Below are 123,480 nucleotides of genomic sequence, written 5' to 3'. Positions count from 1 at the left end.
ATCTAGTGCACCTTGGAGGCCCTTTCTACGTGACATAAGGAAAGGGCTTGGAAAAGGGAATGGGGGGACGGAGAGACCAAGGCAAATAAATAAAGAGAGTGGATTGGGTGCCAAGAAAAGGGTATCTCTCTCTCTCTCTCTCTCTCTCTACCCCCCTCCATCCATAGGAAGTGCCACACTTGTAAGATTTAATTTGAATGTTATGACACCCACAAAGATTGGAGGAAAAAACTTAGGTATACTATAATCCCATGTACATTTTTTGAGATTTATTTCTAATTGCGAATGGCTTTTATCAAGCAGGAGGAAGTGGCTTGCCAAGAAGAAGAAGATAGGTCCTTGATAGAACTATAGTGTACTTGGGAAAATGTTCGGGTATGTTTTGGGTCACAATGTGCATATGTTGTATTGGTTGGAGACCCATGTGCAAAGGATATACCAAGGTCTACATGTATTCATTTTAAGTTAATTTAAATCAAGCTCTTAAGAGCATTATTAAAAAAAAAGAAACTACGAAGGTTAGAGAACATAAATTAATGTTTAGAGAATCTACAAAGTGATGTTTAGAGAATCTGCAAAAACTTTAAAATATAGTAAATTTGCCCCAAAAATGTTTGAAAAAAAGGTATGGTATAGCCAAATGCTTGAAAAATCCTCAATTTAGTGTAATCCCACTTGCATATTTTGAAATCCATCTCTAAATTATAGATTTGAAGATGAGGAAACCTATAAGTATAGAAATATTTAGTGTAAACAATTGAGTGTAGACGAATACATTGAGGTCAATGATCATTTACGACATAAAAGCTCCATGCAAACTAAACTCGTGTGTGTGTGTAAATATAAATAAATAAATAAATAAAAATATGTGTGTGTGTGAATGTGTATATATGTATCTATATAATTTACTAGAATTATGCACTAGACTCGTGTGTGTGTGTGTGTGTAAATATAAATAAATAAATAAATAAAAATATATGTGTGTGTGAATGTGTATATATGTATTTATAGAATTTATTAGAATTATGCAAGGTGAAGCTTCACCTTAACATTCTAAAACAATAGAATGTAATTGTTGTCAAGACATGTCATGATGTGAAATAAAAAGAGCCATTCATTATTTTAAAACTAAAATAACATTTAAGGTAAATCTTAATCATCTTTGAAAACATTGAAAGTATCCCTAATCCAACTCTCCTCTAAGGATTGTTTTAGAAAGCCAAAAATTCTCCATGGCCTTCAAAATGTAAAGGAAAACCACCCTTCAAATGATTTTCAAAAATAAAAGTTGAAAGTATTTTTAGAAAGCCAAACATTCTCTATAGCATTCAAAATGCAAAGGAAAACCACTCTTCAAATGATTTTCAATAATAAAAGTAGTTAGTGGTCATATGTGAAATTGAGGGATAGAGTGAAATGGCCTTCCAAAAACTATAGGCTTAACCATTATAAATTTAGATAGAGCACTAAGGTCTTTTGACTTCCCATAGCCAAGACTCCTTTGTACCTCTTTTCATTTTCTACCATCCTTGTACTTACCCTTTACTTTTGCATTTTCGATGAAATGTTTTCTAAAGGTTCTCTTTTGAAATGAAGCATAATGTGACACATGGAAGGTCTCTCCTTCCTTGAAAATTTTAAGTTGCTTTATATATGGTATATATAATTGATATTTTAAACTTACTTTTCATAACTTTCATTCAACGCTTAACTTAACTTAGTGCCTTATCACCTTGTTTGAAGTGGATTAAAAAGGTCCACTTGTTAATGTACCTTTGTTAAAATAAGAAAAACCTCTCCCATTAACATGATTATAAAGTTGCCCCCCCCCCCCCCCCCCCCCCCCCCCCCCCCCCCCCCCTCTTCAAAGTCTAAGCTTTTATGTTCACTCACTTGAGTGACCAAGTCTAAAGTGTGCATATCATATACAAGAGGATACTAGAGAGGGGGATAAGTAATTGAAAGGCTCCTTATACATAAGGCTTGGTTCAAACAAGCCTGCATGGTCTAAAATGTGAATGGCATTAGTAAATGAAAGGCTCCTTATATATAAGACGTGGTTCAGGCAAGCCCGCATGGTCTCTCAGGCTGGAGGAAGAAAGGCTTTCTGCAGGGTCTACCACCGCCTCGTCTGAACGGTGCTGGAGGAAGATGAGCGAAAAACAGAGAGAGGTGGAGAGAGGCTAGCAGCTCTTCCGGGGGGGGGGGGGGGGGGGGGGGGGGGGGGGGGTGGAAGAAAAATGGAGGGCCCGGAGGAAGATGATACTTGTTGCAGCAAATAGGCTTTTCTCACCCAGTTTAGACACCTCAGTGGGAAGCATTTCCGCCGCAACGTCTGAACTGGCCCTCAGCTTTTGCACTTCTCTAAGCACTTGATTTACAAAAGACAGAGGAAAATTTGTACAATATGTTTTGACGGCACATATGCCACCCAATGGATGATATCAAGGCATCGCCTAGTTGCCCTAGATCCAAGATAAAGCTACATGGCCCATAGCACGATTCATCAAACTACTTTTCTAACCAGAGAGAAAAGGAGCTCACTTTAAATTTATCGAGTTTTTTGTTCGAAATTTACTAGTTTTCATCAAGGCAAGCGCATAGTCCAGTCGGGAATTTGCAATTTTAGCTAGTTAGAAATACACGAAATGTCAGTTTTTTGCAACGTTTGCCCGTAATCTGTGCTTAAAAGTATATCGGCGGATTTAGAGGGAGGGCCCTTGGGTGGGTGACCACCTCCGAGAGTTTGGCTTCTTTGTGGGGTTGTAATTCAAGCGAGAAGTCCCATTTGGATGAAAGTTCTTTTTTCCCCACGGGAGGAATGCCAGCAGCCATACCTACACCCTTTTCCCTCTCTATCACGGTCAGCCTAGCCTAAGGGCTTGGTGTGTCATGGGGATGAACGGGTAGTAGAGGGAGTGCGGGGTCAACATTGAAGAAGGTTGATGGGGCACGTCACCCACTTCATTGAGGAAAATAGATTTCCGTGTGGGTCACGGAAACGGGCCGAAAGAAAAAAGAGAGAGGGAGAGGAGGCGGGGGATGGTCACGAGAGGTCTTGGTCTGCGAATAACGTGCTTAGGTGCAACTTTGCTTCCTCCTGAGAGAGCGAAACATTTGATGATCACTTGCTCTTCCTAGGGTTTCCGTTCCGGGTAGCAGCAGTCCCCCATCATTAATTCTGATTGACCTTACCACCTGCTGCAGTATCGACATTGAGCAAGGCTACTGATAGAGCTTCGCCCGCTTGACATCGTTAATACTGGCGGCGATCATGGCCATGAGCAGCAGCAGCAGCTCGCTGCAAATGGAAGAATTGCAGCGACCGGACGCGAGCTTCTTAGGTTTACTATCCATGACGGACGAGGAAGCGGCTGCTCTGCTGCAGCGCCCTGCTCCTACTAATGTTCACGAGCTCGATCATAATTACTGCAGCAACAGAAGAACTAATCCAGACCTCTACCATGGCCATGCGCCCAGCAGCAAAATCGAGCTGCAACATAACCCCAGTTACGATTGTCTCCCCATCATCGTCGATCTTAACAGCACCAGCTCTCATAATCCGCATCGAAGCATATTGACTAGTGATGGCGCCACTCCTGCAGGTAGCCCTCAGCTCGTCCGCTTGGCCGCCGATGCTGCGCCCGCGCCCACGCCCACATCCGACGACACATCAGAGGGATTAGCAAATACGGCTTCCTGCACTGTAAGCCCCGTTCCCACGATGGTGCCGGACCCCGCTCCCACAATGTAATGTGCTCCTCTCCTTTTAATTTTTCCCTTCTAAATGCATATGATATGTTACCACCTTGTAAGAAATAAACTTTCCACTTTCGATGAGGCTTTTCATTTGTTAGACCCATCCTTCAATTATACATTTTTATTTTTCGAGATTGTAGAGATAGATTAGTCTGTCGATTTGTTATACTCTTGTTTTTTAAGTCGAGAAGTAAATTTTCATTCGTCCTTTGTCCCAATTCAAGCTTGAAATAGTAGAACAATATAGAAACACCTAACTGCACTTTGTAATGATTTGCCTTTACAAGAGAAATTTTGTGATAGCAGCATTGGTAAGAGGTCCAAAAAGAAAGCCAAGAAAGCCTCTCATGAACCTTGTGTAGCATTGCAAACGCGTAGCGAGACCGACATTTTGGATGATGGATATCGATGGCGAAAATATGGTCAAAAAGCAGTCAAGCACAATACTTATCCCAGGTATTATTACGATTCTCCTTCATCTCTAATAGAACCCCCTCCTCTCAAAACATGCATAGTCTTGTCCACGCAAGTACAATGCACGATGGTAGTTTTATTAGTAGGTGCCTAAAGGTCATGCCAAACTTAGCACATTGCCAAATTTTATTTTGATGAAAAGCGATTGTTTTTATAATTTTATAGTAGAAAAATTTATTTGAAAGTGCTTAAGTGGTGGTGACTGTGGGATTATCCCTCAAATGGAAAGTAGAAAGGCACTTTTTATTTGGTTCAAGGTTAATTTAGGTTCAAAGTTTAACAGTAGGGGCTACCCAATTGTAGAAAATGGCCGGAAAACAAGGCATAATCGAACGAAGATGCTCTCGAGGCCAAGGGCGTCACTTGCACAAGCAGCGTGCGCGGGTGAGGAAGGGCAGGTCCTGCGACCTGCGATGGGGGAGGGAGGGCGACATAGTCGGGGACAAGCCTTGAGATCTATGGACGGTAGGAAGCGACAACAGCAAGATGAGGAGGACACTGCGAGCTGTTTGGTGTATACTTATAGTTGAGTGTGGAAGACACGACCACCTGGATGGTGGGTCGGCTAAGGGGAATACCCTCAGGACGTTGGAGTCTAGCGAGCCTACGTTCAAACCCGTCCTAACCCTTTTAAAGGGTAAGAATGTAAATCGGCATTCCAAGGTTCTAGACTTAAGAGATTCGAGGAATTTCTTGTGAATGACTGAATATAATAAACGTAGAGCGAGTATGTCTGTACGATTTTAAAACCGGATAAGAAAGCGTCCTTTCAAAGATTTGGAAAAAAGCAATCACCCGAAGTAAGTAGCTTGTAAATCTCTAGAAACCTCACTTGAGCTTGAAGCTCAACACCACCTCCTCGTCAGAAATATAGTGATTGTCGTAGGTCACTATATTTCTATGACAATCACTATATTCCTTAGAATTTAGTGTTCATAGAAATATAAGAAATATAGTGATTGTCGTAGATTACCAAAACATAGAAAATTCTCTAGGTAAAGCCAATTCTAAGGAATTTCAAGAGTATTTTAGACCATCAACCTATCACCTTTTTTCTCATTTTGTTGATTTATTAGCGATGTTTATAAGCTACACTCACAATTGCTACTAAAACTTAAATTTCTTGATAGCATTTGGTCCTCCAAATTTATATATCATCAGAGAAAGTACTAATAGCATCAAGACTCGTCAATATCAACATGTCATTTGATACTTTTGCTCAACATGTCATTTGTTCTCATGCTTACTTCAGCTTGAGGCTGAAGTAAGCATGAAGTTTGAGGCTAAAAGACAAGTCTATATGGGAAAAAAAATTAAATGGGTAGAATTCCTTGCCATTGGTCATTGCAAGCCTTCAAAGTGCATGTACTGGTGCAATTCAACAAAAATAGCAAAATGGCAAGGTTATTCTAATCGTAACGACTTTAGGAAATTTTCTAGATCATTAGAGCATCTTTCCCATTAACTTGAATGGGTTGTTGATTATAATCTATGGTTTATAAAGCACCACAGTTTTTATTTTGGAAATACAATGAACTATAAAAAATCAATTTTTCCTCAATTTGATGACATATTATTGGTGTTTTCACACCTATAGTCATAATTATCAGTGAAAGATGTTTTTATGATGTAGTTTTATCATTGACTTGTATATATTACCGTAGAAATTTTCAAAAGCATTAAAAGGTGCCAAAGTAGGACAGTGTTGAAGACACTTATGAAGTAGTAAAACTGTACGTATGAGATATTAGGCTTCCATAATATATCCGCTACATTCCATTGGAAAAATACTAATCAATAGTCGAATTACACATGTATTGAGAATTCTTCATATATGTTGCAAAATTATTATTCTTTCTCCATCAAATCACATATGTATAGGAGAATACACTCTGATCTTAACATGACTATAAATTTGGTACAAGTTAAAAAAATCTACCATTGCATCTTTAGCTGTATGGGTTATATTTGAGTGCCATAAAATTCAAGGAAGAGTGGTTGTGTGATATGGAATCCACATGCATAATCATATATGTAACCGCACATCCAAATTGCTTTAAAAATCCCAAATGTTCAATTTTTGTCCATAAATCAACATGGTTAAATTCTTATATATACTACTTAACTTGAAATGGGAGCATCTACTATTCCTTTTTAAGTTGTCATGCATATTGAAAATTACGATATCTAACTATTTATCACTTTAAACCTCACAAAGATCACTTTAAAGGTAGTTATGTTGGTAAATATGTATAAATTCTAAAAACAACACATATCAAGGTTAATGGTGGAATCTATTTGTAAAACAAAATCAAGTTTTTTTCAGCTTTAGCACAACTTTGTGGATATAGAAAACTTCAAAAATTAATTTGCATCTCTTACAATAATCCTTAGAATTTTTCTTGGTTAACAGAACATAAAAGTATCTCATGACATAAAAGTGTCCTCTTATTTATAACCATGAAGCATTAACATTGTAGGCATGAAAAAATTGGCTTCCACAATGTGTCTTTTACAATCCCTTGGAAAATTATCAATATATAAGAAGATCATAAGTATATTATAACATTCTTACATAAGACATATATTCACAATGCAACTTTTCTTGTAAAATGACCAATATTGAAGTGGTTATTATCGTATCTCAAAATGAATTGGATTTTAATATAAATAAGAAAAAACCTCAATGTTGTATTGTAAGATATGTTGGCTATGAATGGCCATATGGTACAAAATCCATATAAAAAAGGACAAAGTGTATTGATTTTATCAAAAGTGCCAAAAAAAATTTAAAGGAAAGAAATTGTCAATAAATAATCGACATAGGGACATTTCTTTGAATGACTATAACTTGAAATACAAACATCCCTTAGAACAATAAAACATGTTGAAAACTAGTAATCTATCTCTAAAAATGGGATACTAAAAATATTATGAGAATGATCAAACATACCACTTGTTCATTTGCACAGTTTATGTTAAAAAATCTTTTGCAAGTGCAAATGAAAGGTAGAATCCATAGAAAAAAAAAAAGCAAAGTTTTTTTGAAAGCTCATAAGACAACGTTGTGGATCCAAAATGGTGTGAAATACATTTTTTCACTCTATCGTAATAACTCTAACAAGGCAAGGAGAGTTATGGGGATGTAGGTATTAATAGTACTTACAATCACGTCATTTTTATTGTGTTTCAATATAAAATTGTGTTAATCATTATACACACATATAAATCACAAATTCCTTATATGTTACAAAGAGCCCCACCTAAAGAAGAAGGTGAAAGGCTCACATTGGCATTCTAAAATAAAATAAAATGAAAAAAAGCAACAAAGAAAAAACAAAATGAAGGGACTCATTGAAAAACTAAAACAAAAGAACAATTTAACGATCTCATAAAAAAGGTAAGTTTAATAAGCGTAGGAAATAATAAGACAATTTAATTAAATGGACCTGTAAGAGGCCTTGAAATAAAAGGGTTTTTGCGCACATTAAAATATCAACAAAAATATCAATGAGCCAATACCTTAGATTATAAAATAGACTCTTGTGAATGCACTCTTTAATCTATGGTTCTGTTTGGCCTTCTTGAGTAAGCCAAAGGGTTGCCTGGATAAGAGAGCATAAAAGTGTCTCTATTACCAACTTAGTTTGAAAACCAAAATCAGAGATTCCAAAACTTTGTAATGATTAATCATTATTGTAAAAAGGGACGGAGGTAGAGCTATATTCCAATGATTATTGCATTGCATAAGAAATATGTAGTGTTAGTATTTGCCCAATTAATCCATTACTATAATGCATAGCTTCAACACATGGAGATCCTTATCATTGGTCACCCTAGGTTAGGATCCATAGAACAAAACAAGGGAGTAGAACAATTAATGCTATACTTTGTCTTTGGGAGAGGGGCCGCTATAATAAAAAAGCTCACCATGTGGATTCAACAAAAGGGCTTTTATTAAATATTTTCTCACATTTTCACATAAAACAGGGCATTGAATCTTGAAAAAAAAATACAGATTGAATAGGAAAAGGATTTCTTTTTTTGGTAAGAAATTAATACTCACTGAATGCATGCAATATATAGGTTCTACATATAGTCCTCCCCGCAAAGGATTTTTTTTCTTTTTTTTTTGCAAAACTCACAATTGTAAATGAATGTATTAAAATGTCATTAGGAAAAATACAAATCAGCCTCAAGCTCATGCCGAGCCTTGAGGGATAGAAGGTTACATCATAGCGTAGTCAAAAGTACCTAGTGACGTATTGCTACAAAAAGCCCAGTCCTTTACACGACGCGGGTCGACCGGATGGAAATGATCTTCCTAAGCCAATCCTCCGAGTTATACCTTTTAACTACCACATATATTAACTCCTTACTTTCTTGCACAATCTCCGAGAAGCTATCCACAGAGAGGTCTCTATCAAAGATCCGACAATTCCTGGCCTTCCATATATTACTGAAGAAACAATATCTGACAATTTGAGTACAGACGAGGAGTGTAGAACTTCAAAACTTCTTTTCCTCACCAAGGCACAAATCCTTCTTGAAAAATCCTATCTTTCATGTTCTTTGTATCCATTTGCACATTTTGCATGCAAGGCCTCTAATAGCAGGGCATTCCATGAAAAGGTGGACAAGGTCTTTAGTAGCCAATATGCACCTTGAACATCTATCAGACTCGATACCACGTGCATGGATCTTGACGCCTGTCGGCAAGGCCCTCTACAATACTTTCCATAGAAATATCTTCATAAACTGAGGGCACTGTGGATACCAAAATGTTCTTCGTGACCTCAACCCATCTAGACTCCATCCATTGTTTCTTCCACTGCTTGTTCAAAGGTGCGAACCAATTAGCCTCATGTATTAATGCTTGCTAAATCCTCTTGGCATGAGGTTTGAAGAATTGACTACACAAAGGCCATTTCCAAACTTTTTCCTCAAAAGTAGATTCACAAATTGGCATCAAAATATTGTCCAAGCCTTCTATTGCTCTGTTTACAAGAAGCTTCTTAGTGCCATTGAGTTAAAACTGGGCTTCCACCTAGTCGGAGGATTTCCAACACTTGCTATTTCTATCTCAGAAGTGGCTCAACGGTTGAAGACCTATAATGTTCATTCTTCTTGCAGTTTCTCTCCAATAAGGGAGTTAGAATTACACCTGCAACTCTAGATAGTCAATGGGACCAGTGCAAAATGGAGTTTTTTGAAGTATCTAGTTAATTCACGCCATTCTAGTACCCATGTTGCTCTATTGCACTTTTGCACTAGCTCTCTCGTGGCCACCCAGTCTCAAAGTAGACCTTCTTGGGGCTAATAGTTTGTCATGCACCTCGATCCCTTTCCACTGACCACCTTCAGAGTAAAGTTTTGCCTTGTCTATCATATCCTTGGTCATGACTTCCCAAGACTGGTCTTGTTTTGCGATTGAGATCACAAACTTGGTTATGACTGCCCAAGATTGCTCTTGTTTTGCGATTGAGACCGCAAACTTGGTGCACAGGGCCTCAGCATGAACAACAAGGTTGAGAATTACCATGCCACCTTGGACCAAGAGTCGTGCGATACCTTCCCACTTTTCCCATTTCCACGACAACGAGGCTTTAGTATTGTTCCTCCATAAGAATCTTTTGATAGGTTTCAAAATCTCATTCTAGTTATAGTTGGCAATTTTGAGGAGCATAAATGAGTTGATCACTTTGATCGGACTCTAGAAGGGAAGCAACACATACTCCCACCTTCTCATTTTTTAGTAACGGTAATATAAGGAAGCATAAATGAGTTGATCACTTTGACCGGACTCTGGAAGGGAAGCAACACACGCTCCCACCTTCTCATTTTTTTTGGATCTTCTCTTGGACCCATTGAAATCTTTGTTTGTGTGTAACGCCCACCCCCAAGGGGGCACCTAGATGTTTAAAAATCCTTCCTTTAGACACAATCTCATATGACGAGACCGATGGGTCAAATGAGTTGCTTTCCGTTTGGGAGATCAATCTAGACTTCTCAATAATGCACTTTGACCCCAAAGCCATAGAAAATGTATGCTCAATATAAAGGGACTTCCTAAGGACTTGAGGAAAGGCTTTCAAAAAGAGGAGGGAGTCATTTTACAAACATCTTGACTAGAAGCTAGTCGTTATCGGGCAGAGTTAAACCTTGAATTTCCCCCCGCGCGGTAGCAGCTTCGAGCATCATTCTTAGAGGATGCAACCCAATAGAAAATAGAAGAGGGACCAGGGGGAATCCTTGCTTGATAGATCTTTAAGCTTCAAAGGAGCCCACAACTCTATCATTGAATAAGAGTTCAGATTGACTGCCTGCACCTAGAGTGTGAATAAGTTGACAAAAGCAAGGCCTAAAGCCCAATGATTTTATGACAACTCCAATAGCAAGGACCACATAATTCTATCATAAGCCTTGTCGAGGTCTAACTGAAGCAAAATGCACTCGTGCTTTGTGAAGGCTACGTACTCAATGCGAACCATTGCTGACAAGATATCGTCATATATTGACCTTCCTTTGATAAATCCATGTTGATGAGGGGAGATGACTCTATCTAGGTAAATTCTGAGAGTGATTTCCTTGGCTATGATTTTGTATGCCACAGACATCATAGTTATGGGACACCGGTGCTTAAGATGCGAGCAACAAACTTGTTTCGGGATATGCTTGATAAGACCTCTTTTCACACTAGGATCCAACAACCCTTTGGTTATCCATACACGTAAATGGGGCCTTGAGGTCATCCTAGAAGTCCCAGAAGAATTCAATGGTCAGACCATCCCAGTCAGGGGACTTCTCCTTGCCAAGAGAGTGCAATGCAAGTGAGCATTCATCTTCAGGAAGGGCCATCTCAAGACGATTGGCTTTAGGTTGGGGAGTTTTCCTATTAACTTTATTGAGCAAGGTCACTCTGGCTTCAACCACTTCTTGAGAGCGGGTCTTTGGTTGGCCAATTATTTGGCTAGGATGATCAAGCATCATCCTAGCCATAATGTCTTGGTCTATGTAGCATTACCATCCTCATCTATGAGCGAGTGAATGGAGCCCCATCTCTTCTTGATTTTCAGGCCCTAAAAAGATGTGCTTGATTAGTGGGAGTCTCGCTGGAGGAATGTCTCCCTAGATATCAATCTTTCCCTCCTAACCTCCTCGAGTTTTTTCTCAGCTAGGTTGTCTTTAGCTTCCAACCACCTTTTGTGTTGTTGTTTGGAGACTTACCCAATAGCTGTTTTGGAAGTTAGAATGGCAACCTTCTCTTCGAGTTGCTTCTAATGCTCTTCTCGGGCCTTTTTCTCCCGAGGGCCCAAACATTTGATCGCTTTCTATATTTTATGAGCAAAGAGGTCCCAATATTTAGGTTTTCAATATTAATATCTTTATTGAGTTTACTCAACACTTTCTTGGTAAGCCTTCTAAATAGAGGGTCCTTGAACAAGTGTGCCCCAATAACAAGATTCTTCTTACTCCCTCTAGAGGCCTTCCCCTCTCCATTGGCTTTCCTGAGTTTCAAGTGTAAGGGTATATGTTATGATATGCTCTTCATTGGTAGCACTTTCATCTCAAGTAGCGATAAGATCCAGTCAGCCGAGTGAGAGCAGTAGCACAATCCACGAAGGAAATCTTGAGTTCACTATCTTCAAAAAAGATAAAATTGCTATTGAACACCATATTACCTATTTCTAGCTCCATTATATGATTTCATTACTTAAAATCTACATAGATTCATTTACATACAACACTAAGGACTCTCAACTTGGCATTAAAATTACCATGAAGCGGATGGCAATCGAGCTTGGCACCTCAAGTCCCACAGAAATCGTTTTAAGATAAGGCACTTGAGCATGAGAGCTTGGTTATAGTAGGTACAAGTGCCTAGCTTTTGGAAAAAAAACCACTTTCTATCCACTCTCCTCACTCGTCCGTGTGCCGCGTATGTGTTGTACCTTGTTCAACCACCTACCCACAATTGTGCACCGTTCTTTCTTTGCACAATGGCTAGCATATGTTTTCAATTTTCTTTGCGATCCAAAGGGGAAACTCTCTAGATACCTCCTAATTAACCTCGATGCATAATTGCATTCCACCTATATATGATGTTGTAATCTTCAATGGCCAGAACTAGGGGTTCTCTAATTAAAGTCCCTCCTCTGGTTTAAATTTCAAAAAAGAAAATTTTAACTTGTTCTGGGGATGTCCAAAAATGAAAGACTTCACTGGCTCAGTCTACAGGAGGGTGTACACACATTTGGGAACTCCCTTCTTTAGGCGCGACCTTTCTATGGGTTCCAATCGGATGATTTGAATCTTTTGATTGATATTTGCGTAGTAAGAGCCACTGTATTGAGTGCTATTTGGTAGTCCAAAATTGTGCTACTGTTTCAAGAGAAGTGTGATCCCCTGGACACAAATGTTTTTTCTAGAAATGTGCTGGGAGAAAATACGTTGTTGTAAGAAATGCAAGCTAAATAAGTAAGGTTACTCAGGATGGTCTTCCCCTTTGATGTATTTTTTCATGGAAGACCTTATGCAAATGATATGCCAGGGCTCTTTGTAACTTTATGAGTTCAAGCTCAATAGAGCACTTAAAAAAATAAATAAAAATCAAACCATATGTGATGAGGAGGCCATCCATGAGGCGTAATTGGAGTAAACACAAAGATTAAGAAAACTAGGTCATGTAATGGAATCAAAAGTTTAAAATCTAATGGACAAAACCATATCATGTAACATATCTACGAAAAGATTACAAAACTCTAATCTAAGTGCATCCTTTGACCACTCTTACACCTCTCTTATACACCCACCATTCTTGTACACATGGCATGCATCTATTTGTCAAAATGTTAATCACCTCCATAATCTCATGGAAAATTAAGAGGCCCTCCTAAACCCCATTCTCTTCCTAATGTGAAGTATGGGGCACCTTTGATAAGTCTCCAACCGTCTTCCATAGATGGAGAGAAAACTAGTGGAAAGTTCCTGTTAGCAACTGGACACACCCAACGGAGAATGATTGCTCGACATGATATTATTTTTGTAATTATTCTTTAATTGAGAAACACGGTCATTTCACCTTTGTAAATAGTGGGGCTTGCAGAAGCTTCCAGATTCTATCCCATTTTTGACATTTTGATTGAGTGAATGGTTAAATTGGAACATTAGGGTTTGAGATTGTAAGGTATTTATACCACTTTTGACCTTAATGAAAAAAACCCTTTGTCATTTTTTTAAAAGTTTTGTCTGTGTGAGTGAGCGTACTCTGTGTACGAGAGAGAGAGAGAGAGAGAGAGAGAGAGAGAGAGAGAGAGAGAGAGAGAGAGAGAGAGAGAGAGAGAGAGAGAGAGAGAGAGAGAGAGAGAGAAAGTTTTATCTTGATGCTACGCGCGCACCGATGGTCGAAATCGAGTGCAGAGAAGTGCAGCGTGTTGTCCCAGAAGAGAGCTACGCGCCAATACCTACATTGCGGGTGTACGGTCTAGCTTTGCGAACTCGATCCACGAGCTACATCTGGTGATTCGATGAGCATACATTGTCTGTTTTGGCATTTTAGCATATCCACACATTCGTATTAAGTAGAGCTACACATTAGGCACTTTAGTTTTTGGAAACGGTGACCTGCAAATTTCGACCAGACATCCTACGTGATTTTGCACCAGGTGTTTAGGGTTGGGGTTTTGGTTCATGGACCTTAGAGAGAGTGACCTATTGGTGTTAACAGGGTTTCCTTCAAGTTCTGTGGTATTTCGAGAACATTTGATGGGTATTTGGCTCTTGAAAGCGTTGTAGGAAATCTCCTCTTATGCACTCCTGAAAGTTGTAGCTTAGACATTGGGTAGAGACCTCTGTAGGAAGTAGTGGAGAGTCGATCGAGTGTAGGTTGACACCCTATGCTTGCTTCACGCACCTACCGGTCGAGCTTCGTCCTTAGTTGACAAATCTTGTTAGGTGAGTTCTTGTTGTGCTGACGTCCGTCGTGGCGTATCCGCCATTATTGACGCCGCTGTCGGGGAAGAAAACCCTAGGTAGGTGACCGAGATTAGTCCTTGAGGATAGGGATTCTCTGGCTTGCTAGAGTCTTGTTTTATGTTTAGATAGGATCAGAGGGTGGAGGCCTCTCTAGGTCTTAGGAGGAGTCTAGGGAGTGAGTGTCTGGCTTAGATCCTTGGACTTAGTTAGACTTAGGTAGACTTAGATAGTTTTAGGTATTAGTTAAGTTGTGATGTAGAGAGTAGGAGTTGGAGTGGTAGAGGTGGTGAAAGGATAGCTTGAGAGTCCGGAGAGTCCAAGAAGCAACCGAGACACCACTATCACCATCTCACGTGATCAGTAGGAGTAGGGTAAGTAGGACATCATGATTTATGATTTGGAGCACTTCATGCATGTTTTATTTGCTCTTAGGCTCATCACAAGGTTGTAAAAGACGGAAAAGAGTGTTTAAAAGTTGAAGTGAAGTTCAAAAAGTTTATGTGAGTGTTTCTGAGAGAGCTGTAGAGCATAAGGAGTACTTCCGTTAGAAAAAAATTAAATTTTAAGCAAGGAGACATGCTACGCGTAGGATGTCTACAGGGTGTTCTGGTGGAAATTTTGAAAATCTGAGTTGACTAGTGTGTTTAGAAGGTAGGTTTTACCCTATTTTCACCTGGAAAGTGGAAGTTTGACCATATCTTGACAGGATAAGGCCAAATAGAAAGGAAATTGCTAGACATCCTACCCAAATTGTGCCAAGGCATTATTTTAAGACCAAAACCATAGGATGGCTGCATGAACATGATCTCCATGATTTATTGAGTGCCTAAGAAAGGTTTCATCTCAATTGGGTGAGAAAATTGGGTTTTAAGCAGACTTTAACATTTTCGACTGAAAAGGGCTAGGATAACTAAAATTGGGGTCTTTTGAAATCCAAACTAAAATCTAAGTATAGCACTGGGTTGCTGACATCAAGGGGAAGTTGGGGCTCAAGTTTGGGGTCAAACAGACCATATAGACATCCTACGCGTAGGATGTATTCTATGTGATTTAGCACTCCAAACCCAACTTTGAGCATACCAAAGTGATCAACACCTTAAGAGAAGCCTGTGCTTTGCATTTGAAGCCATTTTGAGCACTTAGACATGCTACGTGTAGGATGTCTACTGCATGATATTGAAGCCAAAAACTAACTATAGGCATAGCAGGGTGTTGTATAGCCTGAGGCAAACCTCCTAGTCAATTTTGGTCCAAATTGGAGTTGATTTGACTGGTCAGACAAACATCAGGCTGCTGGAACAGATTTCTAATCAATTGACCAGCTTATAGGTGTCCAAATCAAAAAGTAAAACCAGCCGTGGACTCAACACATCAAGGGGAATCTATAGTGCAAAATCAAAGCAAAACAGACCAGGTAGGCATCCTGCGTGTAGGATGTCTACAGGGGCTTAGTGAAGAGAAAAGCTGACTGAGGATGTAAGTGATGTTCCAATTGACTTAAGAGTTCCAGAACTTCTTTCAAAAGTGAAATTGGACCTTGTTTGACCTTTTGACGGAGCAAAGACGGAATTAAGACTTTCCCTGTAAATTGACCAACATTCGAGGGAAGTATAGTTCCAGATTAGCAGACCTAATCAAGAACATCAAAAGTGTATAAAATACAGTAGTGGTTGAGGTAAACCCTCCAGTTGTACCAATCATTACTAAGACCACCTCTAGCGGTTAAATGCTTTGATTGGATTGCCGAAATTAAACGCTTGTGTACATGTATATTCAATTGCAAGGCAAGAAGTTGGGCGGAAACTAATCCTTTTCCAGGTGAGTCATTGGATTTGTGATAAATTGAATTGCTAAGTTTGATGAATTTAAGATTAGGAAAACACATTCATAGAGATCAAAAGGTGGCAGGTGATCAAGGTAGCTTAGTGTCCACTGAGGGGAGTGTAACTCAGGCAAGGCTAGATCCATTAGCACCGATCATTGAGGAGGGTAGTGATACTGACACTTCATTAGATAAGTCCTTCTTCATGATGGGTAGTCAACAGCCAGGAGTTTTCTCCGATGAAGGACCAATGCTAGGAGGAGGCACCTCCCAAAATCCTTTGAATAATGCCAAGTTCACTATAATCTTCTTAGAAGGAACAAACTCTAGGGGAGCCCTAGTTTATTCTTTCTATCGAGGACCCAAGTGTATTTGTATCGAAGAAAGACCTGCTCAGAGACTGGAGATAATTCGAGTCTATGATGATGGAGATAGATTCCGAGACAAAAAGGGGAACCACTATTTGATAGTTAGTAACCTTGAGGATTACAACAGATATGGAGATAACGTGGCAAAAGGAAAAATGGTTTCAGAGACACAAGAACCGCCTCCAAACATTGATCGACTTGGAGCTCTTTTTATGTATGATAAGAAAACAACCAGGGTCTCTACCTATAATGAGAATGTGGGAATTTACAAGCATGAGAGCGAGGGAATAGTCTCTTGGTTTTGATGCAAAGAACCCTACCAAACGAATTAAGCAAAGACAAGGTTCTTTACTTATTCTCTTATGAAATTTCTATGGGGAAGGATATCATTTTTGTTGATAGGTACAGGCGAGAATACAAACGTATTCTCCCAAGGGAGGTAGAAAAGGCAACAATTCCAGAGACATCAACATATGCCCCCGAAGAAGTGTCAAGGGTCACCTACACCCCTAGCAAATCGACAAATCCATTTTCAAAAGAGTATGACGCGACCTCACATTCTAACCGACACCAGACGTTCAACTACCAAAACCAACCAACAACCCAACCATCATTGCAGGCATGGCTTCAACAAAGTGCGACATTAGAACGAGACCGAAACCGAGATGGTTATCCAACCACATGAGGGCTAAGGGATTTACAAGAACCACCACTCTATTCATGGTATCAAGGCGAGAGTAAGACAAAAATTCAAGAGTCAACAGAGCCTAGAAGACAACCCATAGAATGAGTTTGAAGAGATGAACCACCTCTTGGAGAACCATTAGAAATTATGGCTTAGGGGCACCTCTGGGAGAAGAACTCTCCCACTACCAAAGGCCAAAGGAGGTATATCGAGTAGGACGAGGAGAACCAATGATGAGATTTGTAGACCATCATAGAATTAGATCGTCTCAGGTGCAAAAATGGGTAAACAAGAAATATACGGGAAACAGAGATCCTATAGATCATGTAGCAGCCTTTGTGTAACATTTAATGGCCTAATAACTTATGTGTAGCGGCAATTAGCATGAACATAGTGGGCATTTCATTAGAGTAGATTCCTAATGAGAATTACAAGAGTGCTTGGGTGGAGAGAGCAACAAAAAGCATAACACCTAGTTAGATAGCATCGACAATACTTTCAAAAGAGAGAGAAATTAAGCTATTGACAACAGTTGAGGACCGGATTTTCATGGAGCCGGTCCCCCCTCCAAAAGGCTTTGTATTATGGTTTCTCCCATCAAGAGAGACATTGTACAATACAATTCTTTGTGTTCCTTCAAGACTAGCTAGTGCAATGAAGATGAAAGATTCATGCACTGAGCAAAACACTTAATCAAACACAACTTGAATTATCCCCATTCTCAGACCCAAGACCTCACACACCTTTGAAGATGGTGAGAGCTAGCAGGGTATGAGAGTAGATTGAGAGGAATAAGGAGTATCTTACGAGAAAGATGTACATCTCCTCACATAATCACTCATATGTAGCATAGCTTATCTTAGTAATTAGCTTGGTAGAGGAGATGAGCATGCATTGAAGCTTGGCTCTTGGTTGGATTTGCATCCACATGCCAAGAGAGTGTTGATGTAGGCTTCTATCTCACAAGCTTGGAGTAGGTGATGAGTTCTCCATTAAATCTTGGGAAGAGATAGTCTTCTCTTTCTTCACACATGAGCTTGTGTGAGTGTGTGTGTGATAATGCCTTGCAAAAATCAGCCCCCTCTCTCTCTTGGGCGAGCCCTCTTGCTAAATGCTCTTCCTGAAGCCTCATTGGCCCTCCCCAAGTCAAGCCAATTACAATTAAGCAGCATAAGTGATAGCCTTCTGACATGTGTCCCCCTTTCCCCTTTTGTGAGAGCTTTAGGTAATTAAATAATTAAACTAAACTCTCATTGGACCCCTTGGGAGACTGCCCAATAGTCTTCTAGGAGACTTAATTCTCATTGGTTTCTTTTATTAAATGTTTTTAAATTAATTAAACTAGATTTACTCTAGCTTAATTTTCATTGGTCCACTTCAAGGGTCATCCAATAGAAATTGGGCACACCTTGTGGGCATCTGGCCTAGGGAGCTCACATGTGTCCCTCATTCCCTTTGTGTAAAGGGAGCCTATGTGTGTGTGTGTGTGTGGCTTTCTCTCTCATCCCCTACCTTTAGGGCTCACCCCCTCCCATGTAGGGATGTGCAAAGACTTTTAGGGCACACAAAAAGCATCCAATTTTCCCTAGGGTTGACCTTTGGACACAACCTTTGAATTATGGAAGTCTTAATGGGTTGAACCTTAGGGTCTTTTTAGCCCATTGTTGCACATGGATCTTTTGTAGATGGCCCCCCCTTTGGATCCCTATTTTTCCTCCTTTGGATCCCTACTGTGGCCGGTCTGCTAGCTTAACCAATATTCTAGCTTTTTCTCCCCTGGCCTTCTCCACATTAAATGATCAGTTTAATATGAGAAAATCATTTAGGAGAATTAGATATTGATTATTATGACATTACCTCTCTCTTGAAATCATAGTCGTCCTTGACTATGGTGTAGAGAAGATAAAGCATGTTCATGAGTCCTTCTCTTAGCAGGTAGAGGATCCCTATGTTACCCTACGACATCATTCCATAATGGATGACTAGTCCATGTGGCGCTTGAGAGCCTGAGGCTGCCGCAAGCATGTCTGCACATTAGTCCTATCAATCTTCCATAGTAGAGTGACAAGCTCTACTTGGTGTTTGGGAGACGTCTCCGCAAACTTGATCTAAGCATGCATACTACTTCATTTTTGTGCACAAATAAAGAAAAAGAGAGTCTTATAAGACAAAAATTTTGTTCATTTTTAACATTTTGTACATTTTCTTACTCTTGGGAAGCATTGTAAGCATTGAAAAGGTTTAGGTTATCCTTTAATTGTATGCCTTGCATCCATCTAGCATCTTCAAAAGGATAATTCTTAAACTTTATAAGATATCGTCGGATAGTCTTACCGTCTCTTAGTACCTTGTCTTCATGTTGGAGAATGGACTCGGGCTGCAGCACCTCTTCTTGGTCCTCGATCTCCGGTGGGTCTTCAATAGTTGGTTCTTGAGGTGGCTCTCCTTTGTAAGGCTTTAATAGGCTCACATGAAAAGCATTGTGTATGAGCCAATGATTGGGCAACTTGAGTTGATAGGCCATCTCATTGATTGGCCTAAGAATCTGAAAGGGACCATAGTACCTTTTTGCTAGTTTAGCATAGTACTTTTGGTGACCCGTAGGATTCTTGCCCGTTGTGTGCCTTAATCGAGCCTTGGGAAACTTTAACAAGACCCAATCGTTTTCTTTAAAGGCTTGGGCTCTTCTGTGCTTGTCAGCAGTAGCCTTTTGCCTTTGCTGTGAGATAGAGATAGCATCCTTAATCTTTTGGAAAGATTCTTGTAGGTCTCGGCTATACTCATCTGCAGCGAAGATCTTCCCATGTACCTTAAGTAGCAAGGGACTTTTTGATCTTCCCTCAATTACCTCGAAAGGTGCTTTTCCCGTGGAAGTATGTACAGTGTTATTGTAAGCATACTCCACTAAGGGTAAGTACTTTTCCCATTGGGATCTTTGATCTACTTCCGTTACATAGGCTTTTAGTAGATCGAGAATGGTTAGGTTAGTTATTTCACTTTGGCCATCAGTTTGTGGATGATAGGCCGAAGAGAAGTTTAGCCTTGTTCCTAAATTCTCAAAGAGACCCTTCCAGAAATTACTGGTCATTCTAGGATCTCTATCCGACACTATGGACATGGGCAAGCCATGGTACTTGAAAATTTGTGAAATAAAGAGGGTTGCCATTTGATGGGCTTTGATAGTCTTTTTGACATGTATAAAATGAGCTTGTTTACTAAACCTGTCTACTATCGTCCATATTCCCGTATTCCCATGGATAGACTTAGGCAATCCAAAGATAAAATCCATGGATATGCTCTCCCATGGTGAATTAGGGATTGGCAAGGGTTGAAGCAATCCAAGTTGCTTCCCTCTATCAAATTTTGTCTTTTGGCATACCACACATTTGGAAACATACTCTTGTATGCTCACTTTCATGGTAGGCCAATAGAAATATGTTTCAATTCCCTTTAAGGTAGACTGAATCCCTCTATGCCCCGCATAAGGTGGAGCATGAGATTCATACATTACTTTCTCACGTAGTGAGTTAGGAACGCATAGTCTATTGCCATAGAGAAGATAACCATCTTGTAAAGTAAATGGTTCTTCTTTCTTCCCTAATGCAAGGGCTGAAATCACATCTCTAAAATCGGGATCAATAGCATACTCATCTATCATTGAAGATAGATCATTGTGAGTTGCTATGGAAACCGCATTCACTCTCGGCCGTCTTGAGAGTGCATCAGCTACTTGATTATGCTTGCCAGCAATGTGAGCAATATGAAAATGAAATTGCGAAAGGAAATTTGCCCACCTCATTTGTTTGTCGGAGAGCTTGGTCTGTGTCATGAAGTACTTAAGACTTTGGTGATCCATTCGCAGAATGAAAGGAGTCCCCAATAAATAGTGCTTCCATGAGTCTAAGGCATGTAGAACTGCAAGGAGTTCTTTTTCGTATATGCCTAGAGCTTGCTCAACAGGGTCGAGCCTTCGACTCTCATAGCCTACGGCGTGCCCTTCTTGGAGCAAAACAACTCCAAGGCAATCACCACAAGCATCGCATTGGACCTCAAATGGTTTTGAGAGATCCAGTAGTGTAAGCACAGGTTGAGAGATAAGCTTTTCCTTAAGATTTTCGAAAGCATTGTTCTCCTTAGCAGACCATGTATACCTAACGCTTTTCTTTGTTAGGTCATGTAATGGTCCCGCAATTTGTGAGAACTTTTCTATGAAGCGTCTATAGTATGCACACATACCTATGAAGCTTCTTAGTTCATGCAGATTCCTTGGTTTAGGCCATCCTTTTATTACCTCTAACTTGGATGGATCCATTTGGATGCCATCTTGAGAGATAATGTGACCTAAATACTGAATCTCTTGCAAGAAAAATTCACTTTTCTTTTGATTAACATAAAGTTTATTCTCTCTTAAAACTTGAAATATTACCTGGAGGTGTTGCTTGTGTTTCTCCAATGAATTAGAGTAGATGATAATATCATCAAAGAACACTCTAGTGAAGGTTCGATGAGGCCTGAACAGCTTCTCCATCAAGCGGTTGAATGTGGCTGGTGCATTGGTCAAGCCAAAAGGCATGACAATGTATTCGTAAAGACCAAATTCAGTATGAAATGCGGTCTTTACAATGTCTTGATCAACTATCCTTATTTGATGATAGCCACTTTTTAGGTCAACCCTACTGAAGTAGGCAATCCTTGTAGCTTATCAAATAGGTATTCTACCCGTGGAACGGGAAACCTATTCTTGATAGTGATCCTATTCAGTGCTCTATAGTCGACACACATACGATATGTGCCATCTTTCTTTTGCACTAATAGCACAGGTGAGCAAAATGGAGATGAGCTTGGCCTAACCATACCCTTCTCAACTAACTCATGCACTTGCTGCATAATCTCCTATTGTTGAGCTTGAGAAACTCTATAAGGAGGTTTATTAGGCGGTGAACTTCCTGGAAGAAGTTCAATTGCATGGTCATCATTACCTCGTTTAGGAGGTAGCTCACAAGGGATGTCGTCAATAAAAACATCTTGAAACCCCTTGAGAAAATTGAATAACTCTAATTCCTTTTGGTTGCTCTTATTTTCGTTTGTTAAAGCATTAGGTTCATTTTGAGAATCTTTAACAAAAATCATGTACACGGAAATAGAGCTCTTTATTGACTTGTTGAAAGCTGGTGTATGTACAATGGGGATGGTGTTACCCATTTCCTTAGCATCTATATACATGTCTTTTTCCCTGAACTTAAAGGAGATTCTCCTTTCAGGAAATTTAACATCGGCAGCCAGGCGATCAAACCATGGTGCCCCTAGGATTACATCCTCATGCTTGAGAGGAGAGATAAAGAAGTCCTCTTTGTCTACATAGCCTTGTACATGAAGCCTCAATTTCCCAATTAAGGGAGTGACTGAAGCTTCTTGCCCCTTGAAGGCACTGTCTGCGGGTAGGAAATCTCCCATCTCGTAGGATTGTATGTCTAGCTTGGTGGCTAACTCCATAGATATAAAATTGTGAGTAGAACCAGGGTCAAAGAGAATAAAAGCATCATGTTCTCTTACCTTTCCCCAAGCATGGCATAGAGGAGATCCTTTGTGGTGAGTTTGGTGAGTCTCCTCCTCTTGGATTTCAACCAAGGAAGCTCTAGGAGGATCTTGGCGGTTGTTCTTTTGGGGACAAGCGCAGTACGCATTCCCTTGTTCGCCGCACTTGAAACACCGGTTATCCTTACGATAACACTCAAGCTCTTCAGGAGAGAGTTTATTCTTACCTTTGTAAACTCCCTTCTCTTTAGCTTTGTTGGAGTTACTTAGGAGACTTTTGGACATTGTCCTACCCCTTAGGCTCATTGGAACCCTTATTTTCCGGGGGCTTATTATTTCTTTTTGCCCCCATTTGGAAATTGATTTGAGAGGCGACCATAGTGTGGTGTATTACCGCCGATATGGTACGTGGTCTTTGGGAGTTGACATACTCCGCCATTTCTTCGGTTAAGCCCGCACAAAATTGTTGCTTTTGCTCTCCAAAATCCAACTTTTTGAAGACAGTGGCTTTGAGTTGTAGGTCCCAAAACTTGTCTACATATTTGTGGATGGATTCATTGGGAGAGAGCTTTAAGCTTCGCCATTCGGTGAGTACTTTGTCTTTGGCATCGGTGGCCAAAAATTTCTTCATAATGGAAGCTCTTAAAGCTTTCCATGTTCGTGGAGCTTCACCGTTGGCTCGTAGGCTAGACCACCATTGTCTGGCGGACTTTTGAAAGTGCATAGCTACATGGCGTAACTTAGAGGACTCCGTGAATCCCTCATCTCCAAACGCCGCATCGAATTGCTGGATAAAGGCCAAGACTTTGTCCGTAGCACCAAAGGTACCATCACAGGTAAGGAAAGAGATGCTCTTCCCTCCCTCTTTGAATTTCTTCAACTTGGACGACCTCTTCCATGCGTCATAGGATTTCCTATGGCCTCTTCTTTTTGATGGTTCAAAGGTTGCACCATCACTTTCTTCAGAAGGTGAAAAATTTGAAGAAGGTGGAGAAGAGGGTGACCTCTTTCTCGCCTTTTTCTTGTCTTGATCTTTGTCGTCTTCACCATAGCTTTCATAAGAGGAAGAGGATGAAGAAGATGGAGAAGAGGGTGTCCTCTTTCTCGCCTTTTTCTTCTCTTGCTTTTTATCATCCCTCTTTGAATTATGGCATGGAGAAGAGTGTGATGGTCTTCTCCGCTTTGGTGGTGATGGAGAGCGTTTAGCCCGCCGTCTTCGTGGAGCCATCTCCGCCGAGGTGGCGGGAGATTTGCTTCTTTCTCGTTCCTTCAGTGGAGGCTCTTGAGTTCTTCTTTGGGAAGGAGATACATCATCAAGAAGTAAATTCTTGAGCCCTTCATAAGGATTCTCTTCTTCTTCCCCAATCGGAGAGAGACCTCTTTTGGTAGTCTCACAAGGAGGCTTCCTAGGTGTTCTCTCGTCATGGTGATTAGCTTGGAGAATCCCGTGAGCACGGAGCTGCCGTTCCACGTCATGGTGTTCTCTCGTCATGGTGATTAGCTTGGAGAATCCCGTGAGCACGGAGCTGCCGTTGCACTTCACTTTGGAGAGATGGATTGCCCATGGCTTGTTGAAGCCTAGAAACAAGATAGTTAACAAGCATTGAAGCATTCCCGTGAGCACGGAGCTGCCGTTGCACTTCACTTTGGAGAGATGGATTGCCCATGGCTTGTTGAAGCCTAGAAACAAGATAGTTAACAAGCATTAAAGCATCATTAGTAGCTTGCTCATGAGCAAAATCAAAGTTATCAACATTAATGTCACTCTCTTTACTATTGTCAGCCATTCTAACAACTTTTAGGTGTACTTTGGCACTTCAAGCCCTAGTTGCTACTCCTCTTTACCCCTTTAGAAAAACCACTCAAGCTACTATACCCGCGGCTCGAATACCATTAATTGCAAGGAATAGAAGAGAGGGTCTTTCGACACCAAAACAGCACCGGCTCCTGTCAAGCTTCTAATCGCTCAATAGTGGTTAAGCCGTAGGCAAGCCCCGTAGGAATCCACTATTAAGACCATAGCTCTCGACGGTAATGCCCCGTTAAGTGCACGAAGGCAGGTGCACTCCAAGGCTGAAAAATCCCTATTCTACTTACTCACAGGAAATTAATAATACCAACCATTTGTAGCTAGCTTGAGGACCTCCCTTCTTGAGCAAGAAAAGAGAAACCTTGAGCTCTGATACCAATGTAACATTTAATGGCCTAATAACTTATGTGTAGCGGAAATTAGCATGAACATAGTGGGCATTTCATTAGAGTAGATTCCTAATGAGAATTACAAGAGTGCTTGGGTGGAGAGAGCAACAAAAAGAATAACACCTAGTTAGATAGCATCGAAAATACTTTCAAAAGAGAGAGCAATTAAGCTATTGACAACAGTTGAGGACCGGATTTTCATGGAGCCGGTCCCCCCTCCAAAAGGCTTTGTATTATGGTTTCTCCCATCAAGAGAGACATTGTACAATACAATTCTTTGTGTTCCTTCAAGACTAGCTAGTGCAATGAAAATGGAAGCTTCATGCACTAAGCAAAACACTTAATCAAACACAACTTGAATTATCCCCATTCTTAGACCCAAGACCTCACACACCTTCGAAGATGGTGAGAGCTAGCAGGGTATGAGAGTAGATTGAGAGGAAGAAGGAGTATCTTACGAGAAAGATGTACATCTCCTCACATAATCACTCTATGCCAAGAGAGTGTTGATGTAGGCTTCTATCTCACAAGCTTGGAGTAGGTGATGAGTTCTCCATTAAAGCTTGGGAAGAGATAGTCTTCTCTTTCTTCACACATGAGCTTGTGTGAGTGTGTGTGTGATAATGCCTTGCAAAAAAAAGCCCCCTCTCTCTCTTGGGCGAGCCCCCTTGCTAAATGCTCTTCCTGAAGCCTCATTGGCCCTCCCCAAGTCAAGCCAATTACAATTAAGCAGCATAAGTGATAGCCTTCTGACATGTGTCCCCCTTTCCCCTTTTGTGAGATCTTTAGGTAATTAAATAATTAAACTAAACTCTCATTGGACCCCTTTGCCTCCTGGCCAATAGGAATTAGGCAAGCCATGGGGCTCCTGAATGCTCATTGGACCCCTTGGGAGACTGCCCAATAGTCATCTAGCAGACTTAATTCTCATTGGTTTCTTTTATTAAATGTTTTTAAATTAATTAAACTATATTTACTCTAGCTTAATTTTCATTGTTCCACTTCAAGGGTCATCCAATAGAAATTGGGCACACCTTGTGGGCATATGGCCTAGGGAGTTCACATGTCCCTCATTCCCTTTGTGTAAAGGGAGCCTATGTGTGTGTGTGTGGCTTTCTCTCTCATCCCCTACCTTTAGGTCTCGCCCCCTCCCATGTAGGGATGTGCAAAGACTTTTAGGGAACACACAAAGCATCCAATTTTCCCTAGGGTTGACCTTTGGACACAACCTTTGAATTTTGGAACCTTAGCATTTTGGAAGTCTTAATGGGCTGAACCTTAGGGTCTTTTTAGCCCATTGTTGCACAAGGATCTTTTGTAGATGGCCCCCCCTTTGGATCCCTATTTTCCCTCCTTTGGATCCCTACTGTGGCCGGTTTGCTAGCTTAACCAATATTCTAGCTTTTTCTCCCCTGGCCTTCCCCACATTAAATGATCAGTTTAATATGAGAAAATCATTTAGGAGAATTAGATATTGATTATTATGACACTTTGTGCGTGTAATTAGAGCTGAAGAGGTGTTAGACTTCCCTACCCAACTTGCAAGGTTTGGACTGACCCTAGAGGAGGATGCTGCTACTTGGTTTGACTCTGTGGAGCATAGAGACTTTGAGTCTATGGAGGAGGTGTTTGACGAGTTTATCGAGGAATTCTCACAAAGGGGGATAGCTCATAATACACTCTCACAAATCCATAAATTCAAACAGAAAGAAGGGGAATATGTGCGAAAGGCATCCCTATGACTAAAAAGATATGTTAAGTTCTATCCTGTGGAAGAACTGCCAACTCAGTTCAGACTTATGCTTATATTTATTCAAGGACTAAGGAACACAGATCTCCAGAAGGACTTACATATGAAGAGGAGCACGACATTAAATGAGTTAACTAAGGAGGCTCTTTACCTTGTAGACAATTGTGCAGTCTACAAGGAGGGTGAGTTCAAGGATCTTGATGACGATTCATCCTGAGTCACAACAAAGTGGAAGCAAGTCCGCTAAGACAACACCGAAAGGAGAAGTAGCTGTAAGCCAGGAGTAGCTTGTAGAGGAAGTTCTAAAGAAGATTAACCTGTATGCCAAACCTCAGGCTAAACAGCCAAAGTGGTGTGCTATTGAACAAAAATGAACAAACCATGTGACGGAGGAATGTTATTATAACAAGGGATATGTGAGAGAACGGCCTTATGCTCCCCAGGCTCAGGTAGCATCTCCTCAACTTCCACCCATGCCTAGGGATCAAGGAAGAAACCTACCAGGACCTGTAGGTGTAGAAAGACCACAACCAGTGTTGGGTCAGCAACCACCCCTACCAGGATTACGACCAGCCGGCATATGATACACACCTACAATAAATGAACCAGAGGAGAAGGCTTTGGTACCCATGCATGCATATTACAAAGATTCCAATGGATATGCTGCAAATCCTGTCTATTATCCACCGGAAGAACCCCCAACGCCAGAACCTTGGAGCATGATGGGAAGTGCAGGACCACCAATAGCTGCACAGGTAGCAGGAGAAGGAAGATATAGCTTGGATGAATGAACATTGTTGTTCATAGCCAACGGAGGCATGGGCGGGCAGAGACATGCATACCAGCAAAGAGGAGCTGAAGGAGCACCTTAACAGCCTAAGGCACCCTGCTAGAAGTGTGGTGGAGACCATTAGCTAAGAGACTATCCTCATGATGAAATCATTAGAGTCAACGCATATTGCATCGAGTGTGGAATTACTCATTTGATTCCTGATTTCCCTAAGAACCCGAGCAAAGGAGCAAAAACTACTTTGAACATGCTGGAAGCAGTGCCTTCTAGTGGAGGGTCAAAAAACGAGACAGTAATACCTATTCAGGTAGTGACACAAGCCCAAGCCCAAAGAATGATGAATGAACCCGTGATTGAAGAGCCAAAAACCGATGCCCCTTGTTCAAAAATAAAAAATCAGAGAAGCACTTGGAAAGCTAGAAAGGTGCGTATGAAAACCAGGAGAGAACGAGAGAAACGGCTCTATCCGAGGAGTTAAAACACACAAAGGATAGATCTAAGCTCACACTGAGCAACCATAGCACCCAAGGAAATAGCAGAACCCAAAAGTGCAGGATCAGGAGGATCAGTGTTGGCAGAAAAGGTAAATGAGCAGTTAGACGTACTTTTAAAAGCATAAGAAGCCAGACTAAAAAACAACCAGACCCAAGAGCAAAGATGGATAACTTATCCATATGCCAAAATAGAAAAACAGAGGTTGGGAATGTGCTGAAAGATGATTGAAATAGCCCAAATACTTGATAGAAAACCCGCTTGGTAAACCTGCAAGCTGGCACGAAGTACCAGTCCCAACCCCTATCAAACCAACTTTAGAGAAACAAGTAGACACAAAGGAGAGACTCGCAACTGCCTCTGAGTCTAGGGAAGAACCTATCATAGTGCCAAATACAACAGATGCGACAATTGATGGATTCCAACCTAAAACATTGGTAGAAATGGGTAAGGATTGTAACGATCTAGATTACCTGTGGAAGCAAATCCGTGATGCCAACGAAGCTAACATGGTGAGTTACCAAATGAATAGCATGAGAAAAGAGAAAAATGAGATCTTACCTCCCATTGAAGAATTTGAGGCAAGATCACAAATGAACTTTGATATGCATTCACAAGGGGGAGACCAGGGATCAATTAGTTTGGGACACAGCCAACCAGACTCGCTAAAAAATCTACCCTCTTACCTATGGAGTATGAAGCCAAGTCTAAGGTGAGAGCAATCCCATCTCAAAGACCTAACAGAGTGATGGATTCACAAGGGTTGATTGAGTTATTGTCCACCCCTGTGGCATGCACAATCACTTTAGCCGAACTCCTAAGGCTACGGCCAAACATGTGGACCACCGTAGGAAAATGTTTAGAAAAATTTGGAGTAAAAGACCCCACCTTGAAGCTTCAAGAAGGGATCAGAGAATTGGACAAGCCTCAACTCAACACTAGGCTAGTACCTTTAAACAAAGTTGGAGAATATTGCGAGGGAGAAGATGGAAATACCACACTACCAGTAGAATTCCAAGGAGTAGTTTCCAAAGCTATTCTTGACAGTGGAGCAGGAGTCACTATCGCCACCAAGAAAATCTGGAAAAATGGGGAAAACCGGCTTTGAGAGCTACCAAAATGACATTGCAACTAGCAGATGGGTTCATAGAAAAGCCTCTAGGACTTTTAGAAAAAGTAATTGTCACCTCGTGCGGAATCGAGTATGAGAATATATTTGCAATAGTCGATTTCGACAAAAAGAACAATTACGAGATCATCTTGGGAAGACCATTCATGAGACAATTAAAGATGGTCCAGGATTGGGGTTACGACCACATATACCTCAAACATGGCGAGACTACAACCACACCTAAAAGACCATAGTTACAAAGATGTGAACCAGACACCAGTGGAAGAGTCTGATTTAGCTACATTGGCAGGGTCCGAACTCCCAGCATGGTTAGGGAAAAAAAAAGAGCTATGGATGTGCGGAGCTTCACATTGTGGGAGCTTAAAAAGAGAGAAATGCGCCTTATAAAGAGCTATTGAGGACAAGGATTATATTCCAAAACCTTTTTCCAAATATGCCTTAGAACCTCTAGAATGGGAACACATACTAGCAACATTGGATGTCTGTACCATTACAGATAGCCCAATAAAAAAATTTTGTGATAAGGACGGCTATGATGTGCTACCCTATTACATGGTAAGCCTTATACCAGCAAAAGATGAGAATGTAGAACCACCAGAACAAGAAGAGTTTTATAACTCCTTTGAGCATCTAGAGGTAAATAACGATGCAGATAACGAGTGTTCAGACAGCTCAAGCGAGCGTGGGGAGAAAACAGCGAATATCAAGTTTTATGATTTTGCCAATCAGGACTCTAGACGCCAGGAACACTATAGAAAAAAAAGAGCAGAAAAAAAATTTAGAGAGAACCTGATGCCCAGGATAAAAGATAAAACTCACTATCTAATGCTTGTAAAAGCAGAGGATTGTGTAAAAGACCAAATATCAGGAAGATCCTCAAAAGTTCGAAGGGAAGGGACGCAAGAGGAAATAAAACAAGTACAAAAGACTAAAACAAAAACAAAATCAAAAAAATCTCAACAATCAAAACAGGAAAAAACAAAAGACCCATAGTGGACCAAAATGGAGCGTAAAAAAAAATAACAAGAACTAAAACGGTCGTTACGAGAGGTATGGACTACGGATGGAGAAAGTGATGGTAAGGAGGAGTCAAAAAAAGGAAACATGAATGTACCATCCCACTATCAAAAATTCACCATCCTAGACAGAAAAATCATAATGACATTACCAGTCAGGGAAAGAATAAACCAAGAATCTTATGATGGGCCGGAAATTAAAATGCAAAACTGATAGACCTCGTTGCGCCAGGCAAAAAGCCTCAACCGGTCTATATCGCAACTGATTTAGAGCCTGAAGAAGAAGAACTGCTAACACAACTTCTCAAGAAGTATAAAGATGTGTTTGCATGGTCCTACAAAGACCTCAAAGGAGTTGATCCATCGATATGCCAACGTACAATTCCGTTGAAATCAGATGCCAAACCTAGCGAACAGCGTCCTTACACATATAATGACACATCTGCTAAACGAAACAAAGAGGAGATTGACAAGCTGATGGATGCTGAATTCATTTATGAAATCGAGCATACATATTGGGTGTCACCCATTGTGGTTGTCCCCAACAAGAATGGAAAGCTACGTGTGTGTGTGAACCTCAAAAAAGTAAACGCAGCCACAATAAGAGATAATTATCCCTTGCCGATCACAGAACATGTACTTGAGAGGGTGGCTGGGAAACGGGCTTATTACTTTCTAGATGGGTTTTCAGGGTATAACCAACTGGCAATTGCAGTATAGGATCACACAAAATAGCATTTTCCACAGAATAGGGAATATATGCGTATAGAGTTATGCCTTTTGGCTTAACCAATGCCCCAGCTACCTTTCAAAGGTTAATGTCTCATGCGTTCAAAGAATACCTGAGAATATTCTTAGAAATATATATGGATGATCTTTGTGTACACTCTCTTCTACGAGAAGAACATATCAACCATTTACAAAACGTATTTGAGAAATGCAGAACATATAGAATCTATTTTAACATGGAAAAGTGCATTTTTATGGTTAGGCAAGGCTGCATCTTAGGAAATATTGTCTCAAGAAATGGAATAACCACTGACCTAGACAAAATCGGAGTCATAGTAGACTTACCCAGGTCTACTTATGCCAAACAAGTACAATCCTTCATGGGACACTGCGGATATTATCGAAGATTCATATATATGTATGCGGTCATTGCACAACCTCTGTATCGCTTATTAGTCAGTTTGGACTGGACTGAGGAGTGTGAAACTTCATTCCAAAAGCTTAAGGAGAAACTTGTATCAGCACATGTACTTAAAGCACCAGATTGGGAAAAGATATTCCATGTTCACATTGATGCATTTGCATATGCAATTGGGAGTATTCTGGCTCAACCTGGAGACGGAACAATGGATTTCCCAGTTTGTTATGCAAGCCGATAGCTAAATAGTGTAGAAAAGAACTACACAACCACTGAAAGAGAAGGATTAGGAATGATTTATCCTGTAAAAAAAATTCAGTATTATTTGCTCGCAAACAAATTTGTGTTCTTCACAGATCATCAAGCTCTTTTACATCTAGTAAATAAACCATGCAATACTGGGAGAATTGTACGCTGGTTTATCATATTGCTAGAGTTTGATTTCACAGTGATGGTCAAAAAGGGTAAAACTCATCTACGAGCGGATCATCTTTCAAGGCTGCAAAACGGGGAAGCTCATGAAGGAGTAGATGATGACATACCTGATGCTTATCTTTTCAATATTGAAATGATACCCAAATGGTCTCAGGAAATTCTTAGCTTTCTTTCCTTTGGAGGTAGATTTGATAACAAGGAAGACAGATCCAAACAACAAACAATTCGACAAACAAAAAACTTCCAGCTGATTGCAGGACGACTGTATCATCTAGGCTCGGACCAACTTCTACGATTATGTATAAATCTTTAGGAATTCGAGTGTTATCTTGAAGAAGCACACGTCCAGGATTGTGCATTTCATTGTTCAATAATGAAAACACCCCAAAGACTGAAACAATTAGGGGTTTACTGGCCAACTATGTATGCTGACACACATGCTTATGTTAACAATTGTACTATATGTAGTGCCAAACGACCGGTGGATCATGCGACATTGTTTCAGGTAAACATTGCACCTTCATGGAGTCAATATATTATAGATTTCTTAACAACAAGGAAATTTCTTGAAAACATAACAAAAGCGTGGAAAAGGTCTATAGAGCTAGAGGCTCGCGACTTTAATTTAATTGGGAATCAACTCTATAAGCGAGGGAAGGACAATCAACTTAGAATCTGTGCAAGTGAAAACGAATAGCTGCTGATTCTAGAACACACATGCAGGAATAAGTGGAGGCCATTTTTCAGGTGATAAGACGGCAAAAATTGTCTTAACCGCAGGAATATGGTGGCCTACATTGCATATGGATGTTGAGGAGTTTGTAAAGCATTGTGACGCATGTCAGTGCACCAAGGTGCCGATAAAGAGAGATGAGATGCCACTACTGCCAATGATGGGAGCAAGGGCATTTGCAAAATGGGGCATTGATTTTGTGGGGCCTATTTCACCCCCTGCATATCACATCCATACCCAATATATCATTGCGGCTACGGACTATCTCACAAAATGGGCAGAAGCCAAGGCAACACAAAAAGTGGATGCAAGAACCACTGGGCAATTTTTATATGAGAATGTCTTTGTACGATACGGATTACCAATAGAAATTGTCAGTGATCGAGGAACACATTTTCTTAATGAAGTCATTGAAATTTGCTAGAGGAATTCATGGTCATACATAGAAAATCTGCTCCATATCATCCACAAGAAAATGAACAAGTTGAGGCCACATATAAAACACTATGCACTGTTCTGACTATGTTGGGAGAAGAGGGGAAGATCGACCGCTTAGAATATTCAACACAAGCTTTCAAGCCATCACCATCAAACTGTCCACCTCTTCTTCCAATTTCCAAGCACACACACTCACCTAGACTATGACACACACACACACACACACACACACACACACACACACACACACACACACACACAATAAACATAGAATTGACATAGACAAACTTGTAAGAGAGTGTAAGAGAGGTGTAAGAGATGGAGACTAGATTAGAGAGTACACAACAAAATAACCATAGCTTAAGAGAGTAGAGAAGAGAATCTGCAAGAGAAAATCCTAAATCTAGCCCCAAACTCCACGGCACCTCTCTTGTGGAGTTGGTATTTAATATATTACTTTGAGTTTAAGGTGCCAAAAATTGAGGCTCCTCTTTTACAACCACTGTACTTTTTCAAATGAGTGAAGATCATTAGTTCTTGCATGACCCATAAGGGGAGTTCCCACCACAACTATTTACAGAGCCATAGTGGCTTATTGAAATGATGTTCTAAGAAACTGTGCAAATATAAAATGGCCAAGAGTAATTGCCGTCGCCTCTTCGTCAACTCCCCGCATTCCACTCTACAAAATCATCATCAACTCAATTAGTAAAATAAATAGACAGCACATAATTAACCATTACGCCCAGCTATCCCAATTGCAGCTAACCACTACAATAGGAGGGTGCCAAGTCTCGTAACATCCCTCCCACCAGGGATAGAAACTGTCCTCAGTTGCTCAATAGAGAAATCAACTGGACCGTGAGTGATGGAAAGTGTGGAGAAGGTCAGGAAATTTGCGAAAAAACTTTTCAGGCATCCATTTGGGATCCTCTCTAGGGTGGCCCTTGAAAGTCAAAAGGTAACGGTTATAAACCATTCCAGTGCGTATAGTGGTGGTTTCATGGTCAACTATTTTATTAGGGATGAGTTGCTCTTCTTGGTCTACAAGTGAAGGTGGGTCTTCATAAATGTGGTATGTAGGTAGGGGTCCTCGGAATGGGCGTAAAAGACTAATGTGAAAGGCGTTGTGAATGTGCCAATGTGCAGGTAGGTCTAAACGAAAAGAAACATCATTAATGACAACTGAAATTTTGAATGGTCAAAAGGTAACGGTTATAAACCATTCCAGTGCGTATAGTGGTGGTTTCATGGTCAACTATTTTATTAGGGATGAGTTGCTCTTCTTGGTCTACAAGTGAAGGTGGGTCTTCATAAATGTGGTATGTAGGTAGGGGTCCTCGGAATGGGCGTAAAAGACTAATGTGAAAGGCGTTGTGAATGTACCAATGTGCAGGTAGGTCTAAACAAAAAGAAACATCATTAATGACAACTGAAATTTTGAATGGTCCATAAAAACGAGGAGCAAGCTTAACAAAGACATTAGTATCAACACTTTTGATCCTTCGTTTTTCGATACGAAGTAAAACATGATCACCTTCTTTGAATTGGTGTGTCTTGAGGTGCTTGTTAGTATGCTTGGTGTAAAGTTCTTGTGAGTGTTTAATGGCAGAATGCACACTTGCATAAATATCATGAAAGTCAGTAGTGAAATCATGAGCGACAGGCACAACATTAGAAAGACGTGAAGCAGGAGTAGGGAGTGAGTGACCATATACAATTTTAAAGGGAGATTTACCCGTGGAAGTGTGAGTGGTGTTGTTGTATGAAAATTGCAGAATATGTAGGTAGTCATCCCATTTCTTAGGTTGAGAGGAAACATAAGCTTTCAATAAGTCAATAATAGTGTGGTTGGTGACTTCGGTTTGACCATTAGATTCAGGATGAAATGCAGAAGTGAAGTCAAGTGTAGTGCCAAGATTTTCAAATATAGTAGTCCAAAAAGCACTACAAAATTTTGAGTCTCGATCAGAAATAATCACTTTAGGCAAACCATGATGTGGAAAAACAGTCTTCAGAAACAAAACTGCAGCTTGATGTGCTGTGAGTGTTTTCTTACATGGAACAAAGTACGCTTTTTTAGAGAAACAATCAATAATAGTCCATATCATGTCATGTTTGTGTGTTGTGAGTGGGAAACCAGTAACAAAATCCATGGAAATATGTTCCCAAGGTCTTTCAGGAATGGGGAGAGGGTATAAAAGTCCCAATTTCTTACCTGTAGCTGCTTTGATGTTTTGACAAATCAAACAAGTTGAAACATACTATTTAACATCCATTCTCATAGTAGGCCAATAGAAATCATGACATAAATTTTGAAAAATTGCAGCAAATCCTCCATGTCTAGCATAAGGTGGTTTGTGCAATTCTTCAATAATTAATGTACGAAAAGGTTTAGTCACACACAATTTTTGTTTGAAATAAAGGAAGTTTTCTTGAATAGTGTATTCAAGAAATGTGTGTACAGAATTATCAAGCATGTGCAACCATGTCGTTTTGAAGTCATCATCATGTGCATAAGTGCCAGGCATAGTGTCAAAGGAAGTTCCCGTAATGATTGATAGATGATTAAGTGAGGGTCTTCTACTCAAAGCATCAGCTACAACGTTTTCTTTACCAGGTTGGTATTGAATGTTGGGCTGGAAACTTTGAATAAAAGCGGACCACTTAATATGTCTATCATCTATTAAGGGCTGAGAAAGTAAATATTTGATACTTTGTTGATCAGTTTTAATGATCAAGTCAGTACCCATTACGTAGTGTTTCCAGATTTTCAATGCATATACCACAGCAGTCAACTCTTTGTCATAAGTACTGAACTTTGTTTCAGATGGTTTGAATTTACGACTTTCGAAAGCAATTGGATGGCTATCTTGCATAAGGACTGCACCGATACCTTTTCCACTAGCATCAGTGACTACCACAAAGAATGGTCTTTCAAAATCAGGCAATTGCAATACAGGTGCATTAGTCAAAGCATGTTTAAGTGCATTAAATGAGCTTTCTTGCAAATCAGTCCATTCATAAGGCGTGTTTTTCTTCAACAAGAGAGTCAAATAATGTTCTTTGTAAGTAAAATTACGAACAAATTTCCTGTAATAGCTACAAAGACCAATAAAAGATCGTAGCTCATGCAAGTTTTTGGGTCTAGGTCAGGATTGAATGGCTTAAATTTTCTTTGGATCGACATGTATTCCCTTACCCGATACAATATGTCGCAAATATTCAATTTCAGATTGGAAAAATGAACTTTTTTCAGGATTCAAATACAAGTGATTTTGTGCAAGCAGATCAAATACACGTGTTAAATGCTACTTATGCTCTGCTTCAGATTTACTGAATACCAAAATGTCATCAAAAAATACAATCACAAAATCTTGATGGTCAATGAAAATGCAATTCATCACGCGTGTGAATGTAGCTGGTGCATTTGTCAAACCAAATGGCATGACAAGAAATTCATAGTGTCCAGTTTGTGTTTTGAAAGCAGTTTTGTAGATATCATGTTCAAACATTTTGACTTGGTGATACCCTGATTTAAGGTCAATTTTTGCTAAAGATGTGTGCCCCTTTCAGTTTGTCTAATAGGTCATCCACTCTAGGAATAGGAAACCTATTCCTAATGGTGATCTTGTTTAAAGCCCTGTAGTCGATACACATACGAAAGGTTCTATTTTTCTTCTTGACAAGAAGTACTGGAGCTCCGTATGGTGAACTACTAGGTCGGATTAAGCCTCGGTCAAGTAAATCAGTGATTTGAGTTTGTATTTCCCTGTGTGCGGTAGGATTTACACGATAAGGTGCTCTACAAGGAGGTTCGCTACCCGATATGATGTCAATTTTGTGGTCTTCGGGGCATGATGGTGGAATTCCAGGTGGCAGATCATGCATGAAACAATCTTTAAATTGTGAGAGAAATTCAACATGTGTGGAATTACGTGAAGTTTCAGTTTCAGCAACAATTTGATTTACCAAGACTAGATATGTTTTCCCCTGTTTTCGAATTGCCCGTTTGGCTTGAGTGTGAGAGAGAAGTGGAAATTTTTGTTGTGCCAGTGTTGCTTGGATGGAGAAAGTTTTATTATTATGAGTGAGAGACATTGTACGTGTTTTATAATTAATCAACGGGTCAAATTCATGACGAAATGGCATTCCCAAAATCATATCAAGACCATGTAATGGTGCTACCAAAAATGTACGTGCTTGTGTGAATTCACCAATGCAAACAGTGACTTGAGTTTTACAATTAAAACATTGATTATTAAAAACAGTTTTGACCTTATGAGGTGATGAGATTTCACAGAGTGATAGTTGTTGTGCCAGTCGTGTGGAAATGAAATCATGGCTACTACCATCATCTAGCAGAATGGTGACATTTTCACCCTTAGCAGAGCCTTGCACCTTAAACAAAGTGTGAGGAGATATAGGAGTACTTGAGGATGGGTTGTCATCGTTATCATATTCAGGATCATATCCCTCACTGTAGTTAACTTCCACTTCGTTGTCGTCAGGTATAGCATCTTCGATGAGGTTAAGAGTAGCTCCATTGGGGCGGTTGTTGTTGAAGGGTTTTTTATTTTAATTTCTGTTGAGTCCATTGGAATGGCTACTGGATTGACCATTGCCCTTAGCATGACCATTTGGGCACTTGTCTGCATAGTGACCATATTGAAAGCATTTAAAACACTTCACCTTTTTGTTACCATTAGAATTTGGAGGAGAATGCTGGTTGAAAGGATGTTGGTTGCCTCGTTGCTGAGTGTTGTTGTGGTTGTTGCTCGTATGAGGTTGAGCAGTGGTAGGAGGATTGTCAATCTTCATCTTTTGAAAAAGGTACGGCTTTGGTGTTTACTTTTGTCAAAGTTAGGAGAAAAAGGAGGTCTCTTGTTGTGGTTAGTGTTAGCAGGTTGATCAGTGTGAGAGGAATGTCCACCTTTCTTCTTTTCCGCGTTGAGAGCCAAGTTAATGGCCTTTGACAGAGAATCTGGTTCGAACATATCTACCTCAACACTAATTTGTTGTACCAAGCCTGATATGTACTTTCGCTTCAATTTCCTGCGACTAACATGTTCAATAGCTTGCAATTGAATTAGACAATTCCAAAAATGGTCAGTGTAACCCTGTACATCTTCATTTCTACCCTGTCGAATTAAATCCCATTGACGTCGTGCTTTAGCTTTGTACTCTGTGGGCAAAAATTGGGGTAAAAATACTTTTTTAAATGCATTCCATGTGCGTGGTCTTCTTCCATGTTGTTTGGTGGCGTTCCACCACAATGTAGCACTGCTAGTGAGATGATTGGATGCACACTTTACCATTTCACGCTCGGGAAAGTATTCATCATGAAAATAGTCATCTAGTTGACTAACCCATGCTAGAACCGTGCTAGCATCTTTAGTGCCATCAAAATCTTTGAAAGTGAAGGCTTTTCTGCTAATTTTGTTTTTCTTGGGTGTCGGTGCAGATTCGGTGCGTGCAGAATGCAATAATTTATCTTCAAGTTCTTGCCTTCACATGCGTTCATATGTGAGTGCTGCTGTAAATTTTGAAGTTGCTCTGCAATCGTGGGGGCATGAGGAAGATGTGCCATGATTGCGTGCTTTTCTTTTTCTTTTCCTTTTTTTTGGTTTTTTTTTTAATAAATAATTAAAAGGTAATGCTTAAAAAGGCTATTTGGTGGTATTCGCAGATGCAATATGCGGAATAAAATAAAATAAATAACAAAAATGTAATGTACTTAGCTGAGAACGAGCGGTGGCATCCAGTCCAGAATGGCGATGCGCTAGGAAATTGCCAGAGAATAGACAGTCCGACGGTGCGTCACCGAGCCAGTTGAATTTTACAACGTCCAGTCCCCCTTAGTCCCAAAATTAACGGCAGTCAGTTGGTAACAAAAGGGAAGGTTTATCGTAGCTTGAATGAATAGAAACGGCTTTCGTGAGACATAAAGCCAAAGGTCATTGAACTGGTGTCTGTACGTCGATTGAAGATGCCCCCCTTTTTGAATTATGACTGTGAGCGTAAAAAGGGCAAAGAGTGGGGTTGACGGCCTTTCGTCTGCGAGGTTTGTATGAAGTGGGTAGTTAATCGAGGGATTTTTGAAAATGAGGAACAAAACCTGTCAATTGCTTTAATGCTTGGTACGCAACTGACCACTTTTTTTTTGTTTTTTGTTGAGGAACAAGGGAAGACTGATTGCATAAATAAATGGGTCTTTTGCCTCTTTTTTTTGTGTTTTTATAAAACAATGCCTGCAATGGGCGGCCCTGGACTATCCAGTGGGAACTCACTTTGCATGAGGACACTATATTGAGAGCATAAAGTGTAAAAAAAACTGAAAATAGACTGCAGGCAGCGAGGGAGACATCGTTGATGGATGTTGGAGCTCTGGTGTCGTACAGAAGCCGTTCTAGGATGCGGGGAAGGAGGACGAAGTGACCAGCAGACCAAGGCGCCCCTATTGGGGTTAATAAGGTGGGTTTTGGTGGAGGTCGACAGAGGGGGGTTTTTGTGTGTAATCAGGGATTCACACAGACTTTCCTCAATGTCTTCCTTGCCTTCTCTTACGCCTCCCGATGCCGCTTCGCATTGACAAGCCGAATCACGACATGACTCGATTGCCTTGTTTCCTTCAATTCTTGCTCTCCCTTTCCTTGCTGTGAAGGAGTTTAGATCCGAATTCCTAATTGCTATTTCCTTTCCCACAATCCACGAGAGTTAGCCAAAGAATTGAATTTTTAAGCTTGCCATACCAATTTCGATTGTCGATGAGTAGAAATAATTAGCCGATTGCCAATTAGTCGTCAGGTAAGCCTTGATATTGCAAACTTGGTGCTGCAATTTCGTAATTTGCTCCTATAAATTTGAATTCAAATGCCCATTAAGCTTCGAAATTATGACCAAGAAGATTTGACTTGCAAATTCGATAATTTGAGAAATCGAGTTTGTCGAATCGAAAAGTCCCTCCTTGATATTGAAATCTGATGCCAATTCAACCGAACCTGTACGCTCTGATACCACTATTGGGAGAAGAGGGGAGATCGACCGCTTAGAATACTCAACACAAGCTTTCAAGCCATCACCATCAAACTGTCCACCTCTTCTTCCAATTTCCAAGCACACACACACTCACCTAGACTATGACACACACACACACAGTAAACATAGAATTGACATAGACAAACTTGTAAGAGAGTGTAAGAGATGGAGACTAGATTAGAGAGTACACAGCAAAATAACCATAGCTTAAGAGAGTAGAGAAGAGAATCTGCAAGAGAAAGGCCTAAATCTAGCCCCAAACTCCACGGCACCTCTCTTGTGGAGTTGGTATTTAATATATTACTTTGAATTTAAGGTGCCAAAAATTGAGGCTCCTCTTTTACAACCACTTTACTTTTGCAAATGAGTGAAGATCATTAGTTCTTGCATGACCCATAAGGGGAGTTCCCACTACAACTATTTACAGAGCCATAGTGGCTTATTGAAATGATGTTCTAAGAAACTGTGCAAATATAAAATGGCCAAGAGTAATTGCCGTCGCCTCTTCGTCAACTCCCCGCATTCCACTCTATAAAATCATCATCAACTCAATTAGTAAAATAAATAGACAGCACATAATTAACCATTACGCCAAGCTATCCCAATTGCAGCTAACCACTACAACAGGAGGGTGCCCAGTCTCGTAACAGACTAAAATTGTATCAGAGTCAAGGACAGACTGGGATCAACAGTTACACTCAACACTATGGGCATACAGGGTAGCTTACAAAACATCAATCGGAACGACACCGTACAACATGGTTTTTGGTCTAAACGCTATATTGTCCATAGAGTTTTTAGTTCCAACTCTACGAGTAGCGAAACGCTTGGAATGGACAGGGCATGACCTCTCTTCAAGAATAGATGATCTTGAAAAGCTAGATGAACTTTGATTGAGAGCTGTACCTTCGATCTATGCTAAAAAGAGAAGACAAAAAGAGTTTTTTGACAAGCATGTGCGCACGAAAGAGTTCAGAACAGGTGATTATGTACTTATTTATACCTTGAAGCAATATGCCAAAAAACTTAAAAAGCGAGGGATGGGACCCTTTGTGATTAGTGACTTATCACAAAGTGGAGCTATCAAACTTGCTACATTAGCAGGAGAAGAAATTCCAAATTGGATTAGTAGGTGTCGATTAAAAAAAAATCATTTACCACTAACACAGTATATGCTTCAAAAAATCCATCAAGAAAAACAACGGATGAAGGAGAAAGAGAGGGTACGAGAAGAGGCCCAAGCAGAAGCAAAAGAACGCAGTTGTGAAAAGAAGGATTCTACGACAACAACAACAATGTGGATCACCGTTGCGAATAAATGCTATTCGACTAACGAATTTTGGTAAAGACACAGTGGAGCCAATAATTGCAGTCAAAGTGGGTAGCAATCAAGCTGAATCGACGGCATTGCTTGATTCAGGAGCTCAAGAAAATCTGATCTCTTACAAATTATACAAACAGCTCAAGCCCAAAGATCAACTACATCCTACCTCACAAGTGTTGGAAAGTAGTACATCACATTCGCTAAAAACATTGGTCCAGACTATATTGCATGTACAAATACATCAATATATTTACCCACACAAGCTACGTGGTTGAGGATGAAAGCACACTACACCCCATGTTGTTGGGACAACCTTGGCAAAAAGAGTATAATATGCAGATAGATTGGAATTTGGATGCAGTCAAAATTCAGCATGCACAAGAACAACAGGTGGTAGCCTTTGCTCAGCAACCCCGGAAGAACCAGATGACAGCACCACAATTACGAGATAAAGAACCAAAAGGATGGGTGCCACTAAAGTACAACACAATACCCATGGCGGCCAACCAGGGAACTGCCAACCATGTTCACTACATACATAAAACAACACAAACCACAGTGAAAGGAACAAGGTAAGCAGCATGCGAAAACAAGTATGGGTGCAAAAGGATAAAGGTGACATGGCATACATGCAATACAACCGAAGAAGTCAAAAGGAGAACACAGTTCAACCAAAAACCAAGGGAATAAAAAAGATATGGATCCCAAAGAGAATGCTCAGTAAAAAATTAAATGCGACTCGCATTTGGATCCTGAAACCAAAGCAACAGGAACTCCCTTCACTACAAGCAACATCGGCATGCAGACACACACTACATATGACACCGTAAAACCGATCTATGTGGATGCCGTTCAACATCACACCAATGACGCCCATGAACGTGTCCATAAACCTCCAAAAACCTCCAAAACAAAGCTACAAATGGAAAGCAAAAGAGACAAAGACTATGGCCAATTCCGCCACGACAATTCTCTCAAAGGAGACACCCATGGCCATATCGACAGTAGCGGAAAACCAAGCGCATGTAGCAAGAAAGACGATCAAGCAGAGAGTTGTAGAATTATAAATTTTACTTGCAAAGAAAATGTGCCAACCAAATCAACAACAAACAGGAAACCTCGATGTCGAATGCCAATAAGCATCTTGCTTATTCCCTCCCCTTGCACAACATTGAATTTTCCATGCATTGACTGAGTATGCATAAAATAGGGCCACATTACACGACCAAGCATTATCAAAATTTTTTTAACCCATGCACTGCACATACACTGAGGCGATACCTTGTCGTCCGGGAGGACTCCAGCTAGGAGGGGGGGAGGCATTCTCAAATGCGGGCCCAATGGTAAAAAGAGCAAAAAAGGGCATGTTTTTCGACTATTTTAGAGGGTTGTCGTTTGATTGCGAAATTTTCTGGACTAATGAAGGGGATCGGGGAGCACCACAGACGGAGAGTGAGAGAGAGAGAAGGAAACACACACACAATGTGGGTGGGGAGACTCAAAGAGTGAGCAGCCCCCTATACACTTATGCTATGTATAAGGTATACAAGTCAGTGGGCGCCCAGACTCTGGGCGGTCGGGCAAGGCAGAGGCGCCTATACCCCAACAACCTCCCACTTAAAGGCGACTGTGCCTTTAAGCAAGGGAACCTAGTCTAAAGACTACAAAAGGTGAGAGAAAACCACTCTCAACCGATGCCCACTGGCTGGCTGTGATCGTGTGCATCCGGTTGTCCTGCTTCCGTGTAAGTCCATACACCACCAGACGTACCGCACACGTACTGCAAGTATGTACGCAATACCTGCATATCTCCCTCATGCACTATGCCATCATCAGTCAACAAACGACTGACAACCCCAACTGCAAATGCTCCCACTGCAGCTACGATATCCGGTCTCAAGATCAACATCTCATACATGAGACCACCGAATGCCGATGCAATGCTAGCGGGCCCTGCTAGCTCTACGGAGCATGCATCAACATATATATCCCTGGCAATAGGCATCTCTGACTGACAAGGCGTGTCAGCCACATGCATCTCCTCACTATCCACAAAAGACGCATCAACCTGTCGTGCAACCTCAGAGCACACCAGCTGCTCTAGGTGTCTGCTGGAAGACATATCCTGCACAACTATATCCCCATGCTCACTGTCAAGCATAGAAAGCAATGACTGCATAATCGCTGACATCTTAGCCTCCTCTGCAATCATCCACTGCAAACATGACCACTCAATCTGCTGTGACTCACTAGAGCTCTCATGCTCTAACTCCGTATGCATAGACTCTTGCACAACGTCCTCCTGTCGTGACTCACTAGAGCAAGACCGCTCTACCTGTCTATCCTGCATAGAAGTATCTCGCACAGCTGACTCTCTGCTTTGCTCAGTCACTAGCAAAGCATGCATGTCTGACTCTGTCACCTCTCTGTGTGACTGCTCAAGTCGTGCCCCAACTGTGTGTACAAGAGCTCACTACTCTGCACTCCATGCAAAGCATCCTGCAACCCATGAGCAAAAGAGACTCGCCTGCTCTCTCGCTCTCTACCTGGCTGCATGATCACAGAGACAACACCGTCTCTCTCGTGATCCACATGCAATGGGTAACCTGTACCACTCCTGGCACCTCTCGCAATCACTAGCGAACCCAAATGCAACGCAAAAGATCGCTCAAGCAGCGATACCCGACATCCACTATCCCGTAACTGTCTGACTGAGATCAAATCCCGTCTCAGATCTGGCACATAACGCACGTGAAGCAGGGTAAATCTCATACCACTGGGCAAGGACAAACATACGTCTCCTGTACCCTCAATGTCATACACAGCACCATCAACCATGTGCACACAACCAAGTCTCCCACTAGAAAACGTGCTAAACCACTCACGATGCAACGTGACATGGAATGTAGCATCTGAATCTAGTAACCAATGTGAAGACAATGTGCAATCCGATATGCAATCCGTAGACATAAGATCGTATGAAGACAAGCTAGATGTAAATGTGACATCGCCATCACAAGCATACTCAGTAACCACCGTACTGATCTCACTAGCATCTGTCATGCCCAAATCTACATCACGCATATGTCGCCTCCTTTGTCTCAAACGCCTGAAACATCGACGCCTAATGTGCCCTCTATGTCCACAATGCCAACATGTCAAGTCTCTATGCCGTCGAGACTTGCGTGTGGGACCAATCTCTCCCATGGACATAGAAGTGGGACTAGACTCCCCTGTAGACATGGATGTCGCGTACATAGCATGTAAACTCTGCCATAAAGCATGAGTTGTAGTCTCCCTCGAGACCTGCCAGTAAACAGACTCAACCAGATGCAAATGAATTGTAGACATGGATAACTCATCAAGATCCTGCCAATCATTATCACGCATAGACTTGGGCTTCGCCGATAAACCAAGCAAGGGTTTATCCTGCCCCAAATCTGCCAATGCAACAAGCATATGCTCCTTCCAAGCAACAAAATCTGCACCATCAAACTGTGTCAGACCATAACGCTGGAAGTCAAATGAAAAATCAGCCATAATGCTCGCAAAAGAGCAAGCAACAATGAGTAGCAAAAGTCAACCAAATCAGCCCTAAACTGGCTCGAATTGCATCAACAAAAGTCTGCAAGTATGGCTGTAAGATATGGCTGCAAATCAGCCCCAAAATTCAGCTCTTAAACAGCTGCATAAACAAGTCACAAATGTGTCCCAAATCAGCCTACAACTGAGCCATACATGGACACCTGCAAAGAGGAAACAATGGCTAAAAATTCAGCGCCCAAATAAGCCCTCAAACCTACCTGTAAACTTGTAAACATGTAGCTGAAACCTGCTGAAAAACCTCAAGCCATTAGTGCTCGAATCCGGCTACCTAGCTCGTAGCCACACAAGCATACATCACAATACTCACTCCTGTGAGTGTGCCAAGATAACTGTACGCCTGTCAAACCCATGAGCTAATCACCAAGCCCACAATGTGCGGTATCAATGCATACACACGCACAAATCTCCCACCTGCAGAGAACACCGCACACAAATGCTGAGTGCAACCCGCAATCTCTACCTAGATCGCATAAATGATGCGCATAAAACTTCTGGGAAAATTTCGCCAGAGTTTCGTCAGTAAAACGGCCACAAAACCAGTAACCAAACTGACTGCACGCTCAAAACCATGAGCAATCAAAGCGCGTCAAATCACACTCCAAATGCATGCACCAATCTCCACATTTTTGCATACATCATTGCAAACACCTGCAAATCTAGTACACAAATATCTGCTCTACCTGTGACTGCCAAAAAACATGCTCGAGACATACATTGCCGAGCTCAAAATGCAATCACATTAGTCTCCCTGAGCATCAAACCACATAAGGCATACATCGTATCCTCCCACCTGTGAGGAAACTTGAAGCAAATATCACTCTCACATCTGAGAGCAAACCATGTGTGGAATCCTCGACACACAATAAACAACTGTTGCTGCAGAAAATTCAGCGTTCAGAATTTTAAAATTCTGATATGACGAGCGCGTCCGGAGCGTGCCAAAACCCCAAGGTAGACTCCTGGATCATATGTATCCGAGTCCGGGTGTGAAAGCTATGCCAAAAACAATGTTTTTGGGACCCAAGAGTGCACAAATAAACTTGCTGCTGTACCTGCTGTAATTCAAAGCATAATTTCAGCAAATAGACATCACCATCGCGTCCGGAGCGTGCCAAAACCCTGACCTAGACTCCTGGATCATGTAGATCTGACTCTGTATGACGGAGCTACGCAAAAAACTGCGTTTTAGAGCCCGAAAATGGCAAAAACGAGCTGCACACAGTTTTGAACCTGCTCCTGCTCCACTCTGCGTGATGCAATGTCCTCTCAATGCAAGCTCCAACACAAGAGCTCTGCCACAACAACATCCAAGCACTCGAATGTCAAGCTCTCCTCCGCCGAGCACTTCTCTACCGAGCTCCACTGAGCTCAAAAGCTCCTCTCACCAAGGAAGCCGCAACCGCCTCCTCGACCAAGCTTGACCACACCAAGCTCCTAAGCTCCAAAGACAATGCTCCTTAAGCTAAAATCGCTCTCCATGAAACTCCGCGATCGAACTCCACCGTCGAGAGCGAGCGAGCTATCGCCTCGAAGCTCTCAAAGCCGTCGTGCTCTCCGCGGTCACCATAGCTCTGATACCAATTGAAGGGGATCGGGCAGCACCACAGACGGAGAGTGAGAGAGAGAGAAGGAAACACACACACATTGTGGGTGGGGAGACTCAAAGAGTGAGCAGCCCCCTATACACTTATGCTATGTATAAGGTATACAAGTCAGTGGGCGCCCAGACTCTGGGCGGCCGGGCAAGGCACAGGCGCCTATACCCCAACAACTAACTTAAGTACATATGCTCTTATACAACATGAATCTACAAGTATATGGGGTCAAACGCCAATTCAAGCCCTTAGGTGTGTGTATATAGGTAAAAATAGCCATTTTTCGGGTAAAATATTGGTAAAACGGAGAAATTTGGCCATAAAAATTGCATGTGAGTATATATAGTGTTTTGCGGGGATGTTTTTGAGTTATTATGATTTTTGGAAATTTTTTGGGATTAATTTTTTATTTTCTTTTTAATTTTACTAATTATCGGGAGAAAAACTTCAAAAATATAAAAAGCAGGTCGTAATGAAAAACAAAAAATATGGGATAATCAGTGACTATAGGACAACCTATGGTACAATGGCGGTGCAATTATGTGAATGGAGCAAAAAGCGTGTTTTGGCCAGATTTTGACCGAAACGTCAAATTTCTCGAAAACTGGGCAAATGGAGTCCGAATCAAGAATTTTTTGAGCCTAAACCATATCTCGCAAGAAGTTGGAGCACATGTCAAATTTCATGGAAAGTGGTTCGGGGACCCCCATTATAAGATTTTTTCACTTCACTTAAAGCTCATTTCTACTATTGCCTTCTTGAGACAGAGCTCTTGCCACCTAAAGCAAATCGGACTTCCAACTGCTTCTACGACGCGCATGACCACCCGACAAGCTCTAGATATGAGAGATAGGCTCACCACCTTGAGCTTTTCGTGTATATTTGATGTTTTGTCGCGAAAACTAGCGTAGGGTTCACACGGGAAACGAGCGGTAGAGACCTACATGTAGAAGTGGCCGCCTAACGGCTAACCCAGAAGCAATAAGGCTTCATCGGTGGTTTACCCTAGCATAGGAGACCACTCTTGAATGCACAAAGGTGGCAGAAAACCATTGGGAAAAACCCTAACTTCTAGAGCCCTGCAAGAGGCCACCAAATGGTAAATCGGTGGAAAAGCACCCAAATGCTACCAAAACTCATGGGTAGGAGCATCTCGACATGCTCTACAAGTCTATATAACCCACATGGCCATAAGGCGAGCTGAAGCGGCACTAAGCTTTAGGAACGGCATTAGACACAAAAAGCGTCAACTAGCTCTCCCGGCCAAACCGCATGTCCGTTTGCCACCAAACTTCACGAGAGGATTTTCTAGACCATCAACAACCAAGTCCTATGGTGGTAGACCACCACAAGTCATCGACGACATATAAAGGCAACCATGGCGCTTCCAGAGCGCAAATTTCCAAACGGAGCTCCAGTGAAACCAAAGTCAACAAAAACCATATGGCAAGGATCCCCAAGGAACCGTGAAGCTATGGAGACTAACATCAAGAAATTTCATCGCTGAAAAGCACTCCAAGAGTCAGAAAACGGCTCAGAGGCTCTGAAAGCCAAACAGGGAGTTTCTATCTATCTATTTGACTTTTTTATTGAAATAGGGTTTAAAAGGGACTCAGGGGGACTCAGGGCATGTACCAGTAGCACTTCTCATATAACTTTCATCAGGAGACATCCTATGCCTCAGATGTCTCAAGGCCATATCTGGGAACCAAACTCAACATCTCATCTCACACATAGCTTCTCCATAGTTTATACATGCTAGCCATCAAGTTTCATCACATTTGGATAAGAGTTGACCTCATATGCATCAAAAAACGGAAAGTTAGAGCATAGAGGCAATAATGGGTCATAGACCTACCAAAACTAGTCCAAATCACATGAAACTTGCACAATATACTCATGAGCACATTGCCAAGCTAACTGTGGGGTCATATGTGAAAATTTATGAAAAAGACATCCTACGCGTAGGATGTCTAAATGACCTATTTGACCTCCAGCTGGTATTTTTGAGTTCCAGATGTCTTTATAACACCTTCACAAGCTCACATATCAAATTTCAAGCCATTCCCATCACATTTGGCCCCCAAAACCTCCAAGATGCACTTTTTGAGCCTAAAAACACTACACATGCTCTTAATAACACCAATGATTATCCAAATCAAAATCTAAGAGCAGGGCCATGTTCCACATGCTAAGGGCTACCCACAGAACCAACTTCAAGTCATTCTGATAAAATAGACATCCTACACGTAGGATGTCTCGAGTGTCATTTTGACCTACTGTGCAGGAACTAACTTCATGGGAACCATTTACATGGTGTAAGAAGCATGTATATCAAATTTCAACCCAATTGAATATCATTTTGCCACCTGTTTAGGACATCCTACACAATTTGTGAGCCAAAAGCCTAAATCTGCCCAAAATTGCACTTTTTGATGCCCAAACCCAATTCCAATTACATAGCCATGTTGCACAGGTCAAGGGCCACAAGCCGGCCAAGTTTCACCAAAAACAGAGGAGGTAGACATCCTACGCGTAGGATGTCTACATAATTATTTTTCAACCAGAAAGATACTGTGAGCACATGCGGAGTTTCCCTAGTTCCTTTTGAGTTTTCAAGTCATTTGGGTAGTCAGAACTCAGTTTATTAGCTAATATGTAAAAAACGCTAACTTTAGACTACTTAGTGCAACAGGATCCATGGCAGCCACAAAATCACTTGCAAAGAAGAAGAGGATGACTATAAAGGACTAATTAGAAGAAGTGGAGCCTTTTGTGATCCCAGAGGGAACCCTGAATCCCACAAGCACATGGATTCAAGATGATCTGATAGAGACCAATGATCTGAGAATCTACCAAGGAGTATTCAAAGATCCTGAGGGAAATGCAGTGGAGCTACCCATGATACCTCGAGATCTCAATGAATTTGTTAGGAGCAAGATGGGGGATTACTTGGAGAAACTGGATCTCCACAACTACTTTGAAGCCTTGCCAGCAGGGATTAATGTTAAAAGTGTGTGGGAATTTTTCACCACAATCAAAGAGGACAGCATATCCCGAGTCACCGATCTGCAAGGCAAGCCTGATACAATGATTGTCATCACAGAGAATGTCGTGGCAACAACACTTGACATCTCAAACAAAGGAGAGAGTGTGACAAAGAGAAGAGATGACATTAAGGTCTACTTGGAAGGAAGAATAACTACACATTTGAAGATATTGCAAACCCGAAGGTGGCTATCATGATTCAATTATAAATTCAAGACTTCCACATGTGTTCAAAGCGGCCAAAAAATACAGGATGCCACCTGGAGCCATTGCAACCACTTTCATCTGGGCAATGCAGAAGAGCAAACCAGCAAACCAAAAGAGATAAATTATGCCGCTTACATCCACGACAATCTTGTGAAGATGGGGACCAAAAATCTCACCTATATTGTACCTGGTGAGCTGACAACAAAAGTTGTCTATGGAGCATTGCATGCCAAGGGAAGCTGGCCTCTACCTCCCTCACAGAATGATTGGCTAAAGCTAAAGGAAGACAAAATGAAGAACCTCCTAAGGCGCCCAGGGTAGCCACAAGGTTAAAGCGCCAGTTAGAGACCGTTCTAGAAGAGCCTCCAGAGTCAAAGAAGGGAAAGAAAGAAAATCTATAGGTGCCAATCAAGGAAACCAAGTCACAGAAGGCAGCGCGGCTAGAAAGACTGATGGAAAGTTTCAGAGCCGAGAGAGCACTAAAAGGGGATTTGAGAGAGTTGTGGAAGACATCCCTTGAAGCTATGTCTGGATCATCTCGAAGGATTCACCTGGATTGGTTCGAAGATTATATCAAAAACTTCGAGATGTTAGATGCTACGGCGGAGAATATCTTGAATATCCCTTTTATAGAAGAAGAGGTGGACAAAGTGAGACGGCAGCTGCTAGAAGAGCAGGAAGGCCAAGAAAGAGATAGCAAAACCAAGGCGGATCCGGATTTCAAGAAGAAGCAACCAACTCCACCGTCAAGCCGGGAATCCAGCCCACCACCATCACCACCTCCTCTTAGTCCTCCACAAACCCACCAAGAAGAGGAGTTGAACAGACTTGATGAACAAAAAGATTCCAAGCAAGAGAAGAACAAAGAGCAGAAGGTAGAAGCTGAGCCAAAAGATGAGAAGCCAGATCCAGAAGAAAGAAACTTTAGAATATTTCTTGATCTACTAGCTGGTGGGTACTCTCGAGAAGAGGCAACGACTACAGCTTTTAAGTTGGCGAGCACAAGACCCAAGGAATATATGCAGAGCCTTCGGTTAGTAGAGTTGAAGGAGATGACCACAGATACAGTGGACCTACATCCACCAACCAATGATTGGGATGTGGTGATGCAAAAATTAACGAGGCTCAGAGCAAGATCGATGGCCACTGAGAGTGAAATTGATAATCTCAAAACAAATGAAGTTCATATCAAAGCTGAAATGGAATCACTGCAAAAACAGGGCCAAGAGAACATAGAGAAACAAACCAAGCTGCAAGCCAATCTGGACGCGGCATTACAAAGATGCCAAGAGATGGAACGACAGAATCAGGCAATAGAACACAAGCTTCAAAGAGCAGAGGAGGAATACAAGAAAATCAGCAAGTCACTGACAGATGCGGAGAAAGAGAGGGACAATCTGACACTATAACTTGCTGATGAGTCCAAAGAGGTTGAAACCTTGAGAAATGCCAAGGAAAAGGCTAAGATAGAACATGAGGCAAGCCAAGATGAAGTGATAGAGCTAAAAGATCAGATGAAAATAAAAGATCAGACCATCCAAAGGCTAAGGGAATCTCGGGCTAGAGCTGCTAGCTCGACTGGCACTACTTCAGAAAATGATCTATATGAAGAACAGATGAAGGAACTCCAAAAGGAGTTGACACTAGAGAAAAGACAAAGACTGATGCTGGCTGAGGGATCTCTTGTAATGCAAAACCGCCTGGAAGAAGAGAACAAGGCCATGAAAATTGAGCTAGAAGCCGTGAAAAAGCAGATGGACGAGGAATTTAAGAGATGGCAAACAGAAAATGAACACATCAAGAGGAAGCTAGAGGAGGCTGAAAAAACCAATGCAGATCTGAACGACCTCTTAGTGAACATGTGATATCAAGCGGGAACAGGAAAAGAAGACATATCAGAAGCAGATAGATGAGCTAAAAGGCCAACAGCAAACTGAAGAGCAACATTTGAGCACCGGGCCAGCAGCAATGGAAGGCATTGACATAGAAAATGAGTTAGATCCAGTGGACACCACTATGCAAGAGGAAATCCTTGTGGGACCATCACAAGAACCCCATGATCTGACACAAGAAGAAGAAGAAAAGCTACAGAAGGCAATAGAAGCGGGAATAAAAGACACGGCCAAAGAAGCAATGGAGTGGGAGTAGAGAGTGTGTAAATCTATTACCATTCAGAAGATAGATGCCAATATCATTCAGCACGAATGGCTACAACCTTCTCTCCCATATCCTCTTCTAAAGTATGAAGCTGCTACAATAAACAAACAAATTAAAGAGGAGCCAATAGTGCCATTATACAAAGCAGACATCTCCAAACCAGAAGGAGTTAAGCTGATTGTGGACTCTCAACCCAAGTGGAGAAAGGCATGGCTCACCAAATATCCGCAATATTTAATTCATCTGGTAGAGGTGCCTAAAAGAATCAGAGACAACCTCAGTTTTTTCCCTCTACCAAGGATGCAGACATGGAAAGCACAAGAGCTGCTGCAGAAAAGCCAACCCACATGGCTCAATTACCCAAAGCTTATAGGCTTGAAGGCAAGTGAGAGAATGAGTGAGCAATACATGGTGAAAACCCTAACAGGCGCCATTAAATTGCTCACTTGCTTGCCTGACCTCTCTTGCATCATACTTAGAAAAATCTGTAAAACCCTTCTGGCGGTTTTTGAAACCTTTAAACCTGGATAGACAACAGACATCATCTTCTTCTTCCAAGACACATATAGATGTCCATACGATCTGTTTGCTCAGCCTTCTCACGAGGTGATACATGCACTTTATCAGAGAATCATGGTTTTGCCTTCTTATCACCTCCAGGCCTTTGAAGAAGCCTTCTACACCAGCTTCTTCACCATCAACACAGAGATATTTGGCCCGACATTACTAGCCCAACATGCGCGGTATGAGTCCCTTCTGAAGATGTGCGAAAGCCTCCACTAAAGAAGCAGCTCTACTGCCATGTCGGGGACGACATGAACTAGGAGGGGGGGAGTGTTAGCAGTTGGACACACCCAACAGAGAATGATTGCTCGACAGGATATTATTTTTGTAATTATTCTTTAATTGACAAAAAAATCGTCATTTCACCTTTGTAAATAGTGGGGCTTGCAGAAGCTTCTAGATTGTATCCCATTTTTGACATTTACACTAAGTGAATTGTTAAATTGGAACATTAGGATTTGAGATTGTAAGGTATTTTATACCACTTTTGACCTTAATGAAAAAAACCCTTTGTCATTTTTTAAAAAGTTCTGTCTGTGCTAGTGAGCGTACTCTGTGTACGAGAGAGAGAGAGAGAGTTTTATCTTGACACTATGCGCGCACCGGTGGTCGGAATTGAGTGCGGAGAAGTGCAGCGTGTTTCCCCCGAAGAGAGCTACGCGCCAATACCTACATTGCGGGTGTACGGTCTGGCTTTGCGAACTCCACCCACGAGCTACATCTGGTGATTCGGTGAGCATACCTTGTCTGTTTTTGCATTTTAGCATATCCACGCGTTCGCATTGAATAGAGCTATACATTAGGCACTTTAATTTTCAGAAACGACGACTTGCAAATTTCGACCAGACATCCTTCGTGATTTTGCACCAGGTGTTTAGGGTTGGGGTTTTGGTTCATGGACGTTAGGGAGAGAGACCTATTGGTGTTAATAGGGTTTCCTTCAAGTTCTGTGGTATTTCAAGAACGTTTGATGGGTATTTGGCTCTTGAAAGCGTTGTAGGAAATCTCCTCTTATGCACTTATGAAGGCTGTAGCTTAGACATTGGGTAGAGACCTTTGTATGAAGTAGTCGAGAGTCGGTCGAGTGTAGGTTGACACCCTATGCTTGCTTCCACGTGCCTGCGGGTCGAGATTTGTCCTAAACTGACAAATCTTGTTTGGTGAGTTCTCGCTGTGCTGACGTCCGTTGTGGCGTATCCGCCAGCAGTTCCTTTGCTACACTTGTAGCTTTAGGCATGAAGCACTAGTGAAGGGTTGGTCTCATCTTGCACTACTGCGGAGACTAAGAAAAAAACCCAACATTAACGTTCTACCTCCTAATTCTATACAGACACCATAGATTTGTGAATCTAGACATTGCATACATTCAAACAAAAGTCACTAAATGTTGAGCTTCACAATAGCTTACAATAATACACATCTAAACTGAAGTCAATCTAGAAAGTGCATACTCCAGGGAAGCTAACCTTGATGAGTTTTTATCCCATAGATTTCATAGGCATAGCCATCAAGTTTCATTGGTCTCTAAAGCATAACATCATTTATGCTAACCTGGCACAAATCTTTGGAAAGATACTCGACTGATCGTGTCCACGCGTCCATTAAATGCTGCCATTGTGGCTTCATTCTTGTACTTTCCATACCATACTTACACCACTTTGAATTTTTTTTTTATTAATACCACAATGTGAAAACATTTCAATTTTTTTATTAGATTATCTCATCTTACATGTCCATTGCATCAGCTTTTCAAATAGTATTGAAGACATTCTTTTAAAATGAAGGATCAGTCAGTTTTCTCCATCAAGACACTCTTGGAATAGGTTTCTTTGAGAAGTCCTTCTTGCACAATCATGACACATCTATTTATATATTATCCAAAAAAACACTTGAAAACATGGAAATTGTCTCACGCCACTACAAAATAAGAAGTCCACAGTATTTTGTTGGGCCAACTGGCATACTATGACAATGGTGCACCTCAGGTGTCATCTCATGCCACGACAACTGCCACTTGATATCAATGCTAGTAAATAGAGAGTCTAAGAGAAACCATACCAAAAGGTTTAACAACATTTTTTCTTAGTCAATCACTTTGTCCCAAACATTTCTTTCCTAGTTTACAATCAAATACCATGTTTCCAAGGATAAACCTTATGTTTCATTGTTTTTCATAAGATTGATTTTTAATTAACTTTATATGGACACATATACAATGTATACATAACTTGGATGACATTTCTAACCTATGCAACATTCATGAAAGGTATAAATCGGTATTGCCTCCTTGTTCTCTACTAGTGTTGCAACGTTGTTGGGAATAGCCTTATGATCATTCACTACCTGATCTCGAAACTTGTTGCGAAGTGTTGTAGCTACTACACTTAGATATCTATATTAGTCTCTTTCATTTTCTAAGGGTAGCCAGGATGCACCAAAGATATTAGATACACTCTCGTAAATCTCATGCATGTGTCTCTATATTTAATTCTTTACTTTTATGGCTAGTTTTATAATAGATACTTGATTCATAAATTTCTATGAGTTAGTTAAGCTCTCTAATTATAACCATAGATAGATATAGCTAAGGGATATGTGCCATAATTATCTCATAATTAATTATAACATCCTTGTATTTCTCTATTCAATTTGTATAAAAAAAGTAATCTTGCTAATAATAATTAGAAAATTAAGGTTTGAAGATACTCTTAATCATCTCTAGATTTTTTAAGTAAATAATTATTGGATCAAAATTATTGGTATTTTTTATAGCTATTTTTACTTTTTAAGCATAATTTTGTATTATTTCAACTAAAATAGTCAAAGTTAACAATAAGTAATCTTTAAATTTTTCGAAAAACAATAAGGTCAAAATACACCTTCGGTTGTTTTTTAAAGATCATAAGAATAATTAGTGTAATTTCTTATATCATAAGAATTTAAAAATCAACTTAAAAATACATAAAGTGAAAAATTGAGTAGCATATTTGTATTGTTGGCCTTCCCAATATCCTAAGTATTTGGGCAAATCAAATTCAACTTAATTTTTCACAACAATAATTTCTCCTCTATTTTAATAGTCAAAAATTAGGTGTGTGACTGAGAATACATGTCTCTTAACCATGCAATAGAGAATCCAATTCTACCTTTAATTTTCCTAATTAAGCTATAGTTTAGCTAGTTTTTACTAAGAAAAGTTAAGCTAATCAATACTATAAGTATAAATAATTAATAGACTAATAATGCTTTATGATTAACTAGAGCATAAGTACCAATTCTAGTTACTCAATTAGTTTTAATAATGCATAATATACTAGGAATGATTAGCATAGTCTTTCTTGTTTAGGCAAACAAGGTGAGTAATTAGTAAAGATTCTAGCATAGAGAAATACTTGACACAATTGCATCTAGAGATTGTAAAGAAAAATAAGCATAATAATCCTATATCATAAATCCACTTGAGTTTTTGATCTCTTAAGTGGTTTGAGGATGCTCTTTTCTTGGGAGAAGTAGAAGTTTTGAGTTCAGTATTTCCAACACAATGTGTAGATATGTGAGAACTTAGTGCCTATTTATAGCTTTTGTTAAGCAGAGGATCTTCTACCCTAGAAGCTACCTTCCAACTGCAAGAGCAAGCCACTAGATTGGTAACTCACACTAGCATGCTATTTTAGGCCTACTGATGTCCTAGAGGCCACCCAATGGCTCTACACTCTATCTTGTTCTAGGGATTCCAAGCCTGATAGTAGCTTCCATGGTTCATCTGAAAGCCATACTAAACCCCATGTGACTCCATGTGGAACCCATGTGATTTCTTATCCATTCTAGCCAATAGGATTGTATATTTTTTAGCCCTTATATTCTCAAAAAGATCTACAAGTTCCATTAAAATTTTAGTCTAGATTTTTTGATCTCAGAGTAGAGCAAAAAATCTATATATGAAGTAATGTCCAACTAAAGATTCTTAAAATATCATACTTTACCCAATTTACATCCTTTTATGCATTTATAACAAAAATAATGCCAACTTTAGTGGAAAAGAAGGTGTCTTACAATCTCCCCAACTTAGCAATTGAGATGTCTTTATCTCAACAGTACGCTGGCATAGTTTTTGAGGAGTGTTGCTTCTTCTTCCCAAGTAGCATCTTCAATTGGGTAGTGCTTCTTGAAACAAGGTGTTCTCAAATAGATTTGTTTTTGAAATTCCTCTCTCAATTTTTCAAGATAGAATCCGATTGAAGCTGAAGTATTTCTTCGGTAGGTAAGATGATTTTCTCATAATTGAGGATATGATGTGGGTTAGGTACATATTTTTTCAGTAGGCCAACATGAAATACATCATGAACTTTGAGATGAGGTGGAATATTTAACTTTTAGGTTTAATCACTTATGAGCTTCATGGTTTCATAAGGTCCACAATAGTGGTAATGATTCTTGTACTTTCCCAAAGACAAATTATTTTTCTTAGGCTTTTGTCACCTTCGTTAAAAACCTAGTCAAATCTGTTAAGGTTTGTATTCTTCTTTTGACTATCTTCATCCACCTAATTATCTTTCTGAATAGATTTAGTTTGGACCTCCATCTCTTCTAACATTTTTTATGATGCTTCTACGCTTTTAATAGGGTCTAAAATTTAAAACATGATAAACATACTTGATCGTAGAGAGTATTAAAGGGTGCCATCCTGATACCCATGTAAGTAGAGGAGTTTTAGGCATATTCTACTAAGGATATATATCAAATCCATTTGTGAGGCTCCTGATTTAATATCTACTCAATGTATATATTAAACTTAATTTGCAAGGCTCTTGATTATTGCAAGCTCAAAGCATATCATTGATTACTTGATTAACCTTTTGTCTTGGGCCATCAGTTTGAGGATGATAGGTGATCTTGAAGCATAATTGAATAATAATGGCTTGAAAGAATGAAACTCAAAATTTTGAAGTAAATTTGGTATCAGAATCACTTATAATCCTTCTAGGTAAACCAAAAAGCCGAAAGATCTCCTTCATAAAAAGATAACTAGTATATGAAGGAGTGAAAGTAGTCTTGGCTGGTATAAGATGTGCCACTTTAGTGAGCCTATTGACTACCACCATAATCGAGGCATAGACAACTTGAAGAGTGGAAAATCCAATAATAAAATCCATGCTAATGATTCATGAATTCCCACTTCATTTGAAAGATGTAGTTTACTTGGCATCTTTAGTCTTTAAGCTTTAACCCTTGAAAGGCATTGTATAGTGAAGGAGATCACCTTTCTACCCTTGCCAATAGTAACTTTTGCAAAAAAAGTTGAGGGTTTTGACATAGCTTGGATGTCCTAAAGCAGGCTATTGTGTGCTTCATATAAGATAACATTCTGTAAGGTGGAATCCTTTAGTAAAATTTCCCATCCTCAAGAGTGTAATGTAGAGGTTTGGATATATTTTCACTCCATATGATTGAAATAATATTTTGCTATTTTGCATCCTTTACAATAGTGTCCATGCCCTTGTTGAGAATGTGATTGTTGGCCATTAAGATAACCCCTAAGAAAGCTTTGCAGCTAAGGGTTACAACTTTGTCATTCCTTGGTTTGGATTTGATGTCAAAATTACTTGATGCTTCTCTACTACTTTCATCATTGACACTAGGTTGTATCCACAAGTACTCCAACCCCTCAATGTGGTCTTTGTTTACACATCTTCTCCATTGGACTTTCATGCACACATGGGAAAAGCAGGACAAACATTGTCAAATAGTAATTGTAGAAATGCCATTAATTTTTGTGTGTGGACACAATGAGAGCTATGTGTTGGAATTAGAGTTGCTGGGAAACACACAGCTTGGAGAAGATGAAGGAAGTTCAAGGCACACAATTGTGTATTACTTAGTGTGCAATGGAAATATAAGATAGCCCTAGAGTGGACATATATACAATGCACGAGGGAGAAAACCTTCTAGTGAGGGAGAAAATGTCCTGATGGTCCTAAGTCTATTCACACACATCACACATCCTAAGGGAGAAAATGCCCTGATGGTCCTAACTGTGGTAGTGATGTATTCACACACATCACTACCACATGAATATGGGAACAAATCCCCTTGGGAGTGATGCCATGAACGAGAGCTAGCACAAAGAGTATAGGGAAGTGCCATGTCCTGAGGACATGATCAATCCACAAAGGGGAGTAAGCCCAAAGCTTTGTACAAAGCTTTGGACTTCTCACAAGACAATGCCTTTGTGAAAAGATTTGCACGGTTGTCCTATGTTGGCACATAAGCCAAGATGATCTCTCCTGTTGAGAGCCTCTCCCTGACATAGTGGTAATGCACCTCAATGTGCTTTATGTGAGCATGAAAAATTGGGTCCCTTGCAACTGCCAATGCACTGTAACTAACAATGTAGACGGTGTTGGCAATGTCATGTCCAGCACCCAAATTATCCATAAGGCATCTGAGCCATACACACTCAATCGTAGCTATGAAAACTTTCCTGTACTCAAACTCACAACTAGAGGTGACCACTATAGGTTGCTTCTTGCTCAACCATGAGGTACATGAATTTCCAAGCATGAAACAAAAACCACTTGTGGACACTTGGGTGTCAAAACTACCATCCCAATTTGAGTCCAAAAATGTATGTAAATCTGGCAGGCAATGATCCCCCCCTTGGGATAAAACAAGCGAAGATGTAAAGTGTCACTTAAGTAGCAAAAGATCGGTTTGACAGCGTGCCAATGCTTAGACCCTAGGCTATGCATAAATTTGTTGACTTGTGAGATTGCAAAATAAATATCTAGCCTTGTTGACTTGATTTGTTGACTTGTGAGATTGCACAATAAATATCTAGCCTTGTGTTGCATACATAATTAAGGCACCCAATATCACTTTGGTAAAGAGTGAGATTAGCAAGATCACCACTTCATGAAGACTCAAATTTCAAACATGTTTCCATGGGAATGTCAATAGGTTTGCAATCCTCAAGTCCAAACTTACATAGCAATGTTTGTATGTAACTTGTCTAACAGAAGGCAATACCACCATCACAATGCTTAAAGTGTATGCCCAAGTAATGATGCAACAATCCCAAATGTTTCATCTTAAAATTAACATTCAAACCAGCTTTGAATTCTAGCAATGTGTGCCTGCTTGGGACTAGTGATCAGCAAATCATCCACATATAGAACAACAATGAGAAGTAGATCGCCCTCCAGTTTCACATACAAAGTTCTTTCTGCTGGACTATTACAAAATCCTCGTTTGACCAAATGTGTGTCAAATTTTCCATACTAATCATGAGAATATTGCTTCAACCCATACAAAGATTTCTTACATTTACACACTTTATCCTCTTGTCCTTACTTGACAAAACTGCGAGGTTGAATTATATAAACTTCTTCAAATATTTCACCATTCAAGAAATCAGTAAACAATGTCTGATTGATGTACATCCCAACCAAAATGAGCTACCAATGCACATAGGAAATGCACAATAGTCATACCACAAATGGGAGAAAATGTATGCCTTTCTGATATGCATAACCCTTTGCAACAAGTTGAGCCTTATAGCGATCAATCTCACCATCCGGCTGACGTTTCAACTTGTAATCCATTTCATATTAATGGTATTTTTTCCAAGAGGCAGATCCCATAAAGTCCATGTGTCATTTCCTATAAGTGTATCATATTTTGATTTCATGGTAGCCATCCAGCCATCCAATTTTTTGAGTTATGTGGTTCATCAAAAGGTAGAGGTTGCTCAACATCACATAAGCTAGAAAGAGCAAAATCATAGCAATTTGATACATAAGATGAATGGCAAGAACCTAAATGAGACTAGACAAGGGTGCATCCAATTTACTGTCACGCAAAGTATGCACCAGCCATTTTGGCATAAATCTAGCTTGCTCATTCTCAACCCTTTCCTCATCAAGTACATCTGCATCAAAAATTGAATGATCTATAACTATGAGGTCTCCAAACCGAAAGATTGGGGTGACTTGATAGATGGACTTTCTTTATTCTAAAGCTTCATTGATGACACCCTACTCCATTTCCACAAAGTAGAGATACGAGCAATAGAAGTGAGGAAGTCCTCTATCCATCATGATCGTGGTTGTAAGGGTCATACACCACAAGCCAAGATGATAAATCAGAGGATCCCAATGGAAGCTGATTCATATATCATAAATATAAAATCTCATTGACATACTTAGGTTCTAAAAACACATCCTAAATATGCTATGAGACTTAGTCTAAACTAACTATTAGTCCTGTGAAAAGTACTCGACTAATTGGGTCCACGCGTCTATAGACATAGATTTGTTTGGATACTACTCTCGCACTTTCCACACCGCACTCATCCGATCTTCTTGTTTTTTAATTATTACTACATTATTGTGCATATACAAACAATGTTCCTTTATTAGTTTTGTACATAGGCTCGTTCATACAGCCCTTCAAACACCACCAAAACAGCTCAAACAAGGCCTAAAGAAGACATTCTATATTTAATAAAAAAAAGAATTTTCCGATTTCTTATGTGTTTGCTGTTACCCGTGGATTTTTTTGTCTAACCAACATAGCTTTTGCAAAGGATTCACTTATTCTCTAACCGCGAATTCTGCAACTTTTCTATCTCGCTAACCGCAAAGAATATCGTTAAATGCAAGGCATCTTGTTCATTGCCAGGAATAAAAAGAGAGCTGATAACCTCAACTTAATCTCCGATAACCGCGAGATCACCTTGCAAAGCGCAAGGCATCTTGCTAGATACAAAGAACAAAAGATATTCTTTCAACAATTCCTTTTTTTAAATGATTTTTCAAACATGATCAACCAGCTCTTAATATCAAACAATAAGAACTTATCAAACCATAATAGTTTATCAAGCAATAACAAGTTATCAAATAGTGATAATTTATCAAACAATTCTTTCACTATTCTATAAAAACTTATGCTTGTTTCTTGTGATACAATCATGCTTCTTGAATGGTTTTCAGGGAATTCTTATGCTTGTCTTCCCATGTCAACATCAATAACAATTCAAAATTATAAATTTGTCCTACCGGATTAGTGACATGTTTGACTACCTTCTACACGTTGGAGGTTGAACGCCTTCAATTTCTTCCGCAATTGATACCTCCGCTTGAGCTACGATTAGAGTAGTTGACACATTCCTTTGCACCTTTCTTGGAGGTGGAACGACAGGAGCATCCTTGGAGCTTCTAGTCACTCGCTTCATGGCCCGGGGGATTCACTCTATATATAAAACGGGATGCCACCTGTGAGCGGAAAACTTTAATAAAACCCCTATACACGACTCATATTAGCAAATATGACCCCCCTTTCTACGCTTATACAATCATTGATGAAGAAAACTATCATAGCCCTACCATACATATAAAATTTAGGTCTCACATGATCTAACTGAGTAAAACTAGTCAAAGTGTGTGCAACATAGTTAATGGAAATGTACTAAGGAACCAATTCTATTGATAACTATATATAACCTCAATGTATCTTAGTTTGACTTTCAAACTATGTGCCCAATCAGCCTCCACTTTGGCTATTCTTCTAATTTTGACCCATCTAAATTGCTCAAAAAACATGGTTATAAAGTTGTAATAGGTTCTCCGTGTAGATTTACATTTATACAAACTCTTTATAGCTGTCATCCCTTTAAAAAATAAACAATAAACATAAAACAAGTAATTGACACAAAGCAATGTTAGTTCTTGCAGGTATATTTATAGCTATTGACTCACAAGTTTGAGGAAAAACTCTTTTGGGAAGCCATGATTTTGAAACACAAAAACTTCCTCTCATTTTCTCCTTTTCTCACTCCCCCCCCCCCAAAAAAATATATAATACCCCCCTCCATTATTTTTTTAAGCTTGGGAGATAAATTATTGGGGGCCTGCCCCTAACTTATACACTTATGTAACTTGTAAAAAAACCCCTCTTCCCTGCACTTGCGTGGTGCGGTAATTTCCCATGGTGAATCTCTCGGGCTTCAGGGCCATCGTACTGAGATAGAGAAGAGAAAAAGCTTTAGTGTGAAAGCAGAGTTATAGATTTCTTGTGTGCCAAGAAGATGGCAAGAGAGAGAGAGAGAGAGAAAGAGAACTCAACACTCCAAGAGACAACACGATGATAGTAGAGATGGGGTTTGAGATGGAGATGGGTTGAGGGTAAGAGCTTGAGAGAGAGAGGTTGAGTGTGAGAAGGTAACTCGAGTGTCAAGACAAGAGAGATTTCACTTCTAAGAACTTCTATGTGTGTGTCTTGAAAGTGAAGGGAGAAGATTCTTTTTATAGGCTCTCAAGAGGAAGATAGAATGCTAAGAATAGAAAAAAGCAAAGAGATAAGTTCGTGCGTAGTCATGGATTTATTTTGTGCGGGCATGCATCGCGATGCGCAAATTTGAGAATCTAATCTTAGGAGAAACTTGGCTTCCAAGAAAAAAAGCTCTAAACTTGATTTACTTCTCTTGCTTCTCTAAAAATATCCCTTCTTTTCTAAAAATGTTTCGTCTTTCTTAAAAGTACTCTTCCTTTCCTAAAATTACTCCTCTTTTTTTAAAGGTCAACTCTTATTTTTAGATGTAGTTTTGAGGCTTATGTTTCCCATATCATCCTATTATTTCCAAGTGAATAATGGCTATAATTAATAATTCTAGAGTCTAATTTTTTATCCAATTGTTTTGATAAAACTCTGTATGACTTAACAGAATGTAAACCTTACACTTTTATAAAGTAAATGAGATAGTTTTTATTGAAAGATGCTGGGTACATTTCAGTAACATTTTTAAAAACTCCCATAGGATGTACATTTGTCTCGTTGGAATTTACATTCAAACTTCCACCATTAAAAAGAGGCAATAAACAGTCATAAATGCTTACTATCTCTACTACATGACAGCAAGGGCTGAATAGAATCTTTAAAAAACATATTATCTTGTGAAACCAAGTTTCACTTTTTTGCGGATGGTACAACCTGTAACCTTTTCTTTCCGCACTATAACCAACAAAAATGTACTTGACAACCTTATCATCCAATTTTTTGCGTTGCATTTGTGGCACCAAAGCATAATCCAAACACCCAAAAACGCACATGTAATCAATAGATGGCTTTCTATCATGTCATGCTTCATATGCAATCATAGACTCTAGAGCTTTTGTAGAATACCTTTTTAGTACATAAGTGGAACACATGATGGCCTCAAGCCAACACAAATGTGGCAAAGCTTGACTCTTGACCATACATCTTGGCATCTCCGTAAGCAACATGTTCGTCCTTTCAGCAACATCATTTTGTTGAGGCATATACGGCACTGTAAATTGGTGTTTATTCCACAACTAGCCAAAAATGCATCAATTTTATGAGACATATACTCCCCCCCTTGATCAGAACAGAGGGTGCCCGTAATATATTTAGAGACATTTTTAGCCATAGCCAAAAATTTCTTGAAGCACATAAACACTTTGGACTTTTTCTTAAGCGGATACAACCATGTATGCTTGGAAAAATCATAAATGAAAGTCACAAAGTAAAGGTTAATGCCCAAGAATAAAATTTTCATGGGTCCACAAACATCACTATGCACAATTTGCAACTTGCATGTAGCCCTAACTGAACCATCCTTTGGAACCTTCAAACACTGCATCTTACCCAAAATATAGCCTTCAAAAACATGCTTCATAGGTGCTTCAAGAGGCGGAAAAAAAGCAGTCATATTAGATTTCTACAAATGCAGCAAACTAACAAAATTCAAATGTCCAAAACGTGCATGCCAAATAGCCTTGGAACTCAGATCTGAATTTGCAAATTCTACTCACTTGTCATACAAAGTGATTTTATACATCCCACGACATAAAATGCATGATGCAACAATCTTATCTTACCAAAACTGAGATCATGAGCTATACATCCGTCATCCACAAGTTTCACAACAAGTCCAAGTCTAGTAAGTGTAATAACAAAAAAAAAGGTTCTTCTTGATCCCAGGTACATAAAGTGTATCACCAAGTATGAAGAATTTCCATTTGTAGCAGTAGGCACAATCTTTCCAACTCCCTTGAGACAGGATAAGAGGCATTTCTTAAACAAGTGATGGAATTCCCACTTGAGAGAGGTAAACAAGTCATGATGAGAGGTAATGTGCTTTGTAGCACCAGAGTCAAAGTACCATACATGAGAATCTGTAGCAATTGACATACATGCATCATGGACAAAAGGATCATGAGTGAACTTTGCACTAAAATTCCATTCTGCATCAACATCAACATCACAATCTCCTTTCACAGAAGACTCAACAATAGTTGCACTTGTGGTGGAACAAACCTCTTTCTTCTTAGCCTCTTTAGCCTTCAATTTTGGATAGTGCTTGATCAAGTGATCATTATCTTACATTAGTGGCAACACATTTTCTTTTTTCCCTTTTCACCAAAATTCCCAGATGAGGTGTTTCCAGCAGAGAATTGGAAACATGTGATTTTCCACTCACCGAAGAACCATGAGAAGTGGCTACATTGTTGTTACCACCCTTTTCTTTGAGTAGAAATAAAGGCCTACTCAATTGCATGCTATTTTGCCCTGTTTTTTTTGGAAAGTGAATCTTGCAACACCAATGTGCATAATGCATCAACCTTGACAACTTTACTTTTCATAAGTCTCCAAGTACTAGCAAAAATCTACTAAGAATTCTGCAAGGCATCAAGAATAGTCTTCACAAGGGAACTGTAAAAAATGACCTCTCCTATAGAAATAAGTTGCTCATTTATATCCTTGATACCAACAAGGAAAGTGTTGGAATTAGGGTTGCAGAGAAACGTACACAGCTTGGAGAAGACAAAGGAAGCTCAAGGCACACAATAGAGAGTGTGTTACTTAGTGTGCAATGGAACGATAGATAGCCCTATATTGATGGGCGTATTATACGATGCACGGGGGAAAAAACCTCCCAAAGAGGTAAAAAATGCCACGGCGGTCCTAGTATGTTCACACACATCACTACCACATGTATATGGTAACAAATCCCCACTGGAGTGATGCGGTGAACGAAAGCTGGCACATGAGTAAAGGGAAGTACCATGACCTAAGGACATGATCAGTCCACAAAGGGGAGTAAGCCCAAAGCTTTGCGAAAATCTTCGAGCTTCTCACGAGACAATGCCTTTGTGAAAAGATTTGCACGGTTGTCCCTTGTTGGCACATAAGCCAAGTGATCTCTCATGTTGGGAGCCTCTCCCTGACATAGTGGTAATGTACCTCAATGTGCTTTGTGCGAGCATGAAAAAATGGGTCCTCACAACTTCCAATGCTCTTTGACTGTCAATGTAGATAGTGTTGGCAGTGTCCTGTCCAACACCCAAATCAGCCATAAGGCATCTGAGCCAGAAACACTCAATTGTAGCTGTAAAGACTACCCTATACTCAGCCTCACAACTCGAAGTGACCACAGTAGGTTGCTTCTTGCTCAACCATGATATACATGAACTACCAAGCATGAAACGAAAACCACTTGTGGACACTCGCGTGTCAAAACAACCAGTCCAATCTGAGTCCAAAAAAGCATGTAAGTCTAGCGGCAATGATCCCCCCATTGGATAAAACAAGCTAAGATGTAAAGTTCCACTAAGGTAGAAGAAAATCCTCTTGACAGCCTACCAATGCTTAGACCCTGGGCTATGCATAAATATGCTGACTTGTGAGACTACAAAATGAATATCTGGCCTCGTGTTGCATACATAAATGAGGCAACCAATAGCAGTTTGGTAAAGAGTGACATCAACAGGATCCCCAACATCATGTAGACTCAACTTTAAACCTGTTTCCATGGGAGTGGCAATAGGTTTGCAATCCTCAAGTCCAAATTTACATAGCAATGTCTCTATGTAACTTTTCTGACAAAAGGCAATACCACCATCACACTACTTAAACTATGTACCCAAGTAATGATACAATAACCCTAGATCTTTCATCTTGAAAGTAGCATTCAAAACAGCCTGAAATTCAATAATATGTCTCTCATTTGGTCCAGTGATCAACAAATCATCTACATAAAGAACCACAATGAGAAGTACATCACCCTCAAGCTTTACAAACAATGTGATTTCTGTTGACTGTTACAAAAGCCTTGTTTGACCAAATGAGTGTCAGCGCCTGCATACCAAGAACGAGGAGATTGCTCAACCCATACAAAGCCTTCTTACAGCTGCACACTTTGTCCTCTTGTCCTTTCTTGACAAAACCATGAGGCTGCGCTACATAAACTTCCTCAAATATGTCACCATTCAAGAAAGCAGTAACAATGTTTGACTGATGTACATCCCAACCAAAATGAGCTGCCAATGCACAGTAGTCATACGACAAGTGGGAGAAAAAGTCTCCTCATAATCTATGCATTTTTGTTGTTCATAACCCTTTGCAACAAGTCGAGTCTTATGGCAGATGATCTCACCATCTGGCTTGCATTTCAACTTTTAAACCCACTTTGTACCAATGGCTTTTTTTGCCAGGAGGCAAATCACATAAATTCCATGTGTCATTTTCTATTAGTGCATCATATTCTGATTGCTTGGAAGCCATCCATTTTTTTCATGTAAGCTAGACACACCCAAAGCATAACAATCTGATGCATAAGATGCATGTCGAGAGCCTGAACGGGTACGACTAGACAAAGGTGCATCCAATTTACTGTCACGCAATGTATGCACTAGCCATTTTGGCATACCTCTAGCTCATTTTCAGCCCTTTCCTTATCAAGTACATGTACATTTGCATCAGTAATAGGCAGATCTATAACATTTTTGAAAACCCCCATAGGCTGTACATTTTCCTCATTGGAACTTACATTCGTATTTCCACCACTGAAAAGAGGCAACAAAGTGTCATGAATGTCCTATGAGCTTACATTATTGATTCTAGTACATGACAGCAAGGGCTGAACAAAATCTTCCAAAACACTACATCCCGCGAAACCAAAAAAACATTGTTTGCAGATGATACAACCTGCAACCTTTGCTTTGAGCATTATAACAACAAAAATACATTTGACAGCCTTACCATCCAATGTTTTGTGTTGTGTTTGTGGCACCAAATCATATGCCAAACAGCCAAAAACACGCATGTGCTCAATAGAAGGCTTTCTATCATGCCATGCTTCATATGGAGTAATAGATTGCAAAGCTTTTGTAGGACATCTGTTTAGTACATAAGTGGCACACATGATGGCCTCAAGCCAAAAGAATGCTGCAAAGCTTGACTTTTGACCATACATCATGCCATTTTCGTAAGTGACCTGTTTTTCCTCTCACCAACACCATTATGTTGAGGTGTATAAGGCACTGTACATTGGTGTTTTATCCCACGACTAGCCAAAAATGCATTGAATTCATGAGACATATACTCCGCCCCTAAATCGGAACGGAGGGTGCCCATAGTACATTTCAAGACATTTTCAGTCATAGCTAGAAATTGTTTGAAGCACATAAAAACTTTGGACTTCGCTTTAAGCGGAAATACCCTTGCATGCCTGCACTAATCATCAATGAAAGTCACTAAGTACAGGTAATCGCCCAAGGACGGAGTTTGCATGGGCCCACAAACATCACTATGCACAAGCTGCAACCTGCATGTGGCCCTAACTGAACCATCCTTTCGAAACTTAGAGCGCTGCATTTTACCCAGAATACAGCCTTCACAAACATGTTTGACAGGTGCTTCAAGAGGCGGCAAAGAAGCAACCATATCAAATTTTTTCAAACGTAGCAAACTGACAAAATTCAGATGACCAAAACATGCATGCCAAAGTTTTTCATCTGAAATAGCCCTGAATCTGCAACTGCATTTGCAACATTTTGTCCGTACCTGTCATACAAAGTGAGCTTATACAACCCATGGCACAAAAGGCCAGATGCAACAATTTCATCACCAAAACTGAGATCATGAACTGTACATCTATCATCCACAAATTTGACTACAAGACCAAGTCTAGCAAGTGCGGATACAGACAAGAGATTCTTTTTAACCCCAGGTACATAAAGTGCATCAACAAGTATGAAGGAACTACCATTTGTAGCAGTAAGCACAATCTTTCCAACTCCCTGAACTGGATAAGAGGCATTGTTGGCACAAGTGACTGAATTCGCATGAGGGATAGACTCGAGAGAGGTGAACAATTCACGATGTGAGGTAATGTGCTTTGTAGCACCACTATCGAAATACCACACATGTAAATTTGCAGCAATTGACATGTATGCATCATGGACAGTAGGATTGTAAGTGCATCTGCACTAAAAGCACATTTTGCATCAACATCAACAACACAGTCTCCTTTCACAACAGACTCAACAATGGCTGCATTTGTAATGGAACCAACATTTGCATTGGAACCACCCTCTTTCTTCTTAGCCTCTTTGGCCTTCAACTTAGGACACTGCTTGATCAAGTGATCATTAGCTTTACAATAATGGAAATGCATCTTCTTTTTTCCCTTATCACCAGAATTTCCAGACAAATTGCTGCCATCAGAAGCATTAGGAACAGAAGTTTTACCACTCATAGCAGAACCATAAGAAGTGGTTGCATTGTTGTTACCACCCTTTCTTTGAGAAACAATAAAAGCATGTTTAACTGCATGCTGTCTAGTCCTGTTTTTTTGGAAAGTGACTCTTGCAATAGCAATGTGCATAATGCATCAAACATGAAAACTTCAGGATTTCCTTGGGTCATAAGTATCCAAGTACTAACAAAAGTTTGGTAAGAATCTGGTAAGGCATCAAGAACAGTCTGCACAAGGGAATTGTTTGAAATAACTTCACCTGCAAAAATAAGTTGCTCATTGATATCCTTGACACCAGCAAGAGAAGTGTCCATATCATCCTCCTCATGCATAATCTTCGACTCCAGCTCTTTACGCAGCAATGCAATTTTAGCCTCATTGCGTCTTGCATAAAGACCAGCCAAAATATCCCAAGCCTTTTTTGTAGATTTTGATGAATGAATGTGAGGAACAATGGTGTGCTTCATAGACAACGCAATCAATGCATGAGCATGCACATCCTTTACATCCCAACGAGCTTGTCGTGCCATAGGCAAAACAAATCTAATAGCAGCAATCCTTGCAGCAAGACGTACAACATCCTCAACATTGCCTACATCCTTAGAACCAAGACGTACATCAATGCCCTACACAATATTCCAGAAGCCCTTTGAAACAAGAACATGTTGCATCATATAATCCCACATAGGGTAATTGTCCCCATCCAACATGTCCTCAGCAGCAAACATCGTGAACACATCTCTGTTGTTGTCAGCCATGGTAAATGATGCACCTGATGTGAAAACTGCCCGAATAGAGGAGAAACGGAGTAGGAACAACACATGCTATATAGAAAAAACTGTGGAAGACTGTACAAGGCACCAATTATGAAAAAAACAACACTTACAAAAATTTTGCACAAAATGACGAAATTGCTTGTGCAGACCTGTCTGTAGTGGAAACGGAGGCCGAAATGAGCCCGAATCAAAAATCTGAGCAGACTGCACTCTACGAGCATCCCCAAAATATTTGTCGACCTGTGAACGCTCGCCAAACCTCACTGAAATTGGAGAAATTGAGTAGGCGTGTGCTGGAGCTCTGGCGACTAAGCCCGAGAGGATGCAACCTGCTCTGATACCAATTGTTGGAACTAGGGTTACAGAGAAACACACAGCTTGGAGAAGACAAAGGAAGATCAAGGCACACAATAGAGAGTGTGTTACTTAGTGTGCAATGTAAAGATAGATAGCCCTAGAGTGATGGGTGTATATACAATGCACGGGGGGAAAAACCTCCTAAAGAGGAAAAAAATGCCCCGGCAGTCCTAGTGTGTTCACACACATCACTACCACAAGTATATGGTAACAAAAAGTGTCCATTTCATCTTCCTCATGCATAATCTTTGACTCCATCTCTTTACGCAGCAATGCCTCATTGTGACTTGCATAAAGGCATGGAGGTTTCACAAGCTCCCACTTAGTCATTAGAGGTGTCCCTCTTTACCGTTTTGGGTGATACATCTCATGTACTTACCCATGAATTTAGTCAACTATACCTTAAGAGATGGGTCCATGGCTATTGGTCATTTATGGACGTCCATGGACATACATACACATGCACATATATGCCCATGCACATGCATATACACATACATACCTTAGACTTAGGAATTAATATAATAACATTAGGATGAGAATAAATTGTCTAGAGTGAGATTAGCTTATCAAAATTTAATCTTGAAAGTTGCTATTAAAAGAGAATCTTGAGGAGGAAAGCTAAGGTGTTAGAAACACACATCTGCTATATTTAGCAATTTTCAAAGCATTAAGTTATTTTTATGGAACATTAGGTCGGGGTAGATTTAGATGAGACGATCACGTTTAGGTGGGTACAAGCACCTCAAAACTTACTATAATCAAACAAAAGTGACAAAAAAGTAAAATTTAATTTTTGAAAAGCTTACATCATTATATTCATCATTAGTTCATCAAAGGTGGAAAATTTGTGAAAAATAGAAACTTTTTATTTATGACCAAAATGTCTTGATATTAATCTTTCACATGGGAATCCCTTCTCCAAGGGTGTAAAAGACCTTACATTTCCACTAAAGTTAGCATTCTTTTATCATGAATGGCTAAAGGAAGTTTAAATTTGGTAAAGTATGATATTTTAAGAATCTTAAGTTGGACACTACTTCACATAGAAATTTCCTTCACAAACTGGATAAATCTACACCTTTGAAACCTAAGCTAAAATTTTATTGAACTTTAGACATTTTCACATCGTTTGAAAAATGTAAGGGGGACTAAAAATATGCAATCATATTGGTTAGAATGGATAAGGAGTAACATGGGTTGTACATGGGGGAAATGTGGCTCTTAGATGAAGCGTAGAAGCTACTGCAAGGCCTAGAACATGACCCATTAGGAAGTTTAGAAGCATTGGATGGCCTCTAGGATCTCACTAGGCCTACAATAGCATGCTAGGAAATCTACCAAGCTAGGGGCTTTCTCTTGTAGTAGAGGGGCAACTTCTAGTAGGCCCCCCACTTGACAAAAGCTATAAATAAGCATTAAGTTCTCATATATTTACCCATTGTGTTGGGAATACTCTATTTCACTCAAGAAATTTACTTTTTGTAAGAGAATGGCATCCACAAACCACTTAGAGATAGAAAAATTAAGTGTATTTACAATGCAATCAAGGTTATTATGCTAATTTTGTTTTAGAGTCTCAATATACTTATGCTAAGTCTTTTTCTATGCTAGAATTTATATTCATCACTCCTCTTGTTTTCTTAAACAAGAGTGATTATTCCTATCATTCTTATTATATTATGCATGATTGAGCCTAATTGAGTCATTAAGAACATTAATTATGCTCTTGTTAAGCATAAAGCATTGTTCATTTATTAATTAAGTATTATATGTACTTGTCATTGGAAAAAGTATTGATGAGTTTAATTTTTCTTAGTGAAAATTAGCTAAACTATAGTTTAATTCAAAAAATTAAATTTAGAATTGGATTCTCTATTGCATGATTAACACTAGATTGATTGGACACTTTTATGTCCTTGGATGCTTTTGTGTCCTCTTAAGAACTTGGATTATTTCTTTGAGATGCCAAGGAGGTTCTAAAGTGCTCTATAGCCACAAATCTAGCTTATGCTCTAAAAGTTTTTTTGGCTACTAACTTCACCTTCAAATTTGGGTTTGAATAACATTTTTAAACCTAGCTCATTGGATCACCCTCAAACACAGCTAAGTGATCTCTAAGGTGCTACGTAGCTAACAAAGGTTGTCCTAAAGATGTTTATATTATTCTAAAAAAATGAAAATTCTATGTATTGGATGCTCTGGTCCATTTATGGAAAATTCTCTTTGTTGATTTACTAGTAAAAATTCACATTTTGATGAATAGTTTGGTAGTTTTTTTGTAATCAAAAGGCAATCGTGAGTGTGTTTATGGATTTCTCACTATGTAATTCTTATTTCTTGAGTTTTGGAGCACCTAATACCCTAAATAGCAAAAAACAAATAGGTGTGTTCCAACTCGACTTAGGGAGACATGTTTTGATGCTTTTGACGCTTTATGTGCTTGAACATGAAAGTAAAGAACCAAAGTGTAAAGTGGAAGCATTTATAAAGGTAATGACAGTTGTACAATTAGAAACATCAGTGATAGGTTAGTGCAATCCTAAAAATAGACTTTTTTGTACTTAAATCTATGTTCAAACGGGATTTTTTGGGTCTAAAATAACCATAGAATTTGGTCAAGAAGTCATTGATGTTTATGAGAAAAATAGGCTCATTGTCTATAGATTTTTACCTTGTGTAAAATGGATTCACCTAAGAAGGTATACCATTTTTGTCAAATTGAGCACTTCTTTTGCTTTGAGAGATCCTCATGACCATACATTCAAGAGAGTTGTGAGAGTTTATTATTTTTTACACATAAAGTGTGGTGTTAGCTTTGAGCCAAATTAAGGACTTCTATAAACACATACATATGATCTGAGTATTATTTTTTTCCAAAACCCTAAAAGGACACCTTTATGTCTTGTTAGGTTACCAAACTAGTATTAAGAGACATGTATTATTAGTTTTTATCAATTTTTAGTCACACCCCTAATTTTTATTCAATAAAATAAAAGAGAAATTATTTTTAGTAAAAATTTAACCAAGCTTCAAGCTTGCTAAACATTTGGGGTTTTGGAAAGGCTAATGGTACATTTATGACGCTCCATTTTTCACTTTCTTTAATTTTTACTTAGCTTTAAAATTGTTAGGATGTAGGAAATTATACTAACAGTCTATATGACCTTATAGAAATTCAAAAATTACAACCAAATTTTTATTTGGACCTTAGGATATTCGTGTAGTTTTTAAAAAAATTCAAGATTACTTATCTTTAATTTTGGTTATTTTTAATAAAAAGAACCAAAATTCAGCTTAAAAATCATAAAAATTAATCAAAACAAGGCCAATAATTTAGATCTAATAATTATCTATTAGCATAATCATACATAATTAGGATAAGCATACAAACCTAAGTTTTCTTATTATTATTAGCAAAATTATCTTTTTTCACACATATATTGTGCAAGAAAATTACAAGGATATTTTAGTTAATTATGAGATAATTATGATAGATATCCCTTAGCTATATCTATCTATGCTTATTATTAGAGAACCAAATTAGTTCATAGGGGTTTATAACTCAAGTACTTATAATAAAGATAGCCATAAAATTAAGGAATTAAATGAATAAAACTACCTAAGGTTTATGAGAGTGTATATAATAGCCTTAGTGCATTCTAAACTACCTTTAGAAAATGGAAGAGACTAATAAAATAATCTAATTTTAGTATCTATGACACCTCATGATAGAGTTTGAGATGAGACAATGAATGATTAGAGGTCGATCCTAGTAACTTGGTGACAATAGTGGAGCATGAGGAGGCGATTATGCTTATACCTATTGTGGATGTTGTACAGGTTAGCAATGCCATTCAATCTATTCAAACATTAAATATGTGACCATAGAGAGTTAATTAGAAGCCCATCTTAAGAATACTACAAACCAAAACATTTATCCCTGGAGAAACGATCCTTGGTCATAAACTTTGTGGGGGGGGGGGGGGCATTCAATAATTATGTGACTGTCATGTGAGTGTAGCAGAAGGAGTTATTCAATTTTATTGTTTCTCTCATTTTCACATACAAAAGGGAACCAAAAAATGGAACTGAAAAAAAATTATAGATTGAATAAGAAAAGGGTGTATTTTATTTGTCAAAAATTCACAGATAAGGAGTTGTAGAAGTAGTCCTTGAAGGCACACAATATGGAGAATTTATACATAGTGACCCCCCTCCCCCCTCAGAGGTCATAAGCTAGGAAAGTACAAACCAAAACATAGGGTTTATCCTTGGAAACATTGCACTTGGTCATAAAATAGGAACAAAATAATTAGGACATGTTGATTGACTAGAAAAGAATGTTTGCCAAAACTTATGGTATGGTTTCATTTAGACTTCCTACTTTTACTAGCATTGATATCAAGTGGCAATTTCTATGGTGTGAGATAACACCTAGGTGCACCACTATCGTTGTGATGAGAGTACGTCTAGGTGGCCTACCACAATAATGCAAACTTTTGGTTTTTCCATGGCATGAGATCATGTCCAAGTTGGGACCGTTGTCGCTGTGGTAGGAGTAAACCCAAGCTGGCTATGTAAGTTAGTTGTCAAGCTGTATGGGATGCTTAAGAATGGCAAGGGATTTTTTTGGATATTTTATCCACAAGTCTACCTTGATTGTGAAAGTAGAACTTCTAAGAGAAACCGATTCCAAGAGTGTCTTTTAATAAACCTGATATATTCCTTTCTTTTTAAAGAATGTCTACAATATTTCAAAGTTCTGAGGTGGTGATGAAAAAATCTGAAGAAGAGGCGGCATTCACTCTACGAGCCCACTGTGAAGGCCATCTTTGTTGCTGGTTGCTGCTCTGGGTATCACAAGCGGATCTCCTTCATGTTCTCAGCTTAAGCTAATGAGGAGGTGATAAGTCGCATGCTTAGGGTCTCATCCGTGTCGCCTACATCCCCAAACTTCTCTCTGTTGCGCTCGACTCATCTTCTACGCGCCTATTTTTCTTTCTCTTGTGAAGTCTTGTATTTGTTGTTGTCCCATTGAGGTTTGCATCTACTGCACGCTAGTCTTAATAATCACGATTGTACCAAGCTAATAAGCGTTTTGATAATCGTTACTTTGGCTCAGCATATAATCATTTGATGGTTTAAGTAAATAATCCCCCTTTTTCCTTGAGGCTTCCCCTTTTACATTGTACCCCCTCCATACCAAAGTCTCAAAGCCTTTTGTTTGCATGTGGACCAATTGATGAATTGAGCCATTGCTAGATCTCCCCCTCAGTCTTTTGTCCACTTGGCACCAAGTTGACATCTTCTACTTGGTAATGGAAATCGGCACTATGGTCATAGATGAAGACATTGTCAAATTCTCACACATGCTAGCGGCGGAAAAGATAGCCGACAGAGAGGTAGTTGTACCGATGGAAGTAGGAGATGGCTCGGTCTTGAGACCATTGTATGATGCAGAAATGTCGCGTCCCAATTCGTCAAGAGCTCCAACTACGGAAAATGACAAAATAGTTTCGACTGAAAATTTTTTCTCTGATGAAACAAGAGAAAAAATGGGATCACATCGAGGGTGTAAATTCGAGGTAAAAACCCTCAAATCTGGGGTTCCTGAGGGCCCCATCTGTACAAACGGAAGTAAGGCGACAAGTGTATCAGCAGCTCGCAGGCCTGTCATTTTGTTTGCTAGCATACTCAAGGGGCCCAACTCTAAGGACGATGGAAAAGGTACATCAGAAAGGTTGTCGAGTGAAGCAAATAGTGAGAAAATACAGAATGCAAGAGCTAGACTCGAGCAAGAGCTCAAGGAAGGCAACAAAATGATTTGAGTCCGGCCCTAACAACAATAAAAAAACTTGATCCCAAGTAGGTGAAAGCGGGTTGGTAGAAGACGGGTTGGCAGATCGGGCCTTTGCTGCTTTAAAAAAGTCTTTGCCACAGCTATTATTGTGGTGATTCCACCAACACTTATCAAAAAACAGCTAGCTAGGCAAGCTAAGCTAATGCTTGTATTCGGGTTTAGTGGAAGAATCCCGAACAGGTTGGAGATGATTCAATGGCTTCAGGGCCCGCAAGTTCTTGGTCATGGAGGAGAAATTGAAAGTACTTTCTACCTAGCTAAATAATTTTTCTCAGTGATATTCAAAGAGGCCTCCGATGTGGTAACGATCCTTGACAAAGGGCCCCTTGTATTTAATAGGACAACGGATTGTGTGGTGCCTTGGGAGCTAGTGTTTGACTCAGTTGAATCTCTTCAAGGGTTCAATCATGTCTGGGTTGAGTTTGTGGGTCTGCTTAGCTTGCTTTGGGACAATCTCAGGATGCTTACAAGTCAGCTGGGCACCCCTCTATTTATTCCTAGCAAGAGAGGGTTTGGCAGAACATCAAATAGGGTTTTTATAGGCTGGGATGTTTCTAAAACGCCACCTAAGAGCGTTGTAAACAATGTTGGAGTTCGGATTGTTACTATTCCGCTAAACTTTGGGACATACTTTGGAGCATGTTTTAAATGCAACAACTTTGGACACTTCGCCAAGGATTGCCCCAAGAAGGCTAATGATACTGCATCTCCAGCAACACATGTCCCCAGTGAAAAGGAAACCCCGATGGAAGGGTTGGAGAAGCAAGGAGGAAGTAACTAAGGGGCAAGTGCAAGGAAGGATAAAGAAGCTATGGTATGCGACAAAATGGATATAAAGATGCAGGAAAAGATTGTGGAGAAATTGATTCCCATGCAACAAACCCGAAAAGGCTCATGCAAGGATAATGTAATCATTACTCCCGTTTCTCCCCTAAAATTTATGACGGTCACAACGGTGACAGCTGTTCAAGTCCCTGGTCTGAAAAGAGTCAAAAGGGTGAAGGCAGTGGCAAGAGACTCCAAAGTGCTCGAAGTCGTGAGAACACTAGAGGGGAAAGGATCTGCTCCATCCCCCACCCCCTTGCAAGGAGGGGGGTGCACTATCCCAGTTTACATTCCATTTGCGGTATTGCAAGAAAAGAAATCCCCTCACCTGGAACCCCTAGACTCTCCAAAGACCAAGGAGAGGGAGTGTGCACACCATTTGGATGCTGAAGAATTCGTTCCTCTATCCCAATGAGCCCTCTTTAATGATGGAGTCTCTTACTATACAATCTTGGAACGTAAATGGAGTGAAGACCAAAAAGAAGAGCACCCTTTTTCGAGAGGAGATAAAAAAGGAAAAGGCAGTCAACTGCTGGGCCATCCAAGAACATCACTTGGATGCTCATAGCAAGAGAAAGCAAGCTCTAGGAAAGAAACTTGTGTTCTATTGAGAAGGAAGTAACGGTTTCAGTGGTTTCCTCAATATTGTGGACAAGGAATTGGAGCCGAAGCTGGTTCTGAACCACCCCTCCGACCAGATGGGAATGGCATCCCTTCACCATTGTGAATGTGTACGGCCCTTGAAATTCAAAAGATAGAGCTAAACTATGGATGCATATTAGAGATACTCCTATAGAAGGAGAGTGGTTGTTAGTTGGCGACTTCAATATGGTGGAAAAGAGCAAGGACAGAATAGGATCAACTGGTATGCTGGCCGGATTGGAAAGAACTAAATGGAAAAGTTTGTGTGAAAAGTGGGTGACGATCGACTTATGGCAACTGAGCCCATGGAACAGCATGCCAAGGTTCACCTACACAAGTCTCCAGTATGCCCGCACTACCTCCAGGCTGGATAGATGCTACTGCTCACACCAAGCTGACTGGATACCATCGATGCTAGAGATGAAGGTAGTCCCAACAAAAATCCTTTCATATCACATACCCCTGCACATACATTTTAAGAAGAATAAAGAGGAGGACCAGACCCTAGGAGGTAGGAAAAAACTGCTAGTTACAAGGGCACACCTAGTCAACGATCCTCTTTTCAAGAATTTAACCAAGAAAAGACTGGGTAAGCTCAGAAAAGATGTCAATCTCAACAAACACAATGCGTAGGACCTATTTTCTCAAAGTACTCAGGAAGCAATCAAAACCTCGGGCCCCTGGTTTAAAAAATCTAGGGAGGTGCACCTTCTTCATCTTACAGGTGAGGTACAATGGCTTACCTCCACAAAAGCCAATGGGCTTGCTACTGAGGAAGATCACAAGCAATAGCTTGAAGCCAAAGCTTGGCCTGGCTAATGAGCAATTGGAAGATATCAGAAAGGCAAGGATTCTCTCCAAGGAAACTTCCTTACAACCATAAGCCTCTAATCAAGCTCATTTTTTTAGGCCTTTGAAAATCAAGAAGAGTCAGGGCCACGTTCACTTGCTCTATGATGAGAAAGGGATAGCAGTTCATAACCAAGATGAGATGGCCAATTTGATGCTGAAATATCTTAGCCAAATCATTGGATGACCAGAAATCCAGTCCCAGGAAGTAGATGAAGCCAGAAGGACCTTACTTCAGAGTGTCAAGAAGAAGATTCCCAAGTCAGAAGCTAAAATCCTGGAAGGGGCATTTTCTGAAGATGAATGCTCACTAGCATTGCAAGCCCTTGGCAAGGAGAAGTACCCTGGTTGGGATGGGATGACGACAAAATTCTTTAGAGAATTTTGGGATGATCTGAAGGCCCTAGTCACAAGTTTTGCCAACAAAGCCATTGTTAAAGGGTCGTTAGAGATAAGTGTAAAGAGAGGTCTTATCAAACCCATCCCCAAACAGTTTTGTTGTTCTCAACTAGAACATTGGTGCCCCATAACGATGATGGTGGTGGCCTATAAATTGTTTCCAAGGCAGTAGCCCTCAGACTAACCCCCTTACTTAATAAGATCATATCTCCCCATCAACATGGGTTTATCAAAGGAAGGTCCATATACGATAACATCTTGGCAGAAATGGTAGGTATTGAATACACAACTTTCACAAAGCAAGAGTGCATTTTGCTGCAGCTTGACCTGGATAAGGCTTATGATAGAATAACATGGACATATATAGAAGTAGTCATGGAAGCTTTGGGCTTTGGGCCTTGCCTATGTCGTCTTATCCATGCACTATGGGCTGGTAGCCAGTCAGAGCTCCTATTCAACAATAGAACAGTGGGCTCTTTTGAGGTCAAAAGGTCTATTAAGCAGGGATGCCCTCTGGCCCCCTTACTTTTTGCCATAGGTTCACATCCTTTAATCACGACGCTCGAAGCTAGTTCTGAGCGTGGGGAGTTGCAAGGCCTGGCTCTTCCAGGAAACAACCAACTACTTGCAAAAATGTTTGCAGATGATTCTCTTCTCCTCTTGAGGGCATGTCCCCAGGTCGTAAGGAAAGGTCTGGAGATTGTACAAGTGTTCTCTATAGCTTTGGGGTCCTAGTGCAATATAGAGAAGTCAAGGCTGATCTTCCTGTTGGAAAATGACTCATTTGACCCTTCCAACTAGTCGGGGGAGATTGGTACAAAAGGGAATATTTTCAAACACCTGGGGCCCCGCTTGGGGGTGGAGGTAACTCACAAACAAAGATGTCAGTGGGTCATGGAAAAAATTAGAACAAAAATACGTAGGTGGGAGTATGTTCTTCTCCCATTCCCAAGCCGGATAGTAGTGATTAATTCCTTTATGCTCCCGTATATTGCCTTCACTAGCCCACTTCTCAAGATGGCTAAATGTCATTGGAAAGAGTTCTTAAAACCGGTAAAAAGGTTTTTATGGAAAATTAACACAAAGTCCTTCAAGCCATGGCAATGGGCCTGTTGGGAGTCAGTCACTCGGCTAGTAAATCAAGGAGGCCTCGGAATTCTCAACCCTGTTGCCCATGCAGAAGCTTGTTGTGCCAAATTTGTAGTCTCCTTGGCTAAAAAATACCTGGCTTGGGCTATCATGGTCAGAGATATGCTAGAAGCAACTAAACTTGTCTCGGAAGGAGGAAAGTGGAGAGGGGTAGAGTTTCATGACAAATTTTTAGCCCCGACGTGGGCTACCCTAAGTCTGGGGGGCGGCTTAAGGGAATTGATAAGGAAATGCAAGAGAGCAGCAGGAGTCCTAAAGTGGGGGGAAGAAACCAAATACTTCAAGAACTCCATTATGCATTGGTCCCACTGGCTTTCCAAAGTTGTAGATCTGCCGCAAAATCCCTATAGGCTAGAAGCAGCCAGGAAACTAAATAATAAGGTTCCGAATCGACTGGGACACTTCTCAGACAGTCACGGCAAGATCTGGAAAACCACTGAACTTCTGGTTACCCAATTCCAACTTAATAGCTTGGAGGTTTTGCTAGTCAACAAATTGATGAAAGAACTTGACAATGCAATGATGCCAATCTGTGACTCGAAGTTTGACTGGAATGCTTGGAAATGGCCTGAAAGCAGCCTCTTATGGAAACCCTATTCTAAAGGCATTTACCATACAATGATGCTAAAGAAGAATTGTTCTAGCCCCCTTAACAAGATATGGAAAAAACAATGGTTTGAGGAAAGGTGGGAGCAAGTAATGGAGAACATCTGGGCGCCAAAGGTTCCGCGTCACATGAAGGTATTTCTATGGAAAGAAATTAGGGGTGCTCTTTTTGACGAAGGTGAAGATTCACGAGAGAGGGATAGGGACAGATCGATGACTGGGGTGCAAGATGGCTAGTGAAGATCTGACCCACCTCTTCATGGAATGTCCAGCCATCAAAGGCCTTATAGGAAAAATTTGCAAGTGGGTCCAAAGAACATGGAAAATTGGTTTTTTTCAAGAATGATTTACTCCTTGGAGGTAAGAACTTGGGTAGCCCTGCCATCCTCATCTGCACTCAAATTATCAGGTTTTTCTTTTTACATAATGTATGGCAAACAAGGAACCCTCGTGTCTTTGAAGGAGTTGTTGAGGTGGCAAGCTTTGCAGAGATTATACAAGAAAGCAGAGTGCTAATATGGACGCTCGGGCACAAGCAAAAATCGGATGATCGGTCTAGTGCTACTTGTGCCTTGATGTCAGTGGAATGCTTAGGTAAGGGGAAAATCATGAAACCAGAATATTAGTGAAGAACATGATAATTAACCTTGTGTATCAAGGGCATGGGGGCAGGTCGTTAGGGGTGGCTCCACAGATAGCTAATGTAAGTTTGGTCTCTGGATGGTGTCATGGCTCGACACGAGCATGGCAAGTTCTTGTAATTTTTTTGAGATGATCAGTATAATTCACTCACAATTGTGAGTTTTTCCTTAAAAATAAAAAATAAAAAATGTCTACAATATTGTTTGAAGGACTGATGAAACTAAAGCAATGGTACCTATGGAGTTTGCTTCCTAGTCTCAAAATGGACATGAAACATGACATGGACTATAATTTAACACGAAAGAATAGGCTAGATAAGTTGTAGAAGTTGGATGAGAGCAAGAAAATAGAAATGCTAGAACAGGAAGTAGTACAAAAACAAAGGAAATATTGGCATGATAGTAAGATGAATGTTAGGGAGTTTAGGAAAGAAAAGTTAGTCTTACCATATCAATCAAAGTTAGAGAACTAATTTGAAGATAGCATGATTAGGACTATATGAGGTAGATTGGGTATTATCAAATGACACAATTGGATTGAAGTACTTATTTGGATTGATTCTACTAGGGGTATATAATGGAGAAAAAATAAACTTGTACTATTCTAGATAAGAAAAAACTCCAGCACTAGATAAGAAAGATAAGCGAGGCCTCTGGTTTTCAAGATCAGAATCTAAATTTTTTTTTTGTCACACCAATATGCATAAGAGTAACTCAAAGAAGGGATAAAGATAATGATCTGAGTGTTACTAGAGTTTAGACTCAGATAGGGGATAATAAAAATACATATTACCTTCATAACATGCATTGGTAGTGCATTAAAGAGTGTCTCTTTGGGGGTATCCCACCTGTAATCATCATAAAGGCAGACCAATGTCCGAATTCCATGTCAATAATGGGTGATATAACCTTGAGATGTGAAAATAGTGGAGCATTCATGGCAAATTAGAATAACTAATGAGGGGAGTATGCCACCCCACAACTATTCCTCACCTCTTGCGCACAAAGATTTCTCACCTGTAGAAGCTTCCCTAGCATCACCTTCACCTATAGCTACTATACAACACAACACCCCTACTTGGTTTGCATCATTGTCATCATCTTCTAGTGACTTATTTTTCTCTACATAGAGATTGTCACAAAGTTGAGAGATGGTGAAGAAAGGTGCAATTTCTTTTCAAGCGATGAAGTCTGTACTTGAAGAGAAGAACAATCTAGCATCTCATCTAAACTAAGGATTGGTACCCATTGAGCCACAATGCATAGTTTCTTATCAAAACACAAACATATATGTCTTTCAAAAAAGGGAGAAAGAATTGTTACAGAAACGGGGCATGCAGGTTATGATAGAAGCTATCTAATTGACATTTGATGCCACCATTATTTAGCAAGTCATAGATACTTTTGACTGTGATATATTCATGAATGATGGAAATATTCAAATGACTATTGTAACCTTGCACAATAGACACCATCAACAGTTTCTTGAATGAGACTGCTCAGAGCAGAGAAATAAACGCAAAGATGGCGGTTAGGGCATGCCAATATCAGCACTAGAGAACAAGCAAACATACAAGTTTGTCACACTTTAATCACAGCTCAATTGATTGGACATGGCCCGACGTAGTTCTCCACTTAGATAGATTTTCCCTAAAGACAAGCGCCCCTTTTGGTATTTAGTTTTATATTAATCCTTGAGCAAAGTTACAATGTCTACGGGTCCTCTCTACTCATAAGCTGGTCAGTAGAACTGAGCTGGAGAGTGACCTTGGGGTCTTATTTAAAGTCTATGAGGGCTCTCAAAAATAGTTAGAATGAAACTCTTCAAACTCAAAAGTAGTTGGCCCCAAAAGTTGCTAGTGCTAATTGCAGAATTTTGTATTGTCTATACAGTCCTGTAAAACGCACAACGTCCATATGACTGGCAACGTCAGCTAGCATGATTTTCCAAATCATTAAATCAAAAGAACAAATAAAAGGAAATACATTCACTAAAGGAATATTTAGTTAATAAAAGATGTAGACAAGAACAAGATCAACATACCATCAAGGCATGCTAACAACAAGTAGAGTACGTGAAGGTCCAAAATTCCACTCTAACTGTAGATAAGTGGAGATCAACCAAGGACCTAAATGTGTAGCAAATGCAGTTAGACCAGAAGACTATTGTCCTTAGTAGTTCAAAGGAAGTTTATACTATCTTAAAACGGTCTATCCTAGATAATATATTTACCGATCTCTAGTGGACATATCCGATAGTGATGGCAATCTAAACTTGAATTTTAAAGATTTGCATAACCTGGTTCATGCTTTTTGATGTTCTCAAAAATCAATGTGCTTTTTAATATCGACTAATCCCAAAATATTATTTTGGTCACCATTTGAGTAAAAAACCAGTGGAGCAATGAGATCAATTTTTTTATAATGAAAATTATTCTTTAAAAAGATACATCATAAATACATGGAGGTGGTACATTAAGAATCATGATTATACATGGGCATCACGATGGGATCTAGTTCACTCACAATCTCATTATTTGCTTACATACCAATTTACTTGACTGAGTGACAGTTGAAAAACTGGATAGTTTTGGACTTCCAAAAGCCAGGCCATGCTTTTAAAAAAGATCTCCAAAAGCACGATCTATTCTAGGCAAAAGAGGGGTTGCCATGTTTTGCATTAGGGCATACTCTAGTTAGCAAATGAGTTATAAGAGAAGTATCAACGTTCAATTTTTAATGTTGTCAATTGCATAGAATATAATGAAAATCTATGTACATATTATATGAAGGTGGTGCAAGATCTCCATGACCATCTCCATAAGACTCTAAGTATTTGGGAGAAGAAGAAGAAGAAGGACCATCTTTGTCCACTCTCTTACTATATTCTTTTCTCTTTTCACAATGTACATGCTCTCTTACAAAAAAGAAAGAAGCCTTTTAGTCATTTTTGGTAATCACTTCTTGTTCATGCTAAGAATCTCTAAAGTCTATAACCATCATCTCTTTCTCTCTCTACTTTTGTTTTCAAAAAACTAGGTTTTCGATGATTGCTTTGTTGTGTAGATAGGCATGTATGGATTATTGAATGTGTACCATGATGTTTGATGCTTGTTTTATCGTGTTTAGCATGGTGACATATGCATACATTGTGTTTATGATCACGTAGGTGTGTAAAAAGTACTTTTTGCTTTGACATCACGTAGACAGTAGGGACACTATTTTGGTCATATCTCCAAAACCATTATGAATCAGGTCAAAATCCTTGAATAAAAGATTAAATATATCGTTAATATTGTTTTCTTTTTATGTGTTGTGTTAAAATTCTACTCAAGTGAAGAGTTATGGTCAAAACATAGCTTGTTGCCCACGGTCCTTTAAGTCAATATTTTAGACTCCAAGCTCCATAGAGAACCACTATTTAGATCTATCCAATGAGGAAATCTACTTAGAAAAATCAAAACCTTGATTAGAAATTTTGATAAATTTATTTAGATCTTTGCTATCACTTAATGAGTTGGAGTTATTAATAGCTCTTTGTATGGGATTCCTATATGTATAGGGGTACTACAAAGGGGGAGTACCATAAAAGATGGAGCATTTAAAGATTAGGTTTTTTCATTCTCTTGTGTTGTCCGTGCATTCTATTTCACCCTCTTCTCTCTCTCTCTCTCTCTCTCTCTCTCTCTCTCTCTCTCTCTCTCTCCTTGCAATACCATGTAAAATCTATTGAATCTCCACTTGGTCATTTTTTCTTGAGTACTAGTGACTAGGTACATCTAGATGTAGTGGAGCTCATGGATTAAAGTCCATGCTAAGTTGGGTGTTCAAAACTCCTTCCCTATGTTATCACTTCCACAACTCTAATGTATATTGAAATTGTATAAAAGTATGCTATGGAAATCACAACCTAGGAACTTTAATAGAGAAGGAAAATATGTGGCCAAAATATTTTGAGGATTGGATTGAGCATATGGATGATTACTTTGAATTAGCTCATTCCTCCTACCGAGAACAAAATCACCATTACCAAGTTAAAAGTCTAAAAGATATCCAAGCTTTGGTGGAAGAATCATTGTGATGAGAATAATATCAGTCCAAACACAACAACTTGGACTTACCTTGAAGCTCAATTAAAGAAAAATTATCAAAATAAGGTATATCGTTTGGTGAGCTTGTAGAAGTACTTGAGTACATCTCAAATCTCAAGTTTGAGCTAAAAATACCCTCTGGAGACCAAGATACAAGACAAGGTTCGTGTATCCTAGTCCTCTGACTGTTTTGAGTGTTATTTCAAGTGCAGTTCACTAAAATTGCTCTAGCTTTTGATGCATAACTCCAAATTGAGTTCCATTGTGTTGGTCTATGGATGAAACCATTTTCTCCAATAGCTTGGCATATTTTAGTTCCTTTTGATTTGCTTGTCATCTTTTGACAATTCTTCTGCTATTGTAGGGATTGATGTAGCCTTTGCTTTATCTCCCATGAGAAGTGATTGTTGATGTGTGTGGGTTCTTTGTGATTAAGTTCCCACTAGAGATTTTGGAACCCACCTTATTGTTGGTTGTTGTGTGACTGTGTTTGGCATTTTCTCTTCTGCTTTGACCAATGAAGACTAGGATTTGGTATCCATATCTGCTGATGATCGTTGTAGAAGCCTTGATTTTGTAGTTGATGATGATGTATCCATCTAGAGGTCATAGCACCCTCAGTGCTGACTGACTTTTGTTGGTGCTTTGTTTTGATTTCTTGCCTTTTGGTAGAGCCTTGTGCTAAATGGCTCTTGTTCTTTGTTGTTCCAAATTGAGTTGCTACTTTTGGTAACCATATTCAAGTGTTACCTTCATAGAATTCTTGTGCTTCAAGTAGAAATATTGAAATCATCCACTGCTCCACTTATCTTTGTTGGGTAGCTTGATTGAAGTCTAACTTTGGTACCCAAACTTGTCGCATTTCTTACTAATTTAAATGTCTCTGCTTTTACGTTTTGTGGTTGTTCTTTCTCCTGGTTCAAGTGGTTGTCTTTCGCTGATAGCTTGGATTCATCTTTGTAGAACTTCTTTCATGAGGTGGGTAAGTCCATGCTATTATCTTAGGCTTTGTGGCCCAAACACTCGGGTTTCCTTAAAAGTATCCTTGAGCAGTGGTTGGCTCATTTGATGCTACCCAAGCTATCACCTTTTGTTGTTCAGGTTGAACTTGAGCTTCATGTATCCAAACTGGGTCATTGACTTTGATGTGATCTTTGGATACTACCATTTCATTGATTCTCTTAGGCTTCTTTTGGAGGCTTTGATGTGATGGAAACTTGGGCTAATAAACTTTTTTCTTGGGTTTCCATTGCATCGTTGATGGTTTGGCTTTTGACGTAGAGGCTGCATAGGAAGTTTGATGGAGATTCGTTGAAGGTAAAGTTGACTTGCAAGGTTGATCTACTTTGGTGTTTACCTTAGTTTTTAAAAAAATTGCAATTGGTGGCTACTTCTTTTCTTCATGGACTTAAGGTGCTTTTGGGGCTTTTGTTGGTGTTATTGTTAAAGCTTTTCCTCGTGGTTGGAAGAAGATGTTCCTCCATCTTTCTGTCAAAACAAACTCTCTTTGATATGATGGAAGTCGATTATGTAGAAAGTTTCCTTGAACTCACCAATACTCAACTTGAGTTTTGCTTTGGACACTCCAAAGCTAAGAATCGGCATTTTTGAACTTGTGAATATTGCTTCTTCTAGATCTTTGATTGGTGGCTTTCTTATCATTATCCATGTGTCATAAGACATTAGATTCCTTGTTTCATAAGGATCTAGCACAACTAAATAGGTTATTTTGAGTCCTATTTTGCCACATATACTGAATTTGATCACTGTAGGAGACACTCATTCTTTTGTCTTATCCTTGTTCTTCTCTTGATCTTGAGTTCGTTGTTGGGTTTTCATTTGATTTCAGTAGTTCACTTTATGGAATTGGTTTCTTTGGAATGACTTTTATCGATTCTTCAAGTATGTCAATGATGACATAGTCTTGTGGTTGCTTTGCTTTCTCCATTTGTGCTTTTGCATCATGATTCATGATGTAGCTCTCTGTCTCACCTGTTCTGATTTCATACTCACAAGTTTCATTAGATTCCTTCAATACCTTTATTGTGGCAAAACAGGGAGTTATGTCATAGCCATTCTCATCAAAAAACTTTATACTCGTTATTTTGTTTACACACACATCTAGAGTAGCCAGTATTTTCTCCCATCCAAAGGATTTAAAAAAATATTTTGGGAATGGCTACTTAGTGTAACCCTCATCTTCTATTGATCTCTCTAGGATACAATCTTTCTTTCTCATGCTTCCACGTTCAGATGCTCCACACATCCAAATATGAAATGGCTTCATCAACCAAGCAGGCAATTGTATTTTGTGATCCGTAGCTACACCAAAATCTTCCACTAGGGTTCAATTTACATCTCTATAATAATGATCCTTTGTGTCGACCCTTGTTGTGACACCCTTATGCTGCAAGTAGAGGTGGTCATAGCCCCAACCTTGGAGCATTTTGAATTGGTGCATGAATGGCCATCCCAAAATACCCTCACAGTTGCTACCTTTTCCACAGTCAACTACAACAAAAGTGTGCTCGTACTCTATTCCATAGGAGGATACAATAATTTTTTTTAGCATCCCTAAGGGTTTCTCCACAAATCCATATGCTCATTGTAACTTCATCCGTGTTTTCCTAAGAGTTGGTCTTCCCCATTTCTCTTAGATTTCCTTTGTAGAAATGGCTACTTTGGATCCATTGTCAAGTATTTCTATCATTTTCACTTCCTTGTATTGTAGTGGTAAGGTTGTGTTTCCTTCTTTGCCTTCGTAGTAGTCACCCACCTTATTCACTGGTACATGCTTTTCTTTTGGTTTCTTTGGCCGTGTTGTTTCTATGATTTCATTTACAAATTTATCCTATAAATGGATCTTCAGCCCCATTTTTTTCCAGGTTTTTGCTCATTTGTCCCCATAGATGTGGTCTGATCTTTAGAATTTCTGTAAGAGTAATGGTGCATCTTATAGGGGATGACATTAATTTGTGCAGGCTCTTTGTGTCAATCATTTGCAAAATTAGATTCCATTGATATGGCACAACCCTCACCTTGGATTTTGTCTCGTGTTCCCCTATGAACGATGGCAAAGTCTGTAGAGAGTGAGGTTTACTCTCTTCTAATGACACAATTGAATTCCAACACACGCATCACCCAAAACAAAAGAGATATGAACCACTCAAGTAAGGGGTGAGAAAGCACTTTTAAGATAAAGAACAACTTTGATGAAGACAATCCTAACAACAAGATTGCACATGGTCGTGTCAAACACGAGCTAGGAAAGGGGATTTGTTGGTGGATTGACTAAACATGCATCCATCTGGTTGGACACGTAGACGGATACCACATTGGTACTCCATTATTTTTCCAACCTAGTATAGCTACATTGTGTGTAAGTCCTGAATTCAAAGTAGTAAGTCAATTCCCTGAGTTGTAATTCTATTATGATATGTGTAAAGACCCATGTGAGCCAACCACTGGCCGTTTAGAAATCCCCAAGTATAAAAGTCAATAACCTTAATTTATAAAAGTCAATAACCTTAATGTGAAAGGAGGCTTATATTTTTGAAGAAAAAAGAGCTCTGCTCTATGTACACCCAAGCGACTACAAAGTTCCAACTTGTAATCATCGCAACTAATGATTGGGTTATTTGTTTTCAATTCCAAGACTTGCATTGTGTTCCTCTTTCCTTGCACTTTCATTCAAGTGTAAGCATTGTCAAGTTTGTTGAGGTTCATGACTACACATTACTTAGTCTAATATTCATATTTGAGTACTTAAATTATTGTTTTTAGACATTTTGACCATAGGACAACCTTTCTGGATAGTTATGTTGAAATTTTTAGGACCTTTTTCATGATGGATTGTGATTTTGGTACCTTGTTTGATTGCGAGCAGACTTGGTAGGATTGTGCCTTAGGTGTCTTAGACCTTCTCCTAAAGTTTTGTTATATTTTAACTTTGTTTGAGTGTCTAAATAGCGTGATAACCTAGAGCGGTGAGAAAGGACATATGCAAACCTTTTGATCATTGAGTGGTGGTTTTCTTACTGAGTTGGTGTGTTTACTTGTTAGGTTCACTTCTTGAGAATTGAAAATCTCAAAGAGTCTTCATGCCCTATCCACTATCCGAGTCAGTTCCTTGACTATTACCATATTATCTTAGTGCCAGATAACTATTTTATAGAGGTCTATCGCAGCCACCCGCTAGTTACTTATTCATTGAAAATTTCTATCATACACTTCTTGAAGGTTTCTAGAGAATGTAAATGTTAGAGGAAACGGGTCCTTAATGGTCTGAGCATTGAGCTTTTGATCATCAAACACAAACCCTCAGCTCCCCATTTTTCTTAAGAAAAAACACTATAAAAAACACCAATCATTGCTTGTTACTTTAGTAATGAATCTTGCCTTTAGCAAGTTGTCAATTTATTCCTTCACCTTTTTGATATAGTTTGAACTCATTTTGTACCTCTAGTGTCTCACTAGTCATGCATCTAGTTTCAAGAAACGGGACAATAACCTGAAAAGGAAAGCACCAAATAATGCAATAGAAAACAAAACTCAATTCTTGATGAAAGTAGATGGGATGGACTACATAAAAGAAAAGATAACGGGAAAACAATAGTTGATAAGACCAAAGAAAAAAACCTCTGATGAAAAAATTTGAATGCAATGCAAAATACAAAGAGATGAAATGGAATTTGAAAAAAGTCTCACCATAGAGATGGATTCGGACAGTGACAAACCAGGAGCAATCAGTGTTCTGTCCCATTATAAAAAATACACACTGGAAGTTCAAAGGATCATTATTGAGAAACCCTTGCAACAACCAAAAGAACTTGGGAAATCCTACGAAGGTCCAAAGAACTCCAAACAAATTTACCTTGCAGATCCTAGACAAGAGTGAAGACCCGCATACATAGCAACAGATTATCGCAAGAAGAAGAAGAAATTCTCATTCGTACGTTGAAAGCAAGATGGGACCTTGAATATTTCTCCTTTTGCCGACATTGTCTACAAAAATAGTGTAGTTCCACTATTGCAAAGACTCATCTATGGCATTAAAAGGGCACTCTCTGATAGTTTTTGTTCTGCCAACACTTTTTGTCCATTGCATCACAAACTCAGCCACATCCTCTTTTAGGAATTTTTTCCATTGCCGCTCATTTTTCCTTTCAAGTTCACGAAGAATTACATAGCATGCAAGTTAATTAAAGTACATTTTATATAAGATTTCCATCTAGCACAAGTGTTTGACTTATTGAACTTTGGGAAGATATGCAAGAAGGTATCAAGATTTTTAGAGAACATTGGTCTAGAAGGATTATCAAAGAACTAAATGCTAACTTGGAACATGATTTGCTACATCCATCCACTCAAGATTTCTTTGGCATGAGACACGAAATTATCATGTCAAAATCCAATTTCCATCCTCCACATGAGTTCCACACAAACACCTCTGCAATTTGACTCAATGCTAGCAAGAACAACTTTGCATCCTGCTCTAGGTAGTAGGTGATGTTTGCATCCTCAGAGATTGCAAAAAAGTACATCATTGAGACACCTGGAGGAATCCTTGAAATGTGTTTATCATGCACGCATGCAAGAACATTGTTGAAGGCAACAATGACTACCGAGTCTTGGGATTCATTGAAGCATCGAAACTGATAGCATGGAGGGCAATGCTCGATGTGCTCTACCTCATTAATGGGTTGAAGGGTGTTCAAGCCAACAACTTGAATTTTAAATACAAACTGTTAATTTGGTAAAACAAAATGAACTTAAGACATGCCACAGACATTAGTGCCGCAAAGTAATACGACAACATGAACAAAAAGCTACAAAGCTAAAGCTTTTTGCACACTCAGCTTTTGGGAGAAAGTGGATTAGTAATTTTCTTGGGGTCCCAACAAATCCCATCCTCCATTTTCCTTTTACTTTTCTTTTATAGATCTCCTGCAACAAACTAGAGAGTCTCTTCCATGTCTGGGTCCAACTTCTCCTCTTTTGATTGCACACCCTTATAGGCACGGCTTGGCTCTCTAGTTGGAGCAATAACCTGACTCAATGGCTTACTGACATCGATACCTATGTTGGAAACATGAAATCAAGTTAGGCACAAATGTATTTGGTGGTGATCACAGTGACCATGGATAATCATATGTCTAAGAACAACATGTCGACAGTAACCAATATTACCTTGCGTGCTTGCAAAACTAAGTGCCTCCTTCAGGATGTCTACAACTCCAAGCTCATCACCTTTTTGAACATCCATAGACCAACTACAATCCTTTAAGTTTTTGTATTTCCTCATCAAGGTGTCCAGGTCAGAAGGCTCATCCACATCATGTGGGAATGAGGTGGAAGCCCCCTTGCTAGCCTCTAAATCACTTGAGACATAACAAACTATTAATGTACATATCAAAAGTAGAATGATTCATGTTTTATGAGAGACGAATGAGGAATTTCAAACTCCGAGAAAACCTTTTTGAGCAATCATAAAACTGAGCAAAACTCAACAAGATACATATAGAACTTAAACCATAAAAACTTGCCCAAGGTGACTTCCACGTCGTTCCATCTGCCAAAGCACTTAATCGTCAATGGCCCAGTTTGAAGAAATGAAAGAGTGCCACATTTGTTGTGAATGCCATAGGAAGGTTTTGATATAATACAAAAGAAAACAAAGAGGCCCTCCACCAGTAGCGACACAAGCGCACAAGCAGTGCGTGTGATCAACAAGTTCAATGAGTTGGATGCAGTAGCATCCATGGTAATTCGATCAACAGATTCATCATTGTCAGCATCTCTACCGTCTCAAATGTAGGATAATCTACCATGCCCAGAGGGATTCAACATCTTCCCCTCCCTTTGCGTGAGACTCTTACAAGATTGTGACTCCATTATATGCAATAAGTTGGCTCCGCTCTTGCAGTTTTCTTTAACATGTCCATTGTCCTCGTGTTGTAGCCTCTCCACTACTTTGTGGAGTTGTCCAACCCCTATTAGGTTTTTCTATGTCTTGCAAAATTTGAACAAAGTGAAATCCCAGTGTGCACTTGCCTAAGCACCCCACAGGGTACCCCCCTTCAAGGGATGAGTGGGTTGTTGGCTGCACAACAAACAACTTTAACACAACTCTGTTGGCTAGGAAAGTCAAATATGAGTGTCCCTCCCTATTCATTGGATTTGGTTGGGAAATCCTTGTTTATAAGTAATACGGGGGCACAGTAAAGGGATCAATAACTACATTTCAATCTGCAACAGCGGGGGCGGGATTTGGGGTAGTGGATCGCCGCAATAGGGGAGGCAAGACTTTTAAATACTTTTATACATACGGCCTTGCATCATGCTTAGTGACACATGCTAGCCTAGATAGTTAAGGCAGAGTGCCTCAAGGCGGGACATCCAAGGGTTGAAGGGCATTTATGATGCAAGGAGAGCCCTAATATGTTTGCAAGACCAATTTTTATCAACGGTAGATTAAACCTCTGCTATTGATGCCTTCACTTCGCCAGTGTCATGTAGCGACGAGGTTGGGTAAGAAAAGACTAAAAGCCTATTGGAGTCACACTAGCTGAGGCAAGAAGGTAAACCGTAGTCATTTTCATCCATGACTAGAAAAGTGAGCCCGCGTCGATGTGGACTCTCTCTGAGAATTTTCAAAATCCTCTTTTTGAATTTTCACGTCGAGCTGCAAGAGGGTACCCTTATCAACGAGGGCTTCATGGGCAAGGGCAGGGAAGGTGATGACAATCACACGGGTATTGCTGACATGAAGGCTAAAGATGGGACCGAGGTGATTGCGAAGTGGTTGCATGAAAGCAAGGATTGGGCTGGAACAAAGTTGAAGTCCTCATTGTCTCTCTCTCTCATTGAGCTTTTCTCTTTCTCTAAAGAAAACTCTATGAGAGAGTCTGCGCCGGCGTGGACTCTTTGAGAGAGTTTTTTTATCTTTTTTTTAAAGAGAGAGAGAAGAGAGAGAGAGAGAGAGAGAGAGAGAGAGAGAGAGAGAGAGAGAGAGAGAGAGAGAGAGAGAGAGAGAGAGAGAGAGAGAGAGAGAGAGCGATCAGTACCGGTTTGTCTTCCACAACCACACGTTCACAACCATTACTCTCAAGCTTAAATGATTGAAGCAGACGTTGGCTTTCTGGCGAAGAGGCATTTGCTACAATAGCATGAACACCTTTTCGATCTCTCACATCGTGTGTGCAATATCTGCTTAGAGCATTTCATTTTTCCAACAACAAACTCGCCAAGATTCTCTCTCGCATCCAATGTCACTGGGATGCCCTTGTGCACCCACACGGCTAGCTTGCTTGGAATGATTGCCACCCCTTCACCTCCACCCTCTTCAATGGAGAGTTCCACAACACTAGTGGTCTTGATTCCTCCATTGGCAGTGAGTTGCACGAGAGGGTGTGCATGAAAACTTGAACCTCAACAGGCTACCCGCTTAGCCTCCTTGGTGGCCTGGCGTCATCTCAGTTATGATCAGCTCTCTCTCTCTCTCTCTCTCTCTCTCTCTCTCTCTCTCTCTCTCTCTCTAATAGTGGCCTTACTTTCTATAGCAAGCACATAACCTTTCACAATGTCATCTTCCATCACCTTTCATAAATTATACTACAACGGAAGAACAACTTCATTTATGTGAAGACAATGTTCTCACCACCTGTCATCTCTGCTAACTTGGTTGAATGTGTGAGCCACTGTGCAGAGTAGAATAAAAAAGGACACGAACTCAATGTACATTGCCTTGCACGGTGCAAGATAGCAGGAATCGCAATGCTCCCAACCGCAGAAAACCCAGTTCGGAATATGGTAGCATCAACCCAGTCTCTTCCATCTTATCGACATTAGAATTGTCAACATGGGCCGCCAATTATTGTAAATAGCACAGGCCAAAACTTGCATGAGGGCACCAACAAAGAGCATGAGAGCTAGACCAGCAAGCATCTGAATGTTCATCGCCATTTTTCACCCCCCCCGCGTTGCAAACAAAGATAGAAGGATATCGTGCTACGTCTCTCTCTCATGCATTCCTCTCTCTCTCTCTCTCTCTCTCTCTCTCTCTCTCTCTCTCTCTCTCTCTCTCTCTCTCTCTCTCTCTCTCTCTCTCTCTCTCTCTATATATATATATATATATATATATATATATATATGTATATATAAACTCTCTAAAGGAGTCCGCGCCGGCGCGGACTCCTTCAAAGAGTTTATATATACATATATATATATATATATATATATATATATATATATATATATATATATATATATATATATATATATATATATGTATATATAAACTCTTTGAAGGAGTCCGCGCCGGCGCGGACTCCTTCAAAGAGTTTTTTTTTATATACAGAAGGAGAGGATCACCATTATTCACCTCCCGCATTGTAGACAAATTAGGCAGAAGGTACGACTTAGAGAGATCACGCTATGCTTATCTCTCATCGCCATTTTTCACCTTCCGTGTTGCAGACAAATACAGAAGGCATAACTTAGAGTGGTCACTCTAAGTTTCTCGCCCATGCACTCGTCTCTCACTATCTCTATAAAAAAACTCTCTAAAGGAGCCCGCGCTAGCATGGACTCCTTCAGAGAGTTTTTTTTTTTGAAATAGAGAGAGAGAGAGAGAGAGAGAGAGAGAGAGAGAGAGAGAGAGAGAGAGAGAGAGAGAGAGAGAGAGAGAGAGAGAGAGAGAGAGTCCTTATAATCACTGGCACCGTCTCAGTGCCTACGTCTTAGCTGCTTGCTCTGCACACATTAGGCATAACGCAAAAGTGCGCAATGACTATAAAGTTGGTAAGCAACAAGAAATGTGTGTGTGTGTGTGTGTGTGTGTGTGTGTGAGAGAGAGAGAGAGAGAGAGAGAGAGAGAGAGAGAGAGAGAGAGAGAGAGAGAGAGAGAGACAGAGAGGGAGTTCACATACTTCAGTGGTTGCCTATTTGTGCACAACTGGCAACCAGCTATGTTACGTTCTTGTGAGAACTACGAGCAGTTGTGTGATTAAGTAAATAAAGTATCTCAATTTGTGAAAGCCTAAAACAGTACATCGTGAGTGTTAATTCACTTGTCATGGTCTACGATTCCCAATCTGATCCACCCCCGTGCCTAGGAGGGGTAGGGTCGTAACTGGTTGCAGCCTTTTTTTTCTTGATTTCTCATCTGATTGGCAACCAATTGGGAGCTGAGCCTTCACGTGAACTGGCCCAGATAACTCAAAAAACTCAAAGGGCCCTTTCTTTTAAAAAAATCTTTGAAAGAGTCTGTGCCGACACAGACTCTTTTAGAGAGTTTTGAGAGAGAGAGAGAGAGAGAGAGAGAGAGAGAGAGAGAGAGAGAGAGAGAGAGAGAGAGAGAGAGAGAGAGAGAGAGAGATAAGTAGGCCCTCTGACAATATAGAAGTTTTAAGAAATCTCTTTATATAGAAGAAGGATACATATACTTGAGCAACTCACTTAATAACTTTGCTCGGTTTTGAGCTTGCTCGGATAAGTCCGCTCGGTGTTTGGTAGAACTCGAGAGGAATGCCTTACCTATGGACTCCTCATACATATTCCCAAGTTCCCAACATCTTGCTATAGTAGGTATCTCCCACTGACAATGCACTTGCACATACAATGGAAAATAAAAAACGGTGGTAGTTGTGGGCACATGGCAGATACTAAATGTTGGTCGCATGTTTGCTTGACAGTAGGTGGCCACAAGAAACACAAGATCTACCTATCAGGACACTACCAACACCTAAGAAATACTTGGCAGGTGGGGTAGGCACTAGAAGGGCCTTGCCCTCTCTCTTCAAGAAGGTTCATGCCTCCTTCATGAACGAGGCGTGTCTCCTCATCTTGCATATCGCACGTTCATCCCCTGAGTACTTGCAAGTGGTCTTAGAAAATGTGTGTAAGTTGTTTAATCTCCTCTCAGTGGTCTAAGCAATTGTAAGTGATCATAGCACTTTTAGGTGGTCTGAGCCCTTGCGAGTGGCTTAAGAACATGCATGTGAGTGGTCTAAGCACTTGTTAGTGGTATGAACACTTGAAGCCTCCACATACTATGTGAGGAACCTCATCTTTTGAGACATCAACGCTTTGTATGAGTCATTGGGTGAAGCCTAGAAACAAGCCAACTCAAAAGAACACAAATAGTCCAACCTAATCAACATGGCGGTGAAGAACTTGGCCAAGATCAAAGCGGCTACCTAGTTGGTCATCAAATCCATCAACCTGATGGAAGACATCTAGGAAGCCATAAATAGCCTACTCTAGACCCTCTCATCCCCAATTTATGGTTACATCACATTGTAAGCCCCGCTCTATCACCTTTGGGTCCAAATTTTCTCATGTTTAGTCGGACTTAGAACCCCATATGTTGCTTCTATCCCATGTAGTTATTCATTTGAATATGCTTTGTACACCTTTTGGTTCTCTGTAATAAAACTCTCAACGTGTTGATGAAAAGAAAAGTCTTTTCACCCATTGTAGCTTGTGACCCCCTTGTGCCTAGAAGGCAAAGTTGGCAAATGAGATGTCGTTTTCAGAAGAAAAAAAAGTATTTTGGAAAATGAGATATCGTTTTCAAAAATATATATTTGATGATGGGAATGGACAATAAATTCAAACAACATGCTTTTTAAAGTATGATTCGACCAAAAGAACTTTGTGTGTGTGTCTATGAGAGAGAGAGAGAGAGAGAGAGAGAGAGAGAGAGAGAGACCTTGATGAATTTATAGGAGCTATTATCGATGCACACACAACAATTGTGGTGTCAAGAAGCGAGTGGAGCGGCGCTTAGATGACCCAAGCATTGTGGTCACCACATATCAAGGCATACACAACCATCATTGTCAACAACAACAACAACAACACCCAACTTTACATGTGAAGGATGCCACTACCCCAACCATCCACACTGTATTTTCTCCCTTACATACTTGGAACCCTCTCCATCAATTGCCAAGGGTTCCAAATGGCCCACATTTCATGTGAGGCTTGTATAACCCTTTTCATGATATTTTTCCTTGTCTTGGTAATTTTAGCAAAATTATAAAAGAATGGAGACATTTTTAGAAGCGGGTCAAGAAATTGACTGCAAAGTAAATTTAAAATTCTAAGCTTTAATAGTATAGGTTTTACGACTTGTTGAGTTTACCTGAATGATTAAATATTAAATTGGATTTTTATCTCAATGTACAAGTTTTGAAATAGAAAATCGGTACTTTTTTTTTGTGCTGTTTCACTTTAACTTTGCTCCATCCCACAAAATTGATTGTTTGTGGTCACAAGCCTTACTGCGGGTTAGAATTCTCATGTAGGAGAATGGAGTCTTTTCCAGTGTTTTTCATACAATGCATAACATCATGAGCTTCTGCTCGGGAGGCACCGCATACCTGGCCCGGGTGGTCCCCTGCCCCCAATCGTACCTAGCTAGGTATGCGGTGCCTCCCGAGCAGAAGCTCATGATGTTGAGGTGAGTCACAATGTGTGAATTATTGTGAGAATTTGTCCAAAACTTCTTGTGAGTGGACTGCAGCGCGGAGAAGCAGGAAAGTAGCGGAGAAGCAGGGGTCATGAGAAGATTTGGGAGGTGGGTTGCGTAGGCGGAGGCGGAGGCATGGAACTACGGACAAAGGTTCAGAGGGGAAGGATGATCGCAGCCTTCTGTGTCCTTCCATACAGCAGTCGGTACGGGAGTGGGTGTACCTTGGTGGAGCTCCGTATCTTCGGCGCAGGTATTATTCGGTGCAGCGCGCTAGTGGTATTCATATTATGTGCTCACGGGGTCTCACAGGCATGGACCCCTTCGGAGGTTCGCCCCAAGAGCTTGTTGGAAGTTGGGGGCAGTGGATGGTTGATGAGGGGGTGCCAAGGTGCCAAAGGAGATAAGGGGGGGAGTGAACAAAATGTATTGAGACAGGAGAGTACCTCGGGACAGGTTTGGAGTTTTAGCTTCAATTCAGAGGGACGAAAAATGTGTCAGTCATAACAGGCATGAAGCTAAGGGACACGAGAAAATCTTGAAGCTCTCGTTCAAAGAGCTTACTTTGATTGAGGAGATGTTTCTCGGGGCAATTAAACACAGTCAGATTAAGGAACAAGATGGCTTTGCTATGAATATGGAGTTCAATTCAAAGTTAGCGTTACAGAGCTTGGAAGCTTGCTACATTAGATTTGTGGTTCTATACTTCATGGGTCGGCGGATGACCACACAAAGATTATGGGAGTGGGCTACTGCAGCGCTTGGCTATCGGAATGAGATTTGCTGCTTTACAGCTCTAGGCAAAGCATCCTGCGTGGCGTCTTGCTCTTTTGAGCAAGCATTCCAAGACGTGGTGATAAGAGGAGGGATCTGGGAGCGTCCCACTTCACATATGCCATGCCATGGCCCCAAAATTCTATCCCAGTGAGGAAATGATGACTTTTTGTCCTATATGAGTTACATTGAAGAGTCTGCCAATCTAGCTTCATGGTCATGTCCACACCATCGCTTCCACATTGAGCCGAGCCCTATTTATCTCGAGGCTGCAGAAAATAATATCCGAATTGGATTTTAAGGTTTGTATTCTATGGAACATGAGCCAACCAGTTCCCAAATATGTAGACCTCAATATGGGAGAGTTTGGCACCTTTCGACAAGAGATGACATTTTCTCCTTCCCCAATGCTTGCTACAAATGCCAGAGAATTGGGGGCACCCTTTGTTAGCCGATGTAACTGGTTCTTTGTATCATGTGTTTTGGTTGATGGTGGATGCCATGGCTCGGTAAGAGCATGGCTTACAATGTAACTTTTTTTGGTTTTGTAATATATACACACAGTCACTATTGTGAGTTTTTTTTTTTGTTTTTTTTTTTTTTGGGGGGGGGGGGGGGGGGGGGGGGCAGCTTACAAAATGCTCCCATCTTGTTGGACTTCCACTGGAAAAGGCCTTAGTGTTTGGTTGGTTTCAATGCTCGCATATCTCCGTTTCTAGTGTAAATTTTTTGATTTAAAATGAGAAATCCAAATACTTACTTCCATTGGACCTTAATTTCCAAAGTAAAAAATTGAGCATTTTTGTTATGCATACCGATAAAAACCTTAGGTTTGAACATAAGTACTAGTTGTCTTATTACTTTGACCTTAAAAACCAAGGTCAAGAAAATGGTATTTGCTTTTCTAAGCACTAGAATTTGGCAACCTGAATCTGCCTCACAAATAGGTTCCACAACATTGCTTAGACTTTGATTTCAAACCATGTTGAAGAGCACAAGTGACCTAGGATTGTGATGGGTGGGAATGCAGGGCCGCCCACATTCCACCGAGGTTGACTTGGTGGCTAGTGCTTCTTCAAAAGGTCAAGGCCCCCTTACAAAGGCCGGTTGGTGGCGGTGTTCTTCTAAGTACTGCAGTGTTCTGTTTGAGGGTGGATGCATGTGGAATATTCCCTAGTACTCGATGGTGCTATTGTGAAGGATGCGAGCCTTGATTGTTCATTATATCATTTCAAGAGATGTTCAAGGAGTCGACAGGGTGGTCTCTTTTGGCCGAGGGTAGGGATGGTGGTAGTTGGCTGGGTTTGGATGGCGGCATGGATGTTTGTTGTGTTCGGATAGAGGCATGGCTGTAAAAAGGGACTGTTGTTTCAGTGGTCGAAGATTTCTTGGCATGGTTGGCGTTTGGTCTTGTCTGTGTGCAGTGCAGGAGGACAGAGTTCATGTATTTGGAAGCTCCATGTCCCCTGGTCGTATTTTCTTGCATTCGTTTCGGATTTAGTAGGTTGTTCATGGTGCAGGTGGCTCTCGTGTTAGCCGGTGCAGCAATAGTCTTTTTCACTTGATTTGGGTGTCTCCCATGTTAGCTAGAGTACTATTTTGTGTATGTGTGGCTCTCCATCTCAGTCAGTGCACTTAAGTTGTGGTGGATGTTGGTGGATGCTCATGCTCGGTCTGAGGAGAGTTATGTATGGATTGTTTTGGTTTGCTTAATACAATACCACTCACATTTGTGAGTTTTGGAAGAAAAAAACATGCTCTAACCTTGCTCCATAGGGAGACATCAAATCACTGTGTGGTTCCATCTGAAAGGGTCGTTGACGTATCGTGCACATCCATCTAGAGATCCATGAAAGAGACTTGTCTCATCTCTTGCTGACATTTCTACAACACAATCAAGAATGAACTGTCTTTTTCCTCAGATACATGGGGTAGATCAAGCCACTCCAAGCTCCACACACAATCATTAACGATCTCCAATGCATCTGGAAAGACTCTTCAAAGGAGGTCTTAACAGGTCATGGGTTTAGTGGGATGAAGAACCTCAAGAGGCTCTTAATAGGGTGAAAGAGATATTGTGTCAGTTGTTGACGGTGTGTCCTCCAAATTGAGAGGATGATTTCTATGTGGCTATGATGGTAGGTATTGTGGCTATTGAAGTGGTGCTATTGTAGAAGTTAGCGAGAAGCTACAAACCTATCTACTCTGAAAGCGGGGTGATAATTCCTAGAGAACACAATCTCTTAACTAACTCATTGAGATAAAACTCATCTCAGCTACTACGGAACATAACTCACATGTTTCAATGAAATACATCCAATCTTACTGAGCTAGTGAGACTAGTGGGTGATGGAGTTCTTGAAGTATCTAGTTGTCCCCCCCCCCCCCCCCCCCCCCCCCCCCCCCCCATTGAGTGCTTATGTCATTGTTTTGGCACACTTATGCACAAGCTCAATTGTGATGCTACCTAATTTCACATTCTCTATGGATGGTGACAACAATTTGTTGTGCTCTCCTAACCCTTTCCATGGGCCCCAAAGGAAGTAGATGTTTACCTTGCCCATCATATCCCATGCCCATGCCCGGTCTTGGTTCGCTATTACTACCACAAACTTGGCACATTGGCCTTCCGCATGAGCCGTCAGGTTGAGTATTCCAAGTCTCTCATGCTCACTAGGTCTAGCAACCCAACCCCACTACCCGAATGTCCTAGCTTTATATTTTTTTTCCATAATAAGCGTTTCACAGGTTTTAAGAACTCTTTCCAATTGCATTTGGAAATCTTCAAGATAGGAGAGAAGAAGGATAAGTAAGGGATCATGAACAACTTAATTAACATTTCTCTACTATGCATCAGAGGAAGAACACATTCCCATCTTTTCATCACACATGCTCCAAATTTTGTCCATGACCCACTTAAATGTTTTCTTGTCCAAGAATCTTACCTTAAGTGAGGCCCCAAGGTGGCAAAGAATCGGTTCTTTAGAGACACTGATTTCAATTGTCCAATGAGAAGGGACAAATAAATCGTTCTCTGAAAGGAAATCAATCTTGACTTCTCAGTGTTTCATTTGAAGCTCGAGGCCCTAGCAAACATTTGCACCATCTCTAGAACTTTTCTAAGAATTTGTGAGATGACTTTTAGGAATAGCAAGGTGTCATTGGAAAAGAGTTTGGCTAGGAGTTGTTTGTTATTTGGGAGAGACACGCATTGAATGTCCCATTTCTTAGCACATTCTCTTCTATTACTGCCTTGATCATGATTTTTGTGATGGTATCATGTTGACTCTTTTTTGTTTTAAGGATTCTGAAGAAGTGCACGTGATTTGCATCTTTAGGTTTGAGGTAATTTTCCCTAGTCTATAAAAATATTTCCTTCCTTACTTCTTCAAGCTACTGTATGGCTTTAGCTATAAGCCATCTCTTGTGCTCTAACTTGATGGCCTTTCTTTCTTGTTTTCTGATGGGCAACACTTTGATTTCTTCTTGGGGGCTTTGATGTTTGCATTGCAATACTTCTTTACCCTTGGCCTTGTTTCTTTAGCTATCATCTAGATATTTCAAGTAAGAGTTTCCTAAGATCTTAGATTATCCAACATTCACATAATTTTTGAGCTTGCAAAGTGGTGTTGTGATTACACTTATAAAGAGTGCTCCTTAAACAGGTGTTTCCTTTAGGGCATAGAGTTTCTCCTCTAAACTCTCCCAATTTGATTGATATTGATGAGTGTCCTGATAAGCTATGGGATGTATCAACCTTCATTTTAATTGATGGGAGAAGCCAATCACCTTGATGGGAGCAAGAGCATCTGTCTAGTTTAGAAACTGTGTAAGCATATTGTAGGCTTGTGTATGTAAAGCTTGGCAAGTTACCCCAAGAACCTAAGGACCATAGATACACCATTTCCCACTTTGTGCATAGGATTTCCATTTATTTATTTTTATCACATTAAGAATCTAAACAGGTTTCTCTTGTCTTTCCTAGCCTCTACCATATTAAAATACCCCATGAGGCACCAATCCCTTTGAGTAGGGGAGTCTCCCTAGAATAGGGGAGTCTCTAAGATCCACCCATACTTTGTCTCTCCTTGGAATTGCAAGAGCTGTATACATTGGATATGGTAAGTGATTACCCTTGCCCTACCCATTTGATTATAATGCCTATGGTTCTTCTTGAAGCATAATTTGAGACCACCTGAGGTTCAAGGTCTCTACCTACCATGCTAAGAATGCCACTAGATCCATCACTTACCTCTCCATAAAATACTAGCTTCTGTTCAAATGTTGGCTTCCTGCTACTTGTGGCATCCAAGTGATTTTGTTTGATAGTTGAGTAGTTAACATACCACTCCACATCCTTGAAAAGGGTATGATTTTTACAGGATTCTATGCCCGTCATATTCCAACTCCCCGCATTGATGTCCTTCATGGAAACCTCAATCTAGGAAGAAACCATCTTGGTAGTCCTAGGATAGTCGGGAGTTGCATTCTAAAGCACTTCAAATAGACTCTTGTATTGATTTGGAACCTCTATGTTTTTCTTTTGGCAGATTCTCTTTGTGTTGCTTGATCTCTCATGCCTGTGATTCAAAGCACTTACATGAGATGCTATAAACTTTTTTCCACCCATCATCTTCTCTTCTAAAGGTGGGCAACAGGACAATATTTTGGATGATGATCTTGTGATTTCTTGTGGAGAGAAGTGGTGAATTGGAAGCTAGGTGCAACCTTCTTGCTAGTATTAATGGTTTACTTGTTTTTTCTTCTTTAGCATCAAAGGCTAGTCAGTGCTAGGTTCCTTCTCTGCCTATTCACTAATATGCTACTCACGATGTTCCACTTTGATATTTTTAGTGGGTTTTACCAGGGTATTATCTCCTTTCTTAGAATCTATCCCATCGCTCAAGTTGCTTGTGAAATCTCTTGCAAAATATCTAAACCGTTGCATTTTTAGCTTGCTCCAAAGAGCATGCCAATTTTGAGCGAGGCTACCTTATGACCGACCCACACATTAACAGACAAGTTCTTTGGTTGTGGATTTTGTGTGTCATAGAAAATACATAACTTGTTTGTAGCATTGTTAAGATTTCTCTTAGAGAGGATGGCTTGTGGGGTTCTACGTGAGTTGGCTAGGTCTTTCATATTATCATGAGGCCATATTGGGAGGTTGATATTCGATCCATACCGGGCATAAATTTTGAACCTCGGGAATCACATTAGGAAGAGAATGGGATCTAGGAGGGCCTTTAGTATGAAGAAAGAAACCAAAGGATAGCTTTTATGTGAATTCAAATTTTCTTTCCAAAATGTTGAAAATCTAGCAGGTAAAACAATTTCATGTATCATATCTACGAAAAGCGCTGAAATCAAAGATCATATGTAGGCGTTATGATAGGCTAAAATCATAAAGTTGTCCACCTTAGTTTTGGAGGAAAAAGTGTATCCTTTGACCATTGTTATACCTCTCTTACACACCCATTATTCTTGTACACATTTCTTCCACCTATTTGTCAAAATGTTAATCACCTGACCCATGGGAGCATGCAAACTAAAAGTTTGTTGAGATACATCAGTCTTTTGGCCAAGACTTTTGATATTGCTATGAGGTTGTTAAAATTAAGTTGTATATAACCCTCTTGTAAGGTGTTGCACGAATGTGACTCACAAATCCTAAGCTATATTCCATGAGTAGATGAGTTTAGCATTGGCCAATGCCCTGCCCATGAAGCCAAATACTAGAGTTGGCTATCTTGGCTAATTGTTTCTTGATCAATGCCGGTGGGGAAACCTAATGATATCTTCCAATGCATTTTTTGGTATGTCCATCAAGAGGGGTGATGGCCTTTTGATGGAAACCAAGACGGATAATGACCTATGAATAATAAAAAGAAGAAAAAAAGTAGAACTTATTTTAAATGAAACATTTTTTTATCCTTTGAGGACGTCATTGATTTAATGTGTCCTACTTTGTCATGCCATTTCTTTATTATTTTTAGCTTTATACTAAATTCTTAAAGTTTGAATTAAATATAACTATAGTTAACCTAATTTTGTTTTAAGTTTTGACACATATAACAAATGATAAGCGCTTTTACACTTGTAATACATATTCAAGATTAACAAAATCTATTATTTTATTTATATATGGATGCAGGTGAGATCTCTATCCTTATGGGTAGACTCTTGGATGTAATCTCACACGTTTTCCTCCCAATGTGTTCTACAATAGTTGAATGGAAGTGGCCTTGGAGAAGGTCATTCGCTTCTCCCTTAACAAAGAGTATTTACAAGAATTTGTCTTTCTTTGAGCAGTGGGTTGAACATCTCAACAAAACTTGGTCCAAAAGGTTGAGCAAGATCAAATGGAGCGAGATACTGGATAGCATCTGGTACTCTGAATGCGAAGATGATCAAAAAGTTTTCTTATGGGAGAATGTTGTTTGGTTTTCTGTCGGTCAAGGACAAGGCTAGTGTTGGGATTCAGGCCAACTGGCCAAACATCCCACTTACTACTAACCCATCTACTAACATAACCAGTATACACTTATTATTTAATACAATAGAATAAGGAGCTGCAACTTGATAACGTTGTTGTGCGCTCCACCCAAAGCAGCTCTCTCTCTCTCCCTCTCTACTCTCACACTTGCACTCACACACACTTCCCGCGGCACCTTCAACTGGTATCAGAGCAGGGTTTGTGCTTGCCGTCTTCGCATCCGTGCGCGCGCACTTTTAAAAGTGCAAATAGGTTTCCAATTTTGGCATTGGCAAATTCAGCATTCCGAGAGCGCTTCCAGTAGGTGTTCTGGATTTTACCCCCCTTTTGAAGTTGTTCGTGCAGTCGAAATCTTCATCCGAGCTACGCTTCAGGAGTTGTATTTTTCAACTCCACTTTTGCTACAGCTACAGGACACAGGTGCAGGTTATTCAGAGAATATTTTGGAATGGTATATAGCCGCTTTATGGCTATTATGTGCTATTCAAATAGTGTTTATGGGCTGATTAGGAGCACTTTTCGGCATCGACATTGTCTCGGGTTTTTTAGGCATCCATCTCCTCATAGGTTTTTGCATACATACAGGACATCCAAGTTTCTTGCAGGTTGCAGTGTTTACCATTAGCAGAGATTTTAGTGGGAGTATTTGATGCGGATATACATTGTTTTGGCACTTTTGATAGTGCTTGAGCTCTTTTGAGAGCGGTTTTACTCCCCGCAGGGATTTTTTTATTGCTTGCACATTTTGTTTGGCGCCTGTTTGAGCGCGTATACTGCACCTTACAGTATTGTTGACAGTGGATGTACGTTGAGTTGTGGAAACTGCCATATGTACCTTTTATGGGACGATTTGGCTTGTTTCTGGCAATCCCAACCGTTTCTGAGACTTGGTTCAAAGGCCCTTTCTAAGATAGTGCTGGTTTCTTGTCTGCATAACCTTTTGTGAGGCTCGATAGCGTGAGGTTTTCTTGAGCTAGGGGATTCTCAAATGTTGAGATCCTTTCGGTGATACAGGTTGCTGGAGTACCCTTTTTCGTGGCCTCGCCATAGGACATGTATAGAGAGGGCTAGGTGCATTTGATGCCGTGTTGGAAGTCTTGGTCATCTTTTGACTTTTTATGCACAGTTAGTGGTTGATGCGCCTGTCTTATGCTCTGAGAGCATTATTACTCTTTATGCATAATTGATCTCTCATGACAGTTTTGATTGAGATTTTGTCAGCTTTTTTGGGAAAACTTTGCCGAATTTTTTCCAAAATTACCAGTGTTTATTGCCATATTATCTTTAGCTTGCAGCCATGCCATCTAGTGGGGTGAAAAGGATATTTACAATATCCGAAAATTTGATGAGACGAATTTTGCTATTTGGAAAGAGCAGATTCAAGATGTTCTTATACAAAAAGGCCAGCGGGATCATATCATGGAGTGCCCAGAGGGTGAGTATACATATGTTGAGTGGGAGAAACTTGATGCTAAGGCCAAATCTACCTCCATTTGCATTTGGCCTAATCTGTGTACTTTACTATAGTTGGAGAAAGAACTGCTAGAGATGTATAGGATAAGTTGTGTTCCAGTTATGAGAACAAAAGTGCCACTAATAAGGTTTTCTTGATGAAGAAGCTGTTTGACCTTCGTATGAAGGAAGAGGGCACTATTTCTTCTCACATTAATGAGTTCAATATCATTTTCACTCAGTTGACCACTCAGGGTTTGGTCTTCGATGAGGAAATCAAATGTATCTTCTTGTTATGCAGTTTACCCTCGTCTTCGGATACGTTCTGTACTACGATTAGCAACTCAGCACCTAGTACCGGTCTAGTGTACAATGACGTCCCTGGGAGTCTATTTACCGAGGAGATTCGCAGGAAATCTCTCGAAGGCAAGAAGGATGGTGATGTATATGTTGCTAGTGATAGACAGAGGGGTCGCACTCAAAGTCGTGCCAAAAGCAAGAAACATGGGGGCTCACACAGTAAGTCTTGGGGTTCTATGCGTAATGTCGAGTGCTATCACTACCATAAAAAATGGCATGTGAAGAAGGATTGTAGAAAATGGCAGCAAAGCAAAAAGGATAAACAATCCGGTGAAAATTCTAACTCTGATGATTCAAACAAGGGCAAAACAAAGTTAGAGGAGAAATGTGCTAAAGTCCTCAAATGCTCCTATTGTAGAGACTCTTACAACGGTTGTTATGCCACTTGCCGCTGATGTATTGGTCTTCACAACAGATCTACCTGTCGAGGCTCTTGTTACAGAAGATGCGCAGTATGCACAAAATTGGACAGTAGATTTTGTTTCCATGTGACACCACATAGAGAGTGGTTCTCTACTTATTCTCACTCTTGTGGCAAAGTGAGACTTGGTGATGCTTATGAAGTAGACATTGAGGGTGTTGAAAACGTTAAATTGCATCTAAGGAAAGGCACCCAATTTACTTTATGTAATGCTAGACATGTGCCCAAGTTGACTAAAAAAGCTTGATTTATGTTGGTCAGCTTGATGATTTGGGCTACAAAACAACATTTGGCAATGGTTTGTGGATATTACGCAAAGGTAATCTTGTTGTACTCAGAGGTCACAAGCATAGTACCTTGTATTCCATGCATGTGTTAGATGTTGTTCATGATTACATATCTATAATCGAGCTGCCGTCTACTGAGTTGTGGCATTGCCGGGTAGGTCATATTAAGCAAAAAGGAATGAGAACTCTGACTCGTTTTGGCTACTTACCTGTCTTGTCTTATGTTGACTTTCCTGTTTGTGAGCACTGTATCTATGGAAAACAGACTAGGTCCATGCACTTACCATTGGGTCAAAAGCGAGTTGAACCTCTAGATTTAGTGCATAGTGATGTTTGGGGTCCTATGTCAACCAAATCTCTAGGGGGGGGCCAGCTATTTTGTGACATTCATAGATGACTCTACTCGAAAGGTGTGGGCATATCCTTTGAAACATAAGGATCAAGTTCTTCCTGTGTTCCAAAAATTTTTAGCACTCGTTGAGAATCAGTCTGGCAAGAAACTCAAGAGGTTGTGGACTGACAACAATGGAGAGTATGTCTCCAAGGAGTTTGACAATTTCTGTGCTAAAAGGGGGATTAAAAGGCAGTTTACTGCACCATACACACCAGCTCAGAATGGAGTTGCTGAGCGCATAAATCGTATGATTCAAGAAAGAGTCACAGCCAGTCACAGCCATGCTTTCTAGAGAAAATCTCACACAAGGCTTTTGGGCAGAAGCCGTCTTGACTGTAGTGCACATTATAAATCGTTCGCCTAGTACGCCATTGAATTATGAGATTCCAGAAGAGTTATGGTCTAAACGTAAGCCCCACTATGACCATCTACGTGTTTTTGGTTGTGAAGCTTATGCTCACGTGCCTAAACAACTTCGACAAAAGTTAGAGCCAAAGTCACACAAATGTATTTTCATTGGATATGGTGCAAATGGAGAGATGGGATATCGTCTCTGGCATCCAAAAGTTTGTCGACTAATCGGTAGTTCAGATGTGATCTTCAATGATTCGAAGATGCATAAACAACCTATCAAGGAAATAGAAATTTGGAGAGTCACTTTTGAGGATGTTACCTCAGAGACAGTGAAATCAACTCAACGGGCTAGTGATGTACCTTCCACTAGCAATTCTCCAGAGGGAGTGGATAGCAATGGTCAAGGCGTGAGATGGTCTACTAGAGTCTCTCGTCCACTTGTGCGTTTTGAGCCAGGCCTTGATTACATCATGTTGACCGATTGCAGTGATCCAAGCTGCTACCAAGAAGCCATGATGGCGGATGATGTGGTGAAGTGGGAGCAGGCTATGCAATCTGAGTATAACTTGATTCTGGCTAATGACACTTGGGACTTGGTAGAACTGCCAAATGATGCGAAAGCTTAACCTTGCAAATGGGTTTACAAGAAGAAATTTACCTCAGGTGATCCAAATCCAAAGTACATGGCTAGACTTGTAGCCAAAGGGTTCAAACAGCAAAAGGGAGTTGATTTTCATGAATCTTCTCGCTTGTGGTCAAGATGAAAATGCTTAGAACCGTACTTGGTCTTGTAGAAATTGAGGACATGGAACTTGTCCAAATGGATGTGAAGACGACATTTCTTCACGGGGATCTTGATGAGGATGTTTACATGCAGCAGCCTGAAGGGTTTGTTCAGGAGACTGCATCTCGTGAGGAGCTAGTATGTAAGCTCAAAAAAGGCACTTTATGGCTTAAAGCAGGGTTCAAGGCAGTGGTATCAAAAATTTGAGGCATGTATGACGTCTCAAGGATACAAAAAGAGCAAAGAGGATCACTACTTGTACACAAGAAAGCTAGATGATGGCTCGATGATCATTCTAGTTTTGTATGTTGATGACATGCTTATAGTTGGGAAATCCATTGCGGAAATTATCAACTTGAAGAAAACACTTAGCAATAATTTTACAATGAAAGATTTGGGGGATGCTACACACTTTCTTGGCATGCAAATCAAAAGAGATTGAAAATATCGTATTCTTGAGTTATCTCAGGAAACATACTTTGAGAAAGTTTTGCAGCGTTTCAATATGTAGGGGGGGAAAGCATTGAGTACCCCAATGCAGGTATTCTTGAAACTCAACAAGGAAGATGGACTCAAATCTAATGCTGAGCGAGCTGAAATGGCTAAGGTACCATATTCTTTGGCAGTGGGCAGTCTCATGTATGCTATGGTGGACACAAGACCAGACATTGCTTTTGCAGTGGGAGTGGTGAGGCGATATATAGCAAATCCTGGCAACAAGCATTGGGAAGCAGTGAAGCACATTCTTAGGTACCTCAAAGGTACGATCGGCAAGTGTTTACGCTTCGAGAATAGTGATGCATCCATCGTGGGTTATGCGGATGCATACTATGCGGGTTGTCTTGACAATAGGAGATCAACATCTGGCTATGTTTTCATATTTGCTGGAGAAGCAGTATCTTGGAGGTTATGCCTTCAAGATTGTACGTCATCTTTCACTACGGAAGCAGAGTACATTGCATTGTCGGATGCAAGTAAAGAGGCTGCATGGTTTTCTCGCTTGGTCAAAAATCTTGGCATTGATGAGACTCCAGCGATATATTGTGATAGTAAGAGTGCTCTTGCATTGGCAAGGAATCCCGTGTTTCACTCCAAATCGAAACACATTGAAGTCAGGTATCATCTCATGAGAGATTTCTTGGCCAAAAAGCTCATTGATTTGGTCAAGGTACACACTCACAAGAACCCAACAGATGCTTTGACGAAAGGCTTAGCTTTGGAGCGGTTTACACATTGCAATGAGTTGATGGGTATAGGTTGAAACCACTAGATTGCTTCACGGTTGTATATACCAAGTCACTTGGGCTGCGTTGGCCTTCAAGTGGGAGTTTGTTGGGATTGATGAGACTCCAACGATATATTGTGATAGTAAGAGTGCTCTTGCATTGGCAAGGAATCCCGTGTTTCACTCCAAATCGAAACACATTGAAGTCAGGTATCATCTCATGAGAGATTTCTTGGCCAAAAAGCTCGTTGATTTGGTCAAGGTACACACTCACAACCACCCAGCAAATGCTTTGACGAAAGGCTTAGCTTTGGAGCGGTTTACACATTGCAATGAGCTGATGGGTATAGGTTGAAACCACTAGATTGCTTCACGGTTGTACATACCAAGTCACTTGGGCTGCGTTGGCCTTCAAGTGGGAGTTTGTTGCCAACTGGCCAGACATCTCACTTACTACTAACCCATCTACTAGCATAACCAGTATACACTTATTCTTTAATACAATAGAATAAGGAGCTGCAACTTGATAACATTGTTGTGCGGCCCATCCAAAGCAGGTCTCTTTCTCTCTCTACTCTCGCACTCGCACGTGCTTCCCGTGGCACCTTCAGCAATTGATTCACATTTGTATATACCAAGTCACTTGGGTTGCATTGGCCTTCAAGTGGGAGTTTGTTGGAATTCAGGTCAAATGGCCGGACATCCCACTTACTACTAACCCATCTACTAACATAACCGGTATATACTTATTCTTTAATACAATAGAATAAGGAGCTGCAACTTGGTAACGTTGTTGTGCGCTCCACCCAAAGCAGGTCTCGATCTATCTCTACTCTCACACTTGCACTCGCACACGATTCCCGTGGCACCTTCAGCTAGGGTGTGAGGTCTTGGAGATGGCACCTGCATCAAATGTAACCAAAAAATTGAGACCATGTCCCACCTCATTTGGGATGTCTAGCAATTAAGAGCTTCACGGGAAGAGACTACAAATGGATCTTCATTCAACTAGGTATCCCCTTCTTTAGAAGAGACCTAGCACTAGGAGCCATATGCTTGGTCAATGGAGATTTGATGATTGTTATTAGAGTTATTGTCTTGAAATCTATATGGGTCTCTAGGAATGAACAACTATTCAAAAAATGAACAGTGTACTCCATGCAAAACCAGTGTTGCAAACTTGTGAACTTGTGACTGGTTTCTCTCAAGCAGAAGAAAGCGGCTTGTCAAAAACAAGAAGGTATGACATCCATGGGTACCTAGGTTGGTTGTAAGAAGTTTTGTAACATGGAGTAAGGGTAGGTGTTGAATATCTTGGGGCTTCTCACTCATTTCAGTGACCTCTTTGTACATGTTGGATGACCCCTGTGCAAAGAATATGCCAGAATTTGATGTAGGTTTTTAGTTACTTCACTTAGAGATCAAATGTGCATTAGAGAAAAAGAACCTGTAAAACCATAGAGCAAGAATAGTAACTAAGTAGTCTATGTTTCATTTCCATGCCTCAAAAACATTTTATAAGCTTATGGCACCTATTCTTTAAGACAGTCAATTAAAAGTCAAAATGACCTTCATTTTATGTTAAGAATTGTTTTTATTTTATGTTAAGAAAGAAAAAACAAATTAGTTATCAATTGGAAAAAGATAAAATTAAAAATAAACACCTTTGCTCTCTCTCTCTCTCTCTCTCTCTCTCTCTCTCTCTCTCTCTCTCTCTCTCTCTCTCACACACACACACACACACACACACACACACACCAAAGAAAAGATAACTCGTGATCAAATGGAAAAAAATGGAAAAAAATAATTCTCTCAAAGAGTTTAATCTTGTTTTTTTGCAATAGTCACATATAATGAGTTAATTTATAAAACAAGAATGAGTTACAACTAGACCATGCACAAATTGTGATAGTTGGCCACTCTTACAAAGGAAAACATAGTAGATATAATCAGAATCGCTATGAGTAGAGCACAACACTCGACCCCACTCCAACCTCACATACCCACAACACAATTGTAAACCAATATAATAGCAAGAAAATCGGAGCATACCCAACATAAAAAACAAATACCAACACCTTTAAAGAAAACACTCTTGCTTTCTAAAAATCATAAAACTAGTATCTTGACAGAGGCTAGCATGACCCACAACATCCAATAAGAAGACTAGAACCTTGTGAAAAGCAATTGTAGGAAACTCACCATGACAAAGAAGTAGCAAGCCAAGAACGGGGGACCAAGCCCCGACACAAGGATAAAATGGCTACAACATGGCACATGCCATCCTTTCAATGGCATGTCCCATCCTTGTCATGGCCTACCTCCCACCATGATCACATGGAAAACAAATCCGGACCAACATTTGCCCTCTCAAATGAGACGAGGGATGGTTTGTCCTCTCCCTTCTCCACAAAATTGATTGAGAGAAGGAGCAATGCTAGGGGTAGCCAGCTGCCCCCACATGGGGTGATCCCCTCCACTTTGGGTAGGGACACTTTAGGTAGGGGAATCTCCACCTCCCACACTAATACATGCACCCTCCTTGTGGATGAGTCATCCACATTAGGTAGGGGTATCTCCACCTCCCACACTGCTATATGCACCTCCGTGCGCAGAAACCCTATCATAGCCCCACCCTGGAGCATCCCTCCTCGTGGAGGGTGAGCAGGCTTCTTGAGCCCTAATGAAAAGGTCTGGCTCATCAAGAGCATCATCAATATCACAAAGGAATCTTCTCAACAATCTAATCTTTTTATTTTGTACAAAACTCACAATGGTAAGTAGATTATATTGACAAAACCCTTGGGGAGTTCACTCAAAAATATGCAAAATAACATGTGATCTCAACAAAAGGGTTAACTTCTCTAACGGATTTAGGGAGAATATATATAGAGAAAGGTGTTTTAAGTTGAAAAAGTGAAAATTTTTGTACATAAGGGGTCTTTTAATTGAGAAAAGTCGTACATAAAGGGTCGAACACTATACCTCAAAAAGTATAGAATAGGGGGTTTTATAAATACCTCTTGAACGCACATTCCCCGAGACAAAACCAAAAAATTACAAATCCTTGACATGCTCAAACCGAGCCATGACATATTCAAAAGATCATAGATACATCAACAGTTGAAAGGGGAGCCACCCCATGACCATATATGGTTCCACACTTTCACCCATGCAAGTCTATCATTGCAGCATACATGGTTGTACACCACTCTTCAGCGCTCCTCTGTTTTCCAATGGCAATGGTCGTCCCCCTACTTTCACATATTGTCTTTGTAAACTTAGCTATTTCCATGGAGTTCGCAAAGATATGATAGTTTCTTGCCATTCATATATGTTTGAAGTAACAAAAACTCACAAATTGTGTTACGATGAGCAGTGTTTGGCTCTTGAATACCTTCCATCCCAAAAAGAGATCGTTGTTGAAGAATCCTATTTTATCGGTCTTTTGTACCCATTTTCAAATCTTCTCTACAAGGCCACACATCTTCTGGCACTCCTTGAACGGGTGAGGGAGGTCTTCATTAGCCGTTCTGCATTGTGAGTATCCATCTGGACCAATTACCCTAGCAAGAAGCTCCACCTGAGTTGGAATGGCTCCCCACAATACCTTCCACAAGAAGACCTTCATCCTATGTGGCCATTTGGGGTGCCATATTTTCTTAACAACAATCTCCCATATTGAACCTGGCCAAATTTTTCCCCGCTGCTTGTAAAGTAGGGAGAACCAATCCTTAGAAGCCACAAGGGTGAGGTATAGTTCCTTAGTTTGAGGTTTTAGGAAATGTATATTCTTAGGCCACTACCATGCTTTTCACTCAAACTTGCATTCACAGTTCGATAGATACCATTTGTGAAGTTGTTCAAGGGCTCTCCTTATCAATAAATTTCTCTCCCACTGAGGTTAAAGTGGAGAGTCAATTGATCTATTTTTTTCTAGTAGTTGCTTTTGTAGTTCCAAAATTGGCCTAAAATTCTAATACCTTTGTTATTAATCTTTCTGGCAACCTCCCTCCAAAAAGGGGTCAGAAGGATGCTTCTAGCCTTGGAGAGCCAAGGGGACCAGTGAGTTATAGATTTGTGAAAGTACCTTGACAACTCTCCCATTCCAAGCACTGTGTTTCTCTGTTGCATTTTTAAGTGAGATCATTTGTTTTACCCCCCACATTCAGGACAACCCATTGAGGGGCAAGCAGCTTGGCCTGCACCTCCAACCCTTTCCATTGGCCAGCTTGGGATCATAATCTCGAGCTTTCCACCATAGCGTTAGCTATAATAGCCCAAGCTTGGTCTTGCTTAGCAAGTGCTAGCACAAATTTGGCACACTAGGACTTCACATGAGTGCTAGGGTTAACACTAGGTTGGTAATGGGACACTCTTATGTTCTGTTAAGTGACCATTTTCCTTGAAATATGTCAAGAGTTTCAAAATGGATTTTCAGGTGCTATCTGTCTAGAAATTTGTCTCATGAGCTGGAAAAAACTCGACATTTTTTTGGAATATCAATTCCATCTTTAACCTTGTCCTTGCACAACATTTCACAACCTAAACTGTGTGAAAAAACGGGTCCTGTTTTTGGCTTTTTTTCAACTTTTTGCAACAATACCACTCTAGAATTCATGTTTGTGAGGTCTATAATGCTAGAGAACTATCTTTAGTAGTCCTGAACATGTCCCGATGCTTCTAGGGAGAAATAAATGTTAAAGTTGTAAGTTATGACCAAATTACAAAAATTGACAAATCCTGTTTTTTAGCCAATTTTAGCTCTTCTATGATTTTTTTGGTGGCTTTCATGATATCCAAATGCAGTTTTGATTTTCTATGTCGCATATTGTAACATAAAGTCAATATTCCTTGAGTTCTTGGGCACCTAATACCCTATTTCGCATAGTAGACAATGATGGTTGATTTTTTCAATTATAGAAGAAAACAAAACATTCTAGTATATCAAGTATAGCTTTTTCAATATTGTTAGTTTCTTGTGACAACTACATGCATTTTGTAGGTAGTAACCATATCTAGTCATAAGGATCAAATTTGGCTAGATATTGAATAGTTTCTATGGGATTCTACAACTCATAATGTTGAACCCAGTTTTTTCATGTTTGCTGTATTTAGCACTTCATCTTTGTCCCCAAGATTCCCCTTGGTAAGAGATGTATTATTCTTTTGACATGCTCCATGGCTCCTTATGAACCTAAAGAACAATAGGGAAATAAGAAAACATACATATATTATTTGTATTGACCGTGGCTATAGAAACTTTGATGATAGGTTTGCAGAATGGTAAAAATTCAACTTTTTTGTACCTATTTCTTTTGGAAAAACAAAAAATAGTGAGTGACAAGCAATCATATGTTCTGATCACCAACCCATTGAAGTTAACTAGGGAATTTATGTCAAGTCCTACAAAAATCCCTAATCTTATTTTTATGCAACAAAACGTAAAAAATGATTGTTTTGATGAAAATGTATTGGTCCATCAACTTTGGAGGCTTGGTGTGACGAAAAGATGAGAAATTTTACAAGTTTCTTATTTTTTCATGTGTAGTAGGCCTTGAACTATAACCTCATGAAAGGATTTTACAAAATGAATGCATCTACTATGGTTTTGGAGGTTTTTTTCAAAACCTTGAAAGGACACTTTTATGTCCTGTTAGGTTACCAACCTAGTGTTAAGCATCCTGGGGCTGCCTTGCTCCACAAGTTTCACAAGAGTCTCCCATTTAGGCCACAACTAGGGCATCAAGCCTTTAGTGTTTTTTTTTCCAAAGAAATATCTAGTTTCAAGAAGAATTTCTAGTTGCATTTACATAGATTGAGCAGTGGACCATTCAAAAGGGAGCATTAAGGAACTGATTAGCTTCACTCTGCTTGAAAAGAGGATCAACACATATTACCACATTTGCATCTTATTCCTTACTTTCTTCATAACCTAATATAATATTTCCTTGTGGGTTATGTCCACCCAAAAGGGGCTCTCAGGTGCGAGAATATCTTCACATCTCCCCGGTCCACATTGTCAGATCAAACAAGTTGTCCTCAAAAAGGAAACTAATCTTGATTTTTTGGCACTACACTTTGACCCTGAGGCTAAGGCATATGTCACGATAACCTCACATTAATATTTAAGGTAAAGCAAGGAGTCATCCACAAAGAGCTTTGCTAAAAGTTGATCATTGTTAGGTAGAGCCAACCCTTGAATCTCCCCTTTAGTAGCACTATCTTCGAGTAATGTTACCAGAGGATGGGATCCAATGGCGAACATAAGAGGGGGGCAAGTGGGAAATCTTGTTTGATAGATATTTTGACCTCAAATGTGCCCACAATTCTCTCATTGAAAAGGAGTTCCAATTGGCTCCTAACACCAAGGATGCTGACCAATTGGCGCATCCGTGGCCCAAAGTCTAAGGACTTTGTGACATATTCAATGAACAACCATGTGATCATGTCATAGTCTTTATCAAGGTCCAATTGAAGTAGGATACACTCTTTTTTAGAAAAAGTAACATATCAATGCTGATCATTGTTGCAAGAATTTTATCATAAATTGACCTTACCTTGATGAATCCATGTTGGTGGGGGAGTGAGGACTTTCTTGAGGAAGGGGGAGATCTTGAGGGCTATAGTTTTGGCCATAATTTTATAAGGTATTGAAATCATTATGGGTTCCGATGCTTTATTTGGGATAAAAGAAGAAGGAGTTGGAGTCTCAAGACAACAAGCCAACATCGGAGGCCAATGTGGCAGGTAAAGTAGAGCAAGATACTCTAATTCTCTCATTAGACAATGTGTCTAATTCCTAGATAGTAGATTCCAGGGCTTCATTCCATGTGACACCACACAAGCAACATTTCCAAGATTACACCAAAGGTAATTTTGGGTATGTATGCTTGGGAGATGATGAAGCTTGTGAAATTTTCGGCAAAGGTACATTTTTTGTCAAAACTGCTATCTAACAAAAATGAATGGAAGCTTAAAGATGTTAGGCATGTTCCTTTTCTTTGCAAGAATTTGATCTCTACATGACAATTGGACGATGAAGGTCACAACATTGCATTCGGGAGCAAACGGTGGAAGATCTCAAAGGCATCTTTGGTGGTTGCCAAGGGATAAAAGGTCGGTAAACTTTACTTGTGTACTGTTAGCACACAATCTTCAACTTGTGCAATAGCTATGGAAGTCGACAGTGCGGTGTGGCACTATTGGCTTGGGCATATGAGTGCCAAAGGAATGCAAATCCTTCAAACAAATAAGCTTCTACCAGGTTTGAAAGAAGTGGACTTAGAGTTCTGTGAAGATTGTGTTTATGGTAAACAAAAGAGGATAAAATTTCAAAAATAAAGAAATGAAAGAAAAAATAAAAAACTTGAGTTGGTTCATTCTGATGTTTGGGATCTTGCAAGTACACCATCAGTTGGTGGCTCATTGTATTATGTAGCAGTCATAGACGGTGCGAGTAGGAAAACATGGTTTTATGTCATTAAGAATAAATTCGATGTATTTTCCATATTCAAAGATGGAAGCCTTTGTGGAGAATAAAGTAGGTACCAAGGTTAAATGCCTCAAATCCAACAACAGAGGTGAATATTGTAGCCAGCTTTTGAAATCTTTTGTGCTAGCAATGGCATTCAAAGCAAAAGACAACCCAAAGGACACCTCAACAAAATGGGATTCCAGAAAGGATGAACATAACAATCATGGAGCGAGCATGGAGCATGTGGCTACATGCAGGAATACCGCTTGAGCTTTGGACAGAAGCAGTAAGTACGTATGTGTACTTAATCAACCGGTCACCCTCACTGACATTGGATGGGGGAGTTCCAGAGGAGGCATGGACAGGTAAACCGGTGAATTATTCATTTCTCAAAGTGTTTGGGTGTGAGGCTTTCATGCACATAGATAGAAGCCTAAGGTCAAGGCTACATGCAAAGTCCAAAAAGTGTTTCTTCATTGGCTATGGAGAAGGTGACTTTGGGTATCGCCTACGAAATCCTAAAGATGGTAAAATATTTAGGAGTAGGGATGTAATTTTTAACGAAAAAAATATGTACAAAGATTACTTGGAAAGAAACAGGTGATGAGTACATGGAGCTTGAGGACGTTGAAGACTCAAGGAGTGCAAACGGTGACAATGTGCAACAATGTCAACCAAATGAGGAGCCTCAACCTATTCCCCAAAGATCTGCAAGAGCAAGTAGACCTCCAGAAAGGTTCGTTCCTTTCTTAAACCATCTCTTGATCTCAGATTCTCGAGAGCCGGAATCATATGAAGAAGCTATGCATCACGAATCCAAAGAAGAATGGATGAAGAGCATGCAAGTGAAGATGGACTCATTACATGGAAACCAAACATGGGAGTTGGTTGAGTTGCCTAAAGGTATGTGAGCATTGTAGAACAAATTGGTGTATAAGCTAAAGGAAGAAGAAGGTGGGAAGAAAAGGTACAAGTCTAGGCTTGTGGTAAAAGGGTTTTCTCAAAAGAAAGGTATTGACTTCAATGAAATATTTTCTCCTATTATAAAAATGAACTCAATCAGGCCTATCTTAAGCCTTGTGGCTGCTCATGATTTAAATCTTTAGCAAATGGATGTAAATACGGCATTCCCGCATTGTGACTTAGAGAAGGAAATTTACATGCTTCAACCAAAGGGGTATGAAGTAAAAGGTAAGGAGAAAATGGTTTGCAGATTAAAGAAGAGCTTGTATGGTTTAAAGCAAGAACCAAGACAATGGTACTTGAATTTTGGTTGATGGATGTTGGATCATGGATTTACAAGATGCAACTCCGATCACTGCATCTACATGAAGAATTTGGGAGATAGGAAGTTCATCATCCTAATGTTGTATGTTGATGGCATGATGATTGCAAGTGCTAACATGCAGGACATCAAAGACCTAAAAGAGGATCTGTCTAAATCTTTTTCAATGAAAGATTTAGGTGTTGCAAAGAGGATACTTGGTATGAAGATATCAAGGGATAGGATGAACAAAACAATAAAGATATCTCAAGAGGATTACATCAAGAAGGTACTAGAAAGGTTTGCAATGCAAAATGAAAAAACGGTTTATACACCTTTGGCTAGTCACTTTAATAAACCAAGGATATGTGTCCAAAGACACAAGAGGAGATAGCCTATATGTCTAAAGTTCCATATGCTTCAGCGGTAGGTTCTCTTATGTATGCTATGGTCTAGACAAGGCCAAACATTTCACATGCAGTGGGAGTTGTAAGTAAGTTCATGGACAACCCAAGTAAAGAATGTTGGCAAGTTGTGAAGTGGATACTTAGGTATCTAAAAGGGACAACAACAAATGCTTTGTATTTTGGAGGAACTGATATTTTTCTAGAAGTATGCTGATGCAGATATGTGAGGTGACAAAGATACTCGAAGGAGAACTACTGGCTCTGTCTTCACGATCGGAGGCACACCAGTAAGCTGGGCTTCAAATCTGCAGAAAGTGGTCTCACTTTCTACCACGGAAGCAGAGTATGTATCTATGACAGATGCAAGCAAAGAAATTTTGTGGCTCCACAGATTCTTAGAAGAGCTTGGATTCAAACAAGACAATTGTGTCTTGTACAGTGATAGCAAAAGCTTTATCCATCTTGCGAAGAACTCAGCCTTTCATTCAAGGACAAAGCAGATTGAGTTGAGATATCACTTCATAAGCACTCTTTTGGAAGAGGGACAACTAAAGCTAGGAAAGGTGCATACAAGTGAAAATCTTGTAGACATGTTTACAAAGGTGGTCAACAAGGAGAAGTTGAGCTTTTGTTCATCTTCAATCGACATTCAAGGATATGAAGCCAGGATGGAAAGCAGTCACAGGTTTGGTTTGGAGATCAGTCTACAAGTGGGAGATTGTTAAGTATGGAGCCTGATTGGGGAAGTACCATGGGAGAAAAAGCTAGAATATTGGTTAAGCTGGCAGACTGGCCACAATAGGGATCCAAAGGAGTGAAAATGGGGATCCAAAGGGGGGGCCATCTACAAATGAGCAATGTGCAACAATGGGCTTTAACGACCCTAAGGTTCATCCCATTAAGACTTCCAAAATGCTAAGGTTCCAAAATTCAAAGGTTGTGTCCAATGGTTAAGCTTAGTGGAATTGGATGCTTTGTAGTGTGCCAAAAAGTCTTTGCAATCTCCTACATAGGAGAAGGCGAGCCTTTTTAGTAGGGGATGAGAGAGAAACACACACACACACACTCATGCAAGCCCCTTTACAAAAAGGGCATAGTGGACACATGTCAGCTCCCTAGGCCAATTGCCCACAAGGTGCACTCAAATCGTATTGGATGGCCATAGAGGTGGACCAAAGAGAATTAGACTAGAGTAAATCTATTTTAATTCATTTAAAACAACTAATTTTCCCCTTGTAATTTTTTGTGTTAAAAACATACATTTGTAAGGCCCCCATTATGAGGAGAACCCGTCATGCGTGAAGAAAATCACTTGCCGAAAACCAAAAATTTTGAGACTAGCTTCGCCGAAATATTATGGTCGGATGGAAGCCAAAAAGTTATCAAAAAACGGCCAACTCGTTTGGCTGGTTGACCGGTGGCCGATAGTCAATGGCCGGTGGCCGATTTCAAAGGAGGATTGGTCTTCTCAAGGGTGGCCACACATGGGCGGATTGGAGGGTCCGATTTGGACTTATCTACACAAGGGCAACTACACATGGCTGCCTTTCATGAGAGAGGGCAGCCCTTTTTGCCTATAAAAGGAGGCCATTTCTACACACATTTCAGAGTGTGAAGTTGATGCAGCAAGGCGGATGTGAGGTAGTGAGATTGAAGCAAGGTGGGAGGTCTATTAAGGGTATAATCCCTTTGTAACCTACTTCTTGTTTTGAAGTACCAAAGACATTGAGTGGTTGCTTTCCCATGGGCGTAGCCCACATTGGTATCTTGTGTGTTCTCCCTCTCTCTCTAATCTATAATCTCTCGTGTGTGAAAAATTCTCTCTCTTCATTAAGTAAGCTACTCAATTATCTACTTAGCTACGTCACATTTCCTAACAATCTCCATTCAAAATATTAAGTATGACATCTTAGGGTTCATCATTTGAGGATTGATTCTAGGAGAAAAATCATGGCCTCTCTTTTAGGGCCTCTTTTGACCTAGTTTTTGGCTTCATGTGGAGGTGTACAATGTGTATCAACCTCCATGGGTTATATATATAGGTATGGGAATCACTTGGGATGATCATAGGGCCATACATGGCTAGAGAGGTGCTCCATAAACCTAGGAAAATCTAGGGTTTCCCCAACATACACCCTTTTAATCCTAGATTGTTCATAGTGTCATCATATCATGTCGTCATGTCTTTGTCATCTTCTTTGTTCTCCTCATGTCTTTATGGTCTTCAGAGTTCTCCTCATCCTTGTCATCTTGATCTTCATCTTTGGTTTCTTGCTGTTGACACTTGTTGATGACACCTCTCCTTATTTGAAGGTGAAAATAGCTAGATGTAGGCTCATGTGTGTAGTAATTTTCAATTTCCATGATTGGAATTACATGTAAATAAATGTACATCATGTCTATGAAGTCATGCATGAGAAGGTCTTACCATTAACAATGGTAGTGTCTAATTCTCTTTGATTCAAGAATACAATATGCTATGAGATGTTATGCTTGAAAAATGGGTTGTCCAAGCTTTTGTCCAAAGCACTAAAAATTTGCAAAAAAGCAATAAAACCCTTTCTCATCATCATCATTTCTACAAAATGGGAACTTTTTCTGCAATGTGAATTGCCTCTTGGAAGAGGTGCTATCTTTTAGCTCTTGAGTCTATGGTGTTGATGGCATCTAGGGATTGGGCCCTTAAGGTCAACAACTTGGGTTCTTGATCACAAGAAACAACTCAGTGGATCCAAAAATGGGTTTACACAAATTTGAGAGCAGGCTTCAAGTCCATCCATGATCTTTCTTACCAAAAAGAGGCATTCAAATAGTGCATTGGACACTCCACCATCCACTTTCTACGTGAAGAAAGGGCTACAATAAACTAAATAAAGTGTATTTGACAAGTGTTCTCATAGACACATCCACCTAATCTTGGCAAGTGAGATTAGAATAATTAATCACCTTCAAATATAGTTGTTAACAGCTCAAATGAAAGCTTGCAACAGATTCTTTCAACTTACATTCATGGAATTAAGATAAAATATTAAATGAGGATAGCTAATTAGAAGGAAAATGTGCCTAAATGTGAAGGGAAAAGGGATTAACTAGTGAAGATGCTAATAATGGTTTAATGGTTTTTTTAATATGTGGCCGATGGACTTGCTCATAACTAAGGGACCAAGTGCTAATGAGAGGTTATTCAAAGATAAGAAGAGGATTTTAATGGAAAGTAAGTGTGTGATAGCGTACACACATAATCTAGCTTGGGGATAGAGTAGGCTAGAGCCTAATGGGGGTAATTAGGAGATGCTAATTATGCTATTAGCTCTTATACCAATTGAAAGGTTGTGGAGGAAATGCAAGTAAACAATTCATGGTGAAAATTGTGCATAATGTAGCTCTTAGCTCACCATAAAATGAGTACAAATGAGCCTCTTATATAGGTATAGGCTAGGGTCTTTATGCTTACATCACGTGTGAGTTGTGAATCATCTTAGGGTTCAACATTTGAGGAGTTATTCTAGGAGAAAACTCGTGGCCTCTCTTTTAGGGCCTCTTTTGACCTAGTTCTTGGCTTCATGTGGAGGTGTACAATGTGAAGAAACCTCCATCGGTCATATATAGGTATGAGCATCACTTGGGATGATCATAGGGCCATACATGGCTAGGGAGGTCCTCCATAAAGCTAGGATAATCTAGGATTACCCCAACACTTGACTTTAATATCTTCATTAGGAAAAATATGAACCCCAAAAGAGCCTTGTAAGAGTAACCAATCAGATTTTAGGACATAAAATGGGAGGCATGGATAGACCATATCAATATACCTCAAAACTATATCATGTAATATCTATGGAAAGAGCTTGGCAATGCAATCCAAATGCACTATTGCCCAAAAAAATTGAAGTTAAAATGCTCAAGCTATGGCCATTTGAAAAAATGCAAAATTTAGTGGGACCGCGGCCACACACCCACTCTCATTTGTGTAGAGAATATATTACAAAAGCATCTTTGACCCTAAAAGCCCCTTTTGTGGTTCATATTTTCCCTAATGTCTCCCTGATAGAATGAAGTCACTCATAAAGAAGAGAATCTTCTAGGTCTTTTGTACCCATTTGTGAAAATTTTTGCAGCTAGACCTCACAAATACTCTTCAACTATTTTGCACCTAGATCAAGTATCCATGCCAAAACCTCTAGCATGAATTTTATTCCCAGTTAGGATAGCTCCCCCATAACACCTTCCTCATAAAAAAACCTCTATGCCAAAACCTCATTAAAAAA

The 123,480-nt window shown here is 40.1% G+C and overlaps 1 protein-coding gene across 4 annotated transcripts; it reads left to right on the top strand.

Annotated features, from left to right (window-relative positions):
- Positions 1–3,038: 3,038 nt before the first annotated feature.
- Positions 3,039–98,866, top strand: LOC147448277 (uncharacterized). Of its 4 annotated transcripts, XM_086524131.1 has the most exons (5): positions 3,039–3,750; positions 4,066–4,215; positions 35,581–35,712; positions 96,772–97,023; positions 97,572–98,866. In XM_086524131.1, the coding sequence occupies exons 1-5, from the start codon at positions 3,275–3,277 to the stop codon at positions 97,636–97,638; spliced, it is 1,077 nt and encodes a 358-aa protein (XP_086380257.1). In that variant the 5' UTR covers positions 3,039–3,274; the 3' UTR covers positions 97,639–98,866. The 4 variants fall into 4 exon arrangements, with proteins under 4 accessions (XP_086380257.1, XP_086380258.1, XP_086380259.1 ...); XM_086524132.1 differs by lacking the exon at positions 35,581–35,712 and having other exon boundaries at positions 3,041–3,750; XM_086524134.1 differs by lacking the exons at positions 35,581–35,712; positions 97,572–98,866 and adding an exon at positions 38,215–38,276 and having other exon boundaries at positions 3,043–3,750; positions 96,772–96,845.
- Positions 98,867–123,480: the final 24,614 nt, after the last annotated feature.

This window comes from Adiantum capillus-veneris, chromosome 11, assembly GCF_014529385.1.
Source record: "Adiantum capillus-veneris isolate H3 chromosome 11, ASM1452938v2, whole genome shotgun sequence".
Taxonomy (NCBI): domain Eukaryota; kingdom Viridiplantae; phylum Streptophyta; class Polypodiopsida; order Polypodiales; family Pteridaceae; genus Adiantum; species Adiantum capillus-veneris.
The sequence above is the reverse complement of the archived record's forward strand: the minus strand, read 5'-3'. Positions and strand labels throughout refer to the sequence as shown.

Bases quoted from the DNA above. Each gene is read 5' to 3' on its own strand.
- LOC147448277 (XM_086524131.1), top strand. From the start codon at position 3,275: ATGGCCATGAGCAGCAGCAGCAGCTCGCTGCAAATGGAAGAATTGCAG. The intron at 4,216-35,580 runs GTATTATTACGA...ACTTTGTTTCAG, and splicing joins AAGCACAATACTTATCCCAG to ATGGTTTGAATTTACGACTT. The intron at 97,024-97,571 runs GTGAGGCTTGTA...AGTGGACTGCAG, and splicing joins CCAAATGGCCCACATTTCAT to CGCGGAGAAGCAGGAAAGTA.